Genomic DNA, 144,179 nt, shown 5'->3' on the forward strand with positions numbered 1-144,179 from the left:
ACATTCTCATGGGCTGTTTTCCCTGCTCTGGGTACCCCCAGGTTCCCCCATGAGCTCCTCTTCAGCCCACAGTCTCAGCCACTAACATGGGGAACCAGTCCTTCCCTCGAGCCCTCTTCATTCTGGACTGTAATTTTCTGGTCCATTTTCTGGCTCTCCTACTGGCTGTAAGCTCCGGGCAGGCTGCATCTATGTTTGTTTGTTTGTTTGTTTGTCATATTCTCAGCATCCAGCCCACAAGGCCTGAGACCCTTACTCCTAAGAGGTACTTAATGAACACATTTGCCTTCCATGGATCAGGGCTATCCTCGGAGGTGAGGTCAGACTCCTTGCCCCTCCCGCCCCTGCCGAGCTTGAAAGGCCCCCAATGTGGAAGCCATTAGTGCACCCTCCCCCTGCCCTTAACTGAATTTGCTCGGAAGAGGCAGGAGCTTTTGGAAGCACCTGAATCCGATTATAGAGCTTGGAACCAAAGCCAGGCATAATCGGGCCGCCTCACCCATCCCCACCCTCCTTTTTAGCCAGATGACCAGCATCCTGCCCCCTCAGGCACCCTGCCTGCATGTTCTGGCGGTGACAGCAGTGCCACCACTGAATGGGCAGCTGTGGTCACATTTAGAGAGGGTGAGGCAGAGATACCCACTTCAACTCTGACATTCAGTCCGTCTCTTGTGACTCGGGTTGCCACTTGCCCCTAGGGCTGCAGGATGCAAGCAGGGCTAACCGTTTCATTAGATATCTGTGACATGGAAAAGGTCAGACAAGTGGGCTGGGCTGCTGAGTCACCGGGCTTGAGTGTCCATCCCTGAGACTCTGCCATCGTAGCCTGCCCATCTCAAGGGGCACTCGGTCACTCTCTGAAGCCAGTGCGATGCCTGGAATGGAGTCAGGGCAGGGTATGCAGGGGAAGATGCCCCTTGTCTGTCTCTATAAAGGGAGATGATATAACATGGTTGAGAGGAGAGCAAGCTTGGAGCAGATGCCCCTGGGTTGAAATGCCATCTCTGCAGCACTAGCTGGTACCCGAAGCAAGTTGCTTAACGTCTTCCTCCGACTCTCAGATCTTCATTTATATGGGCCCCAAAATATTTCCTAACACATAGGGCTGCTGGGAGAATAAGTGAAGTAAAGGATGAAAGGAACTTAGCAGAGAGCTTGGCGAACGGGCACCTGTCCGCAAATGGTAAGCACTATTACTTGGACACGCCGATCTCTCCGTGGATACTTGATCCCTGGGGAACACGATGTCTCCCCACAGTCAGCGGGCTCTGGCCTCCGCCGCCCCACATCCACAGTACATATCTGGGGCTTGGGGCATTTCAGTTACAATGAGGGCGAGCCAGGGAGAAATGAAAAGGAAGTAAAAGGCTAGGGGCATTTTTAGAATTTTACTATCTCAAACGGACAAATCCCTTCCTGATGGTTGTGTTGGTCCCAGTGGAAACCAGATGCATAGGTAGACATAGGGCCACACAGGCAGCCCAGCAAGCAGGGTCTTACCACGTCAGGCTTTTTGTCCTGGGCAGCTGGAGAATGCTGAGTTTGTTAACCGAGACCTCTGAAACACGCACCCTTTTACCATTCACCAAATTCACACCAAGGCTGTGGCCTTTGGCTCAAGATCCTCTTCCCCCTTCATCTAATACTTCTACTCCTCCAAACAGAGGGAAAACATCAAAGCACTCTTTGGACAACACGGAGAAGACCAAATTTGCTCAGCGGCATTTGGCAAGCTGTTTAACCTTCCTTATAACCTAGCTATCTTTAGCCTCCTTGATGCTATTTTCAAATGTCAAACGAGCAAATATTGCTTCCAGAATGGTTCTGATCTGGGATGTGACAGGATGCGTGGGGGTGGGGAGATGAGCAGGAGGTAGGGATAGTAAAGGAGCCTTCTGGTCGTGGGTGAGATCATACACCAGCTTTACAACTGCCCAAATTCTCTCCCTTCTACTGGCTCTGACACCTCCTCCAGGAAGCTGACCTGTTTAAGGGCAGTGGGGCATTCAGTACCACCGGGGCCTCATGTAGAGGGACATCTGCTTATCTGACTCTGGAGCCAGACCTGGACATCACATTAGCCAAAAGAGCAAACTGAATCTTGTGTACCCAGCCCAGTCTAAAAATATTCATTCGTTCATTCATTCTGCAGGTATTTACTGAGCAGCAACTATGGGCCAGACATGGTAATAGGCACTGGGGACACACGAGCTTGCTGAGGTTGATGCCCATTGGAATTGTCTGGGGAGTTAATGAAATGAAGCTCTGGAGCCCCACCCCCAAGAGTCAGTGCAGCAGGTTTGAGGCAGATCTGGAGCCTGAATTTTGAACCAGCACACAGGCATTCTGCTACAGGTGGTCCAGGGTATGAGAACCCCTAGGCTAGCTTGTAGCAACATCTGTTTCCTGAGTACCTCCCTGGTACTGAACAGGAGGAGCATAGAAATCCATGTTACAACCCCCAGGCCTTGAAGAACTCACCATTCATGTTCACAGCCTCCAGAAAGAGACAGACAAAGCTGCCATTTCAGGGTGCTAAGTGCTCTGAAAGCAGAGGTACAAAGTGGGTTAGGCCCCACAGAGACGGTAACCAGCCCTCAGAGAGCTGAGGAGGCTCTATAAAGGAGAATATTTGAGCTGAGCCTTTTTTTTTTTTTTTAGCCATACCTGCAGCATGCAGAAGTTCTGGGGCCAGGGATGGAACCCGAGCCACACCATTGACATGCTGGATCCTTAACCTACTGAGATGCTGGGGAACTCCTGAGCTGGGTCTTGAAGTATAAGAAGAGTTTTTCAGATAGAGGAAGTGTGAATATTAATTATACTTTCCCAAGATGGACTCCCCAGCATATATCTCCCATCCCACATGCTCATCTTTTTTTTTTTTTTTTTTTTTTTTGCCACCCTGCAGCATATGGAGTTCCCTGGCCAGGGATCAGATGCTAGCCACAGTTGTGATCCATGCCATAGCTGTAGCAGTGCTGGGTACCTAACTCACTGGGATGGGCTAGGGATCGGACTTGCGTCCCAGCACTCCAGAGATGCTGCTGATCCCATTGGGCCATGGCGAGAACTCCAATGTGCTCTTCTCACGAAGGCACTGGAACACCTCATGCAGAGAAGTAGGGTGGGGGTCTCTGTTCCTGGCTCTCGAATCTCAGTGGTGGCCTGTGACTGCTCCCACCTGGGGAGTGTGGGGAAGTGATGTGACTTCTGAGGCCAGGTCACCAAAATGTGAAACACCTCTTCCTTGGTTCTTCCTCTCTCGGGACACATGCCTCAGGAGACCTGAGCTGACTTTTAAGATGTCTGGCTCCCCTGAAGCTACCGTGCACTAGATACCATGTGGAAAAGCCACTCACAGTGGAGGGAGCTGCTCAAGGATGATTCCAGCCCCCCAGCCTCTGATTCCCCAGATGAGTAAAGCAGAGATGAGCTGTTCCCCCTCAACAAGCCTAAATTGCAGATTTAGGGGCCAAATAAATGCTTCTGTGGTTTTAAACCATTATGTATGGGAGGTGCTTTGTTAGGCAGCATTAGATACTTGAAACAGGCTCTGAGGGTTTCAGGGAGAGGATACGGCAGCAGGTACAAAGGTTTCGAGGGGTGAGAGTCTCTAAACTGTTTTTGAAACTTGGAGAGATTCAGTACCTTCATGTTGAATTTAGAGGTCTGGATTCACCACAGACCAACACGTGCAATGAAGCCACCTATGTGTTTGCCCAAGTGGTGAGGTCTAAACTCTTTCCCCAGGCCACGTGATCCACAAATTTGGTGACCACCCCCCCCCCGCCCCCCGCCGAATGGGCACAACATAGTTTTAACTGTCTCGTCTTTGTTGTGATGTCATTTTAAGGATGTCAGTGGTACCTTCTCATTTCCTCAGAAAAGATTCCTTGGATATTAAAACTCAAATGATTCAGGTGCCATTTAATCTAACTGCCTTTCAGACATTCCTATGCCATGTGCATTGCAGGCCATCAGCAAATGCTGATTATCTGAATGTGAATTGAGTGAGAAATAATATCAGAACCAAGGCCTGCGTCCCTGGCTCATGAGATCCCACAATCTCAGGCATGGTTGGGATCGTCACAGGTCACCCTCCCAATAAGCCTGTCAATAGCAAGGACTCAGAAACACCTGCCTGTTAGGAAGTTCTTTCTCTAACGGGGTCCAAACCTTCTTCCGGGTGAGGCTGATAATCAGTAGGGAAATCTCACATCTCCCGTATGATACAGCTAGACATGGACCCAGGGCTGAACTAAGCCTGATGCCTTTCCACTGCCACCATCTAGGAGGCTCACGAACAAACCAGGAGCCCATGACGGCTGCACCTTTATTTCCTCCACCTGAAATGTCCTGCTCATCCTCTGTTTGTCTGAATGCTTCTCTTCTTTGGTCCCTACTCTAGCCCTAACTCCCCAGGAAGTGTCTCCCTGTCCACACAGCTGGCAGGGTCTGCAATTACTCTCACTTACCTGTGGGTCTTCCCATCCTGACTGCTTACCTGCAGATGTTATTTGCTTAGCCAGTTCTCCCAATTATGCAGAATACTTAATAATTTTAATAACAATAATAATGATAAATGACTAAATGTCCTTTAAAAAGATTGACCTCTTTTTTTGTCTGTTGGACAGATAATATAAAACTGATTATTAATATATTCCTTAGAAAAAATGTATTTAGTACATTTCTTGCTAAATTTTGTTTTGAGGGGTAGTCTACAAATGAGTCCCTATGTAATAGGTTTTTGTCAGAATTTATAATATCTTAAGCTTGTTCTTCAATTTGTTTGGATGTCCCTTCCTACACATAAAACCAGAAGCCCATAGGTTATTGAACATATGAAACATGACTGGATTTTTAAAATCTTCCTCCTTGATTTTACTGTTCTTGCTTTCTGGTAAAAATTGAGAGGACTTGCAATTATAGAAGACTTTACCCTAACATAGTTGGTATTCCATTAAAAACAAACTTGTGATATTCCTATAACAATATGGGTTGTAAATTTCCTCGTTCTTTTTTCTTTTTTGAGTGGTATTATTTAATAAAATCAAACAAGAAAGTGGCAAAAATCAGGCACATGAGCCTTTTGGTATTAACACAACAGCAGATGTCCTGACTCTTCCAAATGTTATTGAAACAGCTCCCTTTTTATTTATTTAAAAATTTTTAAATATAGATATAATCGACATATACTGTTGTATTGGTTTTAGATGTACAACATAATCATTAAATATATGTATATATCACATTAGTTTTCCTTCAGTGAATCTGTCAATGATTCAATCCATCTGTCATCTACTATGTCTATATATCTCAATCATCTGTCTCTCCTACTAGTTGAACTCTAACACAATCACATTTCTGAAGACCTCTATCCCCTTAATCTTCCTTCTCCAGCTTCTCCAGTTTTTCTTAGTTCCACCCACGTTCCTTACACAGCATAGCTTTGAGTCTCTTCACCATACCAGCCTCCTTCAAAACACTCTGCATTTCTGTGCCTTCTTACAATCTATCTTTTCAGCAAGTATTTCTAATGGTCCTGCTGCATACCAGGGAGCACCTGGGGCCACAGGAAGGAAAAAGACTCACCAGCGCCTGGGTTCGTGGAGCTTGTACCTCTAATTCTAAGGCTGCATTGCCAGGTGGATGTAGACCAGTCCTTCAAATGCTGGAGGAGGAAAGATGTTTAGCTGTTTGACTATCAGAACCACAAGCCCTCAGCAACCACCACTCCATGCTGAGAAGCAAGCTTGCTCTAAGTATTCAATGAACATCATTTGGTGACAAGGCTGGACAATTATCCCGTTAACTGCCAGACACTTGAAAATGAGTCATTCCGTATAATCTTCACAGTGATCCTAAGAGGCAGACATGGCTCAGGAGATTACACAGCTGTACGTGCAGAGCCAAGTATTATTCACAAATGTGTGAGACCCCACGACCTTTTGTGACTGAGCATCAACACATGGCCTTTTCCTCTATGAGGCTCCTAGCGAAAGAGTCAGTTGTCTGACCATGTGGAGCCAAGTTCTTTTCCAAGTGCTCTTGACCCCGTAGCTCTAATTTTACCACAACCTTGTGTGCTCAGCCCAGCAAGTACAGGAAGAGACCTTTGCGCTCTTCAAAGGCTCAACAAGGCAAATGCTTGAATAAATCGTAAGTTACACTGAGAACACTCCTTTCTGCAGTCTGGGTCTTGGTTACATGATGGAACATGAAACTCGGACTGCTGTTCTCTGCCATGGCTGTGGCACTTTCAGAAGAGCAGTGGCATAGAGGAAGGGAACCAGCCATTGTGGGCACCTACATGAGCCAGTCTGTGCTAACAACAGCAGCAACCACAGTAATTAATAAATATCAACCGTACACTTAGTGTACACCAGGCGTTATTCTAAACTCTTTACATGTATTTACTTATTGAATCTTCTCAACAACTCCATGAGTTGGATACAATTATTATCCCCATTTTATATTTAAGGAAACTGAGATAGGTTTAGTAACTTCCTTATGTGATATAGTTAAGTGACCAAGTTTGGATTTGGACCCAAGCAGTCCGGTTCCAGTCCTGTCCTGTGCTCTAATCAAAGGCATGGTGGGCTCTCAAATACTTAATCTCATTTAATCCTAATTGTCCTATATGTCAAGGGATATCTCAGCTGTGCCAATCCTCCTACAGCAAAAACTTTATTCCAGTAACTCATCAGTCTCTTCCCCTACTCAGTACGCTTCTGGGAGGGCAGGGACCCTATCTAATTTACTTTTGGGTGTCCACTCCTAGCACAGTGTCTGAAGGACATAGTAGGCTGTCAGTAAACATTAAAGGACACACACATTTTACAAATGAGGCAACCAAAATAAACCATCCAAGATCAAACTGGTAATGAGCGATAGAACTAAAATTGAAATTCAGGTTTCCATGGTCTTAAATTCCAAACTTTTTCTCTATAACATATTTTTCTCTGCAGATACCCAGGTTCCAGAACAGTATCTGTCTGTCACATAGTAGGGACTCAGTAAAATGTGCTATTAAATAGATGAAATGACCTATCCTCCAACTTTCCCAGCTCTGTGCTCCATCCCTTTATTTTAGGGCTCTGTCTTTTCCACGATGCCAACAATGTAGTGAAGACATATTCTCCATGCTCACCTGTCTGTCCCAGCCTGTAATCTCTAACTAGCTGCCCTGTGGCAGCCCATCACACTTAAATCATGCCTTACACATCCTTTATCCCTTTGGGAAATGCCTACTTTTTGAGCTTTGAGTATCTTCAAAGCAACGTGGCTCACTTACATAATATGATTTCTTTTTATTTTTTTTTCCACTATGAACTTCTCAATTTTTTCTTATAATCCATGTGCTTATAGATGAGGCGCATTTGCCTATTAAGGCATCATGGAGAGAATTTCTTGAATTTTTAAGAGGGAAGGCTTGTATTAAGGGAAGTATGGCAGTTTCCTGAATTAAGTGGCCATTTCAGACCCAAAGGTTACTACTGCAGAATCTCAAGCAAATGATAAAATCATGCTGGAAAACTTAAAATTCTTGGAGGTTAGAGGTAATTTGAATTAATCAAATGGGAACTAACCCAGTGAGGCAATGATTTCTAATGACATGAGCTATAAACCCGGGATGTAGGTTGTTCATTCATCCGTTCCTTCATCCAGGGAGAAATCTTCCAGACAGCTGGATAGCATATTCACTGACCCAGCAGTAAGAAGGATATTTTGTATGGAAAAAAGATAAAGATGTTCCATATAAATGGATGAGTTCAAAGGATGAAAGACAAGAAGTTAAGCTTGCCAGTGAAGCAGGGCCAACTCCTAAAGGATCTTATAAACCTCGCTCTGAAGTTTGTCCGTAAGTGGTATTGAAGAGATATAAGCAAGGGACTGCTTACGCTAATTCATCGATTTGTTTTGAAAATACTTTGAACCTTTTGAAAATACTCCTTGTGTTTCCATGATCCTGAGGCAGCAAGGCAGGGCTAGGACTTAATTTCATTTCCAACCCACAGTATGACTTGGACAAATTACCTCCTTTTTGTGATCCTTAGTTTCCTCATCCATAAAAAAGTGAAAGAAAAGCAAGGGGACCGGCAAGCTGAGCCTGCCCAAACAGTTCCTTTGCTGAACCGTTCCCAGAGGGTCAGTCAGCCTTCAGTAGGTGTGATTAATAAATTACATAAGATAAATAGAGTGCCTTGAAAGATTTTATGTTCCTCATTTAAATTTTACCTGTCTTTACATCCTGCCGGGAAACCCGTCATTCAACCCTTAGCAATAAAACAGACCCACATGAATAAAGGAAAAATAAATCAGAAGCTGTATGCTTTTAAACTCACTAAATGACAGCCCAGCATGCATGCTACCTCCCTCCAAATTAATCACTGGGTTAAATGCGAGACACACACCCCAGATCAATAGCTGGTAAGATCTGCTGCCTGTGCTTCAGGAAAATTCCACTTCCTTTCCGATGTTGTCACTTGAAATGTCGGGAAGTTTCCACTCATCACCCACCCCTTGAAAAGGCCACCATCGCCATACCTCACATTTCCTGGCTGCCTTTCTTCTAATGAATCAAGGCATCTTGCAGAGGGGGCCCACCCGTTGTCATAGACATTCGGAGCCCAAAGGAGGGCCTGTGTGCTGAGGGGGGAGGTGTGGCGGTGCCTGCTGTAGATGAGAAAACCAAAGTGAAAAGAAGGCCAATGTCTTGTTCAAAAGTCTCAATGAGACAAGACTCATACACTCCTTTGGATGTCAACATAGATAGCATAGGGGGAGGAACATGGGTTTAGGAGTTTGAGAAACGTAGATTTAAATCTTGCCCTCAATACCACTCTGTGCTTCACCTTTCTTATCTATAAAATAGAAGAAGTAAAAATTCTTATGTAACTATCTGTGTTAACCTTGAGCAAGTTATGTAACCTCTCTTTATCTGAATGTCTTCCTTTGTAAATGAGGTCATAAAGGTCATTGTCACTGCTCGGCACATGATCATAATGGGATATTTCCATCTCTAGATCGAGGTTATCTTTATTTTCTCTACTCTTCAAGACCTCACCCTCCCACCACCTTGTCCAGTAGCCTCCAGATTAGGTTAGGTCCCTTTGTTGTGCTATTGCAATATTGATAGTGATTTGAAAAAATCAGTGATAATAACACTGAAAAGCACCATTTATTGCTCACTCACTACATAACAGGTTCTAAGTCCTTTATTTGAATTAACTCCTTTAGTCCTCATAACTGTGAAACGAGTAAAGCTATGTTCTGCATTTTACAGAGACGCTGAGGCACACAGAGTTCACATGACCTGTCATCAGCGGGAAGCAGGAGAGCTGACCTGTCTCTCGGAGTTCTTGGGTTTCTCTTTCTTGATTTAACCCCATGACTATGACAGTCCCCTTTACCTGGTTTTCATCTCCACTGGACTTTAGGCTCCCCTGAAACAAGAACTGAATGTTATTTTTGTATTCCCAAAGTCTAGCGCAGAGTAGGTACTCCTTGAATTTGAAATGAATGCAATTGACTCATCATGCAAAGGCAATAAACGATGAGTATTCAATACCAAGGGCTCTGAATTGAGAAGGTGACTTCCCAGGTCACAATGCTACAGAGCTAGACATCATCTCACACGGAAGGGACTCAGCCAGACTGGAACAAAAGTAAAGACAAGAGCGGTGCAGATGAGTCAACAGGGGAAAAAAAAAAAAAAAAACACACACACACACACAAAAAAAAAACCACACACATATGACCCTCCCCTTCCCCAACATTAAAACACTTCCCTTAGCCACACAAGTGAAAGACCCTCAACAGATGCTCAATGAGGGTGGTTTGGAAGTTGCCCTCGGAACCTCAGCGAATGGTGTGCATGGTTGATAAACACAGTGATGCCAAATAAACTCCAAAGGGGAAAACTTTTTGGAATTCTAATTCCAGAGTGTTGGCTCAGTCATTCTTAACAACTTCTTGCCTCACTGTCATATAGTCTTGAGTGGAAAAATTAATGGGACATTGTTAGAAATGGATCTCAGCAATGAGTAGAACCCACTGCAATCAAGATTCTGATGCTAAGAGTCATGGCACAAAAGAAGAAAAATAACCTGTAAACATATAGAAAGATGCTCAATGGCACTAATCATCAAAGAAATTCAAACCAGGAGTTCTCATCGTGGCGCAGTGGTTAACGAATCTGACTAGGAACCATGAGGTTGCAGGTTCGATCCCTGCCCTTGCTCAGTGGGTTAACGATCTAGCGTTGCCGTGAGCTGTGGTGTAGGTTGCAGACGCGGCTCGGATCCTGCGTTGCTGTGTCTCTGGCGTAGGCCAGTGGCTACAGCTCTGATTCGACCCCTAGCCTGGGAACCTCCATATGCCACGGGAGCGGCCCAAAGAAATAGCAAAAAAAAAGACCAAAAAAAAAAAAAAAAGAAAAGAAATTCAAACCACGTAATGAGATTTTTTTTTTCAAATTTTGGAAAAGTTTAAAGGATCAAAAACATCCAGGGCCCATGAAACTCTGAGGAAATGAATATGATCCTGTCCATTTAGTGGGAGTATACATTTGGGATCTTGACCAAAATTCCAATTCCAAGATTCTACCACACAGATATACCAGTGGATGTGCTCACAAATATATTCTCAAGCATATTCATTCTAGCACCTTTTGTAACAGTAAAAAAACTGGAAGCTTCCAAAGTAGAGAAGTGGTTTTAAAAATCATAGTATATTCATATAATGGAATGGAAAGATGTATTAAAATGGAAAGACAAACAGATTCTGGCAACTGAAAAGTGAACCCTGAGAGTTCCCTTCATGGCTCAGTGGTTAACGAATCCCACTAGGGTCCATGAGGATGAGGGTTTGATCCCTGGCCTCGATTGGTGGGTTGGGGATCCGGCATTGCCCTAAGCTGTGGCGTAGGTTGCAGATGCAGCTTGGATCCTGCTTTGCTATGGCTGTGGCATAGGCCAGCAGCTGCAGCTGTGATTTGACCTCTAGCCTGGGAACTTTCACATGCCGGAGGTGCAACCCTAAAAAGCAAAAAACAAAACAAAACAAGACAAGACAAAAAAAACTTGTCTCTTCAGAAACCCCCTAGCAGGCTAGCTATGTTTCTTTGTTCTGATTGGTCCATGCTGGTGCTGCACTAGGTACATAACTAAGGGATTATAAGAGGTATCATTGGGAAAGGAAGGAGCACATGGGACCTTTACCCCATTTATATTTGTGCTGGCCTGCCTTCCTCCCTCCCTCCCTTCCTTCCTTCAGTATAATGATTTTTTTTTGGAGGGGGGGGGGTATCAATATTACCTTTTTATTGTTGTTAGTTTCCAGTGTCCAGTAAAAGCAAAGCCGGACTTGTAATGCAGTTTCGTTCACTCTGGTAAACCATGTGTTACACTTGAAAAAAGTATGGACACATTCCCATGCTAATACAGAGGAGAGTGTAAAACAAAATAAACACTTTCCTGGAGGCACAGGGGAAGATGGACAAAAGAGGAGGCTCTGGGGCTCAGCATAGGCCTTGCCTGGAAAGGAGGTGCTCTCCAGAGGAAAGCAATGAAGGCAGACCGTTCCACGTAGAGGTGTGTAAACACCCAGGTCTAGAGCATGAAACAGGGTGGCCTGTGGTGGGTCTGTGGCTGGGATGACTCCCTCGGTGCTCAGATGGTTTATTCCAGCCTGAAACAGGGCACCTGAAAAAGCACAATCTGAAGAGGGGCCTGAGTTTAGCTCGAGTTGGGGAGCAATCACAGGGGAAGAAGGCGAGAGAGATGGATGGATGGTTTGCATGTTGGTTTTATCTGACCCGCTGTGGAATGTGGCTCATAACTCATCTGCGTAGACAGCTACTGGAATGGGCAGAGGAAACCCAGCCAGTGGAAATTCCTGGGAAACTGTGATGGGGCCCAAATAGGAAATGCCAGACAAGAGATTTTACTGGTGCCAAGCTTGAATACCAGTGTTGGAGCTATGCATTTCAAAGAACCAGTCCTGTCTGCCTCAGAAGAGAGACTGCAGCAGATGTATGTGGATAGCAATCAGGGTCCCCTAGATACTATCCTTTTCGACCCTTTTGGAGTCACCATCTAACTCGATGCTTCAAGAACCTTTGATTCAGGGATGGTTATCCTCATAGACGGTAGAATGGAGGCTAAGGGAAGTTTAATGACTTGCTCTAGGTCACACGGTGAAGGGAGACAGGATGATATCATTTAAAATCTTTTTGGAATGATACAGCCTCGTTTTAAAACCTTTGTTCCATGAAGTGGTGATTCCATCATTACTTGCATGACTTTGGCTAATTTATTTTCCTCTCCGAGTCCATTTTCTTATATGTAGAATGCGGACGACTTTATCTTATAGAACTATTGGAAAAATGGAATGAGATTGTTTATGTTGCCCATTTGCTACCTGTGGCATCCTTCCTTAGTGACTTAAAATTAATTTGGTCTGGAGGAGACAAAAAATATATACCCTGTTAAAACATTCTGTTTTCCAGCCTCCCTTGCACTTGGGGGTGGCCATGTGACATAAGCAGCCTAATCTCTGGGAAGTGAAATATAAGCAGGAATCTCTGGGAAGTGTACTTGGTTATGAGTAAGAAAGTTAAGCCTTCTGGGCAAAAGCCTTTCTTCTCCCCTTCTTCCTTCTTGCAATGGAAGTGCATTCTAAGGAATGGGGGGGGAGGGAATGGAGATTCTGCAGCCACCTTGGAGAGACGGAAGAGCTTACATCTCTAATGATGTTGTGGGGATGCTTTTCCTGGACTTCTCTTTGCTTAAGACAAATAGACTCTGGTTAGCTTAACCTTTCTTGGAAAAGTAGGAAGAATTTTAACTCCTGTGCCTTACTCATAAAACAGCATTAACCTGCCCACCCACCCCTTCCCCACCACTACAAGGTGTGTCTCTAGTCTCTGCCCTTGCTCACCTCCAAAGCTGGGCATGTAACATTCTCCACTTGGACCCATCTCAGCTCAGATGAGATAACATATATAAAATCCCTAGCACAATACCTGGCACACAAACATAAAACGAGTGGGATTTAGGTGCCTCAGGTCAGAAGGTTTCAAAGTGGCCTCAGCAAATCAGAATCTTACTTTAACAAACAAGTGTGGGTGTAACTTTATAGGGTCTCATGACCTACAAGAAAAAAACAAAACTCAAACAGCTATAGCATGGCACTCAAGGTCCTAACTCCTTCCCCCAGCTCTGGGCAACTCTGAGTCCCTAGAGAATGTCTTTTTCCCCTGCTTCCATCTCACATAGAGTTTTCATCCCCTCTGCTTAGCGCTCATCTGATTGTAGCCATTGTGTTTGCCTTTCCCTCTGAAGATTAGGATTGCATCTCATTTATCTTTAATTTTTTGGTGAACCTGCAGAGAGCTGTGCTCAGTAAATTATGAATGAACAAATGAGTTTCCAGTCAGTACCTAGGAGTCTGTTCACATGGAGGTTATAGTTTTTCCCTGAACATGGATGGCATTTTCACGCCCCAGTAGTTTTCACGTGCTATTCCTTTTGCTTAGAATTAATTCTCTTCCTCCCTTTTATGCCTATAAGACTCCTTCTCACCCACATACACTAACCCCTAATGTCACCTCTTCCAGTTTTCTCAGTTGCTTTCTCTGCTCTCTCTTAATGCACCTGATACTTAATTCTACTATGGTAGATAACTCGCTATTTATTATTATGTTCATTTGTCTACATGATTCTCTTCACTGCCAGTCTGTGATTTCTTAAAAACACTTAGTCTTTTTTTTTTCTTCTGTCAATTGTATGCAACATAGGTCCTGACTTATAGTAGATATTGAGAATTTTGGTAAATTTATACAAAATTTTGGCTTTGAGTTGTTGTCCATCTTTGCCCCTGTAATGAGCTCCTAACAACAGGTATTGAGAAGGTAAATGGAAGGAAATGAATCTTTGTTTTGTATCCCCTGGGGACCAGGCATAATTATTGTCCATGTTGCTAGTATTTAAATTATCTGTATAAATTGAGGTAATGGTCCCTTCGTCACAGTCAAGGAGTTAGGACCTTGAGTGTCATGCCATAGCTGCTTGAGGTTTTTTTTTCCTTGTATGTCATGGGACCCCCTAAAGTTAAACCATACTTGTTTGTTTATGACTGACACACAATGCATCAGTGGTTCTAAGAATTGTGGGGGACCCCAGTGAACCTGTCTGTATTATGACCCTCCCCATCCCTCCCCCGATAATGACACAAGTCAGATTCTAACAGAAATAGGAAATTTGGCATAAATTGCTGAAGAGACTGGGAGTTGCTGGAGCTGAGTCACATTTGTGGCAGTCCTCCAGGGTGAAAGGCCACAAAGAATTTTGAGATACCAGAACTGCCTTGGGTTCTCCTATCTTGGTAGTTCAGCATTTCCTTTGATTCTCTGAGATACCCCCAACATCCTTCCAATAATTTTCCCCTTTTCTTAAGCTAGACAAAGTACAATTCAGAAGCTTATAAGTTAAAAAAAAAAATCATAACCAATACAGTCCAGATCCCAAAAGAATGTCCTGTTTGGTTTCTGAACTGGTTAAGGTTTGCATCAGTTTTCAGACAGAATACCCCAATATATGATTACAAGTTGATTTGTCTCTCAAAGGAATGTAGGCAACCAGAACTAATTGTCTGATCCTCCGGAATCCAGGCTCCCTCTATCATACTATTCTGCCAATCTCAGGATGTAACTTCTGGCTCGTGGACCAAGATGGCTGCTCAAACTCCAGTCATCATGTCATCAACCCAACCTATCAAAGAAGGAAGACATGTCCCTCCTTTTAAAGATGTGCCCCAAAGTTGAACACACTATGTCTGCTTCTATTCCACTGGCCCAAATGTAGTTACGTAGTTGTCATGTGCCAGCTGTCTTCCAGTTGCTCCTGTAGACTCACTGCCTGCTCCTCTTCATCTTTCTTTACCGTGGGAAGCTGGACCGTGCAGACCTCATCAGTGGGAAATGGTAACCTGTGCCTTCTGTGGTTCTAGCTTGGACAATAGGGACTCTAGCAGGAAATCAAAAAAAAAAAAAAAAAAAGTGAAATCAGGTATTTATTTCTGTGGATCCCTCCCTTCAAGGTTGCATTGGGCTGGCTCTGTCCCTCAACTGAGAGTTACTGATTCTTGATGAATGATTGATTTTACCTGCCTCTCTTTTTTTCAGTTCTGGTAACTGTTCCCTCTCTTCATCTCATTAGGCCCTGAGGGAAGTAACAGCCTAGCTACTCTGAGCACTGGATTATTGCACTATACTTAAAGTTCTTCCACATCCAATTCTTAGTAAATTGCCCCTTTGTAAATAAACCCTCGTTGGCTTATTCCATTTTGAGTGTGTCATCTGTTTTCTGTTGGAACTTTGATACACCTACCTAACTACATTCAGGTGCTCACCTAATAATAGAAGGTTCTATTACCAAAAAAGGAGAGGAGAACCCAGATCATGGAACAGCTAGCAGTCTTTGCCATGATCCCATCAGTCTTTCTTGATCAGTCCTTCGTCTCACTTTTTGTAGGTTGAACCTCTGTCCTTCAGTCTTGATACCTACAATGCAGGGAAATCATCATCTTTCTTACCCAATAAAAGGTTATAAGAATTTACAGAGATACCTCTATATATGGGAGAGTTATAATTATTAATAAGGTATACTTACCCAAGGAGCATAGTAAAATCAACACATATTTAGTGAATGTATGAATGAAAGGATAAAGCTATGTTTTTAATTTTTTCAAGTGGAAAATTGGCATGTTGTACCACCTGAAGCCTAACTCTCTTCTAGTGCTGATCTCCAAGTATTATTCTGTCAGGTCTGTGTCATGATTTTCCATGAGTCATAGATAGAATATGGAAGAACTCTTGAGCTGAAGACATAAGGTTTGGAGCAGATCGAGGAATGATACAAACCCAAATGGTACTCAACCTGGTAATTCAGGCAGAACCAGAAGAGTAGTCAGGAGTATCGGCTTATACAGATTCTGACTGTTAGAAAGGCAAGAGATGGGAGGCAGCTTAGCAGACAGGAAATAATCTCAAACACCCAGAGGAAGTACACAGGCCAGGGCAACTAGAAGGGTGGACTCCCACACATGGCAAAACAATAGTTAATCTGGACAGAAACAAAAAATCTGCCGTCCCTTAATAGAATACTTGAGTCATCCTATCACACCCCAGGTGCTGTCTATGATTCCTTCCTTGCTTCCTTACTCCAACCAGTCTTCAGGCTCAGTTGATTATACCTTCTAAGTTCCTCCCATTCCTGTCTTTATCCTGGCTCTCATTTCCAATAACAACTCAAGCCCAAATCTTCTTTTGCCTGAATTAATACTACATCTTCCTGATGGGTCATTATTTCCCCCATATGGGCCAGTTTTCTAAACTGCAGCCCATGATATTCTTCTAAAACACAAATCAGATCATGTTATTCACCTGGATGAACTATTCAGTAGTTCCTCAGTTTTCCTAGAATAGAATTAAAATGTTCAATAAGACCTTATATTACGCAGCTCCTACATCTCTTTTTAGCCTCATCTCAACCCACTCCTCCTCGTCCTACCTGACACTTCAGCCACTCTGAAAGACTTGTAGTTCCCTGAAGAAACTGAATAGGCTTTTGCATGTGTGTGCTTTACCTCCAGCTCCTCCCACTTCTTTTAGCTGATGCATTCTTACTCATCCATCAGGACTCCACTCATAAGCCACTATCTCCTTTAGTCCATCTTGCCACCCCCACCCTCACTCAGTTTGGAATAGGTATCCCTCCTTTGTGTTTTCATAACCCCTGGGTTTATCTCTACTGTATTACGTATCGTGATGTATTGTTATTTCCATGATACTTGTCTATTTCTCCCTGTTCTATGAGTTTTTAAAGAACAAAGATTAAATCTCATTCATCATGGTCTCCTTGGTGCCTAGCACAAACAATGACAAAGATGGTGCTCAAAACATGCTTGTAGAGGAAATGAATGAGGGGACAAGGCCAGTTCCGTGTGGAGTGGGATTCAGTGGGATTACCCTTTCCCAGTCTTTGACACCATACTTCCTTTAATGCAGACTAGGATGGCTTTGACATTTTAGACATCACTCTTTGTATATGTTGTTTCGTTTGGCTATTGTAATATGAATATCCCTGCTCCCAGTCTTGAGTTTTCCTCTTTTCTCTACTGTACAAAGTGTGATAGCTGAGCTTCCATTTCAGGCCATGATGGAGTGACAGGATCCAGACATATTTTCCCATCATAAACAATAAAAAAACTGGAAAAAAATTATGAAACAACTGTTTTAAGACATTGAACAACAGACAATATAGTACTGTGAGTCCCAGGAAAAGGGAAAAGGGGAAATTAGTGAGGTAAGCCCTTGACCTTCTGCCTAGAATCACTTTCTGGATCTCATTGCAGAGAAGGGAATCCTAAGCAGAGCACAGGAGATCTGGGAGGCTGAGGTAGCTCAAAATTGTGGAGCAGAGTTTCAAAGAAAATAGAGAAATATAGAAAAAAGATACTTTAGAGTATTTGCTGAGTATTAATTCATGTATGCCTAGGGCACAGAACCATGAGACCAGGCAATAGATGGCTGCAGAGCTGAGTAATTCACAGAGCTCACGGAATTGGGAGACTCCAACCACTAATAGTAGAAAATCCATAGATCACCAGGGACTTTCAGTGGAGACCAGAGAGGTGCCATGCATTAGTAGGGGGTTAACTGTCTCTAAAGTAAAGGCTTCTCTAGACTTGCCTTTAAAAGTCTTAAAAAGAAGTCTAGAAGGGATCAAGCCAATCAGCCGTTAACTTTCCCTGCTACAACAAAGCTCAACACTCTTTAAAGGATAACCACAAAATCCAGAAATTCAACATAAAACCCAATACTCAGTATCTACTAAAAAATAACTAGAAATGCCAAGAAGTAAGCAAATGTGATCTGTAATCAGAAAAAAAAATCAATTTAAACAGACTCAGAAATGATAGAATTGCAGAGAAGGATTTGAAGCAGCTACTAAATTATATGGATTTTTTTCAAAAGTAAACATGAATATAGTGAGGAGAGAGATGAAAGATTAATAAAAATATGAAATGAACTTCTAGAGATTAAAAATATATGTTGATGAAAACTTCTCTGGAAAGATTAGGGGTATATTATATATTGCATAAGAAAATATTAGTAAACCTGAAGACGTGGTAATAGAATCTATCCAAATGAATCACATAAAAGAAAATAACTGAAAAAAATAACTAACAGTGTCTTAGTGACATTTGAGATAATTTTGAAGTGGTCTAACCTAGAATTACAGAAGGAGAGTCTAAGGCAAGGCAAAGCAGAAAAATATATGAAAACATAAGAGGTAAAAAATCCCAAATTTGATGAAAAATATAAGCTCAATGAACCTCAATTGAGATAACAAAGATAATCCAGGGCACATTATAACCAAAATTTTGAATACAAGTGGTAATGAGAAAATCTTAAATGTAACCCAAGGGGGGGGGGGGGAATAAGACCCATTATTTATAGAGGAACAAAGATTAAAGAAAATGAGTATAGGCTTCTAATCTGAAACTATCTAAGAAGACAATTGTTAAAGTGCTGAATAAATGAAGGAAAAAAACCAGTATTGACTTAAAATTTTATAGCCAATGAAAACAGTCTTCAAAAATGAAGACATAAAGACTTCCACACAAGTACCATTTCTTGCCAGAAGTCCTGAACTATAAGAAATATTGAAGGCTGGCCTTTAGACATAAGGAAAATTTCAACAGATAAGATAACTTGGATGTAGAAAAGAAATGAAGAATGCAAACTATGGTAAATGTTGGAATAAATATGAAATACTTTTTATTTCTTAATTTTTTTTTGGTCTTTTGTCTTTTTTAGGGCCACACTCACAGCATATGGAGGTTCCCACGCTATGGGTCTAATTGGAGCTATAAGCTGACAGGCTATGTCAGAACCACAGCAATGCCAGATCTGAGCCACATCTGCGTCCTACAGCACAGCTCACAGCAATGCCAGATCCTTAACTCACTGAACGAGGCCAGGGATTGAACTCACAACCTCATGGTTCCTAGTCGGATTCGTATCCTCTGTGCCACGACGGGAACTCCTATTTCTTAATTTCTTTAAAGTAATTTGATTCTTAAAAGTAAGATTATAGTAATATATTTGGGGGCTATGATATATGTAGAGGTAAAATATAGAACAAAGAACAGGAGGGGAAAATGAAAGTATATTATATTACAGTTTTTCTGTGTGAAATAAATTATATTACATGTAATATAAATTATACTACATGTAATATAAATTTAATGTGTGAAGTAAATATTATGAAATATATTACAGTTTTTATATAATATTATTTAAAGGTAAGATTTTGATAAGTTACAGAAACAGTAAGCTATACAGCAGGGATGGCAATTTTTTTTTTTGTAAAGGGTCAGAGAGTAAATAGTTTAGGCTTGTGGGTGAGATGGTCACTGTCACAACTACTCAACTCTGCCTTTATAGCCTGAAAATCATTAGCTAGATAGCTGTAGACAATACACAAATGATTAAATGAGACCGTGTTTCAATCAAACTTTTATTTATAAAAGTACATGGTGGGTCAGATTTGACGACAGGCTGTAGTTTGCAAATCCCTGCCTGCAGAAACAACTGAAAATAAACTAAAATAGTATTCTTATATGCTGGTAATGGAGAGAAAGTAGAATACTCAATCTAAAGGAAATCAAAGACAAAGAATGACCAAAGGACAGAGGGGACAAATAGAAAACAAATAGCAAGATGGCAGATTGAAGTACAATAATATTGCAATTACATTAAATGTAAATAGTGGAAACACAAATTGAAAGGCAGATATTAACTAGATTGAAAAACGCAAGCCTCAACAATATACTGTTAGAGACCTCTTTACCTATAAAGGCAAAGAGTAAAAAGGCAGAAAAACATGCTGTGAAAACCCCAATCTTAAGAAATCTAGACTGGACATAATGATATCAGACAAAGTAGATTTCAACAAAAAGGATATGACCAGGGATAAAATGGGATGTTTCATAAGGACAGAAGGGTCCGTTCATCAAAAAGACATGATAACTCCAACCCTAGCTCTCCAAAATACATGAAGCAAAACCTGAGAGAACATAAAGGGGAATGTTCTCCCCCCACCCCTTCCCCCCTTCCTCCCTCCCCCTCCCTCCTCTTTCCCTCCCCCTCCCCCTTTCCCTCTTTTCCTCTGTCCACTCTCTTCTCCCTCTACAGATCTGTCTATATTTGTCACATATAAAGAAATATAGTGGATTCAACAAAGGTATCAACATTGATATTTATGGAACGTTCCACCCAACAACATCAGAATGTACTTGCTTTTCAAGTGCAATACCTACCATATACAAGGAAATAAATACCAATACCAGTAAATTTAAAACTATTAAGATCAGGTGGAGTAAACCCTTTGACCACAATTAAAAATACTTTGGAAATAATATTTCCAGACGTATATGTGGAAAATTCTCAATTGTTTGGAAATTAAACAAAACAGTTCTCTACAACCCATTGGTCAGAAAATAAATCATAAAATATGTTAGAAAATATATTGTACTGAACGGAAATGACAACATGTTCCAAAGTTTGTGAAATGCAGTTAAGGCAGTGATCAGGGAGAAATTTATGGTTTTATGTGCTTATATTAGAAAATTAGAAATGTCCAAAGTCAGTGACCCTCCCTTAAGAAGCTAGAAAAAGAAAACTGCTTCCAACCTAAATATGTAGAAGCAAAGAAATAATAAAAATAAAAGCCAAAAGCAATGGCAGAAAACAGAATAATCATCTTAGAGAAATCAATGACTTTAAAAACTTTAAAAAATATATAAACAAATGGATAAATCTCTAGTAGACTCATCAAAAAGGAGATGAAGAAGGCATAAATGATCAATAGCAGGAATAAATGGAGGGCATCATTACAAATCCTACAGAAATTTAAAGAACAATAAAGCAGTAGTATAAGCAATCTTATAACAAAATTAAAAAAAAACCTGTATTGCCTGAAATCAACTATAGAACTTGAAATTATTAAAACTTTTCCATATATTAAAAATAAAGACTTCCAAGGTAAATTATATCAAACATTTAAGGGGGAAATAATACCAGTCCTACCTAAATTGTTTCAGAAAAGATTGGAGGAGGAACTACTTGACAACTCACTTTATAAGGCTAGACTTATCTTGCTGTCAAAACCAAAGACTTTATAAAAAAAAAAAAAACCCATACAAACTAATATCCTTCATGATATCAGTGTAAAAGACCTTTTAAAAATATCAAATAAAATGCAGAAATATATTTTAAAAGGGTAATATGCCATATCCAAGTGGGATTTATTCCAGGAGGACAGAGTTGGTTTAACATTTAAGAATTGTTTAATATGATTGAACATATAACAGAAAAAAAAGAGAAACAGTTACTGGATGCAGAAAACATATTTGAAAAAATTTATATTCATTTATTATTTTTAAAAAAGAGAGAAAATACCTCTGAACCTAAGACTAGAAGGAAACTTCCTCCACCACCTGATAAAGAGCATTTTTGAAAATCTTACAGCTAATGTACATGAAGGTGAAACACCGAATGCTTTCATCCTAAGATCAGAAACAAGACCATCAACTTATTAACTTAAATGAGAACACCAAAAAATTACAGAAAATAGATCTTAGATCTAAATGTAAAAGCTAAAACTACAAATTTCCAGAAGAAAACATTGAGCAAAATTTTGCAACCTTTATGGTAACAAATATTTCTGTATTAGGATGCAAACAGTATAAAAACAATTAGATAAATCAGACTTAATGAAAAATTAAAACTGCTATTCCAAAGACAACATCGAAAGAATAATAAGGTATCCCACAGCCTGGGAAAAATAGCTGTCATAGATAATTCTAACAAAGGACAAGTATTAGTGTATACAAAGAACGCTTAAAACATAGGACAAAAAAATATGTTTTAAGTGAGCAAAGAACTAGATCAGATACTTTCCAAAAGAAGATATAGGAGTGGTCAGTAAGATTGAGAATATACTCAACATTATTAGTCATTAGGGAAATGTCAGTTAAAACCACAGTGAGACACCAGGACACAGTATTAGACTGGCAGTATCAAGGATGTGGATTAACTAACAATTAAGTGTGTTGCTGGTGGTAAGAAAACCAGTACAACCACTCTGAGAAAAAGGCTTTTTCTTATAAAGTTAAACATATACCTGTATAACTACCCTATACCATAGCAATTCCACTTCAAGTTATTTACATAAGAGAAATGAAAACATGTGTTCACACCAAGATTGTACGCAAATGTTCATAACAGCTTTGTTGATGCTTTTCCCAAACTGGAAAGAACCCAAATCACCGCCAACAGATGAAAGGATAAACACATTTTGGTATATCCATACAATGAGACACTACCCATCAAATCAAGCCAACAACCAAGCAGTCTACTGAAATATGCAACCACATGGAGGAAGCTAAAATACCATTCTGTACAAAAGTGTGTATCCTGTGTAATTCCATTCATACGAGACTCTAAACAGACAAACCTAATTTACAGTGACAGAAAGTTGTTTGACCTTTACTTACCCTCCGTGGTATGTGTAGGTTGCTTGGTAGGATGGGCAGAAGGAAACTTTTTAGGGAGTTCCCGCCATGGCGCAGCGGTTAAAGAACCCAACTAGTATCCACAAGGATGTGAGTTTGACCCCTGGCCTCACTCAGTGGGTTAAGGATCCAGCATTGCTGTGAGCTGTGGTGTAGGGCACAGATGTGGCTCGATCCCGCATTGCTGTTGCTGTGGCTATGGTGGAGGCCGGCAACTGTAGCTCTGATTCCACCCCTAGTCAGGAAACTTTTTAGGTCATGGTGGTGGAGATCTTGACTGTGGAGGTGATTATGTGGGTGTATACATTTGTCAAAGCTGATTAAACTGTACAACAGGCGTCTTTTATTGTATGTTAATGACATTCCACAAACCCAGGCTTCAAGCAGTCTGCTCAAAGGTTCCGAAGTCAGGGTCCCTTAGGTGTCTGAAGATTGCCCTGTGAACCCCTTCTTCTTTGTTCTGTGAATTTCTCCTCCACCTCAGTTCTCACCCACTGCTCACTCTCACATCCCTGCCCCCTCAGAACGGTTTCCATTCTCTAGCGTGTTTCACAGGAAAACCCCAGCATCCTCCTCCTCTCCTCATCCCCCAGGACACTGCCAATCCAGAAGGGTTCTGTCAGAGCCTTTTACTAAAGGTTTGGTGATGAAGTAGGGAAGGCACATCACAAGAGAGGAGACAGATAAAGCTAAATGTCGGCAGCATGTCGGTGGCATTCGTCCTCCACCCCCTGGAGGCAGAGACTCAGCGCATCCCCACTCTTGGCTGCAGCCAGCTTTTGTGGGGCCTGCCATGTTCCTTTCTCCCCCAAGTTCAAGTACTAAGCCTCTGACAAGGCCTGACAATGAGAAAATCCCCAAGTCCTCCTAGGTTATAAAATTTTAAAAACATAAATCTCCTCTCCCATCAAGATGAGTCCTGCCACCTACCTTTGCAGAGCCTAATAAACCAATTAATGTAATTTCTTGAGCAAAAGAGGATTTATTTCCTAAAATGAAGTTTTTCTAAATTTGCTCTGCCACCTACCTTTGCAGAGCCTAATAAACCAATGAATATAATTTCTCAAGCAAAAGAGGATTTATTTCCTAAAATGAAGTTTTTCTAAATTTGTGTTTTTCACCTGGATGATGATTAAAAATGCAGATAAACTGTGTCCACACCGATGCAACAAGTAAGAATTTCTTGGCCCAGAACGTGGGCATCTGCACTTTTTAAGTAGCACATCACCTCACCAAACACCCCGCCTTGATTTTTTTAGGCAGTTTAAAACAAAAAAATTCTCCTTGTTTTGTGATTAATAAATCCTCTCAATGTGTCTCCAATAAATGTGCTTTCCACCAAGGGTCTCTCACCCTTGATTTCAGTAGTTAATACTTGAATTGTACATATAAGACTGTTTCTCTCCCATTTTCCATCTTTATTTTTTTTTTCATCTTTCGTCTTTTTAGGGCTGCACCCACGGCATATGGAAGTTCCCAGGCTAGGGGTCGAATTGGAGCTGAAGCCGCTGGCCTAGCCACAGCCACAGCAACATGGCTGGCATCCAAGCCGCCTCTGTGACGTACACCACAGCTCACGGCAACGCTGGATCCCTAACCTACTGAGCGAGGCCAGGGATGGAACCTGTGTCCTCATGAATGTTAGATTTGTTTCCGCTGAGCCACAGCAGGAACTCTCCATCTTCCATCTTCATAGCCCACCTTTGGATCAACAGCAGAATAATATTATAGTGGAGGTGGAGGAACCACAAAAATGCTGTTGTGTCATGGGCCTCCCTCTGGGTTTCCAGATTGTGTTTTACTTTGGAGGCCTGGGAAATGTCTTAAAACCCCATAATATGAAGTCTGCCTATAGCTCCTTAAAGCACAAAGTTACTCCAAACAAACATCACTGCTCTTAACCACACAGTATTGTGGGCTGTCCATGCCAGCAGGAAGTTTCTGAAAACATGAATTACCCTCTAGGATCTTTAGATCAGTGAGATCTAATTGAAGTTGTTAGACAAAGTTCTGGAAAAGCTGTCTCGGCGTGTGCTTCCTGGAGAGCCAAGATGTGCTTTGGGGGAAACCTTGACATAACAAATGACAGAACTTTCCCCAAGGTTCCCAGATGTTCTCTAGCAGTCGTAGAAGTCTGCCAAGAACTAAATTTCATTGAGGGGGGATGCTCTTATCGGCAAGCAGTGATCAAGAATCCACACCAAGCATGTGGCTTGCTGTGAATCAAGTTTTCACAGCTCTACATTTGCCATTCCAGTAACTGATTACAGCACGATGCTCTTCGCTGCCCCCAGATCCTGCTGAGCTGCTTTGATCGCTTAGGGGCTGTGAACGCAGAGACTGAGGCATAGAGGAATTAAACTCCATCTTTCACAAGGCTTTCAGGGGCACGTTTTTTCTCTTCTCATGCAAAGGATGGTTTTCTCCTGGTTCAGAGACCACTGTACTTTGTAAACTTCCTTCTCATCTTTTAAGTGTAAATACTATGTTTGTACTTTCCTACTGCAACCGTTGAGTCTCAGTGAATATTGTTGAGGTGTTAGATTTCGCTAACCAAGAGGATGTTACCCTCAGAAATCCTGTGGATAATTAACAGCAGCTACCATTTATTTTGTGCTTCTAGGTTAATGTCATCTTATGTGTTCATGATGGGCTTCCATCCTCAACAGAATTCCATGGAAAAGGGTCTGTGGTCACCCTCATTCTGCAGAAGAGGATAATGAGGCAAAGTTGTCAATGCAGAGTGAGGGCTGGGAGGTCCAACTTCAAAGTGCTCATGCCTGAATACAATGTTATACGTATTCGGCAAAGATTGGCTGAGTGTCTGCTATGTGCCAGGCACTGTGATAGATGCCGAGGATATAGCATGAACAAGGAGATGTGATCCCTACCCCTATGGGGCTGACATAGTATTTCACTTCTATTATGGAAACTTTTTTTCCCCCTTTTTTACAACTGCACCTGCAGCATGTAGAAGTTCCCAGGACAGGGGTCAAATCAGAGCTGCAGCTGCAGGCCTATGCCACAACACTGGATCTGAGCCATATCTGAAACCTTGTGGCATCAGCTCGTGGCAAAATGCTGGATCCTTAACCTGCTGAGGGAGGCCAAGGATCAAACCTGCATCCTCAGGGACACTATGTTGGGTTCTTAACCCACTGAGCCACAGTGAAACGCCGTGTCATGGATACTTGTTGATAATTTACCTAACCAATCTCTGTGGTGGACTGTTTCTATTTTCTCTGATTTAACGCCCTTTGAAAAATCACGCTGTGAGGGACAGCACTCTGATTCATCTATTTTCCAAGCCTTTTGCTTATTCCATGAGGAGAGCTTCTCAGAGTGGGAATTGGACAGTTAAAGGTATAAATGTTCATTCAAGTTGTTAACACATATTGCCATTTTACCCTCAGAAAAAGTATAATGATTTACACTCCCATCAGCTTCAGCAGTTTCTGAGAATGTCCATTTTACCACACCCTTGCCTGCACTGAGTATTCTTTCTCTCTCTTTCTAATCCTATCTGTCTGATAAACATCACCTTCCTAGCTCTGGAACAACAAACTCTACTGACTTAATTTTATTTAGAGAAAAAGAGATGTCCCTGACTCAGAGTAGCTGAAGAAGGATAACTGGCTTTAAAAACACCTCCCATATCCTCATAATCAAATAGAAGAGTCCAGCACGTCCTTCCTGGTGCGTGTGGATATATGATTATTTAGCTCTCAGTTATTTCAGAGAAGCGCACGAAGTGCTTACTGGTCACTCTGTGGGGCAGCTCATCTGCATGTCCACACCTTGTAACTAGAGAGCCTGGGAGCAGTTGGCTTCTCTGCGAGCACCTTGCTCAGCCCAGACGGAATTGGAAACTCTACTGGAGTGACATTTGATCTGGCCCTTTTCAGAGCCTTCCTTGTGCTACCTCTTTTAATTAGATGTAGTTTCTCCCTTTTGGGGATTTCCAGAGCACATTCTGTCCCCTTGTGATGACACTAAACACATCCAGTCCTGGGCAGTGTGTCCTTTCCTTAGCTCTCTGACCAGAGTAATAGGGTCAAACCTGTCGTATAGATCTGCTAAAAAAACACATACAGGAGTTCCCGTCGTGGCGCAGTGGTTAACGAATCCGACTAGGAACCATGAGGTTGCGGGTTTGGTCCCTTCCCTTGCTCAGTGGGTTAACGATCCGGCGTTGCCGTGAGCTGTGGTGTAGGTTGCAGACGCGGCTCGGATCCCGTGTTGCTGTGGCTCTGGCTTAGGCCAGGGGCTATAGCTCCGATTCGACCCCTAGCCTGGGAACCTCCATATGCCGCGGGAGCGGCCCAAGAAATAGCAAAAAAGAAAAAAAAAACAAAAAACACATGCAGTGCTCTTAGCCTGGCACCTGGTGCAGAAACACCTTCAACACGTACTTGTGGAGTGAAAGAATGAATAGTCAACACACTGTAAATCTTGGATCTGTTAACTGCTGACAAGTGTTTGTAATATTAATTGGAAGGATTTGTGAAAAGGCCAGGACCGGTGGCTCTTTCTCCAGAGATTGCAATTCAGAAGGTTTAGGGCGGAGGCCCAGGAATCAAGGTAACTCTGGGTCAGGTGGTCTGGAAACTACACCTAACTCAGAATTTTGGTTACTTGTGAGTTGCACCGTGGCCAGGACAATATGACCTCCATCTCTACATGACCCTGCATCTGTCCATCCCAGTCCTGGACGGGCAGTAAGTGCTCAAGGGCAGGGAACCTGCATTTTGACCTCGTTGTGTGGAAGAGGTATTGTTTCCAGACTTACTAATATGAGGCAAACAAAGAACTGATGCTTCTAAACTGTGTGAAGACAACAGCATGGATGTGTCTCGCAACCATAACGATGAACAAAACAATCCAGTCTCAGTGTGAAGGCTAAAAACTGGCATAACTGTCACCCATGGCGAAGGAAGTCAGTCAGTGAGCAGGAATGGGAGGAGGGATTCTGGGGTGCTGTAGTGTTCCATTTCTTGATCTGGGTGACATTTACACAAATGTCTTTAATCATGAAAATTCAATTATATCATTATATGTTAGTTTTTTAAAAAAAATGTTGTAGAGCCTTGTCTCTCCCCAGTCACGATCTCAAAACTGTAGCCACTGTTGTCCTGTAGCAGAATTTGCCCAAGGCTGATGTTCTTTGACGCCCCCTCAACAGGGCCATGTTCTGAGCACTACGATGTGCCACTGTCTGGGTGAATCCCCATGATTATTCTAATATAATCCCCCCTCCCTGAGGGGGGAAACTGAGGCTTGGAGAGTTAGTTCCTTGTCTGAAGTCACATAGCAAGTAAGTGAGGAGGCACGAACAATTGCAAGACCTGGGACCCTTCCAACCAGCTCAGCACTGGGATGGGGGAAAGGAGCTGGGAAGCTCCTCTCAGCCTGCTGGGACAGGTGAGGCATGGAACCCGTTGTCAGTGTTGGCCTGTGTGTGTTGCCAGCAGATTCCTGATTATAGGTAATTGCATAAAACAGAGGAGATTTTTCCCTTGTAAGTAGATATTATAAATATAGGATATTAAATAACCCTGACTTCATCCCCAGCCAATCAGCCCCCTCCAGTTTGCATGCTGCGTATGTACAGCATGACTCAAAGGGCCCTCAGGCAGTGGGTGGGTTAAAAATCAATCAAACAATAATAATTTTCATAAGTGAGAACTCCTTGGCTTCCCTGTTGGCAGTTTGGTTATTCATGAGTCATGAATTTCCTTTTAAGGATAAGATTTACCATAGAGCATGGCTAGTTATAGGGAATACGTAACATCCACTATCTGATGAGGAACGTGTTATTAAAACATTACCTAATGATAGATTTACCTGATAAAAAATACTGAGGATTAAACAAAAAGATTGGGAAGGGACTAGGGAGGGAGTGCATGGAATGGAAAAGTGAATAGGAATCAACCATGATATGAAGGTTAATAAAAAAAAAAAAAAAAGGTGTGTGTGTGTGTGTCTGGAGGTGAGTGTTGAAATATTCCCTACTGTAATAATTAAGAGAGAGACAGAGAGGAGAAAGAGAGAGTGAAAATGAACATTGGAAAAGGTTAATATGTTATTGTGTTGTTAGAATATGCAGGCACTGGGCTCGTTATCTTCCATGCATCCTCACTTTTTTCTCATGAAACTCCTGGGGCTCACTCACTATCATCCCCATTTCTCAGATTCCAGCCAGCATTGCAACATGCTAAAAGCACAGACCCTGGAGAGTGTCTGAGTTTGCATCTCAGCTTCCCATTTAATAGCTGTGAAACCTTCATTATTTGCCTCAGTCTTCTCATCTGTGGAATGAAGGTCATGGTAATTCTGCCCACCTTCTAAGGGTTGTTTAGAACACTGAAGTAATTAATAAATAAAGCACTTGTAAACTCAATAAATTCAGCTGCTCTTTCAAGCTCAAGAATTAGAGGTCAGAAATTAAATCATTTTTTTCATGTGCTTTTTGGCCATCTGTACATCTTCCTTGGGAAAATGTCTATTCAGGTCTTTTGCCCATTTTTCAATTGGGTTGTTGACTTTTTTGCTGTTGAGTTGTATAAGTTGCTTGTATATTCTAGAGATTAAGACCTTGTCAGTTGCATCATTTGAAAAAATGCTCAACATCACTGATTATTAGAGAAATGCACATCAAAACCACCACGAGATACCACCTCACACCAGTCAGAATGGCCACCATTAGTAAGTCCACAAATAGCAAATGCTGGAGGGAACCCTCCTGCACTTTTGGTGGGAATGTAAGCTGGTACAGCCACTATGGAGAGTAGTATGGAGGTACCTTAGAAAACTGTACGTAGAACTACCATATGATCCAGCAATCTCACTCTTGGGCATATATCTGGACAAAACTTTCCTTAAAAAAGACACATGCACCCGCATGTTCATTGCAGCACTATTCACAATAGCCAAGACATGGAAACAACCCAAATGTCCATCAACAGATGATTGGATTCGGAAGAGGTGGTATATATACACAATGGAATGCTACACAGCCATAAAAAAGAATGACATAATGCCATTTGCAGCAACATGGATGGAACTAGAGACTCTCATCCTGAGTGAAGTAAGTCAGAAAGAGAAAGACAAATACCATATGATATCACTTGTATCTGGATTCTAATATACAGCACAAAGGAACCTTTCCACAGAAAGAAAAATCATGGACTTGGAGAATAGACTTGTGGTTGCCAAGGGGGAGGGGGAGGGAGTGGGGTGGTTGGGGAGCTTGGGGTTAACAGATGCAAACTATTACCTTTGGAATGGATTAGCATTGAGATCCTGCTGTGTAGCACTGGGAACTGTGTCTAGTCACTTATGATGGAACATGATAATGTGAGAAAATAGAATGTGTGCATGTATGTGTAACTGGGTCACCATTCTGTACAGTAGAAAAAAAATTGTATTGGGGAAATCATTAAAAAAATAAAATTTAATTTAAAAAAAAGAAATTAAATTCCTTGCCCAAGGTCAAAGAATGACAAAGTGTCAGGGCTGGGATTTGAACACCGATCTGTCTTGAGCCCCCATGTGCTCTCAACCCACCCTTCTTTGGCAGATGGGAGCAGTAATGGCACTAAAGAGACATGCCAGAGTGTGTTTTCCTAAGACACAGGATGCCAACACCCACCATTTGAATCAAACAACCCCAGATTTATGGACCATTTTATAAACATAGAGTACTATCTAGAAGCAACCCCAGAGGTCATCTCATCCAAAGACTTCAAAATCCCAACTCGGGGACCCTTTCATTTTCTAGAAATGTGTTTTGTTCATCCTTCATAGTGTTGATTGGTGCAGCGGTATGACAATTTTTGAATGACTTGCCAAAATGAAAAATTGCAGTACTTTGTAAGAAAACTAAGATTTATATCTTCTCTAGAAACGCTGGAGGATCTGGACCCATATCCGACTATGTAATGGTCAGTTGTACTCCACTGCCTATATCGCTCTATGAGTGTATTCTCAACACTCCCTACTGTCTTTTGCATCTGATCAACTTCACTCATTTTTATCCCCGTGACAGCCCATCAGATGCAGGACACCAGGACCCAAGCCCTCTGAACTTCCTTTCCTCAGATGAACTCAGTGAGAGTGGTATCTTTGTCCACCCTTCAGGCTGGCTCCCTCTTCTGAAACCTTGCATTTATTCAGTTCCCTCTCAAACAATGGGTCTCTGAGAGAAGCAAATTCCCTGAGAGGTCTGGCCAGCACTCAGTACTGGGGGACATTTGACTCAAGACATCCCTTGAGGTATTCTGAGCACTCCCATCAGAGGTCCCACTGTTGCACCAGCCTCACCAGATCAAGGAGGACTTCCATGCTGCTCTCCTTTGCTTCCTGGCAACCAGGAAGCCTGGTCTGTCCCGGGATACTTGTCTGCCCCAGGGTCCAAACTGGGCACTTGAGAAACCTTTTGCCTAAGGTTACCTGGTTCTCTAGCCATGAGGTCATGTTGTCTCTCTGGTGCTAGAAGTATCAGGGTTTGCTCTTGACCACACAGTCAAGCCTGTCTCGAGCAGATGTTGCCAGATCACAGCAACACTCAACTTGTCCACTGAGTTCCAAAGGGAAGGTGACACTAACCTTGTTTTCAACACCAGTTTATCTCATTAAATCTTCATAACTACTCTGTGAGGCAGGTGTTAGGATCCCCATTTTACAGAGAGGGAAACAGAGGCAGAGCAAGCTTACTATCTTGGCCAATGACATATCTAATTCCAAAGCTCTATGCTCTGTCTAGCAAGTATAATGGAATAAGGAGCATAATGAACGCTCTGTGAGACAGGAGGAGACTCAGAAAAGGGGCGATGACTGAGAGGATCAGGGGGGCTCCATAGAGGAGTAAAGTGGAACAGAGCCTTGAAAATGGAGGGTCTTTATGGGACAAGGAAGAGCATAGACGGAGGCCACAGGAATACAAAGTCTCAGAGGTGGAAAATCTTGGGATATGACATTTAATCCACCTGGCTTGGAACATCTTTGCAGCAATTAAAAGTGAGGAAAGGTTAGATTATGGGGGTACCTTGACTGTCACGCAGGGGGGTTGGACCAAGAAGCACTGGGGAATCCTGGACAGAGTTTAATAGTGACTAGTCTTAATCCTGCACCCCAGAGACATATTCCTTCCCTCCTTTCCTTCTTCTGCCTCTTCCTCCCTCTGTTGTTGAGTTCTCTTACCATAGACGGGCTTTAGGGTGAGGGTTGAGGGAGGTAGCCTGAGATAGGAGAAAATCCCTAGGCTTTAGTGATTGATCACCCCTGGAGCAAACAGATTTGAGAATTATTCATGGAGAGGAGGGCCTTTGGCCTGAGACAGGAAAGACAGATGAGGTGTCAGCACTCAAGAGATGTGGGTAAAGGGCATCCCAACCCCAGGTGGAGAAGCCAGTGTAAACAAAGACGGGGCAGGAATTTAGCAGGGACATTTGGGGAAGAGGGACTAATTTACTCTTCCTAAAACGGAAATGTGAGTGGGAGGGAGGTGTGAAGGGGATATAAGGCAGGGATGGTTTGGGCAAGTGTCAAGCTAAGGAGCTCTTATCTAGTCTGAGGCACAGAGGGAGGCCAGGAAGGACTGGGAAGAAGGGAGTGATGCTGATGTCCTCGATAACAGTCTGCAGGATGGATGGAGGAGAGGCAAGGAGAGACCAGAGACAGATACCAAATAGAAAATTGGCCCAGCATTTCATCTGAGATGTGATGGGTGTATGAACTAGGATGGCGGCCCTGGGAACGTTGAGTTCTTTCTAGCTTGAGGATCAGGAATAGTGTCTCCTGGTCATAAACAGGACACATTCTTGTCATAATCATCATTGTCATTTTTGTTGTTGTTGCCCTCTTCCTCCCCTCCCCTCCCCTCCCCCCCTTCCCCTCTCCTCCTCCTCACCTCTTCCTCTTCCCCCCTCCTCCTTCTTCCTCCTATTCTCTTTGTCTTCCTCTTTCCTCCTTTTCTATGATTATTTACATCTTAATAATCCTACCAGACTTGCTTTCACAATCATTTTTTCATGTGGTTGTTTTTGGATTTTGACCTTTTTCAACTCTGTGAGAATTAGAATTGGATTCTGCCAGGAGTTAGAGAAACCCCCACATGGTAAAGCTTCTTTCTCTCTCTGGTCATGGTCACGTGGGCAGCACAGGGCTCGGGTAGCCACTCCCTGGTAAGCCGCTGTCTTACTGCTCTGCCATCCTCATGGCTTCCACCTCGTGATGCAGGGGGGTTGCGCAGGCTTGAATCATTAGATCCATTTGTCAGGCCAGAGAGTGGCACAAGAGGACACTTCCTGGAATTTGCCCACTCCAGTTCTATTTACTTCTTTTTTTTTCATATTTTTATTTTTATTTTATTTTTTTCTGCTTTTAAAGGCCGCACCCATGCCATATGGAGGTTCTCAGGCTAGGGGTCGAATCGGAACTGTAGATGCAGGCTTATGCCACAGCCACAGCAATGTGGGATCCGAGCCACATCTGAGACCTACACCACAGCTCACAGCAACGCCAGATCCTTAACCCACTAAGGCCAGGGATCGAACCTGCATCCTCATGGATGCTATCAGATTCGTTAACCACTGAGCCAGGGCAGGAAGTCCTAAATTTTTTAAATTATAGTTGATTTACAATGTTCTGTTAATTTCTGCTATACAGCAAAGTGACCCAGTTTCATATATATATTCTTTTTCTCATATTATCTTCTATCATGTTCCATCACAAATGATTGGATCTAGTTCCCCAGGCTATACAGTAGGACCCCATTGCTTATCCACTACAAATGCAATAGTTTGCATCTACTAGCCCCAAATTCCTGATCTATCCAACTCCCACCCCCTCCCCCTTGGCAGTTCTGTTTACTTCCGATTAACTAGGCCTTGGCCACACTGCCAGATTTAGAGCTGGAGATACTGGGCAATGAAGGTTTTATTCTGGGTCACCATTTGCTGGAGTTGAGACCTATTCATGTGGCCAGGAGAGAGCTGCTCCCTGAGGGCCCATTCTGAGGCCCATGCAGAGAAAATCCATTGTGTCTCCTGTAACACTGGGCCCCAGCAAACGTGTCCTCACCACTGACTGAGTGGGTCTGTGCTGGATAATGGGGGGAGCAGGTAGTACTGAGCATGGTATCTGCCCTGCAGAGCCTGGCATTTTCACACACTGTGGGATCTCTGAGCTGGGAGGCATCTCAGGAGTGGCCTTCTCCAGTCTTCTCTTCTCCTCCATCCTAGATGCATCATCTTCAAGTCCTGCTTACTCCCCTCCAGACTGGTGGCTCCATCTGAGGCCCCTGACTCCACAAAGCACAGTGCTCCCTTCTTACACTGAATAATATTTGCCTCCCACTAACTTTGACCCAACAGCTCCAACTTGGTTAGGGAGCAGGTCTTCCTTATTCCTCATGCTACAGAAGAGTCCATTTGCTATGTGAAGACACTTTCATGGCTGTTTGTCCATCTGTTTGTCCTCCGCTTTCCCACCCATTTTCCTCTTTTCTAGAGCACATGCACCGTGTGGTGAAGCTGACACGCTTGGGTGTCTCCAGACCTGGCTCTGACACTCCCACGGAATAGCTGTATGACCTGGAGCAACTGATTCACACTTTCTGAGCCTTCCTTTCTCCATTGTAAAATGAGGCTGATGTTTCCCACCTCACGAGGTTATTGGGAGGCTTAAGCGAGCTAATGAATGCAAAGTGCGGGGCCTGACACCAAATATAGCAGTTATTATCATTGCTAACATCTTTATGATTAAAAGAATAAAACATCTCTGGCTTTCTTCCTTCTTAGGTAAATTGTGCTGAGATATTAGGTAATAAAGTGAGAGAAACTTTTAGCCCTTTACCACTTTGGGAGGAATTAGCATAAAAATACCACTACAGTTGTGACCAGGAGCCACAATATTTGCCCCCGTGACCAGTTTCTCTGGGTTGCTCTTACTGTCCATAGAAAACTGCTTCCTGCAATTGCTAGTTGGCTGTCTCCATTTGCCCACTGCCTCCTGGGACGCTCCATCTGTTGCGATGGGCTTTGTTGTTGTTGTTAGCAGAAGCAGATTGAACCCAAATACACAAACATATTGGAGGCCACAAAGATCGTGTCTAAGTTGTGAGGGAAAAGGAGAGGTGGGAAAGCCTGGTGTCTAATTCCCACCTTAGGCCAACTGGCTGGGCGTCCGGGGATAAGTCACAGTGCCTCTCTGGACCTCTGGTTTTTGAGACCCTGTTCAGCATCCTGTGATGGGAGGAAGGAGGTGCCTTGCCCTGAATTCCCCTGGAATCCCTTTCTCCCCACCTAGGGCTGGTGCAGGTGGAAGCAGCATCTGGGTAGAGGCTGGGTGATGCCCAGGCAGCCCTGTGTGGTCTGTGAGCCAAGCAGAGCCCGCCTGCTCCCAGGGTGTGATTGTTCTTGTGATTTGGCAACACTCGGCAAACGTGTCCCATCAAGACTGAGCTAAAAATAGGTCCTGTGCCATGGGGCCCAGGAAAATCAGCAGCCTGGCACATACGGGATTGGCCAACTAGGCAGCAGTAAACAGCCACCACCATCCCAGGGATCCAGGGACCAAAGAGAAGAGATCTGGTTCATTTTTCCACTTGTATCCTCTTTCCCCACCCTCCTCCTGCACCCTACCCACCTTAGAACCACTGCCTTCCTCTGCCTTTCCTCTGTCCACATCTCCCCTGCTTCTGGGTAAACTGACATTTGCAGAGGGGCTGAAGGTGGGTGTGATATACTGGAAAGAGCTGATGTGTAGACATCAGTGGACTTGGGTTCAAAATCCTGACTTTGCTGTCTTCTGGCTGTTGAACCCCGAGTGACCCCTTGGAGTCTCAGTTGCTTCTGTAATAGAGTGGTGCTCAGTATACCTATTTCTAGGAATTGTTATGAATCCTGAAAGCAGCAAGTGGCTAGAGCAGCGGTTCAAGAAATGTATCATGCATCTGAATCACCTGGGTTGGTGGAGAGCTTGTTAAGAATGAGATAGCTGGGCCCCGGCTCCCGGTTTTCTGATTCGGTGGGTCTAGTTAGGCCTGCATTCCTGCAAGTTACCAGGTGATCCTTACACTGCTCTTCCAGGGATCACCACCAGGTCAGGAGTTAAGTATATGAGGTCCTCAGACAGACCACGATGGGTTTGCCTTCTGGCCCTGCCACCTCCAGGAGAGAGGGACTTTGGGCCATTCCTAAATCTTATCTGAAAAGTGGGGGTGATAATCATTCTGACTTTATAGTGTTGATGTAAGGAATTAAGGGAGTTAATGCATATAAAGCACTTAAAACAGAGTCTGGAGAACAGCAAGCATGGAGTAAACACTAGCTTTTATTAGTGTCACGGAGTCTACACAGAATAGGAGTTCAATACGCATTCTCTGCGCCACCCCTTTCCTCCCTTCCTCCCTCCTTCCCCCCTTCCCCTCTCCCCTCCCTCCCTTCCTCCCTCTCCCTCTGTTCACCCTTCTCCCCCTCCCTCCCTCCCCCTCCCCCCTCTTTCTTCCTCCCTCCCCCCAACCCTGCGGTCTTTGTTGGCTGCACTCAATATCTCAGTTTCTACACTGCCCCTCCCAGGATGGATTTGTTCTGGGCACCACCTCTTCGGGTAGAAGGGCAAGCTTACGCTGGGAGGATTTGGGGCACAGATTGAATATCAAAACTAGAAATCACCCAAGAACCTGAAGCCCCCGGACTGGAGTGGGATTACCCAAGGGGGTGCAGTCCAGAGGGGTAGAAGGAAACAGAGACCCAGGTTTCCTGACTTTCCAGCCAGGACACAGTCCAGGACATCCTGACATGTCCCCAGAGGCAGCGCCAGCCACCCCCACGTGTGCTTGGGGAACACCCAGCTCCCCACCTCCGACTTCTGCACCGATGCTGGGCATTTGGGTTGTTTCTCTTTTGACTGTGTGTGATTGAAGATGACATGGCTATAAACATCTAACATCTGAGTATAAATGACTGTTTTCTTTTGGATTTTTTTCTCCCTTGGGTTAATGTCCTCAGAGTGGAATTCCTGGGTCCAAAATCATAGCCAGTGTTGTAGCTAGAAGAAAACTAGTCTTTGCAACGCTTCCAGGGGAAGAAACGTTTTATTTCCCAGAAACCATTAGATGGCTTAGGATGCTGGAGTGTGAAGCAAGTTAGGGAGCTGGAAGGAGAGCCCAGGGCTGAATCTTCGAGTCAGCAGAGGGAGGTGGCTCTGGCTGAGAGCAAGGAGTTCGGCACTGGGAGTGTGATGGCTGGCAACCACTGGCAGCTTCTCTGAGAAATGGTGTTTAGACTTGTGCTTCACAAACATTAATGGGCATTAGCATTCTTGCAGGGTCTTGTTAATATGCAGAATCTGATTCAGTAGGCCTGGGGTGGGGCCCAAGAGTCTGCATTTCTAATAAGCATCAGGTGATGCTAATTTGGCTGATCCATGGAGCATGCTTTGAGCAGCCAAAGTTCAGGTTACCCTGCCTTTACTCATGCTATTCCCCTGTCTAACCCACCATTCCCACTATTTTCCAGACATAGCTCGAGACTTACTCCGGACTGGCCTCACCAGCCTGGATTAGTTACCTTGTACCTACATTTGTCACAGCCCTGATCAGGCTGTACTAAACTGTCCATCCCCTACTCTTCCTGGGCATGGACTAGTCTGATTCATCACTATTCCCAGCACCTAGGAGAATACCTATCATGATATTAGACTAATTATTGTTACTAGGTAAGCGAATGGGTAAATGTATGAATGACTGGATGGGTGCTACATTAATAACTGACTGTGAGGGGAGTGGAGTAGGAAGTAATGAGTTAGGAAAAGCATGGTGAACAATTAGATTTGGCCTGAAGATCATTCCTGTCGATGTGGAGACTTCTGAACCTTATGCACTTACTGAAATCTCACAGTCAGTGGTCTTTTTCTGAGTTTTGTTTTTGTTTTTATTTTTTTGTTTTTGTTTGTTTGTTTGTTTGCTTTTTAGGGCCACACTTGCAGCATATGGAAATTCACAGGCGAGTTGTTCAGGGGTCGAATAGGAGCTGCAGCTGCTGGCCTGTGACACGGCCACAGCAATGTGGGATCCGAGCTACGGCTGTGCCTGCACCACAGCTCATGGCAATGCTGGATCCTTAACCCCCTGAGCAAGGGCAGGGATCAAACCTGCATCCTGATGGAGACTAGTCAGGCTCGTTACTGCTGAACTGCAATGGGAACTCCCCTCCTCTGATCCTTGCCAGCTTTTTCTACACCCTCAACAGTGCTGACCCTGAACCAAGAATGAACTCAGATAAATGAATAAGATCCAGGAAGCTTAGAGGTCCCTCACAGGGTGGCTCTAATAAATACCAGAAAACAAAAAGCAGGTGTTGGCAATCTTTCTCCTGCCCAAAGAGTTATTTATACAAGTTTCCAAAGCAATCCCCTTCATCGCTTTTACATGCCTATTACACGGTTCTCCGCAGGGAAAGATCTGGAGTTGGTTAGCTCAGTGGATTTGACAGTGAGTTCTTCAAAGCCAAGGGCAATGGGAGCATTCCCCCTCCTCTGTTCCATGGCTGCAGGCTGACTGCCCAGTCCTGGCCAGTGGGAGCCATGATCCTGTTAGTCCCAGTGATTAGAGAAGAGCATGGGTGAGTGCAAATCCATCCTTCATACCCACGATGGAAAGAGGTGCCATGAAGAATGAACTTGAACTTTGACTTCGGACAACCCTAGGAAGGAAACATGGATACCTCACTCGCCAAGTGTATAAATTTTTAAAAATTTTTAAATTTTGAAATAATTTCAAATTACAGAGAAATGGCAAGAATAATACAGGGAACTCTGCTCAGATTCACCAATTTTTACCATTTTTGCCACATTGCCTATCTTGTTCTCTATCTTAATTTTTTGTGTTAGTCCCTCCGATTGAAGAGGACAGACATTCATCAACAACAAAGTTTGCATTCAGGAGTTCCTGTCGTGGCCCGGCAGAAACGAATCTGACTAGCATCCATGAGGGCGTAAGTTCGGTCCTGACCTCTCTCAGTGGGTTAAGGATGTGGCACTGCTGTGAGCAGTGGTATAAGTCACAGATGCAGTTTAGATCTGGCGTAGGCCAGTGGCTACGGCTGCGATTCGACCCCTAACATGGGAACCTCCATATGCTGCAGTAGCAGCCCTAAAAAGACAAACACAAAACAACAAAATTACACTCAGAAACCAACAAAAATGATCTGAAACAAAAAACTAAGATGAAAAGTTGTTCAAAAGTCTCAAAACTAAATAAATGTAAAAGAAATGAGTAAGCTTTATTTTTTATTTCTTTTAGAAATTTTGAGGAGCAAGATGTGTTTTATTTATTTAATTTTCTTTTTAGGGCCACACCCACAGCATATGGAAGTTCCCAGGTTAGGGGTTGAATGGGAGCTATAGCTGCCGGCCTACACCACAGTCGCAGAAATCCCAGATCTGAGCTTCTATGACCTATACCACAGCTCACAGCAACACTGGATCCTTAACCCACTGAGTGAAGCCAGGGATCAAACTGGAGTCCTCATGAGTACTAGTCAGGTTCTTAACCCACTGAGCCACAATGGGAACTCCCATAATATAAATAAACTTTAAAATGCCACAGCTTGTAGGTTTTTTAGCATTTATGCTTCTAAAATTATTACAGCTTAAAACTGTACTATGATTTTGCAGACACTCTGTAATATCGTATAATAATATAAATTTATTTTTGGAGCCACTCGAGAGTAGATTGCATATATCATCATGCTGCATACATCACACCTTTTAGGACTTTAGTGTATACGACCTAAGAATGAGGATGTTTTCTTTTTGTTGTTGTTGTTGTGCTTTGCTTTATTGCATTTAGCAGATATTACATTTTTACAGATTGGTTTGTGGCAATCTTGCACTGCCAGGGTTCGTGTTTTTTAACAATAAAGTATTTTTTTTTCTTTTTGGGGCCACACCTGTGGCATATGGAAGTTCCCAGGCTGGGAGTCGAATCAGAGCTGCAGCTGCTGGCCTATGCCACAGCCACAGCAATGCCAGATCCAAGCCACATCTGTGGCCTACACTGCAGCTTATTGCAACACCAGATCCTTAACCCACTAAGCAAGGCCAGGGATCAAACCTGCAGAGGATATTTTCTTAATATAACCTCAGTGCAGTTGCAGGAACTTTAACATTAATAGAATAATTTAGATACAGTCTATGATCCAGTTTTTTTTTTCAATTAGACCAATAATGTCTTTTATAGAAGGTGTTTTTGTTTTTTTTTTTTTTCGCTCCAGTAACTGGAGTAATTCCTGGTATGTTTATTTCTATTTGTATTCAGCTTTACATTTTCCTTGTTGATTTAATTTTATTTTTTGAATATTTAAAACGTGAACATGCTTCCAAAGTCAAAGCTCTCCTAAAAAGTAGACTCAGGGATGTTCTTTCTCACGGTCCTTTCAATCTCCCTCCCTCAAGCCCTGGTAGGTAACCACCTTGACTGCTGCCTGCTTTATCATTCCCGTATTTCTTTTTGCAAAAGTCAGCAGAAAGATACGTTTATGTTTCCTTACTTCTGATTCTCTCTCACACAAAGTGTATGCTTTTGCACCATATGTACCCTTTCACACTTTGCTTTGTTCTCCTGGAGGTCACCCCATATTCATTCCCAGAGATATACCTCGCTCTTTTTCACACGTGCATATTTGTGATAGATTATCAAACACAAATTACTTGCTGCTCCTCTCAGCAAAAGGTGGAGTCTGTTTCCTCTGCCCTTGAATTTGGGATGGCCTTGTAAGTTGCTCTGAGCAATAACAGGGGGCAGAAATGCTGCGCATCTATTTTTGTGTTTTCAGGTGTGTTTTATAGTTTTCCTCATCTAGTTTCTGAACATTTCTTGTCAAAAACTATGTTGTTTTTAAGAAGTTACTTCATCCTTCCACATCTTGGATTTCTCAACCATAAAAAAGAGGATTATTAGAGCTTTCTTGAAGAGTTATTGTGAAAAGTAAATTGAAAATAATTGCTGTGTAAATCTGAGTTTTCTAACTCCTTCCCTTGAAGCTCCTGCTTGCTCTTGAGGAGAGGGGGGAGGGGAATAATTTATCACACATGTCTGTCTAGCAAGGACATTGTCTAGGTCGGTCAATAAGTCAATCAATATTGCGTGTACCAGGGGCTTCAATAGTTGCTGGGGAAATAACCATAAGAAAAATCAAACATGATTCCTACTCTCAAAGACATTCTGGTTAATGAACATTTACCATTAATCCTATGAGATTTTATAATGCAAACCCAATTAGCAAGTGTGACCTTGCTATCCAAGAGATTCTAAAATTGCATCACATAGGGAAGTAGAGGTTTTGTGCTCTTCGAATCCAGATTCCAGTTTGAGTCATCATGCAAGCAGATATTGCCTAAAACAAGAGAGAATCGGAGCTGGAAGGAACACGTGGAGGAGGGAGCTGAGGGACAGAGGGTCATGATGAGACCAGGATCACACAATTAATGAGTGACTGAGCTGGGACTGGAGACTTGGTATCCAGGCTCCCAGGCTGGGGTATTTTCCAACACACACCCACTGCCATTCTATTTTCCATCTGCATCTCTTGTCACCACCACGTACGTATCAGGGTTTCAGCTGTCTGCACTGTTGTCCAGGGAACATTGGCCAGGAATGAACAGCACGTTTCTAAGTTTCTAAGAAAGACCTGCTATCACTAGAGGCATTATGTCATGAGGCGTCAACTCACTCCACAAAGAAGGCGATTTAACAAATCTACATTGATATAGAGTTAGAAAGTGGATCGAATAAGATAAAAACAGAATTACTTTAGTATAGCACCATTTAGCATCAGACGCAATAATTTACTGTCTGTGTGACATTGACCAGGTTGTTCAAGCTTCCTGAGTTCTGCTTTTTCTCCCCTTTAAAACAAGCATGTACTTTGTGGGGTCTGTGGAAGAGACCAATTCTACTTTGGGTTTTCTCCTTCCTCTGTTGTAACAGAGCTTTCTGTTCTTAGCCGGGCAAACAGCTGTCTGGACCCAAGACCATAGTTGCTCTCTTTTCATTGTAGCAAGGCACAGCCATGTGAGTAAATGGTGCCTAGTAGAATACCAGGAAAAATGGTATGTCCGAATTCCAGAAAATATCCTAAAGGGAAGAAGCATGGCTTTCTTCTACTTTGTTTCCTTTGGTTGAAATATAGAGTGAAAACTTAAGCTAGGGGAGCTATGGGGGACCAAGAGGTAACCTTGGGAATGATGGCCACACCCAATGAAGCAAAGGATAGAAGGAGTCTGGGCCAGTATGAGACCCAACCATTCCTGAATAGCTTATGATGTGTTGACCTAAGATTTCTTTCTATTGTTTTTAAGCCACTGCTATTTGGGGGCCTAGGATATCTCAGGTAGCGATGGGAAGAAGCCCCATCCAGAGTAACTCCTTGGAGTTCCCGTTGTGGTTCAGTGGAAACGAATCTGACTAGGAACCATGAGGTTGCAGGTTTGATCCCTGGCCTTTCTCAGTAGGTTAGGGATCCGGCATTGCCGTGAGCTATGGTGTAGGTCGCAGACGCAGCTTGGATCCTGTGTTGCTGTGGCTCTGGCATAGGCCGGCGGCTGCAGCTCTGATTAGACCCCTACCCTGGGAACCTCCATATGTCGAGGGAGCGGCCCTAGAACAGTAACTCTTTGCCATAATGAATAGTTTCTGTTTTTGCCTGCCTGGCTTCCAATTCTCCCACTTTTAAAGATTGCATCTCAAGCTTTCTTTGAGGGATGACCCCTCCCCCAGCCTTAGTGGAATTGTGAATTAAGTTGCATCATCTTCCCCTAAGCTAAACCAGTTGGCCTTGGAATTTGAATGGAATTTGAATCTTGGTCAGTGTAACCCAAGCACCAAGAGTGCCAAGAGTGGACACATCCTGAAAGTGGGTGGTGAGGAAGGTTCTTTTGCACTAAAGAACATCAATTAAGAAATGTAGCAGGAAAGTTCAGCATAGAAAATCACCATTTTTTCAACCACCATAATACTGGATTCAAACAAGAATCATCACTGAATATTAAAACCATTAGGTGAAAAAAATGGGAAAAAGGATAGTCACAGCCTCAAACCACCAGTCTATAAGCTACTTATCAACTACAAAGCTGTCTTCACAGTGGAGAAATTGGGTGGGCACCACTTGGCCACATGATCAAAGAGGGTGTCACCAATGATGGGACATCCTGTGGCCCCTGATGTGAGACCCTGAGAAGGGCTCAACCTCATCTGTATGGTACTCATGACAAAACTGATCAAACTGGATCTAGTTAAGAAGAAATAATCTGATAAATCCAAACTGAGGGACATTCTGCACAGCAACTAGCCAGGACTCTTCCGATTTTTCGCTAGCATGAAAGTCTTAAAAAAACAACCAAAAATAAATTAAAACCTGGGGACTCATTCTAGATAAAAAGAGAGTCTAACAAGACCTGATGGTTAAAATGTGTGATCTTTGATTGGATCCTGGACGTGACTGTATATTATATTATATGTATTATGACTGTATATTGTATCATAAAAGTGGGCTGAGTGAAAATTGTGGTTATATAGGAGAATATTCCCACTTTCTTGTTCTTAGGAGATCCACGTCGAAATATTTGGGGACAAACTATCATGATGTCTCCAACTAATATTCAAATGGTTCAACAACAAAAAAATTAAAATGGATAAATACATAGCAAGAGACAGAGAGGGAGGTGGGGAGGGAGGGAGAGGAAGAGAGAAAGTAAATATTGCCCAATGTGGACACTTGGTGGGGCTGCTAGAAGGGCATATGCTCATTGTATTATTCTTGTAACATTTCTGTAAATTTCAAATTTTCCAAAAAGATGGGGGAAAAGCGTCTCTTCCTTTTTCTACCCTTAGAGTGAAATATACAAATCTTCAAAGCAATGCTTCCTCCTGTCACAGGCCCTGGGGCCTTTATGCCAAAGAATCCCATAGGCCAGGGGAGTGACACTGTGGTTGTTAGCACAGAACCACAGAGGCTTTCCACTGTGAGGACACTCAAGGTTGCATCTATGAAGTGGGGTCAGTCTGTGTGACAGTGGCCCTCAGGATGCTCCCAAGGTGGGCAGACCATTAGAGGTGAGGTGGTGAGTGAGTGAGGAAATTGGGACCCCATTTCACCAGTGATAAGGCCCTGCCTGTTTCTGCAATCTTTTTTTTTCCTTAATTGAAATACAGTTGACTGACAAGGTTGTGTTACTTTTTGGTGTACAGCAAAGTGATTTGGTTTTACATATATATATACACACACACACATTCTTTTTCAGATTCTTTTCCATTATAGGTTATTACAAGATATGGAATATGCAGTAGGACCTTGTTGTTTGTTTTATGTACAGTAGTGTGTATCTGTTAATCCCAGGCTCCTAATTTATCCCTCTCCCCCTTTCCTTTTTGTAAAAAAAGTATGCTTTCTAGGTCTGCAAGTCTGTTTCTGTTTTATTAATAAGTGCATTTGTATCATTTTTTAGATTCCACATATAAATAATATCATATGATATCTGACCTCTGTCTGGTTTACTCTGCTTAGTCTGATCTCTAATTCCATCCATGTTGCTGCAAATGGCATTATTTTTAAAATTTTTTTATTTTTTTATTTAAAAATATAATTTTTCATTTTTATATTTTAAATTATTTCTTTCTTTATTATTTTTGTTTGAATCTCTGCAATCGTATTTCCTGTGTCCCCCAGCCCCGCCACACCCCGACTCTAAGCCCCATAGATCTTCCTTCTCTGCACACAGGCCACATTTGTTGCTGCCTCAGGACTTTTGTGCGTGTTGGTCTCAGGGTCTGGGATGCTTTCCCTCCTGATTCTTGCATGGCTGCCTCTCTCAGTTGAAAAGCCACCCGCTCCCCAAGACCTTTCCTGACCCAAATCTAATGCTTCCCTGGACGCCCAGCCCACTCCCCACCCCACTGCACACCTAGGCCTCCTTCACAATCTCCCTCACTGTCTGGACTCCCCTGCTCAGCATCTGTCCCTGCATTAGGATGTACACTCCACAAGAGCCAGGCTTGTCTACTGCTTTGCCTCTGTGTGCCAGCAGGTAGCTGGCCTGGCCCTCTCCTGGGCACTCAGGACACAGAGGGTGAGCTCCGTAGGACCTCCATTTGGGCAGGTGGTCAGGAATGTGATGGGGCTCTGACCTGTGGGAGGTGAGAGCAGGCATTTGGGCTGGAGGCTGGTGAGTGGTTTGCATTCATCCAGGGATGAGTGATTCTCATCAAGGTGGGGCTTCTGTTCTTACCCTGTGTCGAATAATAAAGCTACAACGAGCCATCTCATTGAAAGTTCTCTTCCTCTTTTGGGAATCTTGTGCTGAAGCAGTGTTCTACAGGATCACAAAGTGGCCCTCCAACACCCAGCCCAAGGGACCCAAGGTCCCTTTCAAGGCCTTGTCTCACTTGATTTCCCTGTGACACCTGCAGGATTGCCAGTTCCCTTTTCTCACAACTCTGTCTCCTCTGGATTTCTATGACATTCTTCTGATTCTTCAATACTTGCCAAGTTCTTAATAAGTGCAGGTTGTTTCTTCTTGCACCTTACTTGCATCTTCTCAACCTCTTATCCTCACATCATCATCAACCTATGAGCTGGTTGCTGTTGTTGTCTGCCCGTGAATTTCACTGAAGAGGAAACAGAAGCTCGAAGGTTCAAGTTGGCCAAGCTCAAAGACCTCGTAAGGGGCAGAACCTAGACTCCAAACCACACTTGGTACGATGCCCAAGACCATGGCTTTAGCTGGACTCCTTACCATTTCATCTCTCTACCCCTCACTCTCGGAACCTTCCTTATCAGTCTCCTTGGTGGGCAACACCTCCCAGCTAATCCCTGTAATTATGAAGGGTGTGAATATCTACGCAGCCCCCTGAGTCTCCCCCCTCACATTCAAGTAGGTACTACGACCTCTGCATTCTTGCTTCACCACCCCATCCTGGTCTTCATCATCTCTCCCACAGATTGCCATCTCTGGGTTGGTCTTCCCATATGGACACCTCTGACCAACCCTCCGCACAGCCCCCAGGGCCTAAAACTTAGAGACCATCATTTCACATTCATGCTTAAATCTGGACAGTGGGTTACAATGGGTCGAAGCCCAAGTCCTTACTGTGCATAAAAGGCCCTCTACCCTCGTGCTTGATCCAACTCCTGTCTCACTCAGTTCCCTTACCAGGTTTTCATTCCTGTCCATAAGCATTCCAAACCCTATGTAGCTTTCCACATTCAGAACTTGCTGCTTCACATCTCCAGGCTGCCTGCATGGAGTGGCCTTCTCTCCTCCCCTGGTCTTTCCAGGGGCTATTTCCTTCAACTCTCAGCCCAGTGCCTTCTTCAGCAGTTTTTCCTGCTCTCTGTTCCTGATCCAAAACTTACTTCTTCCATCAGTTTCCCCTGCTGACTGGCCCCAGTACAGACTTTCATTCTGTTACAGCAGCTAAAACCCTTCTCTCTTGATCAGTCTGCCTCCCTCATGATTTTGTGACCTTCTAGACATCAAGAAAGGTGTCAGACTCATTCGAGTGTGGAGAGCAGTGTCTGACATCAGGTTTGTAATTCAATGAATGAATGAGTGAGTGACTGAAAGGTAAAAAAAACTCCAGTTCTAATAATGATAACATCAAAATAATAGCAATGCTATTGATGATGAATATTGAGCAGTTACTCTGTGCCAGACATTGTACTAATTACTTTCACCCAATTTATAAAATCTCTAGAAAAATTGAGGGTACTGTCTCCAAATATAAATCAGTTAGTATTGAGCTAATATCACATGTCTAACCAAGTCTAAGCATTTTACACACACTTGCATATTAAGCCTCACAATAGCCTTATGAAATGTAATAATATTCTTCTTTTCTTTTCTTTTCTTTTTTCTTTTTTTTGGGGCCTCACCTGTGGCATATGGAAGTTCCCAGGCTAGGAATTGAATCAGAGCTGCCAGCTCACACCACAGCCACAGCAATGCCAGATCCGAGCTGTGTCTGCAACCTGCAAGCTCAAGGCAATGTGGGATCCTTAACCCACTGAGCGAGGCCAGGGATTGAACTGTGTCCTCATAGTTATTAGGCAGGTTTATTATCACTGAGCCATGATGGGAACTCCCTTATTTTCTTCTTATAGATGAGGAAACTGAGGCCTCAACACATGAAGTTATTTGCCTCAGGTCACATCTAGTAAAGATGAAGCTGGTGTTCAGTTCCCTAGAGTCAATGGCTAGAGTCCAGACTCCACAACAATATGCCTCCAAATACCGTTGTCAAAATTTACAATAACTGTTAACTGTAGTTAACAGTTTCAAAAGATCAATTCAGTCATTGCAAACAGTTCTCAACTTCAAAACACATTTTATGGGGTGGGGGTAAGAAAGTGCTTCACACGCTTTGCACTCAGCACCTCTAAGTTGCTGTCACGTAACCCCAGCCACCATGACATTTGACATTTTTGGTTGCATCAGTTGGGATAGGTAACATGATAAAACATTTTAGCACGGAGGGCTTCGGAAAAGCCATTTGTTCTGGATTCCTAAATTGTAATCCTCCAGTAAAGCAGCTTGAAATGTAGACTTTCTGGGAAAAAACAATAGACTAAACATTGCATGCTCACATCCATTCCAGGAGACGGGATGTTACAGGAGCTGGACTTGCCAGCTTCTACCTCTGGGCCCTTGGAATATGGTGAAGCAGAATCTGGAAAGTCCACAGTGTATGCATTGATTCAGCATAAATGCTTGAGTCTTCAGCCCCACCCTGAAACTTGTAGTTTCCCAAATCCATAAACTTTGGGAGCCTGAGTCAGAGAGAAAGAGCCAGAGGCTCTAGACATAGTGACAGGAAATCTGGATTCCCTCAATATGGGAATTAAATTCATGCTCTATAACTTAACTATTGGTATAAACCTGAGCAAATTACTTAACCTCGCTGAGCCTCAGCTTTATTATTGGTAATATGGGGATAATAGTTCCCACCTTATAAGTTTATGAGATTAAATGAGAAATGCCTGTAAAGTTCTAGTTACTAATAGTGGATAATATTATTGGACATTTCCTTTGCCAGGCACCACTTTGAGCATTTTTTTTTAACATGTATTAACTTATTTAATCCTTCCGAGAACCCTATGAAGAAGGTACCTGGAGATCAATAGGCTGTTCCTGTGACACCAGAGACCAGGGAGCTGGGGATGAAAGTGGTCAGATGCACTTACTGTTCCACATAGATGCATCTTGGCTGGGGAGATAGACAGTTCGCAGCTTACTTGTGAGACTAGTTGTTAAAATAGCAACAACTGAAATATTTTCCTACTGATTCATAAATTGCTGCTGCCCTGATCCCTTCATTGGTTTCCTCTGCCACCTCAGCCATCCTAAACCACCCCCCAGGACCTCCCTCTCCCATCCTCCCTTGAGTCAGCAACGAAAGAGTTAAGTCATAATACAGAAGGGAGCCTCCAGGACTTTAATCCAGTTCTTTGGCCAACTTAATTTTTTTTTTTTTTTTTTTTTTTTTGGCTTCACCTTTGTCATGTGGAAGTTCCCATGCCAGGGAGTGAATCTGAGCCTCAGCTTCAACCTACACCACAGCTGTGGCAATGCCAGATCCTTAAACCACTGCACTGGGCCAGAGATTGAGCCCATGGGGTCTCAGAGAAAACACCAGGTACTTAACCGGCTGCAGCACAGCAGGAACTCCACTGGCCAATCGATTTTGATTTGTGGGTACCCAGACTGTGTCATCTGTTAACAATTTTGAATATTGTCCCTGCCCCTAGCTTCCTCCTTCCCCTCCCTCGCCAACCCAATTCACCTATGGAAAGTTCTATCTTTGCTAATACGGGTGCTAAATTTGGAAAATGTAGAAAAGACATAAACTGAGTGATCTGTGTAAGAAAGCCTTGAGGAGGAGACCTAGGGAAAAAAACTTTGAGGGCAAAAGTCAGAGAGATACTGTTTTTGTATTTGCTGAGTGTGTGGTTTGGGAGCAATAGTACAATTCAATAAGTCGGTAAGGAAGGAAAGATTCCTTTTTTTTTTTTTTTTTTTTTTTTTGGTCTTTTTAGGGCTGAATCTGCAGCATATGGAGGTTCGAGGCTAGGGGTCAAATCAGAGCTGTAGCTGCTGCCCTACCCCAGAGGCACAGATCCTTAACCCACTGAGCGAGGCCAGAGATGGAACCTGCGTCCTCACTGGTACTAGTCAGATTCCTTTCCACTGAGCCATGACGGGAACTCCAGGAGGAAAGATTTCTTAAGAAGTATTGCTGAGAATTGGTCTTCCTTAAAGTTCCCAAGAGACAAAAGAAGGCTGTGGGAATTGTCCTTGATCACTCCTGGGCTATGCTTACTGATAGACTGGAGACTGGGCCACGGAGAGCCCTGAATTTCTGAAGGTTGCAATGAGATAATCTCTAAGACTCCTTCCAGTGCTAACTATAAACAGAACACCTGAATTGACCCCTCAAAAGTTGTGCAACCTCTATAGGTTGACCCCTCAAAAGTTGTGCAACCTCTATAGGTTCTGTAGTTATGGTGAAAAGCTGTGGGGCCACATAGCACTGAGGTCAGTAGGGGATACACAGTAGATCTTGGATCTACCTATAGTCCACTGTGAGTTCTTAGGAAGACGCTTACCTTTATAGGTCTCGATACTTTTGTTTGCAAAATGGGAAGATAATGTGTATTGTTGCTTTTTTTTTTTTTTTGAAGTTGTTTTTGGTGTTGTTAACGATTTTTTGAGTTCTGACCACGTGCCAGACACTCTGTTTTACATCTCTTCCTTAATTAAATCCTTACAGCAAGTCTGTGAATTATGTATGATCATTTCCTTTTCACAGAGTAGACCCAGAAAACAGGAGAACCTTGCTCAGGGACTCCCAGCCAAACAGTGGCAGAACTGGGATTCGGGCATTCTCACTTGCCCCAAATCCAGTGCTTTTTCCTTTAGAACATAGGGCTCTCCAGCCTGCCTGCAGAACCCAGAATGGAAATCATAAATAAGCTTTTATATGGGAGAATGTTTCGAAAAATATAAAATGCCCTAGAAAGATCAGGGGTTTAAAACATAATCATTGACTACTCATCTTCAAAAACATTCATTGGTTCTTTATGTCATTTCATCAGAATTGCCCTTCCACATTTGGGTGGATGCTGTGTTAAACCACCCAGATCCCCTTTGGCTGAAGAACTGGTCATTAAAGACTCCAGCTGCTGGGAGTGCCATGGGCAGACAGACAGCCCTCACAGATGCTTCAGCTGTGGAAAACCACTGCCCCCCAGCCGCCCGCAAAGGTCACAGCCCTTCCTGGGGCTGCCCAATCCAGTGACGGCTTGATTCAGGGGTGCTGAGACTTGGTCATCCCGACCTAACTTTCGGCATCTGTGGAGTGCCTTCTCACTTGGCTAGTCCCACTTTTGCCCTTGCCCTCTTCCACAGGTGTTGAACCCAAGGCACTCCCTAAAAACATCCTGTGTCTCTGCCCAACCTCTTAGCACTTCTGGAATCCCTGTGCCTCCAACCTCTCATGTACCAATTCATTGGAAAGAGTTAGAAAAGAGCCAGGTGAGGGGAGAGAGAATCCTTTCATCTAGGGGGCCGGGCGTCATCCCAGAACGTTTCCAGTGATGAAATGTCTGCTCTGTGTGCCCAGACGCAGGATTGGCGCATTCAGAGTGCAAGGCTCCCAAGCCCCCCTCCAGGGGATTCTGGTGCCCACGGAGGTTTGGGAAGCACTGATGCAGACAGCAGTTTCAGGCAGACAGAAGGCACTTATAAGCATGCCAAACAGAGGCCCAGGGATGGGAAGTGATTTGGCAGTAGTCAGGGTAGCAGGGGGGGTGAGAAGCCGCCAAGACTCTCTCCGTTTCAGGGTCCCAGCCCAGGACTCTGCCTGCACTTCCTGAGGCTGGGCCAGGAATCTGCCTGGGCACTGGGGAACCACATACCTCACGCGTGCATCTAATGATTGCTCAGGAAGTGGAGGCTTTGGGGCTGACAAACGCTGCACCGGAAAGGGGAGGGGAGAGCCAACAGGAGGGGGTCAGCCCAGCCAGCTCCCTCCAAGCATTGTCCTTTCCTTCCTCCCACCGGATGCCAGGAGCCCTACAGAAAAGGGATTCATTTGTCTTCATTCCCAGCACAATAACTTGCCACTGGCCTTTCTTGTGGGCCCTTGCTCAGAGCAACAGGATACAGTTGCTGCCAGGAGAGAAGGAAGGAAGGAGGCTGGGAGGAGAGGGAGGTGACAGGAGCTCAGCATCCCCAGGCCCCCAACCTGGACCCCGGACCCTGAAAAGGCCCAGCCCTGTGAGGCCTGGGGTGCAGCCTGGGAGCATCTGGGTCCAGCGGGGCCTGGGAGGAGAAACGCTTTCCAGTCACAGGGCAGTCCTTAATCAGATGTAGGCTGAGGGACCGTTAAAAGCTGAGCTCTCCTTTCTGGGTGGCCTTTGTCCAACTTTTATCTTAATCTAGTCTTCTTTGCAAGTTTATCATAGAAAAAGAAATAGGAAGCTCATCAAGACGGGTCTTCTTTCTTTTTTCCTTTGGTGTTAAAGAAGAATGCATGCTTTGGAGCTTTTTCTTAAGCCCTTTTTATAGTTGAGATTTTTCTGGCGTCACCCCAGACCTATAGCATCAGAAACTCTGGGGGCGGGGGGGAAGGGGCGTAGCAGGAGCTTAGCCATGGCAGAGATGTAGGGTAGTATGGATTGAAGAATTGGAATCAATACTGCAATCTACTGTCCTAGGGATTATCAAAACAATGAACTCAATAAATGTTTAACAAATATTTATTGAACTCTAAGTGTATGCCAAACACTGCCAGGGGTAGTACATAGCTAACCCAGCAGGTTACAGTTCAGTAGGTGGCTCAGACAGGTCATAGACAACCAGGAGGGTTCGAATGACTAGTCCAGCCAGTCAGCTGGCTGGGAGTCTGATGGACCCTGGTGAAGAGACCCCCTCACCCCCACCAGGGACGTGGGAAAGATGAACGTTGGAAAATGGAGTGTAGGGTCACCATCCCTCCAGGGGGACAGTTGCTGAAGAAAGTTGCCCTCTTCTTAGAATAACATTCTAGTCTTGCTGCTAAGACTCTTCGGAGGTGCAAACAAAAAGTCATCACAGTCATTTAAAACATGGGCCCTTCATGTGAACTCCACTTCCTGTCAAGGAAATCACATACTTCGTTTCTTTAAAACTTAATTTATTTGGATTTCAGCACAGACCCAATTTAGTGATTAGACATGTTTTTCTCTCTCTCACTCCCTCAGTCTCCCCCTCCTTCTCTCCCTTTCTCTCTCTGGCTCCCTCCCTCCCCCTCTCTATCCCCCCCTCTTCCTCTCTCTCTCTCCTCCTCTCTCTCCCCCACCTTCTCTCCCCCCGTCTCTCTCCCTTCTTCTCTCTCTCTCTTTCTCATCCTCCCCCATCTTCTCTGTGTTTCCAATCCATACAGAGATAAGATGGTGAAGAGGGCATGAAGAAATTTCTGTGCTAGGTAAAAAGAAGTAGTGGGTCCTAGCCTTGCATGGAACTCCTGGCCTGGCTGGAGCTCATAGGCGAAAGTGGCCAACTGGGATGAAGACTAAATGGATCGACCTGAGTCCAGATGCCATTGTCTCTCTACCCTTCAGAGTGGCCTTTGGAGGAGACCTCCCAGAGATGTGAGAGAAAAAGGAGACGTGAGAAGGAGGGAGAGAGGGAAGGAGGAAGCCACGTGAAGTGTGTGCTCAGTCAAGCGCTTGACACACGTGATTTCTCTTCCACCATCTCCATCACCAAGAATTACACCCTCATTTTCCCCAGGGTGGAGGGTGAAACTGGAAGCTCAGAAGGATGAACAGAGGGTGGCGGTTTGCATGAGGTCACATTGATGGTAAGGAGCAGAGGTGAGATCCTTCCCAAACTGGCCTCATTCCGAAGTACACGTTCTTTGTGTCCCCATCCTTTCCTGGTTGATTTTGTAGCATTTGATGAAACTGATGTGTGATTGGCCCTCAAAGCTCCAGTGGTAGAGGTGTCCTCTTTCAAGTCCACAAGGGAACTCTCTCTTCCTCAGAGTTTTCATAATTTCTTAACAACTGGTAATGTCTCTTCCTCTCCATAGGTATCTTGTAAGTGTTTCTTGGCAGTGGAAGGAAGGGAGGAAGTTTTGCTTTTTAAGAGAGACAGGGTTTTGCTACCTAGTGGGGTCTCTAAACCAGAAGCGTTGGCATCACTTGGAAGCCAGTTAGAAACACAGCATCGCTGGCCACGGTCCTCCACAACACGGGAGTTAATGTTTACTTTAGTCCTGGCACCCAGGGTGCCATCCTTACATGGTACTTCCTTTCTGTTCCCATCGTCCCTTCGCTTTAAAAACAAGAAATGATTTCATCTTCAAGAGTGAACCCACTATCGAATCTGTTCTCTTAGAGAAAGAAAATGTCTCTGAAACACTAATCATATTTGTTTGATCTGTGCTATACAGTAGCCACTTGCCATAAGTGGCTGTTACATTAATATTCAATAAAATTCACTTTCTCAGTCACACTAGCCACACAGGGCTAGGCAACGCCATATTGGGCAGCACAGATACTGAACATTTTTAGCATCATGGAGGTTTCCATTAGACAGCACTGCTTAGAAGCTTCCTATTTCTCTTGGGCTTTTGCTAAGCCACAGCCCAGCTGCTTGCCACAGCCCAGAGCTCAATAAATGCTACTTGACTTAAATTCTGCAGCTTCACTCATTGGAGGAAAGAAATGGCATGAAAATATTAAGATCTATTTTCCATTTCCTGCTCTGTCTACTAAAGAGCTGTGTGACCTTGGGTAAGTCATGACCCCTCTCCCAGAGTTTCCTCATCCACATATTTAGAGAGGAAGAGGTATTGAGTCCTCATCCTAGTCTGGAAGCTTTTGCACCTCTTACCTCTTTGGCCAACCTGACAGCTGTAGGAGATGACCAGCTCATCCTGGTTTGACTGGGACTGTCCAAGTTTTAAAACTGAAAGCCTCATATCACAAGAACCCCCTCATTCTCAGGCAAACCAAGACCTCCCAGTTATAAAATTCTAAAACCCCCATGCAAGCCTGAGGGTGGGATGCCAGGAACCATCAAACTGCTGCAGACAGCAGAGGAGTGTGGTTAAGAGCTGAGCTCTGGAATCAGACAAACCTGGGTTTCCATACTGATGCTACCACTTGATTTCTTTGTGAACCTGGGCAAATGACTTAACTTCTCTGAGACTCAGTTTCTCCATCTGCAAAATGAGACCACTGATAATAGTTCTGTGTGTTCTTCTGAGAATTAACTTAGCAAAGCTTGGCACCACGGCAAACACTCAGAGCAATGTTAGCCATGAATAATTCAGCAGACTGGGAAAAGGGGGTGGGTCTTTAGGGAGACTGTGACCCTGACATTCATGGGTAGCCCAAAGCAGCAGCTAAAAGAAAGAAGACTTGCTTATGAGCTGTTAAGCTCCTCTTTATCCATACTCCCACAGCTCTTGCCCCAGACTCATCTCCAATAAATAACAGTTCACCCTGGTTAAAGAGAGCACATTTCAACTCCCCGTGCCCTGCTGGGATAAAGCGACTCTGATGGAGCAAGTTTATTGAAACACAAACTAATCATTCCTATTGCCAAAGTAGGCTTTTGGCAGAGCCCTATGAAAAAGGAAAGAGAGGGTGAAAAAAAAAATTGTTCTGAATTGCTGAGACAGCACTGTATTTAGACAATTAAATTTGGAAAAGCAGGACAGTTCCTGTAACTACCTCCCACACCGCCTCCTCCCAGAACAAAAGGTTTTGTTGAAAGTATTCATATGGATATTAATACCGACACTTTAATGAGCCCCTCAGTAAACTCATCAGCAGTAATTACACCCAGCCACAGTACCCAGTGCCACTGGTGGGAAGGTACAAAATTGCACCTCCAAAAATTAGTCACTTGTAAGTTAATCCCCCAGTCACATCAAGCAGCCTACACTTGATGGCTGATTCACAAAGATTCCTTGACACCTCTGTAGTTAAAGGGGCCAGATCACCATGGGAAGTCTACAGAAAGGGAAAAGTTCACATTTACAAAAGGCCTACATGTCAAAGAAATGAGTTTTGAGGAAACCAGGGACATAGCTTTATTCTGGGACATGACAGCAGCCATACTAGTACTGCCAAGCACTGGCCGTGTGTGAGTCCTTGCCATGCACCAGGCCAGGTGCAGGACACTGCCTCTAATCCTCACCGAGATCCTGGAGGCAGGGAGGTTTCTACGATGCCCATTTTACAGATGAGGAAACTGGGGCTCGGAGGATGTGAAGGGCTTGGTCCAAAGTCTCAGGGCTGGAGGTTTGAACTCAGTCTCTAGGTGAGATTTGAGCTTCACCTACGAAATAAGAAGAAAAGGTTGTGCTTTTCCGTCTCACTTCCTGGAGGTGTTTTAGAGGATGGATTTTGCCTTGGGTTTGGCCTTGACCCTCAGTATGTAAATCTGTAGGGGAAAGACTCTGCCCTCCTAGCCCTTTCCACTCACTCTCTAAATTTTCACTTCTTGGGCTCAGAGTCCACAGGGAAGACCAAGGCTCAGAACTTTCATCATTGCTCTGGCTGTCATATATCTTTGTCCAGTTTTTCCCCTTTCCTTTCTCCTATTTGGTCATTTACAGAAATAGCATGGTCTGAGAGAGATCAGGAATGAAAGAGAGTGAGTGAGTCAGAGTAAGAATGAAAGAGAGGATGAAAAGGGGCAAGTGAGAGTGAGGGAAGAGGACTAAGAGGAGTGAATGGAAAGAGAGTCAGAGACAGAGAGAGACAGAGAAAAGAGAGAAAGAGAATGAAAGGAAAAGAGAAACTGGAAAAAAGAGTACACTTTGAAGCCACCCATATTTGGTTGGAAGCATTGCTTTTACTGACAGAACAACTTTGAGTAAATCTCTGACTCAGTTTCCTCATCTGCAAAATGAGGGCGATACCCTCATAGGGTTATTGTGAGGATCAAATAAAATATTGTCTATAATTTCCTGCCACTCAACAGGCACTCAGTAAACCTGTCTACTTGCATCCTTCCTTCTTTCCTTCCTTCCTCATTGCTCATCAGCCACCACCAAAACCCTGGGCACAGTCCAAGACATCTCTGCAAATGTTATCAGTTCAGTCCTTGAAACATCTCATGAATCACGTGGTATCATATCTCTTTTTATGAAGAGGCCTAGAGAGGGGGGACATTGTTAAGCTAGGATCACCCAGCAAGTGACTGTCCCATCCAGATGTCCAATGCAGATCTGTCTTCACTACTCAGGAAAGAAATAATAGGGGGGGGGGAATGCATCTGAATTGATGGGCTCTTAGAGTCTCCTTCTTTAGCTGCTCCACTGGAGGGCTGTTGAGAAAATTATCCAAATCATGTTAATGAGCAATTGAGCTCTGGCACTGGCATTTCTCTGAGGGAAGATCATGAACAAAAGCTCTGGTCGGGGTGGCAGCCACAAGCTGTGATCATTACCTCAGATGATACCACCCAGGGGCTCATAGCTCAAATAATTAACTCAGTGGCCTCCTCTCAGGGGTGAAGTGGGGCTAATACGACTGAACCACCTCGCTTGTGGGAAAACCATTCTGTGCTCAGTGATGAAGTGCTTTCAAGACCATCTGTTGTCATTGCAGAATCTGAGCGGTGAGTACCAGTCAGGCCCAGGGAGAACTTCACGTGTGCTTGAAGGAGCCATCAGAGCCTTGATGTTGGTTCAACAGAGATGGGTCCGAATCCAGGATCCATCACTCATGAGCTTGGGGTGTTGGGCGTAGCACTCAATCCGAGTCTTGGTTCCTTCTCTAGAAAATGGACGGAACAGAATTTACATCCCAACTGAGGTGCTGGGTGAATATAAAAGGAAGTTCTTGACGAAGGGCCTAGCACACAGTAGCTCCTTGGCAACTTGAGCTTCCTCCCCCTAGATTTGTTTTCTTTGGGGAAGGGCAAGAGGAAGGAAAGAGAAATACATTCCCCACAGACAGAGAAATTCATCAGAGAAAATCCCCTTTGGGAAAATGACAGTTTCCCAAAGACTTGTGGATTTGAGTAGGCAAATCACTCTTACTGATTTATTGATGATATGGATTTAGATGGTTTCATCCAGTTCTTCCTCCCTCCCTCTGCCCCATTACTACAGACACCTATTTCTTTTTTTCCCCTTCCTCACCCCTTGTCCCTCTTTATTGAGCACTGACTAAATTTAGCATTGAGCACGGTGCTAAACACCTTCCTGAATTATTTCATTTCACAACAATAAGTGAGTTATCTCATTTCACCTCTACAACCTGGTGAAATATGTATAACTGTTATCTCTATGATACAATGAGGAAACCAAAGCACAGAAAAGAAAAAAAAAAAAGTAAAGACACAGGTCTATTTGATTCCGACATACTTTCAGCAAAATTGGGATCAAGACCTTTCTTAGACCATTCTGCAAGCATCCAGCTGACCAGGCTAGGCAGGTGGCCAGTTCAGGAGTTCAGTCAGTCCCTCCTGGACTCTGACGTCTCATCTTTAAGAAATCACTGGCTACCTTTCCCAAAGCATCAGTGGGGTTGCCTGACCAGTGAGACCATACTAAACTTGCCAAGTCTGAGGAATAGCCCCTCTCCCCTCACCTAGGCTGCCTCTGCTCCCTCACTTTGCCATTGACCCATGGCCACAGCACTGCCTGGCACACAATGAGTACAACTTGGGCCATCACCACAGCCTCCTCCTTGGATCTGGGCCAGGCTCCTTAGCATGGCAGTCGAGGCTCTTTGTAAACTCAGCTATTCTCAGACTTCAGTGCTCTCCATGAGTCTGCCTATGTAGTGCCCTCTGCCTAAAAGGTTCTCCCCAGCCTTCTCCACCTGGAATCCCACTCTTTCTTCAACATCAAATGCCATTTCAGCAGAGCCTTCTCTAAGACACTACAACTCATCTCCTCCCTGTCTAAAATTAAACCCTCTCTCCTGGATCCTCCCAATTACTTCTGGAACATAGGGAAGAGGTTGGTCCTCGTGCTTACTTGTTGCATTGTCTTTCTTCTTTCCATGAGACTGTGAAGTCCTGGAGATCATGAGGAAGTTGGCTTAATTAACACCTAACACCGTGCCCAGCCACTAGTACTTTCATCATTCCAGGTTTGGATTAAATGTCACATCATCTCTTGGAGAGGCTGTCTCCAGTCTTTCCACCTTAATGAGATTTTTCTCCCATACCTCGCACTTTGCATCATAGTACCCAGGAGGTCTTTAGCTTTCAGAGATACCCCAAGCTTAGGGTCTGACTCTCTTGTCAGTCACTGGAATTTAGATCCTCTCTTAGTAATTTGTTAGCTAAGGGACCTTGGGCAAACTGTCTCATATCTTCAAATTTCTGTTATCTCATCTGTAAAATGAGGCTAATGATGGGACCTTGTAGGAGAGTCTCCCAGATTAAATACTATTTGTAATGTGCTTAGCACAATGCCTGCTACCAAGAATGCATTCGAGGTGGCTACGTGTTTGGATTTTCATATGTTACTCCCTTTAGAATGTCTCCATTGCACAGGAAGAACTGTGCTTTTGCCTTTTTCACTGTTAATTTTTCAAGGCTTGGCAGATTCTGACACAGAGCAGTCAATCAGTATTAGTGGGCTGCCCAATGAATGAGGAGAGAGGCGGGGCACCCTGGAGTCTCCTGTGCAGCCTGGAAGCCTCTGTTGCTGAGGGGCAGTAGCTAAGCCCCAGGATTCAGGTCAGCCTGCCCCATCTCAACCCTTGGTCTGCCTCTCATTGGCTTTGCAACCCATGGCCAGTTGTTAATCTATGTCTTAGATTCCATATCTGTACCCGTGGATAATAATAACTGCCTCTTAGGGTTGCTGTAAAAATAATATATTAAAATAGTTCTGTATCACTAGTGTACAATAATATTAATGTAATGGCTTGGGGATATGACTGTTATGCATTTATTGTTAATGACTATTACACCACATTTGATAAATAATTGTTTTATATCACACGGTGCAGTAATTCTCTCACCTTCTCTTTTTCCACTTAACTAATATTATAAGGTCCTTGAGAATAGGTGTCTGCTTCATCCTTGTGTATCCTATACCTAGCTTTGGTGATAGATACCAGTTAATTTATCTTTTTTTTTTCCTTTGGCTGCACCTGAGACTTATGGAAGTTCCCAGGCTAGAGGCTGAACCCATGTCACAGCAGTCACCAGATGCGTAGCAGTGATAATGCCAGGTCCTCAACCCACTGAGCCACCAGGGAACTCCTATCTTTAATACATTATGTTTTTCAATTTATAACCCTCTCAACGATCTTCAAGGTGGACATTGCTATCCTCTATTTCAAGACACACAACTCTGAAGCACAAGGAGATTAAGTGCACTGCCAAGATCACAACATCCCTTTAGTGGCCTGGCCAACTTTCTGAGCTCTGACAGGCCACCATGAGGCTGCTGGAAGCTCTTTCTCTCTTCAATCACAGGAATGGGAGAGGGGTCCTAAGTTGGCAGTGCCATTTGCACATTCAGCCACCACTTCCTGCTGGAGGAATTCTAGGGGCTCCACAGCCTGGATCCCCATCTCACCCAGGAGGTGATCCAGGAAGTAAATCAAGATCCATCTGCTCATCCCCACCCTACCACATCAGCCCTGAGTCCCAACCCAAAGCCAAGTAGCTCTGGGCTCCAACAGGCAGCTACTTCTCCCTCATCTGCCATCAGGTAGACCCATCTCCCACATGCTGGAGTCAAGTTGATTAAAACATTTTACCTTCTCGGAGTTCCCATTGTAGCTCAGTGGTAACAAACGCAACTAGTATCCATGAAAATTCGGGTTTGATCCCTGGCCCTGCTCAATGGGTTAAGGATCCGGTGTTGCCGTGAACTGCAGCATAGGTTGCAGATATGGCTCAGATCCCTCATTGCTGTGGCTGTGGTGTAAGCTGGCAGCTGCAGCTCCAATTCGACCCCTAGCCTGGGAACTTCCATGTGCCATGGTGCGGCCCAAAAAAGACAAAAAGCAAGCAAACAAAAACAAACAAAAAACCACTTCTTCTCTGTGGGTCTGGTTCTCTTTGTATTCTAGACCTGCCTTCATAAATACTCATCCCTGAGTTTACTCTCCCCTGTGTCCTCATAACCAGAGAGGGGTTGAGTTCAAGTCTACCACTGCCTATTAAATAATCACAAGTCCCATTTGTAGGGTGCTTCATCATTTAAAAATAACCATCCCATTCATTTTCATTCCTGTGCCAGGAACTGGGTGCTGGGGCTGTGGGTGGTGAGTAAGACATGCCCTACTCTCAAAACACACAGAACCTCTAGGGGAAAACAGAAGTATGCAATTACCTTAATACTATAGCAATACTACAGCAATACCAAAGCAACACTACTGCTGCTCGCCAGCTACCATTTATTGTTAAGCTTACTGCATACCAGCCGCTGTACCAAACTCATTTAAGCTTCACCATACCCTGGGAGATGAGGGTTGTCAGATGTAACTATGAACATTACCAGAGCTGAAAAAAAATCAAAGCTGAGTTTATTGCTTGCCAGGCAGGGGAAAGCCTTGTCCTTAAGAAACAAGTTTAGCTGGTCTCCCACAGCAGAAATTGAAAGGGCTGTGTGCCAAGGGCAAAATGATGTGAGTTCATCACGCAAGGCAAGACTCTGAGTTCAAGTCTCTGGTCGCCTCATGAGCTGGATCATTGGTTTATATACTCTTATTCCTGTGGTGCAAGTCACACATCTGGGGCACTGTTATCCAGAGGTCTGAGACAGATAGCATTAAATCCCTGAGGGTACGGAATCACACAGCAGGTAAATTTATATGTGTCTACCCTAGATTTTCAGGTTGGTTTCCTGTCTCCCTTTCACAGAATGGAGACAGGCTCAGACAGTGAATCAGCTTTGCAAGGTTTTAAAATTAGTAGAAGAGCACAGAGACTTTTTTAGAACAGTGAAAAGACTCTATATGATATTATAATGTTGAATAGGTTATTCTACATTTGATCAAACCTACAGCACGTATGTATAAGACCAAAAGTGGACCTAAAATAAACAATGGACTTTGGGGAATTTAAAAAATATTAGTAGAAGAAATAACATTCAACCTCTAGTATCTAATCCCAAATACATTCACTCATTCATTCAAGATAAAAATAAAAGTATGTACTGTAGAAGCACAGAGAAAGAATTGACTCCAGTCGAGGAGAGGAGGTTTCATAAAGGTGGCAGCACTGGAGCTGAGCCTGGGGGTACCAGGAGAATTTCCCCAAGAGGGGAAACAGTGAGTGACATTCCATGCAGGGGACAGGCAGCCAGGCCTGAACACAGAATGCTTGCAGTGTGTTAGAAAGATTGGTGTGGTCATTTGTCATGGGGACTGGTGAGGTCCTGGCCATTCTCTACTGAGAAATGGAAAGGCTGGACCCAATCATAATAATCATAGTTAGTAAGGGTATAGCCCTTTGGAGTTGAGAGTGTGTTTCCACTTTCATGGTGACATTACATCTCATAGCAACATTGTTATTGTCCTCATTTTGCAGAGGAGGAAACTGAGACTCAGCCAGCTGAAGAAATTTGCCTATTATTACCCAGGTAGAAACTGGCAGATGGAAAATTGGTTTCTGAATTCCAAGACTCATCCTCTCCTTCCTATCAAACTGTCTAAATAATCACTGTTGAGTACCTGTAGCCAGCCAGACTCTGGTGCTAGAATTCTGGGCTACATCTGGTACATAAAGTCAGGTTGCTCACCTTCAGGTCAAGAAGCCATCTCTTGTCTCAAGAAGACAATGTGTGTCTGCCCAACACGGATGAATTCCAGGGTCTCGCTGGAGGATGGTGGCTGGCCTGGAAGTAGAAAGGAATGGGCCGGGGGCTGACATGGTCTCACCCACTTGGCCTTATAGGAAAGGAATTGAAAAGTTCCTTTTCTTCCTCTCTGCAGGACACAATATACAGGATTATCTCCCCACCTGAGAGAAGCTTCCATGGATTCCTGTAAGGCGGAGAGGTAGGGCCCACTTGGGACCAGGCACTTGCTTTGGGAGCGTGAGAAGATTCTGTGTGGCTCATGTATGTATAGTCTTGCTCCGTGATCATTGGAAAGTCACTTGACTTCTCTGAACCCCAATTTCCTTATCTCTAAAACCAGCAGCAGGAGAGGTGGAATAATGTCTACAGAGAAGCAATACAGCTAGAGGTGAGAAGCTGGGCTGTGAGGCCTGACTGCCAGGGCCTGAATCTCACTCTACTAGCTCTGAACCTGGGCTAACTTGCTTAACCTCGTTGCGCCTCAGTTTCCTTTAGTGTAAAAGCGGGAGAAAAATGACACTACCTACCTCTCAGGGCCATTGTAAGGATTAAATAATAGGTGTAGGATTCCCTTCATGGCTCCGCAGAAACGAATCTGATTAGCACCCATGAGGTTCAATCCCTGGCCTCGCTCAGTGGGTTACGGATCTGGTGTTATCATGAGCTGTGGTGTAGGTCACAGACACAGCTCAGATCCCACGTTGCTGTGACTATGGTGTAGGCTGGCAGCTACACCTCTGATTCAACCCCTATCCTGGGAACCTCCATATGCCTCGGGTGTGGCCCTAAAAAGACACACACACACACACAAAAAAAAAAGGTGTAAAGAACTTCAAAAAAAACTTTTAAAGAGCTGTTTCCAGGAGTTAGTAAAATAACTAGCATCTTACCATGTTACAAAGCATAAGACCTTTTCACCTTGGCCTCTCATGGCCTCTGGGAGGTAGCGGTTATCACCCTTCCTTCTGATGGTTGAGATGACTGAGATGTAGAGAGGCCAAATGACTTTCCCCAAGAGGGTACAGCCTGTGAAACACCACAGTGGGATGTAGGCCAGGATTTCTCCCTCCTGCAGAGGCGGCAGAGCACAGAATGGTAGACCCAGACTTCTATCCTGGTGAGTCGCTCTTTCTTCCCCCTTTCCTCTCTCTCTCCATCTCCCCCTCTGTCCCCCCAGCCCTGAGAGTGTCCACTTCATCTAAGGCTTTATCCTTCGCCTGTGTAATTGGGATGCCTCAACCTCCACCCAGGATTATTTACTTTCCTTCTTCCCATGCCATCAAATCCTAGGAAGATGGGGTCTAAACCCTTTTTACGCAAAGTGTGGTCCACAGACCAGCTTTACTTGGAGTCTTTTGGAAGTGCAGAATCTCAGACTTGTTGAATCAGAACCTGCATTTTAGCAAGATCTTGGGTGATCTGTGTGTGCCTTACAGTTTGAGAAACATTGAGCTAATGGATGGGTTTGGTAAAATGTAAGGTCAGGCGCAGTGTGTTAGCAGTGACTTGGTAGAGATGATGCAAGCACACACTCAGTATTTCTGTTCACACAGTCATTGCTGCTCACTTGCTCACGGGGAAGGAGAGACAAGAAAGTGATGGCAGAGAAACATTTCTCTGTAAGTTGTTTCTTGAGGAAATACTTACACAGGGCAGACTTGTACTAAAAGTTATTTGTTGCTTACCCAAGATTCCATTTTTAACTGAGAGCCTGGTATTTTATCTGACACTTCTATTCTTAAATTGGACCTCGTCGTTATTTAAGTGCTAAGTCCCTGAAGTTTGGGGTATCATTTAGCTAATGGGGGACCAGTTGTTGGGTCCTCTCCAGGCCTAAAGTGTGGCCGGGAAGAACCATATTAACATTTGTCCCACTTTATTGAGCACCTTTGTTGAGCTCTTTCCCAGTTTCTTTACTGAGGCAGTGATTATCAGTCTGGAGCCTGGAACTCCAAGTGAGGTCACGGAGCAGCAGCCTCACGTGTTAAAAATGCATATTCTCAGGCCCTCCCCTGGCCAGACAGTGTCACCTACAGATGATTCACATGTACATTTTTAAAGTTCAAGCACAACTGGATTAGGCAACTTTGAATAAAGAATAATCCGTCAAAAACGCTTTTAAAAAAATGAATAGACTTTATCTTCTAGAGCAGTTTTAGGTTTACAGAAAAAACTAAGTTCCCAAATACCTCTTCCCCCGCCTACAGAGTTTCCCCTATTATTAATGTTCAGTTAATTAGACAAAGAGGTCCTTAGATGGAGGTGGTTCTAAGGCTGTGGCAGCCTACTTAAGCAAAGCCAAACCTAACCTATAAATGAAGGCTAAGAACTTGAAACCAGAAGACAACCAATCACAACTGGCCAGCTGGGCTCCCCCAAATAAGGCAATCACTAAAGCCATAGCGAGTCAAATAATTCCCTTGCTTTGCTTCTGTGCCTTCTCTGTGAAAGTCCCGCCCGCTTCCATCCCCCAGCTCCTGTTGCTGGAGCCTTTCTGACCATTTCCAATTTGGCACCACACTGTTAGAAGAGGTGTTTCTCTCCAATAAACTTAAGATTTGTAACGTGATGTAGTTTGTCTTTTAACATTAACATCTTGCATTAATATGGTACTCTCGTTACAACTGATGAACCAATATTACATTATTCCTTACTCAAGCCCATAGTTTATATCAGGGTTCACTCAGGTTGCACATACTATGTCTTTTGACAAATGCATAATATCATTGCAATACCTTACAGAAGAGTTTCACTGCCCTAAAAATCCCCTATGCTCCACCCATTCATCTCTCTCTCCTTTCCTCTGGACCTGGGCAAACACTGATCTTTTTATCATCAAATATCCTTTTGATTTGCCAGAAAATTAATACAAATTCTTCTATTAATACAAATTCTTCCATCAAGACAAGAGTGTTTTTCAATAATGAAACTGATACAGAGGTTAAATGACTTGTTCCAGGTCACCGAACTAGTAAGGGCAGGAGCTGGGTTTTCAACCCAGGTCTAACTCCAAATCTCTCTTCTCTTCACTAGGCCAATATGGCCAGGCCCTTTCTTAGAAGAGAAGACATTTGAATGTCTGTACTGTAGGAGAGATCCAGAGGTTTGGGGAATAGTGTTGCATGTAGTGGGGTAGGAGGTGGGCAAGTGGGGATATAGGAACTATCTGGCCTAAGGAGGTTCCCAAGAATTCCTAGCAGGTACTGTAGTGTGAGCTGTGGCTGAATTTGCAGACTGGATCTCCCCATACCAGCTGCTTCTGCATCTCACTCAAGCCAATTATGATTTACAAATGGGAGTGTAGAAATGCTAATAACCCTAACTGGGCTCCCTAATTACCGCTTAATCAACTGCTAATGGGTGTTAGCTGCCAGCCAGGGTAGCTGATAGGGCTGATAGGGCTCCAGCTGGCCAAGGTTAAAGGGAAGCTCTTGTTAGTGTCACTGGCCTTGAAAATAGAAGGAAGCCATGGGGTGGGTGGAAAGTGTCTTCTTTTTCCTTTCTTCTGCATTTTTGTCTGGATATTTTGTCGCAGTCATGAGGCACTGGGCAGCAAAGGTCTTCAGAGGAGGTAAAGAACCAGAAAAGGCCAAGAGTGAGAAATTAGCGAGCAGAGGAGGCTGGACAGTCGACAGGTGATTATTGAATGCAGACAAGTGTGAGGTATTGTGCTGAGTGCTGTCATCTTAATGTTGTGACAGTCAAGGGTTTTGAGGGAGCAAAAGGGGGCGAGGAAAAGTGAATGTGTAGGGAAGTGACCCTGAGGAACACGAATGGGAGAAGTCATGAATCAGAGGCATCTGAGGTTTGGCAAGAAAAAAAGAGAAAGAACACTAACTTTTATAGAGCGTGTCTAAAAATATTTGTTAAATGAATGATATCAAATTAAACAGTCTCTACATAAGACATTTTAACCTATGACATGCCCAACATATGGCATCTCCCACAATGACCATCTTCAGTAGAGGTTTACCATCCCTATTTCACAGATACAGAAGTTAGGATTCACAGGGGTGAAGGGTCATACTCATGGTCACGTTGATAACACGTAGCTCTGCTCTTTTCCTGATTGCAAGGCTTAGCATTTTTAAACAGCTTTATTGAGATATTATTGTCATATGGAGTGTATATATTTAAGATGTGCAACTTGATATTTTGATATATTTATAATGTTGTGGGGGTGATCACCATAAAACAGTTCATTTTATCATTTCTACATAGTTACCATGTGTGTGTGTTAAAAGCATTTAAGATTTATCCTCTGAGCAAAATGTGAGTCTACTGTAGAGTACAACAGTGCTGTCATTACCCCACGCACATTAGATCTCCAGAACTTACTCATCTTAGATAACTGAAACTCTGTGCCCTTTGACCAACATCACCCTGTTTCCTCCTCCCCCCGCAACTCCTGGCAACCACTGACCTACTCTCTGTTTTTATGAGTATGACAATTTTTTTATTCTACATTTAAGATTATGTAGTGTGGAGTTTCCATTGTGGCCCCGTGGTAACGAAACCAACTAATAACCATAAGGATGTGGTTTCGATCCCTGGCCTTGCTCAGTGGGTCAAGGATCCAGCATTGCCATGAGCTGTGGTGTAGGCTGGTGGCTACGGCTCCGATTCAACTTCTAGCCTGGGAATTTCCATATGTTGTGGCTGCGGCCCTAAAAAGACCAAAAAAAAAAAAAAAATCATGCAGTGTTTCTTTCTTTGTCTTGCTTTTTTCACGTTAGCATAATGTCCTTTAGTTCTTTATCCATGATGTTGAAAATCACAAGGTTTTCTTCTTTCTTTTAAGGCTGAATGATATTCCATTGTGTATTTATATATGTACAGTTGGTTTTCTTTATCCATTCATCTGTTGAAGGACATTTAGATTGATCCCTATCTTGGCTGTCGTAATTACTACTGCAGTGAACGTGGGAGTGCAGTTATCTCTTTGTGGTCCTGATTTTGATTCCTTTGGTGATATATCTAGAAGTGTGATTGCTAGATCGTATGGTAGTTCTATTTTTAATTTTTTGAGAATTCTCCATGTTTTCCTTAATGATTGCACCAATTACCATTCCCATTAAAAGTGCACAAGAGTTCCTATTTCTTCACATCCTTCCCAATGCTTGTTATCTTTTGTCTCTTTTATAGTAGCTATTCTAACAAGTGTGAGGTGATATTCCATTGAGGTTTTCATTTGCATTTCCCTGATGATTAGACATGTTGAGCACCTTTTCATATACCTGTTGGCTGTTTGACCTTCTTCTAAGAAGTATATTTAGTCCTTTGCCCCCTTTCTTTTTTCTTTTCTTTTCCTTTCCTTTTCTTTTTGTTTTTTAGGGCTGTACCCCTGGCATATGAAAGTTCTCAGGCTAGGAGTCAAATCAGAGCTACAGCTGCCAGCTTACGCCATAGCCACAGCAATGTGGGATCTGAGCCTTGGCTTCAACCTACACCACAGCTCATGGCAATGTCAGATCCTTAACCCGCTGAGCCTTCGCCCATTTAAAAATAATTTATTTGTATTTTTGGAACTGAGTTGTAGGAGTTCCTTATATATTTTGGATATTAACTCTTTTTGGATATATGATTTACAAATATTTATTCACATTCTATCAATTACGTTTTCATTTTGTTGACTGTTTACTTTGCTCTTTAGAAGCTTTTTAGTTTGATTTAGTCCCACTCATCTATTTTTGGTTTTCACCTGTGCTTTGGCACCATATTTTAAAAAATGTTGCCAATATCAATGTCAATAAAGCTTTTCGCTACGTTTTCTTCTACGAGTTTTATGGTTTCAAATTTTCTGTTTAAGACTTTAATCAATTTTGAGTTGATTTTTGTGTATGATATAAAATTGGGGTCCAACTTCTTTTCCTTTTGCATGTGACTATCCAGTTTTCCCAAAACCATTTGTTGAAGAGTCTCTTATTTCCCCATTGTATGATTTGGCACCCTTGTTGAAGATCTGTTGCCTGTAATTGCATATGTTTATTTCCAGGTTCTCTATTCTGTTCTACTTTTCTATATGTCTGTTTTTATGCCAGCACCATACTGTTTTGATTACTATAGCTTTGTAATGTAGTTTTAAGTCAGGAAGTGTGATGCATCCAGCTTTATTCTTGCTTGAGATTGCTTTTGCTGTTAAGGGTCTTTTATAGTTCCACATAAATTTTAGGATTTTTTTTTAAAATTCTGTGAAAAATGCCATTGGGTTTTGGTAGAGATTGCATTGAGTCTATAGATTGCTTTGGGTAGTATGGACATTTTAACAGTATTAATTCTTCTAATTCATGGACATGGATGTGCTTCCACTTATTTATATCTTTTAAAATTTCCTTCATTAGTGTTTCGTAATTTTAAGTGCATAAGTCTTTCACCTCTTAGGTTAATCCTTACGTATTTTATTTTATTCTTGTTGTTATTGCTAATGGAAATGGGATTGTTTTCTTAGCTTCCCTTTTGGATAGTTCATTGTAGGTATATAGAAACACCACTGGTTTTGTATTCTGAAACTTTACTGAATTTGTTTATTAGTTTAACATTGTGTGTGTGTGTGTATGTGTGTGTAATTGTTAGAGTTTTCTATGTATGTGTTCATGTCATTTGCAAATAGAGATAAGTTTATTTCTTCCTTTCTGATTGGATGCCTTTTATTTATTTATCCTTTTCTTGCCTGATTGTTCTGGCTAGGACTTCTAGTACTATGTTAAATAGCAAAGGTGAGCATGGGCATCTTTGCCTTATTCCAGATCTTAGGGGAAAGGTTTCAGTTTTCCCCCACTGATTAGGATGTTAGCTGTGAACTTTTCATACACGACCTTTATTGCATCAAGGTAAGAGGTTGGCATTATTAAAACTGAAAAACACATGGGAGAGAGCTTATGAAGCTGAAACTTAGATTCTGAGAAGGGAGTAAGCCTGGCTGGAAATGCTGTTTTTGAGCTTGAAGGAAGGGGGTCCCACTGGCTAGGGACCAGATCTCTGAGGAAGGGGCCTGGTATCACTGAGGGGGCACAATGAGGCTGGTTTTGTGAGTGTTGCTGCAAGATGGATTCAACTGTTGCTCCTGAGAGGGACTGCTGCTACCAGGGTAAAGAACCATCGCTCAGTGACACAGAAGGAACCCTAAGGAGACAGGAAGTGAAGAAGGGAGCAGTGCCTTCTCACCCCTCCAGCTGTGCAGGCTCCCTCTTTCACCCTGTTGGCAGAATTTAATCAGTCACTAGCTAGCCAAGCTGAAATGTGGTTTGCAAACTTCTCGCCCCAGTACCCCAGAGTACACATTGTGAGGTAGCAGAAAGTATCTGAAATTTACCATCCAAAGACCTGGACTACTGCAAAAACTTCTAACTGGTTTCCCTATTTTCACTCTTAGTTCCCTGTAATCCATTCTCACTACAATCAAGGTGATGTCTTAACACATACATCATATCGCTATTTCTCTATTTAAGCCTATAGTATATTCCTATTTCACTTACAACTACTGAAACTCCTTGACTGGTTTCCTTGATTGATTTTGAATCTTGCCACCCTTACCTTATATCATTCTTCCTCTTCCTTACTATATATGTCCTCCAGTGGTCCTCTTGGAGTTTGTGGATCTCACCCTAGGGCCTCTATACTTGCTTCTCCCTTGACATGAAATGTTCTCCCCCAACTCTTAACCTAATGCTTTTCCAACCTTCAGGGCTGAGACTAATCAAACCTTCTTTGTTCTCTGGCATCCTAGTCTCAATGAACACTCACCTGCCATTATTCTTATTGGTCACTTTATATACTTGTATAGAATTTAAAGCACTTCATACAATCTATAATTAGTTATTTAATATCTACCTTACCCATTAGATTTTGAGCTCTGTGAGGGCAGAAATCCTGATAGTGTTGTTGTCTCTTAGAAAATACTGGATCTGGCATATTGTCACCACTCTCTAAATATTTGTTGAAGGAATATACAAGTTTCTCTCTAGCCCCTACATCAATGGCCTCGTATTACTACTCATAATACTACTAGGGCACATTTTCTTGAGGGCTTACATTCCTTACATGGCTTGTGGAACCATTGGAAGGACTGAACAAAGAGAGTTTTGATGGAGCTTTTAGAAATGACCCCAAAGTCCAGGGTAAGGCAGAGATCTTCTGTCTCTTCTTGGACCTTCTATGGGATGGAAGCTTTGGTTCCAAATCTACTCCAGGGCTACTAGGACCAGGAAGAGCCACCTTCTGCTTGCTGCAGTTCTCACCAGCAGAATGAATGCCTGGTGCCTGTCTCTTGACCCCCACAAAACAAGCAACCCAGCACTGGGCCCTCCACTGAGGATGCTTCCAAAACAACAAACTAACAAAAACCTCATGGCTAAGCTTGCCCTAGAAGCAGCCGAAGCAGCAGAAGCTCATCTGCTTTCCAGATGAGCATTTTCACTTCTTTCCAGAGTTCATATTCATGCAAATGATTGGCCAAATCTTAATCACTTCCAGAGCTTGGCTGCAAGGGAGTCTAGGATACATACCTTTTACCTTTCCAGTCTCCACATTATAGGGATGCATACTAGAAGGAGGGTGAGGTGGATTTTGAGCGCTAATCTACACTATCTGGCAAAGTAGATGTATCATATCCTGAGAGTCATTCAACAGATATTTTCTACTGAACATATATTAAGTGCAGTGGTCATAGTTGAGAATGACACAGCCCTTACCCTCAAAGAGTTCTCCTGTACAATTTATAGCAAGTGTGAAGAGATCTATGAGGAAAGTCTAGAGACCTAAGTGGAGGGTAGAACAGGTCTTATATGAATAGGGAAGAAGACGGGGTGCTGCTCTGGTGGGCTTGGGCAGGTGATGCCAGCACCTGGTCCTGAAGGAAATGGTACCACAGCTTTCTGACTGAGAACTGAGACCCTGGGTTGAGACTGTGTTGAATCCCGCTCTGCCACCTTCTCACTAAGTCCTTGAGTAAGTTCACTTGCAAGCCTGAGTATAAGGCAATGTTTGTTTTCTCTCCCCTAACTCCACCACCAAAAAGTGATCTCTGAGAAAAGAGGTAATATCTTAAATTATTTAGGTTTCTATAGCAAAATATCATAGACTAGGTCACTTGTAAACAACAGAAGTTTATTCCCACAGTTCTGGAGGCTGGACATCTGAGATCAGAGTGCAAGTGTAGTCAGATGAAGCCCCTCTTCCAGGTAGCAAACATCTCTTGGTGTGTCCATGTGGTGGATGGGGCTAGGGAACCCTGTGGGGTCTCTTTTACAAGATCACTAATCCCATTCATCAAGGGCCCACCCTCATGACCTAAGCACCCCCCAAAATGACCATGATATTGAGCATTAGGATTTCAACACATGAATTGAGGAGGTGGGGGGAACACATTTAGACCATAGCAGGGAGTGACTTTACATTGAACCCCTCCTAAAAGTCAGTGTGTTATTTTGAAAAAGATATATTAACTTGCAATGATACTACTTAATTTGATGTATGATGCCTCTTAAAGTAGCAGGCACTCACCCAAGATCACACCACTGGAGACCAGTGGAGGCAGAATTGATCCTTTCTCCATTGCTTACCTCTTAGCTACTAACCACATCATCCTTCTTGCCTACTGGCTTCTCCTGGTGCTCGTTGCCTGCACTGGAGCTCGTTTCTGGACAGTACTTCTGACATTTGGGACTTTGCCTTTATTGTGTTTTTGTTTTTTCTCGGTCTGTAGCTTTGACCTCTCAAGGTATCGCCCAAGGTCTCAGGCAAGGACTCCTTGGCTCCAGACATGGGACCCTGGGGAGGCCGTCCTGTGACCCGGCCCCTCTCCTGACTAGAGCTGGACTCAGACTTTTCTTGAGTCAGATGTACCCCAGTCTGAGGATAACTTCACATCCTTAGGAACAGCCAACACTGAAGACCCAGTCTTTCTTCCCCCAGAGGTGCTAACATCCTGGAGTGGTTTCCTCTGTATGAGTGTGTATGAGGAGCTGAATTCACATTCTAAACAACTATGTTGGTTAACACTTGTATAAGCGCTGAATACACAATCACAGGTGATTCCCTTGTAACACAGCAGCCACCCCTTGACTCATTCCATCACCTGCACAAATGGGAACCAAAAACTAAGGGATTCCCGGACATTTCCCCTGCCCCCCAAGTTTCCAGAGATGCCCTGATGTCACTAGCCCTGCTGGTTTTCTTACCCTTACTTGTTCCTAAATCCACCTTGGGCTTTCTTTCAAATACTATTAGAATATGATTTGGGGTCCAGTCAATTGGCTGGTGGACCCAATTCCTAGACTGCAGTGCTTTGTCTTACCAGCAGTATTGAGCTGTGTGGAGAGACTTGATATTCACCTTCTACGTTGCCCTGAGACCTAGATGGCATTCACTTAGAAAGTGTAGAAAAATAAGCTGAGTGTGTAGAAAGACCACCAGCTGGAGAGAAAACCTGGAGGCATGAAAAGAGTACCAGTCTGGGAGTCTCAAGGTATGAGGGGAAGCCCTAGTTCTGGTGCCCAGGAGTTGTGTGACCTTTTGACAAATAATTCCTCCTACTCCTCCTGTTGCCACACTGGTCAAAATCCCAAAGGTTGGCTGCACTAGATCAGGGCTGTTCAAATGTTAATGTGTGAATCACCTGGGGATCTGTTAAAATGCAGATTTTGATTCAGCAGCCCCAGGTTGCATTTCTTACAAGTTCTCATGAAGCTGATGCTGCTGGACCAGAAAATAGTTGGAGTAGGGATCTGTATCAAAGTTCCCCTAGCTCCTGCATTCTGCACGAATCACTCTTTTTCTAGTGACAGGAATAAGGCTTCTGAGGGGTTTAAGCATATTTTTTCTACACACATTTGTTAAATTACATACAAAATACAGATGTTAAAAAAAATTAAACAATACAGAAATATAAAAAACATAGGATGTGGAAGTGCACCGGTAATCAAAGGACGTGCTCAAGAGAAGACCATTATAGATGGTGTAAAGTAATTAAGAATGTGAGCAGCTCCCAAAGGTAAGCTCAGCTGTCCTGCTCACCGACAGGGCCTTTTTTGGGGATGGGGGGTGGTGGGGGGGAAGATATGAAGTCTCTTCTTCAGTCAAAGTCACTGCAACATCTCAGTGTGGTAGGTGACAAGGTTTTGGCTTTTTTGTGGAGGAGTGGATTTCTTTGTGTTGTATTCTCAGATGGGGATTTAGAGTTTAGGGTGATTTCAGAAAGGGATATTTGCAGAGCTAAGGGAGGAGGAATGAAAACACAGAGTATTAGAGTTTGGTCCCCTGGGGCTTTCCAAATAGGGGCTTTCTCCTCTTTAATGTCTCAGTGGGGGCATTGCCTAGATATTGGGAGGAAAGTTTGGCATATATTTTCCCTGAAAAATGCCCTGTGACATCAAAGAGTGATCTAATGGCACCAAGAAAGATGAAAATTCCTTCAGCAATGGATTTAGGACCAGGGGCCCTGCTTACCTAGAGCAGAATCCTTTTAGTCCAAGGGACCCAGAAGCGGGGAAGGTTTTTCCTTCTGGCACCTGGAGCAAGCAGATGAGAGGGCCAGAGGCAACCTCTGGCTGTGCTGCTGTTTTAAGAGCCGACTTCTGAGACAGGATCCCCTGATTGCCCTCAGGACTGCATTCAGTGCCTCTCTCCTTCTCCATTTCCTTCCTCTCCACTCATTCTCCGGAGATTCTTGATGCCCTTACAAAAGCAGCTTCCTTAAATGAACCCTGCTCTTTTTAGCCTCTGGACTTCTTCTAGGTCCTCTTCTCTGCACATACCTCCGGGCCTGTCACCCCTTCCCCACAACCTTCACTGACTCCCCTTCCCAACCTTCCCTTCCCCAAGTGGAGCAGGATGGCTCTTCTCTCAGCTGGCATCTTATGGCACCCCTAGAATAACACTTCTTACACACCGGAATGTAGTAGACTGGAGATCCTCGAGGACAGATAGCCTATTTTATTGAACATTTTATCTCCTTCTATAGCACAGAATATACTCATCAAATATTTGTGTGGAATGAATAGAAGAAATTTTAACTCACTCAAGGAGAATTAAAATGATAATGATTAAGTATGCTTAGCCAAATTTTCAGTTAATCGAGGATTTGTTAATAAAGATAGGGTCATGAATGCTTTACTTTGTGGGCAGAGTTTGAGAAGACAGACCTTGAATGTGAGATGAAAGAGATATATATCAAGTCTATTATTGATATATTGTACGTCATTAGGCAGGTGCTCAGCTTTTCTGGACACCATTATCTTCAACAGGGAAAGAATGATTCCTGCCATTCTCAAGAGATTAAATGAGATAATAGTCCTGAACAAAAATTGTAGTGACGGAGTTCCCGTCGTGGCTCAGTGGTTAACAAATCCTACTAGGAACCATGAGGTTGTAGGTTCGATCCTTGGTCTCGCTCAGTGGGTTAAGGATCCGGTGTTGCCGTGAGCTGTGGTGTAGGTTGCAGACGCGACTCGGATCCCATGTTGCTGTAGCTGTGGTGTAGGCCCGTGGCTACAGCTCTGATTAGACCCCTAGCCTGGGAACCTCCATGTAACGTGTGTGCGGCCCTAAAAGGACAAAAGACAAAAAAAACAATTGTAGTGAGATATGCAAATGTCAGCACTTATTATAATGGAGCATTCAAGGAAATGAAAGAGTAAAGATACCAAGTAACTGTCACCAGTGTTGAGGATGCTCTGTTGTCTCCCAGTTATAACCTCCCACAATCTGTTTCAGGACACTGGGCTGGGACTCTCCAAACCAAATGCCTCCTTTGCAGGTGAAAGACTTATATGTTGAGAACTATAAAACATTCATCAAGGAAATTAAAGAGAATGCAAAGAAATGGAAAGATATTCCATGCTCCTGGGTTGAAAAATTAATATTGATTGTAAAAATGGCCATACTACCCAAAGCAATCTACACATTCAATGCAATCCCTATCAACTTACCCATGACATTTTTCACAGAACTAGAACAAACAATCAAAACATTTATATGGAACTTGGAACTATGTCTGGTCACTTATGATGGAGCATGATAATGTGAGAAAAAAGAATGTATACATGTATGTGTGACTGGGTCACCTTGCTGTGCAGCAGGAAATTGACAGAACAGTGTAAATCAGGTATAATGGAAAAAATAAAAATCATTACAAATGCCTCCTTTGCCATCAGCTCCCTTTTAGGCTGTGCCAATAGGGGGTGCTAGAGAGAGACTGTAGGCCCAGCAGAGGAAGAAGAAACTTGTGCTTCTTCCGGTTTGCTTCCTGTTTTTGTCAGGATCACCCCAGCCTTGCCTCTTCAAGGCAGCAGCCATTCCTTCCAGTTGAATTCAAGTGGGGGGTTTCTGATTCTCAGAGAACCAGCTTTGCTGCATCATCGCAAGGACATCTCCTCTAGTTACTGGCACACCCAGGTCTGGGTTGCAGTCCCACAGAGCTCCTCCTCCAAGTGCAGAGACTTCTGCCCTAGTGGAGCAACACCTGCTGTGTTTAAATCCTCCAGACCCTGCATTCAAATTTCTACATTTATTTTTCATTTTTTAAAATTTTATTGAAGTATAATTGATTTGCAATGTTGTGATAATTTCTGCTGTACAACAAAATGATTCAGTTGTACATGGATTCACATCCATTCTTTTTCAGAGTCTTTTCCCATATAGATTATTAGAGAATATTGCGTAGAGTTCCCTGTACTATATAGCAGATCCCTGTTAACTTCAGCCTCTTCTTTCGGTTCCCTCAGTGCTGGAGATGGCAGCAGCTTCCTGCGGTTGTTACCTTCTGCTACTCTTTTTGCTGTTTTAGTTCTTTGACTCCTGGTTAACAATCTTTATATTAAATTCTCTCTGTTAAGATAGCTGGTGTGCTTTCTGTCTCCCAACTGTACTTGAACCAATATTAGGCTGACATATTAAGCTAGCTTTGGAGAAGGAATAGGAGGAGAACATGGGTAGAAAAGAGATTAGGAACTCTGGTCGTCCTTTATAAAATCTCCTTGAAACATTCTAGAATGTTCCTGTGGTAAGCAGCGTCTAAGCCAGCATCCACTGATCCCTGCATCCTGACATGCTGACAGCCCTCATTGGAAATTCACTGTTTTCCCAAAAGGTGGCCCAAGTGTGGCACCAGATAGGCTTCCTTGGGTTCTTGAGGCAACACATTCCACATGAAGGAATCCTGCTTGGGCTCATATACGGGGTGACACAGAAAGATGTTGGTTTTAAATGGGGCCCAAAGCAGGACAGCTTCTCTGGAGATCTGGGCTGTGATGCAGTCAGCATGGCCCCTTGGTCCATGTGTCCTGTCAGATGATGTTGTGTAACAGGGTAGGAAAAATGTCACTGTGAATCTTACAGCATTTTGCAATGGGAGATTCACAGGGAGGCTCCTGCCATTCTGAAGGAAGGCACACATGTGCAGAGAGAATTATACAAAGAGATCATTAGTCTAACTTTGGTATTTTTAAAAAAGGGAGTGGGGAGCCACAAAGTGAAATTAGCAGAAGTGACAAAAACAAGAAACATCATGCCCACAATAGTTCAAATTATTCAGGAGATAGTTTAACCATTCCAGTACACATATTAATCAGAGGGACCTTGTTTATTTAGAGAGGCCAAATATTGAGCACATGGTAGGTGTTTAAAAAATAAATGCTATTGGGAGAGGATTCTCAGGGCTACCTGAGTTGCTGTCTCCCAGGCTTAAGTCATAATTTCACCCCAAATAAAACTAAACTCTCAACTTTCAAAAAAAATGCTATTGAATTAATAACTGTCTTAGTGGAGTGGGCATTATTTGGCTGCCAAATGTCAGAAAATTCTTTTCATATTGGAATAGGAGCATGGCTTTCTCTCCAAAAAGAAAGCTTTTTCCTTTTTCCATCCCAGGAAACTAGCACGGTTTCCCAGCATCTTTCCCACACCATGGTGCATGCATGTCAGCATTCTGGGTTGAAAAGGTTGAAGGTCAGGGCCCAGATGATCTGCTTAAGACCAAAGACCCCAGGTCCTATTCCAGCTTCCCCAAAGGAGATATCTTCCTGGTGGGGAAGTTCTGCACTAGACCATGAGCAATTCACCTGTGTGGAACTGATTAGATGTGTTAGCCCTCGACTTCAGGTCTTGAGGGAAGAATGCCTAGATACAGGGACAGTTGGGTATCTTTGCCATTCCTGAGTAGTAGGAATAGATACAAAATGCAGCAGTTTGTCTTTTACTTTGGAGGGATTATCCCAAGCGTGCTCCAGAGCAGGACTACCTGATGTCTAAAAACTTCACTGAATTGACAGGTCCCTGAATCTTTGTAGGGTTGCTGTCGTACCTTCTGGAGCACGTGTATCTTACCAAAGACTCCAGCACACTAGCCACTGCTTGTTTATTTTATCTAAGCAACATGATAGGATTGATGTAATGGACCAGTGCTCTGCCTCCCAAGTTCTATTAGAACAGAGGTCAGGAGAATTAACATAGTCCTTAGAAAATGAATATTATTATCTGTCTCATGTGAGTGCAGATTATTTCTGATTCTCTTTTTTTTAATGATTTTTATTTTTTCCATTATAACTGGTTTACAGTGTTCTGTCAATTTTCTACTGTATATCAAGGTGAACCAGTCATGCATATATGTATACATTCTTTTTCTCACATTATCATGCTCCATTATAAGTGACTAGATATTATTAATAGCATTGAGAACTATGTCTAGATACTCATGTCGCAACAGAAGAAAGGGTGGGGGAAAAAACTGTAACTGCAATGTATACATCTAAGGATGACCTGACCCCCTTGCTGTACAGTGGGAAAATAAAAAAAAAAAAAATAAGTGACTAGATAGAGTTCCCAGTGCTATATAGCAGGATCCCATTGCTTATCCATTCCAAAGGCAATAGTTTTGCATCTATTAACCCCAGATTCCCAGTCCATCCCACTCCTTCCCTCTCCCTGTTGGCAACCACAAGTCTGTTCTCCAAGTCCATGAGTTTCTTTCCTGTGGAAATGTTCATTTGTGCTGTGTATTAGATTCCAGATATAAGTGATAGCATATTGTCTGTCTCTTTCTGACTTACTTCACTTATTTTGAGAGTCTCTAGTTCCATCCATGTTGCTGCAAATGGAATTATTTTGTTCTTTTAATGGCTGAGTAGTATTCCATTGTGTATATATACCACATCTTCTTAATCCATTCATCTGTCGATAGACATTTTAGGTTGTTTCCACATCTTGGCTATTGTGAATAATGGTTCAGTGAAAATGCGGGTGCATATGTCATTTTCAAGGGAAGTTTTGTCTGGATATATGCCCAAGGGTGGGATTTCTGGGTCGCATAGTAGTTCAATATTTAGTTTTCTGAGGTACCTCCACACTGTTTTCCACAGTAGTTAAACCAACTTACATTGCCACCAACAGTGCAGGAAGGTTCCCTTTACTCCATACCCTCTCCAGCACTTGTTGTTTGTGGACTTATTAATGATGGCCATCCTGACTGGTGTAAGGTGGTACCTCATAGTAGCTTTGATTTACATTTCTCTAATAATCAGAGATGTTGAGCATTTTTTTTCATGTGCTTGTTGGCCATCTGTATATCTTCTTTGGAGAAATGTCTATTTGGGTCTTTTGCCCATTTTTCCATCAGGTAGGTTGTTTTTTTTTGTTTTTTGTTTTTTTTTTGCTGTTGAGTTGTTTGAGTTGTTCATACATTTTAGAGAGTTCAGGATCTGAAAGTTGGCTCAGGTATGGAACTGAACAAGGATCATAGTTTGTTATTAAGGTGATAGCCCTCTACCCCCTGCCCCTCCAGTTTTGTTTTTCTTAATGAAAATGCTAAGTATCATCCTTGTTGGCTGTCCATCTATTTTGTCCCTAGGGACATCATGTGCTACTAACCATCTCTTCAGCATCCTATGGGTCAGACTTCCTTGGTTACCTCTCTGACCTTACTGGTCATTGCAGTAATTGTGGTCTCCCGGTTTCTGGTGGTTAAGCAACCACCACCTGATCCCCATTACTTGGGGGGGATGAGTGGGTGGGTGGGGCATCAACCCCCAGGGCTATTAAAGAGCCCATCTCTGTGATGACCTCTCTTACCATCATCTCTGGCCTGCAGCAGAGGCCACCCTGAACTTAGTGAAGCCATGCTCCTCTCACCAGTGCACTCCTGATGGCCTTACAGAACACTGTGTCTTCAGGTAGAGCTTGTGGCCTTATACATTATGGTAATTCCAGCATGCCTCACCTTTCAGCCTCGCTACTTCTTCCTCCACCATTTGCCAGGATGCCACAGACAGCTCCACTTCTCTGAGAGCTGAGCATTATTTTTCCAGGCTTCTAACAACAATTCTTATGGTAAATTTGCCCCATCCTGGGGTCCTTCCTGGAATGTTAAATCCCATATCCCCAAGATGTTTTCCCAAGTCAGTGAATTCTTGCTTATCCAGTCTTGATTTCTGGCTTCCTTCCTTGATCAAATATCCTGAAAATCTAATCCCAGGGGTAGTCCCTTGGCTCCTGTTGGTATATAAGGGCTAATTTTTGCAACCCTTAAGTATGTGGTCTCTTTCCTCTCTTACTAAACCCAACACACCTCCAGCTGGGTCATTCAGGAATTTAACTCCAGATATTGGCTTGGAATCCAGCAGAGTCCACAGGCACCCATCCAGATGTCCCTGTCCCATATTTCAGCATCCTAGGTTTTCACACCAGAATTCTGTCCTTCATGTACCAGGATTTCCTTGACTAAGCATTCAAACATCCCTGGAGCTCTACCATTCTCACGGTTAAGGCTTGGGCCAAACCCTTCAGTTAGGTTTGCTGTTAAGTCACAGGTGATGGGGGCCTCTGTGTGAGCTGTCAGAGGCTTGATGACTCTCATACTTGGGCATTAACTGCTTGTTAAATGCCCTCACTCTCTCATTATCTTTCTTTTGGGTGTTAACACAATTTAGGAATAATGAGCCAACTCCCTAGTCTATTAGGCATTGTGTCCCCATATTTTTCAAATGTTTGCATCATTGAACCTGCCACAGCATTTCCCTCAACCAGGACATTTTCCCAGGTCGCCACTAATAGGATCTTTTTGGTGAAGCCACTACCTTATTCCAGGGACCATCTGTGCCTTACTTAGCAATGCCAACTGTGTCCCCTCCCCCTCCCTATAGCGGATGAGCCCAACTCAACTCCCCATTTTATTGCCTATCTGTTCAGAGCACTCTCACTGTCACTTATGCTATTCTGGGTCCCTTGAGAAGCAGACACAAAGTGAATTTCAATGTGTGAGAAATTTATTAAGGAAAGTGCCTTCAACAGAAAATGGGGAGGGAGCTGGGGGATCTGGGAGAGTATTAGACCCTGACGCTGGTCTGACCCTGAAGGAGAGAAAATTAAGGAAGGAAGTTTGGGGGAAATGTCTTAGGACTACAGTGTAGTCCCAAGGGAAGTTTGGTGAAGTGGTTGGGGGTCTTGAGCCAGCGATGCTCATCAGAGGGGTCCCGCATAGTATCCTGGCAACTGGCCTATCGTATTATTCCTGGTGTGCTCAGTCATGGACTGGGGGCAGCTGCTGGGAGCAGGGCTCAAGGGTTAATGCGATGGTGGCTTTCCGAGCCCAGCGTTGCTGGCTGTTAGGCTTCATGCAGTCAGTGATCTAAGAAACCCATTTTTATGGCTCCTATAGCAGCAGACAAATCAGAATGCCCTAGATCAGTAGCTGAACTCAAAGTCTTTTAGAATCAAGCCTCAGCCACATTTCCAAAGAGTAAAGAGTAAAAAGCCCTCTAGATTCATGTACTATTCATTCAAAATTGACCATTATCTTCATAATATTTTTAAATCATCAGTTTTATCAATAAAAACCTATTTTTAACATCTGTTATGCTTAACAAAACTTTTGGTGTTAAATACAGTGAACTATAACTTAAATGTTGTCTCTGAAGTGTGATCTCTTGATTACACACCCTTGACTGAATGCCAGCTAAATACACCTGGAGTGTGTTTTCCTGCTTAGGGCCACAAGACTTCCCAGGGTATGGAATAAAATAAACTAACAACAGACAAGGCTGCATCTCAGGAATATTGTACTAATTCACATATAACCCACCATGAATGGTAGACATTATTATTATCATTATTATTATATCTCACCATATTACAATTCAATAGAGTGTTATTTATAGTATTAGGGAAAGAAGCCTTTGATGCTGTAGAACAACTAGGATTTCCTCATTTCTTTCTGCCAGCATGCGAACAAAGGCAAGCAGAGAATGATGATGATAGTTTCTATGTTAGGAAAAGAGGGCTGAAATCTTTTCATGTGCTTAACTTATCCAGGATGTGTGTGGACAGGTGGCTGCATTAGGTGAGGGCGGGTAGGGAAGGCTACACCCCCAACTGAGTCTGTGCATAGGTGTGTCACAGGTGGAGATTTTGGGAAACACCGATTTCAGGTGGAACCTCTGATTGATCAGCACCTGTGCGTCAGCATAGCAGTGAATATTTACACAGGGCTTTACAGTTTATTAAGCTTTCCCCCTACAATGCATTGTCTCATTTAATCGTCATAACCCTGTAAGTAGTTATGTCCCCATTTCCCAGATGCAGCAACAGGGACCAGTAGTATTTTTGTCCCCAGTTCCCAGATGAGGAAATATGACTCAGATTAAGTGAGCTTCCTAAGGTGCAGAGAGTGATTCATTGTGAAACCTGAGTTGGCACCCCATGCTCCGGTCTCCCAAAGCCATGTTCATCTCTTCGGTGCCAGCCACCACTAGTTAATGCTGAGGCTACAGATGTGAATAGGACCCACTCTGTGCTACTAAAGAGTTTTTCTCTACAAGAATTCCTTGAGAATGTTTGACACTGCTAGGAACTCTGAGAAGAGAAAGAAAAAGTGTACCTTTCCCCTGGAAAAGTTTCCACTTAAGCATTTCTGTTTTTACTTTTTGTTTGGGGACAATTTGAGTTTTCCAGAAAAGTTGCAAAGATGGTACAGATTCCCCCATACTTTTTACCCAGCTTCCCCTGATGTTAACATCTTACATAACCATGTACATTTGTTAGCCCTAAAAAAATGAACACGGGTACTTTCCCGTGAGCTAGACTGCAGATGTGATTCAGATTTCTCCAATTTTCCCGCCTATGTCTTTTTTGTTGTTGTTGTTCCAGGATCCAATCTATTACCCAGCCTCCTTAGTCTCCTCCAACCTGGGACGGTTTCTGTCTTCTGTCATCTTTCATAACCTTGAGCTTCATACTGATTAAGATATTTTGCAGAATGTTTTTCTATTTGTGTTTGTCTGAGGTTTCTCTCAAGCTTTGACTGAAGTTATGGATTTGAGGGAAGAATAAGCATAAATGATTTGCCATCTCCTCACATCCTGTCAGCGGGTGCACCGTATCCACATGACTAACCTTGAGCACTTAGAGAAAGTGGTATCTGCCCGGTTTCTCTACTGCAAAGCTGGTCTCCCCCCCCCCACCCCATGCTAGTCACTAGAAGTGAGTGAGTCACTAAGTCTAACCCAAACTCAGGGGCAGGGAATTAAGTTCCACTTCTAGAAAGAGGAGGATCAAGGAATTCCAGATATATGTTAAAACTGCTACGTAATTGATATATTTAGGGGGAAATAGTCTGAAGCTCTGCAAAGTATTTTGCTTCTCCCTAAGGTTTCGTCCATTAATTTTAGCCTCCATCAATGGGTCTTGCCTGAGGTACTTATGACTGTGCTGTTCTCATTATGATTTTCTGTTTCCCTCGTTTCTTTTATACTTATTATTAGAAATGATCTGTAAAGCAGAATGACCTTCTCTACCCCACTTATTTATTTAATCAATCATTTATCTATATCCATATAGACTCTTGGGTATTTACTTTATTCTTTGGGTTCGATACAATACAGTCTATTCTTTGGTTACCGTTTAAAACAGTTTTGATTGGTTTTGTTCCTCAAATTATTCCAGCTTTGGCCACTGGGAGCTATTTTGGGGTTGGTTCCTGTGTCCTTTTGACATTGTCCCACCTTTTTTGGCTTGGTTATGAACACTTTTTTTTTTCCCCCAGTATATGATACTCCAGGCTCATCTTGTGTTTTTCCAAAGAATCCTGATCTCTTTTATTAGAGAATGGTACTTAGAAGCCCAGCCCTGGGCACTGAAACTGTGCTTGTTGCTCTTGGAGCATCATTGCTTCTAGGCCCTCTCAGTGGACAGAGCTGGGAAAAGCATGTATTTCTACGAACCTAGTGTGCACACATCTCCACCCCTGTGTACATTCATGAAACTAAATGAGGGTTTATGCTGATGTCTCTGAGTCCAAACCAGTACCACAGGGTTCATTCTAGCACTCCCCTTGTGCTTATTTGTTATTTCTTTCTCCAATACTGATAAAGCTCACAGGAGTTTTGCAAGCTTCAAAAAGAGTCTACGAGCCTGTAGATGATGAACTACCTCTGAGTAAAAAAACTAGGAAATGGAACAGGAGACCAGACAACCCATCTGTGGGGCTAGAAGCAACCTCCACTGTGTAGGGAATATTTGCCCAATTTGCAGACTCTTTGGGGCTGTTAAAGAGTGTTATGGGGGAAAAAAATCCACATTAAATGAAGATTACCTTCTGTCTCTTGCTCCTCCATTCCCTCATCAACAGAGCAGCCCCAAGTAAAGCACAGGGTTTTCTTTCTATGCCCTTGGTTATAATCCCATCTGTACAAACTCTTTATTTCATAGATGAGTGTGCATAAAGCTCAGAGAGGGAAGAATCTTACCCAAAGTCACACAGCAAGTCAGAAGCAGAGCCAGAAGATCTCAGGTCTCCAAACTCCCAGACTAGTGCTCTTCCAAACAGCAAAACCTGCCAGGAGTGGGAGACGTCCACTATGGAAGTGGAGTCTAGACCTCCTTGCTTCATACTGACAAGGGTCTTCAGCTGCCATGACAAAAATGGACACGCTATTGAGTGCTGCTTCTGTGGTAGACATTAAGTTACGCATCAATATTTCCTTAAACATGGTAACCCCATGGCGCAGGTATTACTATATCCATCTTGAAGATTAGCAAACTGAAAATGGAGAAGTCCATAAACTAACCCAAGATCATAGGTAGAGCTGGGGTCCAAGGCTGGACCATGCAGTAACCACTGCCTGGTGTCTCCAGGTTACTGACTCTCAGACCAGCTTGTTGCTGACTGTGGAAGCTGCCTCAGCCCTCCCCCGTGCAAGGGGAGTGTGTCTCCATTATTGCTGGGGATAAGCAAGCCCTGGCCTTGGAAGGGCTAATTATGACAGTAGCCAGAGATGCCTTACAAAGCTGCCAGACAGCAGCAGGCGAAGCACTGGGAAGCTGTGCAAGCAGGTCTGCCTGCTGCCCTCTCCTCCTCCTCCTCTTCTCTCCCAAACCCACCACACACAGTGCCCTCCCTTGCTGTTGTGACTCTATCCCTATCACTTTCCTAGAGCTAGCCATCTTCAGCACTGCATCCTTGGCAGATCATTAGAGAACACCAGCCTTGGTGGTGCAGGGTTATAAACAGAGCAAGGGCTGAGGCGTCAGGAAGGTCTGGGTTCTAGTCCTTCATGAATTTATCCTCCAAGGGAGCTGCATGACTTGGGCGAGTTACTCAACCTTTTGTGAATAGGATAATTGTACCTGACTTGTAACATTAGACTCAATAGAAAACATACCTTGAAGGTCTCCCCCATCCCCCACTCAATCCAAGCCATTGTCGTTTTCTCTGGGATTATCCCAGGAGCTTCCTAACCAGCCTTCTCATCCCCTCCCTTGTTCCATTGCAAAATTGCCATGTTGTACCCAGGAGTCATCTTTTTAAAACATGACTCTGATCATTAGAGCTCCTGGCACTCCCCCAATATTAGCAATAAATTAACACCAAAAATTTCTCATTGTTGCTAGGATAAACCCCCATTTCTGTCATGTAAGGGCCTTGGTGATCTGGCCCCTGCCTACTTCTCCACTCACTGACCCCCCTTTCCAAACTCTTCTGCAACCCCAAACTCCCTTCTGTCATTGCCTCCCAAGCAGAGGCTCTTTCCTGCCTCAGGGACCTCTCAACTGCTGTTCCAGCCCCCTGGGACTCCCTTTTCCCTCTCTTCACCCGCTAACACCTCTTTATCCTTTAAGTCTCAACTTGCCTTCCTAAGAGAGGCCTTCCCTGAATGCTCTGTTTACATCCAGCCCCTTTCACAGTGTCATGCTGTTCTTCCACAAGGAAGATTATGTGATTCCTTGTTCAACGTCTGTCTCCTCCCATAGGCGGAGAGCAAAGAGTGTGTCTCTGTGTTCCTTTCTACCTATCCCCGGGGTGCCTGGGACAAAGCTGGTACTCAAGAAACACCTGGTGTCTGAAGGGATGAATGTTATGTGTAAATTAGCACAGGTATCGCACACATGGCACACCTTTAACAGATCTTTGTAGCCACACACACCCCCCTCCTCCCCATCCTGGTGGACCCACCAGAGCACAGCGCTCAGCAGTGGGCACAGTCTCTCCCTCATCCCAACTCCCCTACCCTGTGGGGCTGGCTGGGTGCAAAGCCCCCAAGGCCAACGGCAGGCCCTGCCACCACAGAGAGCAGGGGCTGTCTGTCAAGAATGGGGCCGGCCGCTGGGGAGCAAGCCCCTTGGGTCCTCATCAGCCAACCCTCCCTAACCTTTCTTCCCCACTGCAGAGAGCAGTCCCGCCGCAGCCAATGCACGTTGAACTGGGGCTTGTTTTGTTGTATGTGCTGCTAGGCAACTGGCCTGTTTTTGCTTATTTACCTCCCTTGGGCCATTTCACAACACTCTGTAATAGGCCCTCCTCTCTCGGGCACACATCTGGTTTGGGTTTAGCCTGTCAGAGCCCCCTCTGCACAGAGCTAGTACTTTCCCTGAGTCACTGAGAGGGACCCCATGCTCTGGCTGCCCAGCCTTGGTACTGGTGGACCAGCCAGACCCTGCCCTTCACTCATCCAGCCTTGAGTCCCTCTCCCCTGGAACCTCCTCCTCCTTGTTTTCAGCAGTGTACACATTTCAGTCTGAAGGTGGAGGGAGAACCTGTGAGAAGGAAAAGAATGAGGGGGCTTCAAGGTCTGTTAGAGCAGGAAGTTTTTTATTTTGTGTGTGTGTGTGTGTGTGTGTGTGTGTGTGTGTTTAGGACCGCACTCAGGGCATATGGAGGGTCCCAGGCTAGGGGTTGAATCAGAGCTGTAGCCGCCTTCCTATGTCACAGCCACAGCAACGCGGGATCCAAGCTGGGTCTGCGACCTTTACCACAGCTCAGGGCAACACCAGATTCTTAACCCACTGAATGAGGCCAGGGATTGAATCTGTGTCCTCATGGATACTTATCAGATTCATATCCACTGAGCCAGGATGGGAACTCCTAGAGCAGGAATTTTAGAGACAGTGAAGTCTGAGCTGCCTCCAGCCACTCCTCTCCCCTCCCCCACCCATCGACTTACCCCAGGGGTCACAGCCAGACAGGGGCAGGCCCAGGACCAGGTTCTGGGGCATCTCCTCCCTTACCCTGAAGCCCTCCCACAAAGATCACCTTGGAGGGAGAGAATGGGTTAAATTGGGTGTTATTAGGTATGAAAGAAACAGAAGGTTTACCCCCTCTCTCTCCATCATGCCCCATTTATGGAGGGGTTTCTCCAAAGGACCAAGAGTATTGGAGCTTTAGTAGATGTCACTTTAGAAAGTTCCCAATTTCTTTACCTACCTGCAGAGGACGTATTAGGGAGGGGACAGGGACAGGTCAATCAAGAAGGGTTGGGAGCAAACACAGGGCACCCTCTTCTGTGCCTTCCCTCCTAGTGTTCTGGCAAACACATCACCCCCAGAGCAAAACCCCAGGTTCTGACATGGCTTACAAGATTCTACAAGACCTGGCCTTGCTATCTCTCTGACCTCATCCTCCCCTCCCCTGCCCTTGTACATTCAGCCACAGTGATTGGTGCCAAGAAAGAGCTAGAAGGCTTCCTTGGTGTGGAAACAGCCAGCCGCTGGGCAGAGCTGACTGAGCACAGCAAGAACTGGGTTTCTCACCCACTTTCTCTCTAAGCCAGGTCCCACTGGGCAGAGAACCAAATGCTCAGAGTTGCTCAAACACGCAAACTGTTTCATTTTTCTCTGCAGCACTTACCTGCTTCTGACATAGGGTTACATTTTTTATTTGCTATCAGTCTTTGTCGGCTAGAATGTAAGCTCCTTGCGGGCAGGGTCTTTGTTCTGTTCATGGTTGCGTCTTTGTACCTAGAACAGTTATATATGAAGACTAGCCTCAATGAGGATTTGTTTGAATGAATGAATGAGTCGATGTTTCCTCCTAACTTGTTCACGTGGCGATATTTCTTTACACCTCCTTCTCACCTGCAAGATGAAATGCTGTCTGAAGGCCCTGCTCTCTATCCCAGCTCACTGGGACATTGCCCATCTCAGAACTTTTGGAGCACGTGCTGTCCCTCTGCCAGGAATGCCCCTCCTGGTCCAGCTCTGCATCTCCTGGCGGGGTGTGACCTAATAGCTTGCAGTGCTGGGATGAACTTCTTGGCAGTATCTGGCTACCTGTCTGCAGTTGGCCATCATGAGGACAATTACTTGCTGGGCTGCTCCATGTTAATCAGTGAGGAATAAGGGGACCAAGTGACCAGCCGAGCAGCAACTGAGCAGCAGTCCCTGGTCTCTGTCCGCTAAGGTTTTCTCTGATTCTTTTTCAGGTTGACTTTGTCTGTTGTTGACCTTATAGAGGGCTCTCTTGTGGCACAAGGGTACAGAGTGAGATGTAAAATAGAACTCCTGATTTGTCTTTCTCCTCAGTCCTTCACCTTCCCCATTGACCCCCAGTGAATGGCAACACCATCTATTCCATTTCTGCTGGCAAAAACTCAGGACTTTGCTGTTGTTACAGGTTAGGTCCACTATTCCCCAGACACAAGCCACTGTCAATTCCTATCCATGCTACCTGCCGACACATCTGAAATCTACCCTCCTCTACCTGCATGACTCCACCCTCCTCCAGACCCCCAGCATTCTTTCCTGCCCTCTTGGCTCTTTATTTCCATTCTCCATGGTCCAGCACAGGATTAAAATCAGGTTTTAAAACAGAAATCAAATCATGGTGCTTCTTTGTTAAAACTGCCCAAATGGCTTCCTTACACTTAGGATAAGAACCCAATTCTTTTCCTTGGCCCAAAGACCACCATCTAGCCCCTGCTGACCTCTCCAGCTTCAGTTCACATTAATCCCTAATTCCCTACTTTTTCTCACTGTGATTCAGCCACACTATCCCTTTTCAAATAAGTAAAATCACTCCAGTTTTAGGACTTTTGCACCACTTGTCACCTTTCCTTGGAATATCCTTCCCTCAAGCTTTACATAGCCGATTCCCCCAGCCATTCAGATCCTTATTTAAATAGCATATCTTCAGAGAGGGCTTCCTGGACCATTCAATTTAGAGTAACATGACTCCTCCCCCATACCCACATACTCTCTCATATCATCTTGTTTTAGGTTCTCCTTACATGTACCACCAGATTTTCTGTTTATTTTTTTTACTCCATCTCCCCCCAATTATAATGAAACTTTATAAGGGCGGAAAATACTGTGATCCCAGCACATAGAACAGAGCCTGACACATAATAGACACTCAGAATATTTCTAGAGTGAGTGAATGAATGATCCCATGGTAGCCTCAACATGGACTGAGTGCCAAGAGCCTTGTGTTCAGCTCTAACCTGGTTGCTCTCAAACTACGTGACTTTGAACATGTCACGTATCTGCTCTGGGCCTCCATCTTCACATCTGTAAAATGAGGTCTGACTTCATAATTCTCAAAGTTCTTTCCAGCCTCCAGATACTTGATCCTATCAATCTTTTCATATTGTTGAACATAAAAATCTGTCAACGATGGTGATGACAGCAATGACCCAACTAAAGCTGATGAATTATTTCTTTAATCTCATGCAACATCCAAGATTACATTTGGTTATTTATGATTTGTACTTAAACTACACATCCAAAAAGGATTTGTGTGGCTTAGGTTTCGGACTCACTTTCCCAAACGTGCCCTTACTTGTTTCATTTATACAGGGAGAAGAATAAATGTTCCCATCAAGATTGCTATATCACAGTGGGTCTGTCTGACTGCAAAGGATAGAAAACTAATTCAGTTCAACTATAACATGAAATACAGGGAAAGCTGAGTAACTAAGGTGCAGGCAGGACAGCGAAAGAGCAGGGCCTCAGGTGCTGCTGGAACCAGAGACTCAAATCCTACTACTGCTCCTTCCAGCTTTTTCTCTGCATCCATCAGTGTGTTGGCTACATCCTCCTTTCTCAGTGTAGCCTAGCTCTTTCCACATAGTCCCAGCAAAGCATTGACCACACTTTGCCATAACTGATTTGTTTTATTACTTAATTTCAGCCTCTTCAAGTACAATAAAGTTCATTGAGGGAAAGGCTCTTCTTCACTTGTTAATCCCTTGCTCCAACACAGTGCCTGGAGCCTAGAAGGTGCTCAATAAATGCTAATAGATAAATGGATGGTGTAGAAAACTTAGCCATCACCTGCTCCAGAGTTTAATACCCAACAGCTTCAATTATTGGAGAAAGGCTAGCAAAACCCTCTGGGACTCTCCTCAGAAAAGAAAAAAAATAAATCTCAGGAGAAGTGACTGTGTGGTCCAACTTTGGCAAGCAGCAGCCACCATTGAACATGATGACATCTCAGCATCTGTGTGAATTGGGGGAGGAGATGCTTTTGGAAAAGGATCATGGAATCAGATTCCGCAGGTGCCAACACACTCGAAAAACTGTTGTGGAGGCCAAATGAGACCTTGCAGAAGGGACTTTGAAAAGCTATTATGAAGGTGCCATTTTTATAGGTCAAAATTAGTCCAACAGTGGCAATTGTGTATGTTTCAACTTAACTACAAAAGTGTTAAAAGTATTACATGGATGTAAGATGCAATTAATGAGATTACATGCCGGCACAATAAGAAGGGATATTGTGTTTTTAAGATGAAAGGTTAAATTAATTCCTTTTTGAAATGATGGTAGCTAAAAGATTTACTGCTGCTAGCTTTAAAAGGAACAGTGCTAAGTGCATTATGAGGATTATCTTGTTATTTCTTCCAGCACCTCCATGAGGTGGATACTGTAATTGTCCCCATTCTCCAGACAAGGAAATTGAGATTTGATGAGATTAAGTTATATGCTCCAGATGACACAGCTCAAAAAGTGGCAGAACCAGGATTGGAATATAGGTTTCTGGAATCCAATGTTATTACACTACATTAAGGAAGGGGTTGGAGGTCCAGCTCCTCCATGAAAGCTAATCCATTGCTACGAGGAGGAATGACGCTTTCTGTTACGTGTGAATCCACAGACTTGGGTCATCTGCATTGTATTATAACTAGTAGTGAGTGTATGTGCCACCCAAGACCAGACTCATCTTGAGGGCCCATCTTATTCATCTTACCACTCAAAATAAGCCTTATGTTCTACCTACCATGTGAAAGACACTCTCCAAAGGTTTATTGAAGTGAATGGGGTCGACAGACAAATGGTAATTTGATATCTCCAACAGGTATAGCCCGTGCATGGTTGTGGTGGTGAAGGGGATGGAACAATAATAGCAACATAGCAATTATAAAAACAGGTCTATGTGTTGAGAGCCTATTATGTTTCAGAAGGTTATGTCCATTATCTCTAGCTTTCATATTACCTTGCAAGGTAAGTGGTGGTCGTTATCTTCAGGTCTTACCTCTTGAGAGCTGCAGAATATATTATTTCCAAAGTCTGTAAACATCTGTGATATGAAAGCTGGGCCGTGACAATGTGTTTGCTCCAACTAGGGTCACACAGAGCTTTTAACCTAAACTATCTGCAGCCAGAATTTCACAAAATCTTATGCTGGGCATGCCCCCAATTTCTCCTAGATGCAAACTCCACCCACACTCCAGAGCCCTACAACTCTGTCCAGCAAATGTTTGATTTGATTTTGTACAGGAACTTGCTTCTGAGCCATGGAATTTCAGAGCTGTGCCTGTGAGTCTGGAATTTCAATATTAGCCTTTCTGACCTGGATAGCTTTGATCTCCCAAGTTTACACTCACAAGTATCGATAACATGGCTCATATCCCAGACAAGAGCACCAGGTCTGCAGCCCATGGCAGCCAAGTGTGTGCATGTGTACACAGATCTCTGCTGCGATCAAAATGAATTTAGATTACACAGGGCTTATCTGATGGTGGGGGAAGCCCCGCATATGCAGCAAAGAGACACAGCTCACTTTCGTGCAGTCAATCCTGCTAGCTTCATCCTACAGGACAGAAATCACAAGTGAACTACAGCTGAACTCTGGCAAGACCAGGCGCTTGCAATATGGCCCGATCCTCCTTCATTTCTTAGTTTGCTTTCTTCTTGAGAAAGGCTGCTATAGTTAGCCACCCTTGGCCAAGCATCTATCTTATATCAGGCACCTTACATATTTATATGATTGTAATAGTAATATGTTAACTTATTATACATGCTAGTCACTTCCTTGCTTAAATGCCTTCTGTGGTTTCTCAGTGTCTGCAGAATAGAGTCGCCTGCCTTACCTGCCCATAACCCAGTCCTTGCCTCTCTCTCTAATCTCATTGCCTGCCTCTCCATCTCTCATCCCAGTGTCTTTGATATACCAAAGCACTCCAAGCCTTCCAGACAGTGGGACTACTGCACATCCTCTCCCTCGATGGTATGTGCTTTCCAGCTCTACTTTCCAGTAAATACCTGCACCTTCTCCCTAAGATGTGCAGAGTATCTTTTATTTTCCCTTTTAGATCTATACTCCAGCTTTCTCCATTTGCTCTGTGCCCAGGAGGTTGGCCCGTGGAGATGGCATTAGTGGATTCTTCACCAATCAGGAGCTTCAGAAGGAGAGAGGGAATGAGTTCCTCGTTGTAAGTCCACTGGACCTGGCCATGACCCTTGCTGCTCCTCTTAAGGTGGTTGGCTCTGCAGGACTCTCACTCCCCTTGTGGCAAATGTTTGGCAACTACTAAGCTCCTGTTTCTCCCTTGTGATTCTTCCACATCTGTAGCTTTGCAGATAAGCCCTCCTCTGAATACACTAAGTGGATGGGCCATTGAGACCCTGACTGGTACACACTGACCCAGCGCAAACTCCAGGGAGCCCTTTGCAGGCACCTACCTGTTACATCACAGTGCTGTCTGTCTGCTTCCTTCTCTGCCCCACCAGATTGCTTCTTTTCACTTTGTTTTAAGTTGCCCACCCACATTTAGTGATCAGCCACTGCACCCTGGGCTGTGGTCTAGAATTTGCAGATTCTGGTTAATAGATGATCATTCCCGACCTTGAAGATGCCCTCTCTCTAGTGCCGGAGATAAGGCCTGGGCCCTGTTTGTAGCTCTGCACCCAGGACAAGTTCAGAGTCTGCTCATGTTCAAATCCCAGCTCTAGCACTGACGAGCAGTGTGATCTAAACAAGTTCACCTCTCAGAGCCGCAGTTTCCTCATCCATAAATGGAAATAACAGCAGCTACCTCAGAGAGTGCTTGTAAGGAATAACGAAGCACTCCCTAAGTGTCCTTATTATTATTACAGCAGGTGCTTAGTTAGTACACATTAAATGATGACTGAATTCATTATCTCATTTGAGCTCTACAGCAAACCTTCTTCCATCCTTCCCTGCTATATGAATTCCAAAGAGACAGCAAGGGAATTCTTTTTCCTATTTCACAGAAGAAGGAATTGGGAGTGAGTGAATGAAGGAAGGAATAGCTAATCCACTCTGGGAGGAAGGATTCCCCACTTCCTCTCAGAGGCTATAGCTCGGCTGTTTGTCTGAAGAGCCTGGAGCCCTGGGCCCGGGAGAAGTGATCCTGGCTTTCTCTCCAGCTTTCCAGCTCCAGGGGACGGTGCCAAGGGCTCACCTCGGTTCAGTTTCTGTCTAACCCAGTCTGGGTGCAGGTACTTCTGGACTTTGTAAACACTGGGCCTCTGGGCTCTGCCCCAGAAGCCCCCAGCTTCCCAGAACTGGTGGCCCCAGTTCCTGTTCAGCTGCTGCTTTTTCTGTAAGGCCCCTGCAAGCCTCACTGCCCCTTCTGGTAAGTGCAGGAGCCAGGAGGGAGGTTCCACTTTCACATTCGCTACCACACCCACAGGAGGGAGATTTCTCAGTGTGGAGGGGAAATTTCCTTTCTCTTTAGGCCTAACCTCAAGCTCGTCATTTTTTTCTGGACGTGCTTAATTTTCTACTGAGGCTCAGGGCTCTCCCCCCTGCCCACAGCCTCCCTAGATCACAACTTGACTCTGCTGCAGAGATAAGAGAGAACTGTCACCCTGCTGAGCCCCTGCCACAGGCCTGTCCTGGGCTCCAGCGTGCTTTCCATGCCTCCTGATGTGCGCCTTCCCTTGCCCCTATTTTACAGACGTGGGGACTGAGGCTCAGGGCGATGGAATGGCTAGTGTTGGAATGTTCATGTGGGACAACCTTCCCCTTAGAACTTTAGAAGCAGTTGGATGTGGCCACAGAAAGGGAGTCCCCAAATGGAATTAATCTTGGCTGCTCTATCATGTGCTCAGCACTGTTACTTTGCTTCCTGTAATCTGCATGTTTATTTGTGTCCATATTTGTCTCTCCTACTTGACCGTCCCTCCTGAAGGGCAGAGAAGGTGACTCACTCGTGTTGTCCCTGGCCCTGGTGGACACCCTAAGGCAGGAAGGATTTGCTGGTCTCAGATGTGAAAGCAAAGCCAGTGTGTCTGGTGATGGAGAGTTAGTGGAGGGGAAATACAGGGCAAGGCTGGAGAAAAAAGCAAGACCAGATCACAGAGGACCCTGTAGGCCATGGTGAGGGATCTGCGTTTAATTTTAAGGGCAAAAGGAAGCCACTTAAGGCTTTTGAACAGGGTCCTTACATGTTACAACCAAGTAATCTGGCTGTGGTGTGGAGAACAGATTGGAAAGTAACCGTTGAAGCTCAGTGAGGAGCTGTCCCAGGAGATCAGGCAAGAGATGGGGGGGGGGGGGGTCTCTCCAGGTCAGGGCTTCTCAGACTGGAAGACCCGTTAAAAGTACAGTTTGCTGGCCTCACCCTAGAGTTTCAGATTCAGTAGATCTGGTTGGGGGTGAGGTGATGCTGAGAATTTGTATTTCTACCAAGGTCCCTCGTGATGTAGATAGTACTTGTCCCTGAGGACAGCTGGGGCTTTGGAAAGAGGAGAAAAAGGATGAGTTAAGACACAGTCTTGGAGTTCCCGTCATGGCGCAGGGAAAATGAATCCGACTAGGAACCATGAGGTTGTGGGTTCAATCCCTGGCTTCACTCAGTGGATTAAGCACCTGGCATTGCCGTGAGCTGTGGTGTAGGTCGCAGGCATAGCTCGGATCCTGCGTTGCTGGGCTGTGGTGTAGGCTGGCAGCTGTAGCTCCAATTGGACCCCTTGTCTGGGAACCTCCATATGCTACGGGTGCGGCCCTAAAAAGCCAAAAAAAAAAAAAAGACAGTCTTATGCTCGAAGAGCTTTTATCTCATGGAAGCACAATGTGAACAATGCAGTTCTTGAGAAGTGAATGCATCTCTGTCCTGACAGCCCAGGGAGGGACCTCGACTTCAGGTTGGGATGGAGGAAGGGGTTAGGGGAAGCTTTCTGGAAGAGGGAACTCTTGAATTGAATTATAATTGAGTTACACAGGAGTCCACCAGGTGAGGGGGTTCATCAGGAATGATAGGAAGAAGGAGACACTTAAGGGAGAGGTCACGGCTTCAACAAAGGCACTGAGGTGAGAAGGAGTAAAGTGTGTTTGAGCAGTTGGACCAAGAGACTCCAAAATGAAGGCAGTGTGTCATGAAAGGCTTTTCATACCCTACAAATTAGGGAGTTTGGACTTTATTCTGTGGAGCGGAGGTTTGTGAACTAGTTGAGGGGGGTGTTGGGGGTTGTCACAGACCCTCCGAGAATCTGATCAAAGTCAGTGTACACACAAACAGAACTAGAGTGTTCATTTCAAGGTGTCCACCAATTCACCGAAGTCTATCTATGAACTTCAAAACAAATAAACAAAAAGCAAATAAAACAAATAAACAACAAAACGAAACAAACAAAAAAAACAGATCCCCGCAGAGATGGTGGGTGTTAAGCAGGCAGGTGTCCTGAGTAGATTTTAATTTAGAAGGTTCTCTCTGTGGCCATGTAAAGGGTGGATTTGAGCAAAGGTAACTGGGTGAGAGATCATAAATGGCAGGGGGGGCGGGGACCAGTGTAACACCCAAACACAAGTGTTAGGATGGTCAGTATCAAGATCAGGCTTGATTTTTAGCAGTCACTCCGCTCGATTCAAGAAGCATTGCTTGGGAGCTGAGCTCAGAGGCTGTCTTTGCATGGCTTACATCTAGGCTGATGGGTAATGTAAACCTTCTAGAAGGAGCAATCTCCACCCTTACCCCACCCACTGGAATCTGCTGGTCATCAGTCAGTTGAGGCCCAGATAGCCCAGGGTTTTGAGGGCCAGATGCCAAGGATGTGAAGAAAGGCAGCACACTGATGAGCTGGAGAGAGGCCATAGGGACAAAGTGGGGTATTGAGTTTTGGGGAAGCAGCTGGAGTGTCATTCCTTCCAAAGGTTTTGCAATAGCCCTAAGAAGCAGACAGAGCTCAGATGATTATCTCTGTTGGACAGATGGGACACTGAAGGCCAGAGAAGGTGACAACTTGCCAAAAGACATGCAGCAAGCACCAGGGCAAAACTGGGAAGAGAACTCATTAACACTGGACTTTTAGGTCAGTATCTTGCCTTAGGCTGACCCTGGTGCGAATTTTGCCATGTCTGTGCCTGGTGGCTCTACGATCCTGTAATTCTGTGATTCTAGCAAAAAGCTCTCTGCTACTAGCTCAGTTCCTTTGGTTTCTTTTGACCTCTCTCTCTCTGCCTTTTTCACCCAGGAACTTACCCTCAACCACCTGTGAAGTGGGCCAGCCATCGTCACCTTCTCTGGACTAGAGTGGTTCTACAAAGGCTTCTGTCATCCAAAATTCTGCCCCAGCTTTGATGTGACAATAGGATTCTCACCCGCCCAACTCTTTCTATGTATAGTTACTGAGGAATAGGAAGAAGAAGAATGATTAATATTTATTTCTTCCCATGGGCCAAACACTGATATAATACTTTTAAGTGTCAAGACAGTGTGTTAAGGTGACTGCTCTTACTGTTTACATTTCATAAATGAGAACGCTGGAAACACACAGAGAGGTTACATTATTTAATATAAGGTCACAAAGCTAACAATTTGTGGGACCAGGGTTCAAACCCAAGCATTTGGCTCAGGGTCCATGCTCCTTGTCCCCAGAAGCTAAATAGTGAGGGGTTAAGGGTTCAGGGAAGGTATGGGGACTACCACGTGACCCCGTCAGAGGTGGGAGGCCCACTACACCTTGGTGGCATATTTTATCATTCTCCCCATATCCATAGAAAGTCATGATTTGTCACAAATTCCTCACACCATCTGCAAGGCAACACACCTGTAAGAAGTTATATAGTGACTTGTGGAAGGAGTTGCTGGATTAAGCAAATAAAAATATAGGACACCTGGTTAAATTCAAGTTTCAGAAAAAAATTTTTTAAAAAATCTTTAAAGTGTGTTAATCCCAAGCAATATTGGAACATCCTTATACCAGAAAATTTTCATTATTTATCTGAAATTCAAATTTAACTGAGCCTCCTGTATTTTATCTGGCAAACCTACTTCCAGTATAACAAACATAAGGACAAGAGATGGTAATTTCCCTTTAGAAGACTGAGTGGGTATTATTATTGCTTTGCTCAGTGGCTCAGAAAGTTGCCATGATGGGCTTGGCTGAATCATTTTTGTGGGAATAGGGATGACCTCTCCTCCCTCATCTCATCTGGGAAGTCCTCTGGGGCCTCCAAAATCACCCCGGAGGGAACCTGGAACCTGAACTGCAGCAGAACTCCCCAGAATGAGCTGGAACAGGCTTTGTTCACTGGCTGCCTGGGTCCCTGACTGAGTTTCCCATGCTCTGCTCACAACATAGAAGGTGACATAAAGGGTGCCCTCCCCGTCCCTATCCACCTCCCCAGTAGAGCCCCAGGACCTCCTAGGACCTTCGGGTCTTCAAATGCTAATTACCGCTCCTCTCCGAACCTCAGTAATATCTTTTGTGATAATGAGAGGAAAATTAAGAAAATACATGTTAGATTCTCAACAAGGGTAACCCTTTCACTTCCCCTCCTGCCATTTCACAATCGGGAGTCAGAGTGGGTCATTTCTTGAGTTTTCCTCATACCAAATGTTATGGCGTCCTGGGAGAAGAAAACCAAGGCCCAAGGATTTTCTGACCTTAACAACATGATGCGAATTCCCCCAAAACCCCACCCCACCCCCACCCCCCCGCCCAGGAAATTGGTTTTGAAATATAAATATGTGGGGTTACTCCATGTCTGAGACAGCTGCGCTGAAGCTTGCTTTCTCATGGTTGGCATCCCAGACCGATCCCCTACCCCGCCCTCCCAGCCTGACCCCATTCTTCCCTCTCTCCCTCACCGCATCCCACCCATGCCCCGTGCGGAGTGGCTTCTATCACAAAGCATGTTTCAGCTCATGGGGAGACTGGCCTCTCACATGCTTTCAATCTGCTCTGTCTTCCCTGATTACCAAGATGTCCCAGACCAAATCGCCTTGAGATGAAATGCATTTGGGTGGGTGGACCCTGCCTGCCTCAGCAGAAATATCAGAGCAGCCGCCTAGAGCATAGCTGAGACTTAACACAAAGTGCTGATCCGCATCCCAAAAGCAAAGGAAATGTTAAGAAGTGTTTTGTATTAACCTTCCTGAATATATAAACTTACAGGCATTCTGATTAGACCACAGGCCGAAAGCCATAGTATTTCTTTCAAAGAAGTCATTTAAAAAGGATTTAGAACTGATCAAAAACAAACGCTCCTCGGATTTTATAGCTCTGTGGGCTGGATAGCAATTTACCTTCCTCCTTGACCTTCCTAAGGTACAGCACTTCTCTCTGTGGGGCTGTGAAGGATGGGGTCTCAGCTTTTTTTTTTTCTGTGCAGTCTCTTAATGGAAGCCTCTAAGCTGACTTTATTAGCCAGAGGTGTCCTTGCCTTTGTTAGCTGGAGCCAGAAGGGCCTCATCCTTGTTACCTTGTTATCCCATGGCTGAGAGTCATCGATCATCTATTCTGTGCCAGGAATTTTGCTAAATGTTCTACATGAGTTACATCACTTAATTTCCTAATGATCTCCTCTGAGAGGTACCATTGTTTAAAATCAAGATTTTGTTTTCTTGGAGCAGTTTAAGGTTCACGGCGAATTGAGGGAAGGTACAGAGATGTCTTGTGTCTCCCATGTCCCCACACATGCCTATCTTTCTCCACTGTGAACATCCTCCCCAGAGGAGTAGGTTTGTTTTAATTGATGAACCTACATTGACACATGGCAATTACCCCAAATCCCTAGTTTACCCTGGTGTTCTGCGTACCATGGGTTTGTACCTATGTATAATGACATACAGCCACCATTATAACATTATGTATGTCTTTAGAATCCCCTGTGCTCTACCTATTCATCCTCCCAACTTCTGGCAATCAGTGATCTTTTTACTGTCTCCATAGTTTTGCTTTTTTCAGATGTCATATCATTGGTATCACACAGTATTTAGCCTTTTCAGATTGACTTCTCTCACTTAAGTAATATGCATTTAGATTTCCTCCATATCTTTTCATGGCTTGATAGCTCTTTTCTTTTTAACACTGAATAATAGTTCATTGTCCAGATGTACCACAGTTTATTCAGTCACCTACCGAAGGGCATCTGGGTTGCTTCCAAGTTTTGGCAGTTGCGAATAAAGCTACTATAAGCATCCATGTGCAGTTTTCTATTTGGACATAAGTTTTCGACTCCTTTGGGTAAATACCAAGGAGTGTTATTGCTAGATCATAGGGTAAAATTGTGTTTAGTTTTGTAAGAAACTGACAAACTGTCTTCCAAAGTGGCTGTACTATTTTACATTTTTACCAGCAATGAATCGGGGTTCCTGTTGCTTCATATCTCACGAGCATTCGGTGTTGTCATTGTTCTGGATTTTGGCCATTCTAATAGGTATGTAGTGGTATATCATTATTACTTTAATTTGCATTTCCTTCTTGACATGTCATGTGGAGCATCTTTTCACCTGCTTATTTGCCATCTGTATATCTTCCTTGATGAGATGTCTGTTAAGATCTCAGCTAATTTTTTAATCAGGTTGTTTGTTTTCCTATTGAATTTTAAGAGTTCTTTGCATATTTTAGATAACAGTCCTTTATGAGGTGTGTCTTCTACAGATATTTTCCCCAGTGAGGGCCTGTCTTCTACTTCTCTTGATGTTGTCTTTCATAGAGCAAAAGTTTTTACCTTTAATGAAGTCCAGCTTATCAGTTATTTCTTTCATAGACCCTATCCTTAGTGTTCTGTCTGAAAAGCCATCATCACAGCCACATCTAGGTTTTTACCTGTTATCTTTTAGGGGTTTTATGCTTTTAAGTTTTAGTTTTCTGTCTGTGATCCAGTTTTTTTGTGAAGAATGTAAGATCTGTGTCTAGCTTCAATTTTTTGCATCTATATGTCCAGTTATTCCAGCAGCATTTATGTAAAAGAATAAATTTTTCCATTGTATGCCTTTGTTCTTTTGTCAAAGATCAGTTGACTCTGTTTATGTGGGCCTATTTCTGGGCTCTCTATTCTGTTCTGTTGATCTATGTATCTATTCTTTTTCCAGTACCTCACTGTCTTGATTACTGTAGCTTTATAATAAGCCTTGAAGTTGGGTAGTTTTAGTCTTCCAGCTTTGTTCCCCTTCAATATTGTGTTGACTATTTGGGGCCTTTTGCCTCTTCACATAAACTTCAGAATTAGTTTGACAATATCCACAAAATAACTTGCTCAGATTTTGATTAGGATTACATTGAAATTCTATGGATCAAGTTGTAAAGAACTGACATTTTGGTATTATTGAATCTTCCTACCCATGAACGTGAACTATATCTCCATATATTTAGTTTTTCTCTAATATCTTTTATCAGAGATTTGTAGTTTTAATCACATAAACTTTGTAGATATTTGTTAGAGTTACACCTAAATATTTAATTTTTGGGGGTGCTAATGTAAATGGTATTGTTTTGGAGTTCCCGTTGTGGCTCAGTGGTTAATGAACCCGACTAGCACCTATGAGGATGTGGGTTCGATCCCTGGCCTTGCTCAGTGGATTTAGGATCCGGCATTGCCCTGAGCTGTGCTGTAGGTCACAGACATGCTCTGATCCAGCATTGCCGTGGCTGTGGCGTAGGCTGGCAGCTGCAGCTCCAATTCAGCCTCTAGCCTGGGAACTTCCATATGCTTCAAGTGCAGCCTTAAAAAGACCAAAAAAATATATATATTGGTTTTTTTTTTTACTTTCAAATTCCATTTGCTTTGTGTTGGTATATGGGGATGTAACTGACTTTTGTATATTGACCTGTATTCTTCAACCTTGTAATAATCACTTATTAGTTCCAGGAGATTTTTTCCAATTCAGATTTTCTCAGGTGATCATGTCATCTGTAAACAAGCACAATTTTATTTCTGCCTTCCCAGTCTAAATAACTGTTATTTCCTTCTTTGGCTTATTGCATTAGCTGGAACTTCCAGTATGATGTTGAAAAGGAGTGATGATAGAGGACAGTCTGACCCTGTACCCTGTCTTAATAAGGAACTTTTAATTTCTTGTTCTTCTTCTTCTTTTTTTTCTCGTCTTTTGTCTTTTTACGGCAGCACCTGAGGCATATGGAGGTTCCTAGGCTAAGAGTCCAATCAGAGCTGTGGCTGCCAGCCTACACCACCGCAGTGCAGGATCCAAGCCGTGTTTGCTACGTACACCACAGCTCATGGCAACACCAGCTCTTTAACCCACTGATCGAGGCCAGGGATCAAACCCACAACCTCATGGTTACTAGTCGGGTTTGTTAACTACCGAGCCATGACAGTAACTCCAGGAACTTTGAATTTCTTATCACATATAATGTTAGCTGTGGTGTTTTTGTAGGTATTCTTTATCAAGTTGAGGGAATTCTCCTTTATTCCTAGTTTACTCGGAGTTTTTCTCATAAATGGTTCTAGGATTTTGTCATATGCTTTTCTACATTTATTGATATGATCATGTGATCAAGTGATTTTTCTTTTTTAGCTGTTGATGTAATAGATTAGATTGATTTTCTTATTAAAAAAATTCATTGGAGTATAGTTGACTTACAGTGGGGTGTCAGTTTCAGGTGTACAGAAAAGTGAATCAATAATACATACACATGTGTCCATTCCTTTTCAGATTCTTTTCCCAGATGAGTTATTACGGAATATTGAGTCAATTTCCCTGTGTTACAGAGTTGTTTCTTGTTATTTATCTATTTTACGTAGAGTAGTGAGTTTATGTTAATCCCAACCTCCTAATTTATCCCTCCCTCCAGCATTTCCCCTTTGGTAACCATACATCTGATTTCAATCTTTGAGTCTGTTTCTGTTTTTTTTTTTTAAAGTAAGTTCTTTTGTATCATTTTTATTAATTCTGTATTTTAGTGATCTCATATGATATTTGTCTTTCTCTGTCTGAGTGACTTAGTATGATAACGTTTAGGTCCATCTGTTTTGCTGCAAATGGCATTGTTTTATTCCTCTGAATGGCTAAGATTCCACTGTATGTGCACCACATCTTCTTTACCCATTCCTCTATTGATGGACATTTAGGTTGCTTCCATGTCTTGTCTATTGTAAATTGTGCTACAGTGAACATAGGAGTGCATATATTTAGTCCAATCATAATTTTTTCCAGATATATGCCCAGAAGTGGTATTGCTGGATTATATGCTAATTCTGTATTTAGTATGTAACATTCAGCCAGCCTTACTTACCTGAGATAAATTCCACTTGGCTGTGCATAATTCTTTTTAAATGTTGTTGGATTTCATTTGCTAATATTTTGAGGAGTCTTGAATCTATGTTCATGAGAGATATTGGTTTGTAGGGTTTTTTTTCTTATTGTATCTTTTTTTTTTTTCTTATTATATCTTAGGGTAATGCTGGGCTCATAGAATGAGTTAGGAAGTATGCCTCCTGCTTCTATCCTCTGAAAGAGCTTGTGGAGATTTGGTATAATTTCTTTAAAATGTTTTGTAGAATTCACCACTGAACCCATCTAGGCCTGATGGTTTCTGTTTTGGAAAGTTATTAATTATTGATTCAATTTCTTTAATAGTCAGACATAGACATGTTCATATGATTTGTTTCTTTTTGTGTGAGTTTTGGCAAATTGTCTTTCATAAAATCAATTCATTTCATTTAGGTTATCAAATTTGTGGGTATAGAGCTGTTGATCTTACTCCTTTGTTTCTTTGTAATAGCCATAGGGTCTGTAGTGATGTCCCTAGAGGTACTTCTTTTGTTTGTTTGTTCGTTTGTTACTTTTTTAGGGCCACACCTGAGGCATGCGGAAGTTTCCAGACTAGGGGTGGAATTGGAGCTACAGCTGCTGGCCCTTGCCACAGCCACAATAATGTAGGATCTGAGCCATGTCTGTGACCTACACCACAGTTTGCGGCAATGCTGGATCCTTAACTCAATGAGCAAGGCCAGGGATCAAATTTGCATCCTCATGGATACTGGTCAGGTTCCTGTTTGCTGTGCCACAATGGGTACACCTGTGAGAGGTACATTTTTTAACCCCCATTTTAATGATGAGGAAACTGAAAGTTAACAAGATTGCTTGATATGCCCAGGGTCACATAGCTAATCAAAGGCAAATCTGGTGTCCTAACCCCAGACTGTCCAACCCAATGCTGGCACATTCAAACTTGATGACCTTTGCTTCCTAGGGGTTGGTAGCAAGACAGTTCTGGAAACTTCTAGGTATTTGATAACTATTTTGCCAAGGAGATTAAAAGACACTCACTTTTTTTAGGGTTCCCCTCAAAACTCTCCTGGATGTGTATAGTGGACCTATCCCTTCTCTTTGTACTTCCCTGGTCTATGAAGGGATTTAGAAGAGTCTAAAGTCCTTTGAAGTGACAGAAGGACATATGCAAAAAAGAAAAAAACTCAGAGCTGGATTTAAATGATGGCTCAAAATTTAACTAGCTCTGTAGAGAGGGGACAGAAAAATTCTCTAAATTTTAGTTCCTTCACCTAGAAAAAAAGCATATTTTATTTGCTTCCCAGGATTATTATAAGGGTTAACTAGAAAAATTTAGCCTCTATTCAGGCATGTAGTATTTTTTAAGCACCTGTTATGTGCAGAGGCCATTAGCAACTTGATAAATGCCCATTACTGACCTTTAAGGACAGGGATATTATGTTTATTTCATGCTTTTCATCCATGACTCAGTAGCAAGCCTAGGACATAATGTGTGCTCATTATACAGGGAGCATATGATACTTATATAACTTAATAAGCAAATGCAATAAAAGTCAAAATTCCATAGCATGACATACATAACCTACCTAGTTTATCTTTCTGGCTTCATCTCCCACCCCTCCCCTCCAGCTACACATGACTAATTGATATTCAACAAACAAGCCATGTCTCAACATCAACATATTTTTCAAATAATTCTCTGTCTCGAACCCCTTCCACACCCTCTTTGTCCACCTGGCCAGCTACTCAATAGTTCTAGTTTTATCTTATGGAAAATTCAGAATAAATCTGCTTCTGCTCTGCATGTCAACCTTTCAAGTAGTTGAAGTCATACCTCATGACTCCCTTCCTTGTCTTATCCTTTCAGATCAAATTTTCCTTCTCCTTCCCAATAATCCTTGTAGGTGACATTCTCCAAATCCCATAGCATCTTGGGTGCTCCTTACTTTGTCTCTTAGTCATTCTTTCACTGACTATTTATTGCGCACCTACTAGATATGGGAAAAAATAGATTTTGTCACTAAAATAAAATTTTAGGAGGCTAATATTCTGATGAGAGGAGCTGGACAACAAACAAGTAAAAATTTAATATATATTTTGGCTTTAGATATGTCAGGAGGAAAAACAGCAGGTAAGGAGAGGAGAGGGGAGAGAGTGTGAAGATTATGGATAAGGTGGCCAGGGACACAGTCCTATTTCAGCAGGATCATGAAAGGAAATGAGGAGGCAAACCATGTGCTGTCTGGGGGAAGTGTATTCCAGATGGAGGGAAAAACAAGTACAAGGGCCCTTAGGCAAGAGTGTCTTGATGTGTTTGTGGCAGTGCAAGGAGCCCACATAATGGAGCAGAAGGGGTGGGAGAAGGCGCAGTTGGAGATGAGTTCTAAGAGGAACTGGAGGCAGATTATGTAGGTCCTCTAGGACAAGGAAAGAACATTGGAAATTTAACAGGAAGTTGATCTGAATCACATAAAGACTTCTCTCTGGGGACTTTACAAAGTTGGGTTTGAGAGGCACGAGCATGGAGGCAGAGAGACCTGTTTGGAGGCTATTGCAGTAACCACAGCAGGAGATAATGGTGGCTGGAACCAAGGTGCTTATTTTGTAAATGTGTTAGATGCGCTAGAATTCTGGATGTACTTTGAAGGTCGAGCTGACTGCCTTTGTTAAAGGATCAGGCATGGGGTATGAGACACTGGGCCTCAATCTCCTTATCTACAAAATAGGGATAATATCTGTACTGTACCATTGTTAAGCTTCACAGTGGATGCTTAAGAATGAGAATTTTCCCTCTCGGCAGCACCATACTCTGATTGGCAGTGATCACAAGACCGTTAATCATCATAGACTGTTCAAGGTCTGGGCGGGGAAGAGCGATGATGAATTTCAAGTACCTGTGGGACCCCCAAAGGGAAAGGCACCACTGGAAAAATGTAGTGCATGATTTAAGATAAAAGCTCCTGATATAGTTCAGGGTAAAGGTTTGGGAGATGTCACCGTGTACATTGCAGCTGAAACAACTATCAAGAATAAAGTCCTTTCCCATTCTCATAGTAATGTGCAATATTCATGGGACAAATACATACCTGAAAGAGGAAATCACAAGGTCATTAAAAGCAGAATGAAAACTAGTATCAAATGAATTGAGGGAATAATTATTCCAGAATATTAGGCTAAGGGAAGCCAAGGACACTGAGCTGACACATTGGTATGAGTTTCTTGGAAATGTAGTATAAAGGGAACAAAGCAGCTCCAAGGTTGTTAGTAATCAAGAAAGGAAGGTGATTTAGGCAACATTGGTATAATTCAGAGGCGTAAGACTTCATCCAGTCCTTCCCCCTACACTACATTACCTTTTTTTTTTTTTTTTTTTTTTTTGTCTTTTTCTAGGGCCGCACCTGTGGCATATGGAGGTTCCCAAGGATGGAACTCGCAACCTCACGGTTCCTAGTCGGATTTGTTAACCACTGAGCCACAATGGGAACTCCACATTTTGTTTTTTTAATTGAAGTACAGTAGATTTACAATGTTGTGTTAGTTTCTGGTATACAACACAGTGATTCAGTTACATACATATACATACTTAATTCTTTTTCAGATTCATTTACATTGTAATTAAGATATTGAATATAGTTCCCTGTGCTACACAGTTGCTCATCTATTCTATATATAGTAGCATGTATCTGTTAATGCCAAGCTTCTAATTTTTCCCTCCTTCCCTTTACCCTTTGTAAACCTTAAGTTTGTTGTCTAAGTCTGTGAGTCTGTTTCTGTTTTGTAAAGAAATTTATTTGTATCATTTTCTAGATTCCACATATAAGCGATAGCCTATGTCTTTCTCTGACTTACTCCACTTAGTATGATCATCTCTAGGTCCATCCATGTTGCTGCAAATGATACATCTAGTTGCTCCGTCTGGATTCTGCATCTGTGAGTGTGCTGGCTTTGTACAAATGCAAGGTCCATGGGAGCCCAGAGGGGTAGTACATACATGGTAAATTCCATGCATAAAATTTTTGTGGTGCAAAGGGTACTCCTCTCTCTTGCTGGTTTATTGGCATTTCTCCATCTGCCCCAGGTACCTGGGAATCCGCAGAACTACACTCTTTCCTGGCTCCGTCATTGCCCAATGGCATCTCTTTGTTGAGATGATGGATCTGCTCTGCACACTTGTACAACCATGTGTGCTTCTGGCTCTGCACTGTGCGAAGGTCACCAGTATACTGTGATTCCAGAGGAGGTGGGCAGGATGAGCCAGAGGGGACAGGGTGCCTAGAAAATGTTATACAAGAATTGGCTGAAAGGACTAGGGATTTTTCTTTATTTTTTGCATGCAAAATAAGAAATTCAAGGAGAATGTGTCTTCATGTGCTTTAAGAGTAACTACTTAGATAAAAAAATGACTTTATCTTCCATACTGATGAATATATGGATATGTCAAAGAAGTAAGCTTTGGCTCATCACTATGAAAGATATTTCTAATAATCTTGGCTGCCCAACAGTGCAATGCACAGGCTTTGGAGGAGGATGACTGATGGAACCCTCTTAGCTTGGGTTCAAGCACTGGCTCTGAGATTGGACTCGATGAATAACACCCTCTCCCTCCTCTCCCCTCCTCCTCATTCTCTCCCCTTCCTATCTCTGTTGGTCCTCTCGCTTAGCCTCAGAAGAACAAAGCTACCTGGACTTATACCAAGTGGGAATCAAACCTTAGGCCCCTTTGTCTGCAAGATGCAAACTGTCAATTTAACCCAAGATGTTCATAACTTTTTTGAGTGATTAATAGGAAGGGAAAATAGCTTTCATTCCTCAGGGCTACCAATGGCCATGTGGTAAATGACCACATCGGCACCAAATGGCACCCTACCCTCTGAAGGCTACTTCTCCCTGGTATAGCCCTAGGTCAAGGTGGATTGCTTTTGCTTTGAGAGCAGGAATGTGAGGCACGTCCTCCATGAAAGCCCTTGACAGATGTTATGTTTTCTTTCATGACTGCTTTTGTTAAGTGGCTTATGAGCAGGGTCCTTGGAAGTCAAGCCAGGCTTGGTCAGGGCAGCTAATCAAGAGATGCTGAGGCTTCTAGGATGAAGGGGGGGGGGAGTCCAGAGGGTAAGATGGAGGGAGTGAGCTATCCCAGAAGCTGGGGCAGTATAAAGGAGCTTCAAGACCAAAAAGAACCTCATGTGCCAAATAGTTTGACTCCTTGATGTTACAGATGAGGAAACTGAAGGTCAGACAGACAGGACTTCCTGGAAGTCCTGCAGCAAATCAGCCCCCGCCCCCATCAGCACTAGGATTAGGGTGGGGTGAGGTGAGTGAGGCACCTACATGACTGTGCATGATCCCTTCTGAAATTTTGCATCCTAGGTACCTCATCCTAGTCTCAGCCTGGAACTCTCTACCATCCAGGTAGAGAACTCCCTGCCACACTCAGAGTCTCTTCAGAGAGCTTCTATGCTGGAAAGGTGCCATCTTTTGTTGCATATGATCCTGCCCCAATTGGATCAAAGAAGAACCCCTGCCCATAGTGGCCAACATCCTGGCATCTTGAGCTAGTCTGGTGTGAGCAGCTATCCCATAAGCCCTAAAATGATTTAACTGGACAATCAGATTCTCTTTTGGGAATTTGAAAGGGCAATAAGAGGAGACAGTTTTTAGTGGCTGAGAGATAAAGGGCATTCTTGCTCTTCAGTTCTATTACTTTTATTGTTCTCTATCCATTCTTGTGATATTCATGCCTGGGAAGGGAGAGAGGGTTAACCAGGTCTATGCGTCTTCCAATTTCTGCCTGTTACTAATGTGTTCCTCCCTTGTGCCACTGTTCAGACTCCTCACCGCCGTGGGGGCCATTTACCTCCTCATCATCCATTTAACAATAACTGAACAGCTCCTTTTCTTTTCATTGGGCACAAAGGCAATTAACACTTGATCCCTAATCTTAGGTGTTTGCACCTTAGCAGGAGAGGAAGATGCAAAAGAGATGCTTATGGTAACACTTGATGAGTATAATGATGCAGAAAAGCCACATATTGCTGGGGCACCAGGGAAAGGTGCATAACTCATTTGGCAGAAACAGGAGTGAGTGCAAAGAAGACTTCCTGGAGGAGGTATTGCCCGAACTGAGTTCTAAAGCAATAAGCATGATTTTGCTTTAAGCTGTGAAGAGTAGAGAAAGAGCATTCTAGGCTTGATAAGGTAGGAGCTAAGGACCCTCATGGTAGGTGTGGAGCAACTGTGAGCAGTTATACAGTTGTATGAATTTCAAGTCAGGTAGGGCAGAGCAAGGAGGAGATGAATCCTCGGAAGCCAAGCTGAAGACCTTGGACTTCATAGTCCAGGTGAGCTCTCACTCGCTGGTAATCCAAAGCTGTGCTCAGTGCCAGGACAAACTTTACTTGGCCCATGGAAGATTGGGCAGAATTCTGAGTTTCAATGCCTTTAGACAGCTATGCTCTGGTCCACCATAATCCCCACTGCTCCCCATTGCCTACACAGAGTCCTGGGACTCATTCCTGTTTCCTCCTGCCTTCTGTGGGCTCCAAGGACATGATCCCTGCTCTGGATGGTAGAGTCTCTGAGGAGTGTGGGTGGAGCACGCATGGTCTTTACACAGATTTCCTTGGTAAGGAGGCAGGAAATGGATTTGAGGGGTGCTCTAGTGGCAGAGGAAGTCCTTTGGAGGCCATTGCAATAATCCAGGCAGAAGATGTCAGGGACCTGGAAATATGCCACAGAGGAGAGAACAGCAAACATGAAGCAGTGGCCTTTCCATCCACTCTTGTGTGTTTTGGAGGCTTGGGGAAATGTGGGAGAGGGTGATAGGCCTGGAACCAGCAGTTTGGTGTCCGGCACCAGACAGAAGGCTGCAAAAGTCCCTACCCTGCTGAGCATCTTCTATGCTTACCACGCATCAGCTCTTGCCAAGATCCCAATGCTCCTGTGGAGCTACTGCTTGTCCCACTCCCACCACTCCATGAAGGCTGACAAAGGTTAGGCAGCTCCCCTGAAGGATCCTTGCTAAGTGGTTGGTCTGGAATCCAGACTCAGTGTTACATGGGTGCCAAGCTGGGACTCACTCCTCTCTAGTTCACCTCCCACGCTGCCTGGTGGGTTCATCTGGACATCATTCAGAGCCCAGAGGCTGCAACAGCAGTGTGTTTGCAAGTTGCTGAGCAGAGAATTAATATGGACTTCAGGAGCCATGTGACTGTGAAAAAAAGAACTGAGGATAAACTACCCAAAAGAACAAGCTGAAATGTGTGTTCAGAGTATGTGTATTTGGCTTGGCAAAGCCCTGCTACCTTTTTCTCAGAAAAATAAGAAAAACACTAAGTGTATTTACATGTTAGAACACAAATGCCAAAGCAAGGTGGTGGTGTTCTTTGGGATCCACTGGCTGCAAGAACTCAGGAGGGGAAATGGCTGGAGAGGATCCTTCTGCAAGGCCTCCAGATACCCTGGCATGGGAGCTGCTGTCTCCATTTCTGTTCCTTCTTTTGCCCTCACCAGCTTTGAAGAACTCTTAGAAAATATCCCCCTGGCCCTAAAAGTCCTACTCAGAGACTCAAGCACCCCTTCTAAGTCAGTTCTTCTGGAAGTATGGTTCTCAGACCAGCAGCAGCTCCATCACCTGGGAACTTGCTAGAAATACAAATTCTCAGACCCCATGCAAGCATCTTGAATCAGAAACCAGGAGCCAAGGACAGGACCCAGCACACTGTGTTTTACCAAGTCCTTTAGGGGATTCTGATGGGAGCCCACGTTTGAGAATTCCTGAAATAAGTCCTCACATGACAGCATGGATGTTTTATTGATGCCTTCATGAATCTCATGTATTTTTCCTGCAATATCCTGGCTTCCTCCAAATGAATAAAGACTCCCTGTGACATCACTTGGGGTCCAGCAGAATCCCAGTGTGGCCAAAGATTGAGCATGGGTGGGTAGACTGATGGTAGGTTCACATCCCAGTCCCATGCTGGCTTGTTTCATGTTTATGTTGCTGGACCTGTTCTCAGCTTCAATGGCACCTCCTCCTTACCAGGCTAGATTAGAGGCTCCTGTCACATTTTCCTGAAAGTACTCCAAGTTCCCTCTCCTCCTTCCAGTGCCCATTCATCCGTCTATCACAATCACCTGTTTAACCTTCTTCCAATTCACCTCCAGCCCAGTGAGGGCAGAGCCTGGGCATCTCCTGTGCATCCCTACATCCCTGTGATGGAGCAGACAGACACACAGTAAGGATGTGTTTAGTTAGTGGAACACCAAGTTCACCTTTGCTAGTAAGCCTTTTTATAGTGCTTCCCTCAGCCTGGACTGTTTCTTCTCAGCTCCACCTGTGACTTTTTCTATCTGCTCATTCCAACCTTAGCCACCAGGTCACCATCTCCTGACCACCCAACTCATCCCAACCCAACGCAATCAACCCAATCTCTACTATCCCACTACTTTATCTTCAACAAAGTACTTATCACTCTTTGACAGTCTAGTTGATAACTGTATTTCTGACCCCCTATTCCCAACCCCTCTAAGCATATAAGTTCCAAAGTCAGGGGCTAGTTTATCTCACTCAACTGTGTACCCTCAGGACATTGGAGCCCCTCAGGACATGACTTTCAAATGACACGTGACTCTTTACCGACTCATTTACTCAGACATTCACACATCTTCCACGTATGATCATTTTATTTATTTATTTATTTATTTTTGTCTTTTTGCCATTTCTAGGACCACACACATGGCATATGGAGGTTCCCAGACTAGGGGTCTAATCGGAGCTGTAGCTGCTGGCCCATGCCAGAGCCACAGCAAGTGGGATCTACACCACATCTACGACCTACACCACAGCTCACAGCAACACCGGATCCTTAACCCACTGAGTGATGCCAGGGATCGAACCTGCAACCTCATGGTTCCTAGTCAGAGTCATTAACCACTGAGCCATGACAGGAACTCCCATATGATCATTTTAGTGATGGAGAAAACTAAACCCATGAAGAGAGCCATTTGCCCACATCATACAACAAGTGGGGAGCAGAACAACAACCAGAATCTGTGGCTTCTGGCTTTCAAGCCAGTCCGCTTTCTATTACATCACTTACCTCTTTGGTCAACTAAAAAGTTTGGTATTTTTCCTCTAAGTAGTGGGGAGCCATTGGATACTTGAATTTCAAGGAAGTAGCAGAAAGGGTTCTGTTTTAGTGTCTAAGGTAAGTCTCTCTTCTCCTCTTGCCTTGCTGACTAGTCTTATTTCAAAGGTATCTGCTTTTCCATCTGTGGGTCACGAAGTCATTGCCACACGCCACAAATCTATCATCAACATTTTCTCACAGCTGCGTTAGCTGACAGCTCTGAATCACCGGCACCGTGAAGATGCCAGGAGGGCTGGTGCTGTCAAAGCATGTCAGTGAAAGACGGCCTGGGATTGCTTTCTGACGGCTGCACTAATGTACCTGTGCTGTGGCAGCCCCCTACCCCCATCCCGCCTTGCTGCTGCAGGAGGAGTCTAGGGGAGATGAAGGGCTGTCACTCCAAGGGGCAGCTGATTTATGTCAGAGGATTAAACATGACCCTGTATCAAATACATGCTTTGCTCCATCAACCCGAAACCACATCAGCATTAGAGAAAGCCTGTCTGCTATAACTTTGGACCAAAAAAAAAAAAAAAAAGAATACTAATGTTCATCAAAGTATCTTTGAGTGGCAAAAGACAAAAGAAATTGAAGAATCATAATACTAACTCTGGTACTTTCACAGGAATGTTATACATCTATTAGAACCTGAGATAAAAATAGGTAGACATCGCTGCATTCTTATAGTAAATTGGTTAGAAAATTAGGTTACAAAATGTCAAGTACCAAATGAGCCTAGTTTTGTTTTAGTAAAGTCTAGATGGATTCATGGATGAATAAATAGAAGGGTCATAGATCGATATGTAAGAAAGTAGGTATATAGCTAAATGGACAGACAGATGGATAAGATAGACATAAAAGAAAAACTGGAGAGGCCTATACCAATATGGTAATAGTGATTGTATCGAGATGGAAGGATTAAGAATACTTTTTTAAGTTGCCAACCTTTAGTTCCTGATTATTTAAGAATAAACTTAGTTTGCTCTTGTTAACACGTAGTTATCAATATCAACAATTCTAGCATTTGAGGTCAAGAGTTCTCCTGCGGCTCATAGTTTCTCTTTATTCTTTTTGAGTGGATGTTCATATCATCCATCCATCTGCCAAGGAGGCAGGATCTATTTGGACTTCAGGACGGCATTTAAATAATGCCCCGCATTATTTTTATATCCATTTCATGTCTTTTCATGACTCTGGGTGGTTTTCGTTTTTCAGTTTTTCATTCCTTCTGTAGACCTGGAGCTCCTGCCTACGCTCCACCCTGCCCACCCCCCCCACCCCCCCACCCGCCACCATGTTCTCCTGGTTACTTCCTACTCATGCTCCAAGACCGTCTTCATTCTCAACACCACCCCTTTCCTTTGTTGGTGCTTCCATCCCTCCGTCTGTCTCCTGCACTTGGTATCTTACTCTATTTGGAACTTTCCAATCTGTATGGTTATTATCGATGTTGCTACCAGACTGTGTGCTCACTGATGCTCCATCTCACCTTCACCTCTGCCTTAGGCCCTTGCTGCCTAATAAAAGCTCCTCTGCTTCTCCTGCAAGTCTGTTCCCATCAGCCTCAAAGGAAGCATGGCTAGCAGCCTTGATGCCATTCACTTAATCAACAGGAATTTGCTGTGCATCTACTATATGTCAAGTACAGAGATTAACCAGCTACTGTCTCTCCCTCCAGAGGTTCACAGCCAGGTGGGGGAGGCAGACCTAAGCACATACCAGTGAACCAAAAGCTTCTGCCAGAGGATATCAATGTCCTGTTACAGACTAGCCAGTGAGTCGTCCTAGAGTTCAGGAGACTGATGCTGACTTCCTGGGGAGTTAGGGCTAGAGTAGGGACCAAAGAAGAGAAGGATTCAGACAAACAGAGAGGATGGGGAGGGCATTTCAGGTGGAGGAGATAAATGTGCAGAGGTCATGGTCCCCTCGTTTGTTCATGGGTCTCCCAGATGGTGGGAGCAGGAAGGCACCAGGCTGAGTTCAACCCTGGGCCCACGTCTAGCTGGTAACACACAGAAACTGTGTGGTTTCCCCGAGCCTCCGTTTCCTCCCCTGTGACCTGGATGTTATATCACCTGCTTTCTCGGCATCACAGGGAAGTTGGGAGAATCACATGAAACCACTGCATGGTATGAGGAAGCCCTTTGTAAATTGTAAAGCAATACACTACACTTGTGGAATTCAAAGAATAATCAAAGTTAACAATATCGCTGGGGAAAGGGAGTCAGAAGGAAGGGAAATGCTGAAGTATGTTGGACACGTTCAGGGTAGGGTTCGGGGAAGGCGTACAAGGTTCTGCGTTGTTTTTCCAATCAGATGTCATCATCGCCAGTGGCACTTCTGCGAGCCTTCCTCACTGATCTGATCCCCCAGCCCTGGTCTAGTTTAGGTGTCTACCCCTGGGTTTCAAATCCCACTTGTTGGTAAAAAACAGCCTTTAATTTCTGTTAATGTATCTGTCTCCCCAACAGGTCAGGAGTTCACTGATAGCAAATACCATTCCCTACTCATTTTATATCCTCAGTGCCTGGCACAGAGGGGGCAGCCAGTAGGTGTGTGTTAGTGACAACTCTCCTATGGCTACACTTCACAAAGCTCTTATCAGGTGGCATTCATTTTGCTAAGCACGTGTCAAGAATTTGCTCATACCCACAGCAACCCTGTGAAGCAGGTCTTATTCCCATTTTACAGATAGAAAAAGTGAGTCTTGGGAAGCTAAAAAACTTAGCTCCATTGGCCCACTCCATCAGCCTGAGTGAGAGTCAGCATTGAAGCTGGGGCGGTTAAGCTTCAGAGCGCTAGACCTTTCTTGCGAATTCACTCACTCATTGATTCCACCAATTGGGATCATGTGTCTACCATGTGCCAGGAAACAGTCTAGGCTGAAGGAATATGTCTGGAAGAAGTGGTAAACAGGATCTCAGATAATCCCATGCTAGGTGAAAAATATGAAACAGATGCGGGACCAAAGTACAGAGCATCCCAGAGGCTTGGACAATTTGGCTGTGGGTGAGGATGGAGGAGGCTTCCCTAGAGGAGAAAGGGAGGCAAGGGTATACCATCAAGTGCAAGGACAGGTCAAGTGCAAGGACATGAAGGTGGGAAGCAGCAGGTCCAGTCTGAATGTTATAGTGAGTCTTCCTGACTAGATAGTGTGCTTCTTGGGGGTAGAAACCATGTCTTAAACACCTCCATTTTCAAAACCATGCACCGTGCCTGGAACTCGGCACCCCAAGCCAGTTGAGGTTTGGTGAATGAATGATACTGATTTCTACATTTTTTTTTTTTTAAATTTTGGGAGGACACTGGAAGACTGAATGGGAGGATGCCTCCAACTTGCAAGGGGCAGCCAAGAATGACCAGAGGAAGAGAATTTGTATGTTTACCAAGAACCTCTTTGCTTGGCTCAAAACATCCCAGGCTCCCACCTCAAACCTCCTCTCTTGTTAACAAAAAAATGAAAACAAGCCCTTGTCTAGGGTACTGTGGCTTTCGCAAGTTGCTAGGATATCAATATATTTACCCACAACTGCAGACGTTTGGCTCAAGAATAGCCCACTCAGTCCTCACATGAGGCGAGATCATGAGGATTCAATCTACATGAGGTCCTCAGGGGGCTTTGAAATCAGCCAGGGAGTCGATAATTGTTTGGAGATACGGCAGCTGAAGTTTTTCTCCAGGTTTTGCTGTAATAAGCTTTTTCTTGTTGTTGAGTTGCTCTGGCTTCCTTGGGGGTTTCAAATTCAGTGGTGATTTGCACCTGCTTTTTTTTGAACCTTACAAAACTTATGAGAGGGAAAAGGGAGTCCTATTTTTCTACTCCTCAGACTCTGGGCATCCCACTTGGGGCTGCTCTTGGTTTAGATGCTCTTGGGGGAAACAGGACATTTGGGTTTGGGGCCTTTTAGGTGCACATGTAGGAAGTGTGTCCTAGAGCCGTTTGAAATCCTGGTCTGAGTGCCAAATCCTAGAAGATGACTAACTCTGCAGTGATTTCAGGGCGAGGGTGGGAATGACAGACTCTGTCAAATCGCAGGGCACGGGGCTAACTCAAGACCTATACCAGGGCCAAGCGCTTAGCTTTCACCTGCCTCAAAGGCAAACCAATTTGATCGCAGCAAGGGAAAGCAAAATGGACTCACTCTCTAATTTTAACAACTCTTCCAAATTAATACATTCTGTAAACAAACAAACAAAAACACCAAGATTCTGCCATCTTAATTCTGGCTTTTTCTAAAACAGCTGCAACCTTTTGGCATCACCATCACCCAGTATTTTTTGAGGTCCTTTTCATGGAGACCTCTGGGCTACAAAGACCAGCAATGGATCCTACTTATCATAGTTGGATGCTAATCCACAAACGTGCCCCATGCCACATTCCCATAGAGACTGGGGGAAAAGAGTCTTCTCTTTGGCTGAAGTTATTCCTTCAACCAGCAAGTCATCTAGTTATTGGCAGCAAGGGCAGCTTAATATCAACACTTCTAAAATTCTATTTTGAGCTGATGACTACAGAGATGTAATTGTCTCACAGACCATAAGCCTTAGATTGGCTCAATTTTTATGGTAATTTTAGTGACATAATTTGCAACTACTTCAACCTAAAAATTTCATTGACAAGTTATGTTGCTCAAAACTGCGTGTTCCAGAGTCTATTATTAAAATCTTTTCTGCAGTTCTAGTAGACAACTGGCAACCCCTGCTTTAAACAGTGTTCAAGTTTAAATCCTTCTGGCCATGTTCAATAGCATGTTTTAGCTTTTCCCAGAGCGTCCTTTGCCAAACACAGTTCCACAAGAAGATCATTTGTGTGGGAGTTCTCAAGTTTACTTCTGTGATTGGTTCTGACCATGGAGCTGCACAGAATCAAATGGCTACTTCACTGATAGAAATCATGAGGGTCCCGGAGTTCTCTTGTGGTGCAGTGGGTTAAAGATCCAGCGCTGTCACTGTAGCAGCTTGGGTCACTGCTGTGGCAGGGGTTTGATCCCTGGCCTGGGAACCTCCACTTGCCACAGGTTAGGCAAGAGAAAGAAAGAAAGGGAGAGAGAGTGAAAGGAAGGAAGAAAGAAAGAGAGAAAGAAAGAAAGAAATTATGAGGGTCCTCACAGTCTTCAGATTTATGTTCCTGGGACACCCCAATTTTGACATTTATAATAACTTTATTTTTTGAACCTTCCTTATTTTTGTTTTATATTTGGATTTTAACATTAAAAATATTTATCATAAGGAAGCAAATTTATGACACTCTTAACATCACCACGGGCTCCTCTATCCTCTTTCCACTATCAAAGCCTGAATGAGCCTTTTTATGTTTCACTGATGGTTGAATTTAAGACATAATAACTGACCTCAAAACGGTCACAGAGAAAGGGCAAGTAGAAGACATTTCCTGTGCTTCTGCTTTCCCATGAGGAAATTGGGGAAATAAAATATGCTCACAGAAACTCAGGTCCAGTGTAAACATGCTTTGTCCATTCACATGCTATAGAAATGTCTATTGATTGTACAAATATAAATAACATGACAGGTCCACAGGGCAAATCCCACATTCTACACAATTGGTCCTCTGCCTACTTTCCTGCTATCACTTCCCTATAGGAACCCTCTCTTCCAGCCCAGCTGGTGTCTTCTGTTGGTAAACGTATATTCTCTATCACAACCTCTGTCCGCCTCTGCCTTTTGTAGGAAGATTTCCCCTCAGCCATCGACCTCAGGATTCTCTGCCTCCTTTATATTTATTCACTCATTTAGTCACTTATTCTATTATACATATAATATACAAATCCACACCCATATCCAGCATCCAACATTCACAACCACATCCAATTAGCTACATCCACATTCATTATCCACATTCACATCCAATACCTAGTCCACATCCAACATCCACAGCCACATGCAACATCTATACCTGTATCTACATCCAATATCAACATCCATATCCAACCTCCACATCCACACCCAACATCTATACTCACATCCAACCTTTATATTGACATCTGTATCTATATCTATTCTATCATCTTTACATCATTGCCCAAATACTATCACTTGTTTTTAGGTCTTATCATTTGCCTGGTTTTGACTTGGTTTATTTTTATTTAAAAAATTTTTGTGTTTATTTTTAAAGTGGATGTCTTTCCTCCTCTATTAGACCATGAGCTCCCTAGAGCTAGCAATATGATTTACTGATTTTTGCATCTTATACTGACACGCAATAGGTCCTCGAGGTATAGATGAGGTTTGGGGAAAAAAAACAGCACCCATCAAGCACACCTCCTGCGTCGTCGTTCTGGGCAGTTCAATCACACCACCTCATTTAATCCTCGTGACCTTCTGACCTTGTCTCCTCCGCTGTGCTCCAGCCACACTGCTCTATTTTTAATGGCTTCAGGATACAGGTTTGTTCCATCTCTGAATTTTGCTCTGGCTGTTCATCTGCCTGGAACATTTTCCCCCCAGATCTGTCCATGATGTGCTCTTTCTTTCCATTCTTATTTAAGCTCAAAAGTCACCTACTCTGAGAGTCTCACCCTGACCATCTTAGTCAGGGAAGCCAGCCCAATCCAGCCATAACAGGGTAATTCTATATTCCAGCATCCTCTTTCATCCTACCCACAGCACTTATCAACAACTGAAATTAGCTTATTGGTTTGTTTATTTATTTACTTGTTTACTAATTATCTCTTCCTGCACCTTCCCCAACTAAAATATAAGTTCCATGTGGGCCAGGGTGAGCCTGTCTTGTTTATGGCTATATTTACAGCTTAGAATAATGTCAGACACATAGTGAGTACTCAATTATCATCCAATGAGAAAATAACCTTGAGTGGATACCAATTTTGGAGATGTGGAAACAGAGGCTTATGGATGTGTTGTGACATGCCTCCGCTTGGCAACCTGGAGTCGGCCAATCTGAGACCCGCAGCCCTCCTCAAAACCCAGGTCTCTCATGTTAACAGGAAACTGCTGCTCCACGGGCAAAGGTGGATATACTAATGCAAATGTGATGCTGCTTCTAGTTCGATCAGATCATCTGATATTTCTTGTGTTCTTGTCTATTTTGATATCACAGATAAGCAGGCATGTGGGTCTCTAATTTCATAAAGTGTTATCCACCATGTAACATAACAAGGATGGTTTCTTGTTTGCTAATATGCTGAGGTCTTTGTATATGCTAATCTCACTTAATTCCCATAACAACCCTAGGAGAAGGGTAAATTTCCATTTTACATATGAGGAAAGTACAGCTCGGGAAGATGAAATATCTTACCTAAAGTCAGTAGTATCAAGACTCGCATTGGAAGATGCTAATAGAGTAACTTGAGAAGTGATGGATAAAAACTGATTCATCTCTCTGCCGCCAGAGCCTGTGTTGGTAACCCCCATGCTAGACGCAGGACTCTCTATAAGGCAGACTCTGAGTTGGGCGCCAAGAATAGAAAGACTCACTCCCTGACCAAAATGAGCTCTCAGTCTGACAAAAAAGAGACGTGGTTTGAATAAGAAAGAAAACAATGTTTGGGATGTGGGTGAGGAGCAGAAGGAGGAAGGCTGGGGTTGGGTCCTACACACTGTCACTCCGGGGCTACAGCAGGAGAAGGCCACTTGGAAGTCCCATTTCAGTGATGTGGCCAGCAGCAGAGTCCACTTAAGTATGGGGCTGGAGAAGCATATAGATGAAGGGACCACATAACTCTCTATGGACGCGGCTCAGGACAAGAGGGTGACTACAGTGGTCTCTAGATCTACTGACTTACTTCCCCTTATGGGCTCATGCCAGTCACTCTGACTCATGGCCCCTTGGCCTCTGGAAACTCACAGCAACCCAGTTTTCTGCCTGGGCCACTTGGTTTGGGGTATGGTCATCATACATACTAAGATTACCAATCATGTTGACACTTTCAAAGCTTCCTGGGGAATGAAAAAGCAGTGGTCTTGTGACAACGTGGTCACCTCAGTGAAGGTTCCACAGTTGACCAGAGGGACAAGGGCTTCCTCATTTCACGGGATGAGGTCTTATTGTCCTGTTAAGCCAGGAGACCCCATACCTAAAAGAACGTTGTCTTGGTCAGCATTCCTACAAGAACAGAGACCATGCTCCAACAGGGTCATTTGGTTAAGAAGGAAACCTTGGGACTTGCACGGGTGGAAAAGCCATTATCATCACAGGTTCTTAAGAGGGAAAGAAGAGGGGGAATTTCCTGGAACCAAAAGGGTAGGTGTAGGGAGAGGACCTCCTGAGAAGAGGCCACATTTGATAAAGGAAAGCTCCGGAAACCCAGAGAGAACCAAATATCCCAATTTCACTCTCCGGGCCTTCTGCTGATGCCTCCCATAGGCTGGAATCAACTGGAAGCTAGAGAGCAAGGGCGCTCATTGACGCGGTCCATGTATATCAGTTTCTCCGGATGCAGAATGGTGAGATTGACCTCAAGGCTTATGGACACTTATTGGCATGGCTGGTTATGGCTGGCTGAGAATAGCTATGCAAAGAGTGATGATTTCAGCAGATACCTGCCACTTGGTATATACCTCGTGCTTTGAAAGCTTTTTCAGGGACTTCCTCATTTGATCCTCACAGTAGGCCCATGAGGTGAGTACTCCCCTGGCCCCATTTACAGACTGGGAAACGAGAGAATACAGAGATACTAAACGGTAAACAGAGGAGTGTGGACTTGTAAGCCCAGAAGGTGTGATTACCTGACCAGTGCCTTCATCTACGGGACCATCCCATCTTATCCAAAATGAAAATTTATGAGTTAGGTCGTAAAGCATTGCTAGATTGGAGGGAGTGACTGCAACAGAGACCACAAGACAAGGATGAAATATTTCTGTAAGCTCTCTTTGACTTAACTGAGGTGGCATATACACACTCCATGTAAGAGATATTAAAGTGTAAACCAAGAGAAAAGGGAGAGAGAAACGCAAAAGCAGAGGAGAAAGAGAGAGAGAGAGCACCAGCTGCATACAGGATACAGGCCAAGAGTCTAATTATAGCTGATAAGGCCCCTTATGATCTGTAACGTGCCCCTACTCATCTTTCCCCATTCCCTGTGGGGCACTGTGTCCCAGCCAAACTAAACTTTATTTAGTTCTTTAAACAGCCCTCAGGTCACTGCCCATGTTGTCCCTTCGGCCTGAAACACTTTCCCTTGCTTTCTATTCACCCATCGTAAGCCCTACTTAATCCATCAGGCCTTAGTTTTGTCTCTTCTTAAATTTTTCTTTCCTCTCTCCCTCCCTCTGTCCTCCCTCCAACACACATTTTTTGGACACAGTACGTTCAGGCACAGTGGTGGGTGTTGCTGACATTGGTCCATATTGGTCCCTCCCTTATGGAGTTTCTATGAGAAAACGTTCCCTTCATGCCCAAGTCTGGGTTGAGGGGCTCTCCTGGGTGTTTTCTCAGCAACCTGAACTAATCCTATTATAGCCTCTTTACTCTGCATTCTAGCACCCTGGGTCTATCTCCTTTCCCAGACCCTAGGCTCCAAGGTTGAGGGTATTAGTTTCCTATTGTTGCTGTAACAAATTACTGCAAACTCAGTGGCTTAAAGCAACCCAAATTAATGATCCTAAGGGTTCTAGAGTTGAAAGTCCAACACAGCCCTCACTATATTAAAATCAAGTTTTGTGGAGCCTATGTTCCTTCCCAGAAGCTCTGGAAAGAGCAGAATATGTTTTGTTTGTTTGTTTCTTTATTTGCCTTTTCCAACTAGAGGCTGCCTGCATTTCTTGGCTGATGGCCCTTTCCTCCTTCTTCAAAGCCATCAATGGCTGGCGGAATCTTTCCACATTGTATCACTCTGACAGTGACTCTTTTTCCTCCTCTTCTGTCTTTTAAGGACCTTTGTGATTATATTGGATACATATCCAGCCCACCTGGATAGTCCAGGCTAATATTCCTGTCTTAAAGTCAGCTGATTAGCCATCCTAAATCCATCTGCAACCTCAATTTCCTTTGCCAAGTAAGATAAGATACTCACAGATTCTAACTTAGGTCATGGACATCTTTGGGAAACCATTATTCCGCCAAGCATACTATATATCCCCAAATGCTAGTCCAAGGGAAAAAATAGAATATCTCAGTATGCAAGTGGTTTCTATGTGTATGGAATATATAGATCTCTATGTGTCTACAGCATGTGTCTCTGTGACAGTCATCTGTGTCCTGGATGTTCACTTGGGTGGATGTGTTTGTGTGTGGGTCAGGAAGCATACATTGCCTGACCTCGTTAGTTGTGGTCATATGTATTTATGTATGTGTTGGAAGGTAGGAATTATAATTCCCAAAGGGGGAATTATAAAGATAAACCAGGCAATGAGTAATATTTTCCTGACAATTCAACTGTAAAATAGTTTACCCTCCATGTGGATACTTTGCTTTCAAGACCTGGATTTCTATGCTCTCAATTGACATGTGCTGGTTACCACATTCATAGAAAGGGTGGCATCCTGCTTGAGCCAGGAAGCCCTTCTAGAAGATCCTATATTAGCCATCATACAGCTAAGAGGCACATTCAGTGCTGCCAGCAGTTAACAGATCAGTCAAATTATTATTTCTCATCTTTGCTGCAGAAGTAACAGTTTCTGATATAGAACCTTGTTTGAATCTCCAGGCCAGCCTTTACTGTGAATCCAGGCACATCGGAGCCTGAGCCCTTAGGGATCATCTGGCCCCTACCCTTCACTTCGGAGATGGGACAAGGCCAATAAGTGGGCAGTTTGTGCAGGTGTATCCAGCCATCCTGAGACTGAAAGAGAATGGCGACCACTACAGTAGTTAACATCTTTCTGAAGTGACTGTCAGCTCCTAGAGGGCAAAAACTCTGCTTTAAGTGCTCCTGGATTATTAGGCTTCCTTAGATCTTTCTGCTCCCCAGGTCTTTATGTTCTAAGAGATAAAACCCAGAGAAGGTACTTGTAGACACAGCCTCTTTATTCCTGAGAGATGGTTATACTCAGAACTTGTCATATTTCTCACATAGGAATCTGGGCTGGACAATCCAGAAATCTCAAAGGATGGTTTTCTCCTTTTTCCCCTGAAGCATAGAATGAAACAAGACCCAAGCTGTAGATTCCCTGCTTAGGGTTTCCAGGTCCTGTCCTGACCCCGCTCAGACTTCCCAAGCAAATATGCCTTCTTCATGTGTTCAATCAACAATGTGTAGGTGTCCCAAGTTGAGTCCCTATGGTAGATGTCAGGTACATTGCAGTGAACAAACAGGTGTAGATTCCTGACCTCAAGGGTTTGTGATCAAAGAACTTCTAGATTAAATGGAATCTCAGTCAGTCCCAAAAAGTAGTTTCATTTTGAATAAAGAGAGAAGAAGAAGCAGAAGAAGGAGAGGAGGAGGAAGAAGTAGAAAGAGAGAGAGGGAGAGAAAGAGAAACACCTCCAATTAGAGTGGGTGTAGGCAGGAAGAAAAGACATCATGAGAGCAAAAGAAAAAAAGAAAAGAGAGACAGTCAGATGCACACCAGAGGGAAGGAGATGTGGTAAAAGATCTAAAAACACAGGTAAAGACAGGGCCAAAGGGTTTCCCTGCCATAAAGACCTCCTCTCCATCTGCAGAAAATCCTAAGAAAGGGTCTTGCCTTCAGGATGTGCTTCTCCCTGCTGTGCTCAGGAAGAAAGAGGCTGAGATGCAAGGATAGCCTCCTTGGAAGTTCCACTGTCCTCCAAGGAGCCTGGAGGGAAGTTCATGGGTATACGATCCAACCTTACCCATGGGCCACTCTGAGCTCCCCTCCTCCACAGGCACCCTTCTCCCCTCCTCCCAGCATCCCTGAACAGAAACTGCTGTCCCTCCAGTTGAGAGCGAATGGAAATCATGTGCTCCACATGGAGCCTCAGCTCACACTGCCTGGTCCTGGTAGCTGTGGTTACATGTGCCATGTTGTGACATAGGTAAAGTACAACAGGCACTCTATAGATGAATAGCCTTTCCCTCTAGGGCTGAGAACTGAAACCATTAATTTATGAGCATTTGTTTAACTAATATTCCTTTCTTTTGGGGTGGGGGGCACACCTCTGGCATATGGAAGTTTCCAGGCTAGGGGTAGAGTCAGAGCTGTAGCTGCAGGCCTATACCACAGCCACAACAACACTGGGTCCAAGTTGTGTCTGTCACCTACATCACAGCTCACAGCAACGTTGGATCCTTAACCCACTGAGCAAGGCCAGGGGTTAAACCTGCATTCCCTTGGGTACTAGTCAAGCTCGTTACCACTGAGCCACAACGGGAGCTCCCTGATTGCCATTATTAGAGAGATTCTTCAGTCTTCAAACTGGATATGCAAACATTAAGATTAGATTCATACCATAGACACAATGGGATACTACTCAGCCCTAAAAAAGCACAAAATAGTGCCGTTTTCAGCAACATGGATGGAACCAGACATTCTCATACTAAGTGAAGTTAAGTCAGAAAGAGACAAATTCCATATGATATCATTTATATGTGGAATCTAAAATATGGCACAAATGAACCTTTCTACAGAACAGGAACAAACTCATGAACATAGAGAACAGACTTGTTGCCAAGGGGGAAGGGGAGGGAGCAGGATGGACTGAGCGTTTGAGGTTAATATATGCCAACTATTGCATTTGGAGTTGATAAGCAATGAAGTCCTGCTGTGTAGCACAGGGAACTATATCCAATCACTTGTGATGAAACATGATGAAGGATAATATGAGAAAAAGAATGTGTATATATATATATATAAAACTGGGTCACTTTGCTGTAGAGCAGAAATTGACAGAGTACCGTAAATCAACTATAATAAATTTTTAAATTAAAAAAAGATTAGGAGTTCCCGTCATGGCTCAGCCGTAACAAACCCAAGTAGTATCCATGAGGACACGGGTTCAATCCCTGGCCTCACTCAGTGGGTTAGGGATCTATCTGGCATTGCCACGAGCTGCAGTGTAGCTCATCGGCAAGGCTCGGATCCCATGTTGCTGTGGCTGAGGCCAGCAGCTACAGTTCCAATTTGACCCCTAGCCTGAGAACCTCCATATGCTGTGGTGGCAGCCCTAAAAAAAAAAAAGATTACATTCACATCTTTTGGTGAGAACTTCCTGTCCCATAATCCAAGCTTTTGCTAGGATATCTTGCCTTTGATTTCCTAAATCCTTACATCATTAAAATGCACCAACTTTCCATCTGTGTTTGGAGGCAGAAAGATCTCAACCTAAAATGAAAACCCAACCTTCTAGGCAGCTTTTTTCTCAGCTGAGTCTTACACACACCAAGATGTCAAAGGCTCCTTGGACAAGATGAGCACACGTCCCGCATTTTACCAATGTACGTATTTTCCCTCCAGCCGTCCAGAGGAGCAGGTCAAGACTTTCAGATTTCCCTCTGGCACAATAAGAAAGGGCAGCATGGCCCCCAGTCACTGAGGCTCCCATGTGCCTAGGAGAAAATGTTGACTGTACCATTTTGCCTGAAGCAAATCTTCCATCAGCATTTCTATAAACCTCAGAGAAAGAAGAAGAAACAAAAACTGTTGAAATGTGAAAATAATTAGAGAAGAGACTTTCCCAGGGAACAAACATGGCCCACACTGTACAGAGGAAAGAACAAACAAACTTCGGGGAGGTTATGGAGCTGTAAAATTCTTGTTTACTTCTGAAGAAAGAAATAAATTTGGAGGAGAGCCACCGGGTCTGCACAATCATAAATGAAGTTCCAGGGGGTGAGGAGGGAGGGGCTGGACTCTCCATCCCGAGTCCAAAACAAAGCCACATTCCAGCGGTCCCTGGTGGCGTGTGAACCTGTAACGTTTGATTTCTGGAGCGATCTGGCTTCTGCCCAGTGCTCCATGGAGAGAGAGGTCCCCGCTACCACCCGCCAGAAGAGCATTTGGTTTGGGTTAAAGTTTCTGAAATCAAGTCGTGAGTTTGTTCGGCTTTCAAACAGAAAGGGGAAAAAAAAAAAATCAAAAGAGCCCAGTTCCCTCTTCTTCTCAAGCTGAACTTTCCGCGGCAGTTTCAGGGGTGACAGAAGCCACAAGGAGCCCAGTCAGGCGCAGCCAGGGTAGACCCAGGAAGCCAGGAGGAAACTCCCCCAGCCCTGGGCTTGGGAAGGGGAGCGCCCAGGCCTCTCCCCTCTGGGCTGGGGGTGAATTTGCCTATTAAAGGTCACAAGGGAACAGCCTCCCAGCTCAGGGATTTTTCTCCAGGCTAATACCTCAGGTTTCTGGAAAAGAGGGCTCCTGTTTGCTGTGAAGCCAACAAATAACTACCTTTTTACGTGACACGAACACCAGGCCCTAAGCTGCAGTTTGTACCTTTGGTTAATAGCCCGATAACTGTTGCCTCAGACTGTCAGACTCCCCCCCCCCCCCATTTTTATTTATTTATTTGTTTTTCATTCAGCCAACAACTATTTATTGAGACAAACATGTAACAGATATTAGAAGTATTCCTTGTATTTTTTTTTTTTTTTTTTTTTTTGGCTGTGCCCACAACACATAGACGTTCCCAGGCCAAGGATCAAACCTGAACCACAGCAGTGACCAGAGCCACAACGGTGACAACCCCAGATCCTTAACCCACTGAGCCACCAAGGAACTCCAGTCCCCTCCATTTTTCATAGGAAATTAGAGCCAGGGAATTTACTTTGCTGAATATTAACTAAGTGCCTACGACATGCCAGCAGGGCTAAGCCCTTTAGATGAATCATCTTGTATAATCCTCAACACGAGAGAAACACAAAGGTCAGCCATATTACAGATGAGAAAACAGAGGCTTGGAATGTTCCCATGACTGCCGGGTACCACACAGCCAGTGAAGAGGGTGCTAAGTTAGGTTAATCTTTAACCTCATTTCTCTTAATCACTAAGTGTTCTAGTAATGCAAGTTCTTGTGAGAACTGTAGTTACCTGGTTAAAGAATACAGGGGATCAACTTTTACTGCAGTTAATTCTCTTCCTTAAGAGCTGGGCAACAATAATAACAAATAACAATGTTGCTAAGAAGCTGCCCATTTTTTGAGCCTACTTTCTATACCTACTTTACATGTATTATTTCAACCACCCCAAAAAGTACCCTTTGAGGAAGGGGGCATCCCCATTTAACAGATGAGGTAACTGAGTCAGAGAGAAGGTGAGGAGCTTCCCTAAGGTCACCTAACCAGGAAGTGGCAGAATGGCCTCTAGGTGGGTCAGCACGTTCTAGCAGGGGTTCAAAGACTGGTTCTGATGTAGAGCTTCAGGGTCTTTGTGGTCTGCAGAATATCACCTATAGGCAGAATATATTGTTTTACTTTTTAAACTTAAATTGACCAAAATTACAATGTTGCACTAAGTCAATGCCATCCTAACTGATTTCTGCCTTGGGCAAGGCCAAAGGCCTAAAGGAAAGCATAAGAACAAAATATAACATTAATGAAACTGTCCCTTTTGACTCCTTTCCCCCCCTGTGAAATGAGTACAAGGCGCTCCAATTCAACCTTGTGAAGGCCTTGCATCAGCCTGGCTCTTGTGTTCCAGGGAAGCAGGGCTAGAACACGCCTCTGCCACGTGGCCGTGATATTTTGTCATTCTTTAATATTAGGATAATAGCCGCTGGCCTTTATGAGCCTCTCCACATGACAGGTAGCTTATTATCCTATCTTCCAGGTGAGGAAATCCTGGCTCAAAGAGGTTGAATGGTTGGACCAAGCTGAAGTAGCCAGATGATGAAATAACCAGGACAAGCACCCCGTCTCTGCTATTTTCTGTAGGGCTGTTTCAAGCACCTCACACCCATCCTTCTTTCATCGCTGCTACTTCTTTCCCTCGCTTTCTCTATTCATCTCCTACAGCTGCCGGAAGAAATGACTACAAACTGGGAGGCTTAAAACAACACACATCACTTCCAGTTCTGGAGGTCAGAAATTAGAAATCAGTATCGATGGGCTGAAATCAAGGTGCTGGCAGGTCCACACACCCTCTTGAGGCCCTAGGAGAGAATCCACGTCCCTGCCTTTTCAGGCATCTACAGCTGCCTTCCTTGCATTCCTTGGCAGGTGGTCTCTTCCTCCATCTTCACAGCCAGCATCGCAGCATATTCTCTCTGGTTCTGCTTGGCTCTTCTTCCAACAGACATCCTCTCTCCATCTCAGTTAGGCTTCCTTCTCTGTTTCCACTCACACATGGCCTTCTTCCTCTTCTTTTCTGTCTCTACCCAATCTCCCTCTGATTGCACCAAGGGCCCATCTGGGCCAAGATAATCTTTCAGCGCAAGATCCTTAACTTAATTACATCTTTTTCCATGTAAGGCCGTCTTCACAGCTTCCAGGGATAGGACCTGATATCTTTAGGGGACATTGTTTGGCCCGCCATGCTGGCTTTGCCCCTGAAAATCGCCCCTCACGTTATTTCTCCAGGAGAGGAAGTAGGGTTGAATTTGATCATCCGCACTCTCCTGCCCCGTCTCCTTGGTGACCATGAACACTCAGCATTACCTGGTTCTTTCCAGTTATCCAGCTTCATGTGCCGGTTGCCCCATTGAGGTATCCAGTCCATGGTGCTGCCTCCTGTATGCGGTTGTTGTGAGAAAGCTTAACACAAGGCAGTGCCTGGTGGAAAGTAAAATGCAAGGAATCAAGCTCATGAAAAGGAGAAAAGAAGCACTTTGGGGGAACGGATGACCTCACTGGGGCCAAGCATCTTCTACATGTAAAATTTACCTGGGAATGCCAAGGATAGTTCTCTAAGTGCCAATCATAAAGGGCAACTGGGATTTGGAAGAGAAAGGCATCCTGTGGTCAAATGAGGTCATGAAAGCCTCTCTAGAAGGGCTGAAGCCTGCGTTGTGCTTTGCGCACTAGCTAACATTCATAGAAAGAGAAGGGAGCTGCTGTATTTGAGCATCTTCTGTGGGCTAAGCCTTCCACACCTACCATCACATTTGCTTTTTCCCACAACCTGGACGGGAAGGTATTATATGTTTACCTTTGAGGAAACTGAGACTTGATCAGAGTGATTATGTCCCTTGCTCAGCTGGTAGATGGCAGAGTTGAGACCTAACCTTGGGCTACTTGCCTGGAGCCGATGCTGTTTCCACGCCCTGACACCCTTGGCCTGCAACCCTGGCCACAAGGGGAAGTAATAGTAACTTGGCCATGGTATCTGGTGGATCTAAGGAAGTAGATGCCCATATTGTGCTCAGCAGAGGAACAGAAACCACAAAACGTTAGCACCTGGACGAGCAGAGGATGTTCACCGGTGGCCCACAGCCTGCATCAGGCTTGCAGGTGTGTTTTTGAAAGGGTTCGACCAAGGTTTAAAGAAAATCTGGAGTCCTTCCCTGCAGCTAAATATAAAAACCAGCCATCAGCATGGTGAAGGGGGCAGATTTTTGTTCATGTCGGGCAAAAGTCAGCTGGTATTCGAGAAGACAAGGGCTCACCCCCCTGGGACAGGCATTCGTCTCCAGTCTGGCACATGCTTGTGAGTTTGAGAGTCTCGGTGAAATAGTGTCTCTCAACAGTCAGGTACCCATCCTGAGAAATAAAATCAGATATCCTCTACCTGCAATTTTAATTACAAATTTCTAAGTCAATATACTGATTGAAAACAAATAGAAGCACAATTGTGTTTTCAAGCAAGACCTCCCCAGGGGCCCATCCTACACTGCTTCCTCAGCATCACTGTGCAACTCCGAGAAGAATGATAACTCTTGCTAGAGGCATGGTACTTTCCTGTACAAAACATTTGCAGGTTCCTTAAATCTTACTATCTTCAGAAAAATGATAGGCGTTAACAGTTGCTCTTCCCATATGCAGGTGTGGGGATTCTTTAAAAAGGCGCTCTGTTGGAAAGAGCGCTGGTGTTGCCACTCCAGCCCCTGTGAGTTCTCAGTAGGGGCTTTCCTTTCCTGGACCTTAATGTTTATACCGGGAGGGGCTTGTCAGACAAGATGGCTTATATGGACCTATCTACTCCGAAATTCTGTGAGGAAAGAGAAGTTCACAACTCCAGACATTATTCTTTGTAATGGCTTAAAACGGGTCACATTTAAAATAATCTCTTTTTTAAAAATCAAAGGGTAGTTGATTTACAATGTTTCTTCAATTTCTGCTATACAGCAAAGCGACTCAATCACACACAGTGCTGTACAGTAGGCCCATCCATTCCAAAATATGCAGTTTGCATCCACCCACCCCAAACTCCCCATCCCTCCCACTCTCTCTCCCCTCCCTCCTGGCAACCACAAGTCTGCTCTCCATGTATCTGATCTGTTTCTGTTTTGTAGATAGGATCATCTGTACCAAAGTTTAGATTCCACATAAGTGACATCATACGGTGTCTTTTGCTTTCTGTCTTCACTTAGTATGAGAATCTCCCCTTGCATCCATGTTGCTGCAGATGGCATTATTTTGTCCTTCTTAATGGTTGAGTAGTATTCCATTGTGTATATGTACCACATCTTGATGGGAAGGTTTGGAGTTTTAGCAACCACATCGCTTTTCAACACCAGTCCTGTGTCTCTTTAAGACCCAGAGGGCCCAGCTGGGTCCCCTTTAGCCAGTCAGTATTTTTTTTTTATTATTACTCAAATGAATTTGTCACATCTGTAGTTGTATAATGATCATAACAATCTGATTTCACAGGATTTCCATCCCACAGCCCAAGCACATCCCCCCCACCCCCCAAACTGTCTCCTCTGGAGACCATAAGTTTTTCAATGTCTGTGAGTCAGCATCTGTTCTGCAAAGAAGTTCCGTCTGTCCTTTTTTCAGATTCCACATGTCAGTGAAAGCATTTGATGTTGGTGTCTCATTGTATGGCTGACTTCACTTAGCATGATAGTTTCTAGGTCCATCCATGTTGCTAAAAATGCTGGTATTTCATTCTTTTTGATGGCTGAGTAATATTCCATTGTGTATATGTACCACATCTTCTGGATTCACTCCTCTGTCGATGGACATTTAGGTTGTTTCCATGTCTTGGCTATTGTAAATAGTGCTGCAATGAATATTGAAGTACATGTGTCTTTGTGAGTCATGGTTTTCTCTGGATAGATGCCCAGGAGTGGGATTGCTGAATCAAATGGAAGTTCTATGTTTAGTTTTCTGAGGAGTCTCCATACTGCTTTCCACAGTGGTTGCACCAATTGACAATCCCACCAACAGTGTACTAGGGTTCCTTTTTCTCCACACCCTCCCCAGCACTTATTGTTTGTAGACTTTTTGATGATGGCCATTCTGGTTGGTGTAAGGTGGTACCTCATCGTGGTTTTGATTTGCATTTCTCTAATAATGAGTGATGCTGAACATCTTTTCATGTGTTTCTCGGCCATCTGTATGTCTTCTTTGGAGAATTGTCTGTTTAGATCTTCTGCCCATTTTTGGATGGGGTTGTTTGTTTTTTTGGTATGGAGCTGCAGAAGGTGTTTATAAATTTTGGAGAAGCCAGTCCGTATTATAGAAGAAATAAACTGACTGTGAAAACCTAAATCAGTCTTCTGAGGGAAATGAGCCTCAGAGAGGTTCTGTTATTTGCCTGAGGATGCATAGCTAGTGAGTGATGGTGAATGAGAACCAATGACACAGGGCAGTAAGAAGAGTCCATGGAGAGGTATTCCAGGCAAGAGCATTTTCTCCAGCTCTGATTCCTCTTGGGACTGAATGCAAGGTGAATTCAGATCAGTCCTTGAAGTTGGGCTTTTTTTTAATGTCAGATTCAGACACCACCCACTTCTTGGCTTTTTCATGGGGAGTCTAAGGGTTCTTCCTTGAAAATATGCTAAGAACTAATTATATCACCAGGCAAAGCTGTGGACATATTAGAGCTGAAGTGGGCTCCTGTTTGGGTCTGAAACAAAAGCTCTGTGATTGGCTCATGTGTCCTGGCAAGTTGTCTGTCCACCCAATCAGCTGGTACCACTTGTGAGATGCAGGCAAATGGCCTGTAGAACCCTGTTGGGGGATGGAGGCGCATCCTGAGTTCTGCATTCCGTCTGAGTTCATCCTCAACTTACCCAGCAGTTTGGAGCATTTACCTCACCTCTCTCTGCCTTCCTCATCTGGAAAATGTGAGCACAATATTAATCCCTAGGAGGATCCTGATGCATAAGACACCAGCTTTTCCATGAGCCTGGGTTTAACTCCCAGCCTCTCCCCCTACTGCCCATATGACTTGGAACATGGTGTGGAATCCTCTGAGCCTCAGTTTCTACCTTCATCAAATGAGGATTGTGTCTCCAACATGAAATAAAATCATGAGGATAAAAAGCCAAGTATTTAGGATAAAGGCAGCCGTTTTTGTTACAATATGAAAGAGTTTGAGAAATAGAGAGCTACTAAAATCCAAGGTGGAGGCGTTATCATAGCTGCATTATTACCATTAACCTTCACAGATGGGCCTGGATGAGGGGCAGGAGGCAGGCGAAGGTCGGAGAAGGCATTGAGTCATGCAAGGGCATCTTCAGGCCAAGGGACACTTCATTTCTGACCAGTAGTAGAATCCATCCCACTGCCTACACCAGCCCTAAAGACAAAAAGATACATATTAAAATAAAAAGCAAAAAGCAAACCACAGTGCCTTAAAACCTCCTGTTGGTTTCGCCTTTCCTTCCCCCACGTATTGTTTTTGGGAAGGGCCGTTTCAGCCACAGCACTGCCAAGAAAACAGGGTGGTTTCCCTTGACCACTGGCCGTGAATATGTGCCTTTTCCTAAGCTTTGTGCAGGAACCCACAATGATTTTAAAAAATAATAAAATTCTTCTCTATAAATAAACCCTTATGCTTTCTGCTGTGGGTCTTGGAGGGATGAGTTTGGTTTTCTTTTTGAACTCAGTAAGGGCTCCACCCCCCGCGTGCGGCCAGAGATATTCTGGGCAGTCCTCACTGTGTTTGCCATCAACGCAGGAACAGCAACACTCAGAAACTTATACTGAAAGATCCACCTCACTTCCAGAGACACACATCCCTCCACGAAATACCCAATCCCACTTCCCCTAGAAATTTTATGATTACAGCCCTTGCTGATTTTCCAGAGTCCGTCAAATTAAGCATTTACAGGGATTTATTGACTCAGTGACATGGAGCAGGGGAAAGATGATGAGTTTGGAGTCCATAGACTCGGGACTGAATTCTGACTTTGTTCCTGACTGGCTGTGTGATTCTGAACCAGATGCTTACACAGTCCTGGGACCGAACACCTGTGCCTGCTTCAGTGCATGCATCTTGAAAATGGACATCAGTGGTCTATAAGTCATGGGCTGTGGTGAGAATTAAATGGGAAAAAAAAATGCATATAAAGTCCCAAGCACACAGAAGGTATTTAATTAATTTATTTATTTATTTATTTATTTTCCTTTTTAGGGCCTACCTGTGGCATATGGAAGTTCCCAGGCTAGGGGTCAAATCAGAGCTGCAGCTGCTGGCCTACGCCACAACCACAGCGATGCCAGATCCAAGCCACTTTGCAATCTATACCACAGCTTGTGCAACACCAGATCCTTAACCCACTGAGTGAGGCCAGGGGTAGAACCCGCCTCCTCACAGATACTAGTTGGGTTTGCAACCTGCTGAGCCACAACCGGAACTCCCTGGTATTCTTTTTATTCTTTATTTAAAGTTCTTGGCAGCAAGAAGAAGGCTCATTCTTGCTAGGATTCTGAAGAGGATTTAATAAGGGGTAATTTATAGGGAGGGAGCAGGGCTAAGAGAACTGATAAGCATGTTGAGGCACCCAGGGACATGCACCAATAGGAGCTATCATCACCCCTATACTTAAAGGGACAAGAGGAGGTCTGGAGCCCAGTCAGAGGTGGAGCCATGGAGGGACCACTGACAGAAGCTGCAGTTTTAGAGGAAGGCAGCCACTGTAGCCACCATAGCCACCGACAGGCAGAGGCTCATAAGCAGGGATGGAGCTGAGGGGACATGTCCCAGCTTTTCCTGTCCCCACCCTTTCATCTCTTGCCCATGCCTGTTGCTGGCCAAGCTCAACTGAAGACAGGCAAGGGATCCCCAAGTATGATCCTTGGGGTCAGCACCCCCAGGGCACAGTACCAACCAGAGGATATATCTCGGTGGGAAGCAGGTGCAAATGGTGGATCAGTTCAGAGAGAGGAATTCCTTGTGACTTATGTGCCGGCTCGTCTTAGTCAACCCAGACCATGAACAAAACTGCAAAAATCTGAAAGTGATCATTGTAATCACATCACTTTAGACCTAAAGAGCCTGCAGTGGTTTCCCAGTACCCAAAGACATGAGCCCCCCACCCCCACCCCTGGGATCCTGTCCCAGACCTCTCTTTCAGCTCATCTCCTCCCTCTCCTCTCCTGGAACGTTCTGCAGTGCTCATGTCCTGACATGCTCCTCGACTTTGCACTTGAAACTTTTTTGTTTTTGTTGTTTTTTAGGGCTGCACCCGAGGTATATGGAAGTTCCCAGGCCAGGGGTCGAATCAGAGCTGCCAGCCATCCCCACAGCCACAGCAATACCAGAACCTTAACCCACTGAGTGAGGCCAGGGCTCCAATCAAACCCGCATCCTCATGGATACGAGTTGGGTTCGTAACTCGCTGAGCATGAGGGGAACTGTGCACTTGAAACTTTTGTCGAGTGAAAATTTGATGAGCGAGAGTCCTCACCAATCCTCTGCCTCTCTCTTCTCTGCTTGGCCTACTTCTTGTCTTCTTCAGACAAGCAGGTATCCTCTAGGGGATACACCTTACCTGTACTTTCCTAAGTTCTCACACAGAGGCAGCAGAGCATGGTAAGGCACTGGAGCTGGACTGCCTAGCTTGCTGTTCCTGGACACAGCATGCCTTAGCTGTGCTGTGTTCTTTCCTCTTAACCTCTCTGTCCCTCTGTGTCAGCATCTGACAATGAGGTGATGCTAGTATCTGCTTCATAGGGTTTTCCTAAGGATTGAATGAATCAGTGCATGCAAATCACTGAGAATAGTGCCTGGCATAGAGTAAACACTATAAATATTAGCTACTTTATTTTTATTTCTTTATTACCAGTATAGTATGGCCCTTAACTCACCTAGCACAATTCCAGGTTTATTTGTCTGATGGCCACATTGATTCTTTGAGCAACTCGCAAGGTCTAGAAGAGTGCCTGGCACATAGTAGGTGCTCAAAAAATAATCAAGGAAAGAATGAATAAATGAGGGAATACAGGAATGACATAGGACTCAAAGTGAGCTTGGGGAATCTGGTCTGGGCTTCCAGGCGAAGCCCTGCATAGGGTTTTCTCAGGGATGTGAGGAACTAAAGACCTCAGTGCCAGAAACTCAAGCCCCTCCAGGGTAAAACTGGGCCACCCACAGGGCAGCTCCCATGTAGGCCTAGTGTGGGTGGGTCCCTGCCCTGAGCAGCCAGGCTTTCTAATCTAATTTTGTGATGAAAGCAATCGCTCCCCCACCCTTCACACTTCCTCCTCCCACGTTAGAAACCAAGAGCAGTGATGCGCATCCAGCGGTCTCTGGGGAAGACACATACTTCCTCTGTCCAGCCAGACTCACCCTCAGGACATTCAAGGGTGGCAGGGTCTGATCAGATGGTGCCATGAGTCCCCGGGGAACCCATCCCCCAGATGGTCAGGTCACTCGGTCCGAGGGGCAGGTGTGTGCTTACGAGGAGGGACACGGGAGCTCTGCCACGGGCCATGGCAGCCCCACCACTCTTCCCGGCTGCCAGGATGCCCTCCTTCCTTCCATCTGCTCCTATATGTCCCCTCCCATCACTTGCCATCATTTTCAGTTAAAATAAAGTGCAAGGGCCTGCAAAGCTCCCCCGATCTGCCTCCTGGCTGCCCCTCAGTCCTCAATTCCCAACCCCCACTCCACCTCCTCCTCACTCACCCCAGCACAAGGGAGCAGGGCTGGTTCTCCAGGCAAGGAGCAGGCTTGCTATTTTCTTGCTTAGAAGGCTCCTGCTACAGGCATCCTTGTGGCTCTGTACTTCTCCTTATCCACTTATCAGTTCCTTCATTTAACAGACAATTTTTAAACTTTAAAAATGTTTACTTTGCATTATGGTGGGGGAAAAAAAGAATGCAAAATGTACATTCCTAACCACTCTGAAATGTATGATGCGGTGGCATTAAGTATATTTACATTGCTGTGTGGCTCTCACCGCTATCCATCCCCCAAACTCCTTCCATCTTGCAAAACTGAAACTCTATACCCATTAAACACGAACTCCCCAGTCCCACTTCCCCACCCTGTGGAACTGCCACTCTGCTTTCTTCCTCTATATATACGGCTACTCCAGGTACCTCATATAAATGGACTCATACAAGACTTGTCCTTTGTGACTGGCTTGGCATAATGTCCTCGAGGTTCATCCATGTTGTAGCATGTGTCAGATTTCTTTGCTGTCTCGGGCTAAATAAATAATATGCCATGTTATGTATTTTCACCACATTTTGGTTAGGCATCCATCTGTTAATGGAAACCTGTGTTTTCTCTACATTTGGAGTGTTGTGAATAATAGGGGTACATGTATCTGTTCAAGTCCCTGCTTTCATTTCTTTGGGGTATAAACCCAGAAGTGGAATTGCAGAATCCTATGATAATTGTATGTTTAATTTTTTGAAGAACCACCATACTGTTTTCCATAGCAGCTGCACCATTTTACATTCCCACCAGCAATGCACAAAGGTTCCAGTTTCTCCACATCCTCCTCTTCTTCATCATCATGTGATATTTTCTCTTTGGGATTTTTTTTTTTTTAATGGTACCATCCTAATGGGCATGAAGTGGTATCTCATTGTGGTTTTAACAATTTTTGAGCACCTACATGAGCCAGGTCGTAACTAGATAGTGTCAGGAGATACAAATAAAATACAGCCCCTGCCCTCCAGGAACAGAGAGGACAACAAAATAAACCTGGATTGAAACATATGAGGCTAGGTGCTAGGCCTATGATATTATCTCATTTAATCCTCACAATGTCCCCAAAGTGAGTATAATTATCCTATTTTAGTGAAGAGACCAAGATTCACCAAAGTTATGGTGACATGCCTCCCACCAATAGATACATGTGACAGAACTGCAAACACATGTTTTGAGGCTCAAAAGCCTACGCTCTTTCTGACAGTTGATCTCAGATATTTTTTTAATTTAACTGAGCAGAAAAACATAAAAATAACTTTGAGGCACCAACAGAGTATTGCCAACTTTTTGTTTGGCAAAACAAGAACATTGGAAAGCAATTAATGCACCATCTAATGTCACTGTTCTTCCATAGGAAGAAATTTAACCACATAACCTTCGGGAAAAAACATACATGATAAAGTTTATTCAACTGAATAAACTCAGCTTTATGAAAACCTTATTGCATTGCTGGTGCTTTTCTCATTTCCCTGCGCCAGAAGTGAGGGGTGTGTCTCAAACTGTGACCAGTCCTTGGTTTCTAGAAGTCAAGTGCTCCAGCCTTGCAGACCCTCAGCTAGGTGCTGTGGGAGTTAGATGCCAAGCCCAGTGTGAGTCTGTCTTGGAGGAGTTTAGACATAAACAGACAGAGAGAATTGATACAATTTTTTTTTTTTTTTTTTTTTTTAGAGCCGCAAGTGTGGCATATGGAAGTTCCCAGGCTAGAGGTTGAATCAGAGCTGTAGCTGTTGGCCTACACCGCAGCCATAGCCACAGCAACACAGGATCCAAGCCATGTCTGTGACCTACACCACAGCTCACAGCAACACTGGATCCTTGACCCACTGAGCGAGGTCAGGGACCAAATCTGTGTCCTCATGGATACTAGTTGGGTTCATAACCTGCTGAGTCACAATGGGAACTCCTCCAATTTTTTTTTTTTTCCCCCAATAGCCTCTATTTACTTGCTTGAAATTCCTGTCTTTCCATTTGTTTCAATATTGTTTATTCATGCTTCATGAGCATGATATAATAACTGCTTTTAAGGCTTTGTTTTAGTGGTCCAGTACCTGGCTAAGCTTGGTGTTCATGTCTATTGATTGTCTTTTCCTTTGAGGATTACTGAGTTTTCCTATTTTTTTTTGTTTGTTTTTCTTTGTATGTTGATTTTTCTTTAATTTTTTTATTACATTTTCTTTTTTTTTCCCCACTGTACAGCATGGGGACCCAGTTACACATACATGTATACATAATCTTTTTTGGTTTTTATTTATTTTTCATTGAAGTATAGTTGATTTACAGTGTTGTACCACTTTCTGCTGTACAGCATAGTGACCCAGTCAAACATATATATATATATACATTCCCTTTCTTATATTATCCTCCCTCATGGTCTATCTCAATAGACTGAATATAGTTCCCTGTGCTTTATATAGTAGGACCTCATTGCTTGTGTACATTGATTAATTCTGAATTGTATCTTGGACATTTTGAGTATTATGAGACTCTGGATCCTGTTAAGTGGGTTGGAAGAAAGCTGATTTTTTTTTTAATTAGAATGTAGTTGATTTAATGTGTTGTGTCAATTTCCGATGTGTAGCATAGTGACCAGTCATACATATATATACATTCCTTTTCTCATAGATCTTCCATCCTGTTCTACTTCAAGAGATTGGACGTAGTTCCCTGTGCTGTAGAGTAGGACTCCATTGCTTATCCATTCTGAATGTAAGTGATTTTTTTTTTAAAGGAGCAATGACCATAGCTAGGTTTAGACCACAATCCCAGCCTACCTTCTTTGGGCTGTCGTTGTAATGCCAGTTTAGTTTTCAAGGCCTTGGCAATGCTATTAGGGTCAGCCCTTTATGTGAACTACCTGGGGCCCAGTCTGGAACTTGAAAAGGGATTTAAACCATAGTTAAGTCAGTGGCTTTTGTTAGGCTGCTTTGAGTCAGTTCCTTATGCATGCAGCCTAGGAGTGAACCCAGAATTTCATCCACAAATTTAAGGAACTCCTTTTTTGAGCTCCTTCTTCACTAATATTCCCCACTCTCCCAGACCCAGAGTCCCATTTTCCTGATTTGCTGGATAGAAAGCCAGGATTTTTTAGCTTCCTCATGCAATTATACATTTTTCACAATTGAGTCACCCTTGAGAGAAAAAAAGGGGGGAAAAATATTTCCCTCCCCCAAAATAGTCTTTAGATGACAGAGATCCCTTTGCCCTGTTTCTTCTGGTCAGAGGAAGACTTTTTTTGAGTTTTAGGTGCCTAATAAGCCACCACTGTCACTGCAGGAATATAGCTCTTGACTAGGACTTGCCTTGGGGCCAAGCCAAGAGTGTACAAGCAGTAAAATAAAATGAGATTTTTGCCCCCCTCTGCAGCACAAACACTTTTTGTCTTGCAGGGTCCACTCTTCATAGTCCTCTAGGCAGAAGAAGACAGTTCGCCTTGGAGTTTTTTACTGTCTATGCATAGTGTACAGTTCCAGGATTTAGGCTGCCCTAGGATCTAAGCTAGAAGATACAGGAGGGAAAAAAATGCTCATGAAACTTAATGCCTATGATGGTTAATTTTATGTGTCAATTTGACTGGGCCAGGGGGTGCCCGGGCATTTGGTCAAATATTATCCTTGGTATCTGTGAGGGTGTTTTTGAATGGGGTTAACATTTGAAAATGGTAGACAGAATAAAGCAGACTGCCCTCCTAATGTAGGTGGGCCTCGTCCAATCAGTTGAAGGTCTGGAAATAACAAAACAGATGACCTCCCATGAGTAAAAGGGAATTCTTCCTGCATGACTGCCTTTGAGCTGGAATAACAATTTCTGTTTGTTTGTTTGTTTCCTACCTTTGGACTCAAACACTGACTCTTTTTGTGTCTTGATCCTGACAACCTTTGGACTGAAATGATGCCATCCGCTCTCCTGATTCTCCAGCATGCAGACCATAGGTCTCAGGCCTTGTCAGCCTCCATAACTGCACGAGCTGATTCCTAATAATAAATATCTTTATTTATTTAGACACATTTTATTGGTTCTGTTTTTCTGGAGAATCTGAAAAGTTGTTCTTTGAGTTTTGATTTCCTTCCCCAACCCACCAACCCACCTATGATGGCTTCTTTCTCAGAGATCTCAGTGGTTGCTTTATGTATTCTATCCAGAGTTTTTAGTGATAATTAGTGATATAAACAGGCTGAAGTATGCTCATTCCATCTTAGCTGAAGCTAGAAATGCCTAGTGCATTTATTTTTATACTATTTGTATAATATGCCATTGGATGAATATTCTACCATTTCTTTATATTTTCTCTATTAATAGGCATTAGGTTTCTTTCTTCATATTCTCTGTAAATGTGTGCATAGCTCCTCCAGAATATATACCTAGATATCAAATCATTAAGACGCAAGGTTTATCCATTCCCCCAAATTTACTAGATAGGGCCACAATGCATGCCTAAGTGGTGGTAACAATTAGACTTACACTAGCACTAGGTGAGTCCTCTCACTCTTTCATTGACTTATCAACTTTTGGTGTTATCAGATATTTAATTTCTTGCCAACCTGATATGTATGAAATGGTTCCTCAGTGTTTTAATTTATTTCTGATTACTAGTGAGATTGAGCTTCTTTTCAAATCTTTATGGCCCATTCATATTTCCTCTGCTGGGATTTATTTCTTCATATTGGTTCTCTGTTTTTCTTATTGATATTCTTGTTTAATTTGAATTTATTGCTTGTTGTCTTCCGTGGCCAGTGCTCCCCCCCCAGCCATCTCTTACCGTCTTCATGTTGTTGATGGTGACTGTTGATAGATAGATGTTTTTATATTTTAATGTCAGAAGAGGGAATCACTGTGGATGCTCCTTCTCCCATAACCCGCCCCCCCCCCATATTGAATTCGTTTCCAAGCCCTGTTGATTTTTCTCTCCTATCTCTGCCATCTACCCTGTGTAAGCCATCTCTGTCTGGCTCAGGTCCTCCATTCCTAACCTGGAAAATTGCACTAGTTTCCTGGGTTTCCTCACGTCTACTCTCACCAGACATGCAATCCCTGCAGGGCACTTTAAAGAACACAAGTCGGACCTGCCATTTTCTGCAGTTAAAAACCTTTAGCAGTTTCCCTTCACCTGGAAGATTAAGTGTAAGCTACTTGCATGACAAATAAGCACACCACAAGAAAATACCCCCAAGCCCTGGCCACTGCTGGCTCTTTACCCTCATGCGTTTTTCTGCTACATCTACACTCCAGGCACCGCGCACTGTTCCTTTCTCCCCAAGCACCCCGCGCATCTTCCCCACCTGACTTCCTGGCACCTTTATGTTTAACATCAAGGTGACAACACTCTCTCCCCTGCCTCCATGTTTATGAACAAGCCTTGGAGGTGAAGTGGGAGGCTCTGGCCTGGAAGTGAGCTGCTGTGTGCCAGACACTTCCACCTGTTAGAGAGACATTTCACTTTCACAACAACACTCAGTATAGATCAGTGACCTCATTTTATAGAGGAGGAGGTTGATGTTCAAAGACGCAAAGTGACTTGCTAAAGACATGCAACTATGCTTTATTTTTTTTAATTTTAAAAAAGTAATTATTTATTATTTTCTATGGCCAACATCTGTGGCATTTGGAAATTCTTGGGCCAGGGATTGAATCCAAGCCACAGCTGCAGTGATGCTGGATCCTTGAGCCCAATGTGCTGGGCTGGGAATAGAACTTGCGTTGCTGTATAGATCTGAGCCACTGAGGTTGGATTCTTAACCCGCTGCTCCACAGCAGGAACTCCTGCAGCTATGCTTTCTATAGCAGGAAGGGGCAGAATCAGAGGCTGAACCAAATGTCTGATGCTCTAATTATTGACCCAGAGTCCTTCCTGGTTCATAGGGACTAGACTGAAACCTGGATCTGTTATTCACTTACTTTACAACCTTGGGCAAGTCACTTCCCTTCTCTGAGCCTCAGTTTCCTTATTTGCAAAATAAAAAGACTGTACTCTATCTTGTAAGCTCCCTTCCCTCCTGGAGACATATTCTCAGCAGCGTCCACACAGTCCTATACATTCCTTTGGGTCCAGGGCTTCCCACTGGGAACAGTCAACCCTCTGGTAATGATCCCGAGTCAGCATAAACCTGACAGTCCTCTCCCACACTCTCTCAAGTTTTCACACCAGCCTCTGAACCATCCCAGAAACTCCTGCCATGGGTCTGCATGTCTAGGCTCATGCCTGGCTGGCTGTCCCTCTTCCTGAAGCCAAAAATCCATTAGGAGAAGAGAGATGGTGAATCCGAGCACAACATTCTCATGAAATTACCTGAAATTCTGCTCAATCCCTGAGTGACCATGTGTAGCCCACTTCCCCCCTCGGAGCCTTGGTGACCTCACCTGTGAAACAACAGAGGCGTTTCCAGGAGATTGAGGTCACTGTAGCTCTAACCTTTTATGATGCTGGGCCATTACAAACCACCTGTGGCCAGACTTACTAATAGAAGAATGAACCATCAAACAAAGGCCCACTCTCCTTGGGAGAACCTGACCTCAGCCAATTCAGGAGTCTCTTTTGGAATAATTGGCTATGATTGCAACTTCAAGGTCATTCTGAATGGAAAGTTCCCCAAAGAGGAGGGATTTAAAACTGAGGAGAGAAAGGGAGGAAGGGAGTCAAAATTCTGTCCAACCAAGTCAAGACATTTAAGATGGCAGTAGAGGAGTTTATATGAACTCCAGAGTTGAATAGGCTTGGATTCAACCCCTCATTCCATCACTAATTGTATAGATGCAGGCATGCTACTGGACCTATTTCTTCATCTGTTAAAAAAAAAATAGGCTCATTATTTTTACTCACAACTACTTGTGAGGCTTAAAGGAGACAGTGCGTGAAAGAGGCTGCTTGGTACAGTAAAGGTGTTCCAAGTTGCCCATTTTTTCATTCTTGTGTTTTCTATTTAAAGAGAATCAGGGAATGCTAAGAAAACACAAAGAAACTCACAGCCAAATGTTTTCAGGCAAACACACCTATGAAAAACATGCTCCAGGAGCATCCTAAGTCACAGCATCCTAAGGCTGGAAGTGACTCTAGCAGTGATCAATTACAGAAAATTATACCAGGTCTCATATTCTCCCATCCCCTATTGCTTGAATGCTGGCACGTGATGGAGAGTTTACTGCTTTCCAGAATGGCTTATTCTTAGCAAGAGGTGAGTTGAAGCGAATCACTGAAACTTTGAATGTGAGATCCAATGGCCCTAACAATAATGAGGACCCTTTGTCTCCCTTTACAACTCAACTGTCACCAAACTATATTATTATTCCACGGAGCCTTTGTTTTTGCTCTTCTCTTTCCTGGGGGACCCTCCCCGTTCTTTGCCCTCGTCTTCATTTAAGGAGACTCTTATACATCCCTTAAGATGCAGCTCAAACATCACCACCTCCAAGAAGTCCACCATGAACTCCCTCCCCAAGTTAGGCTAGGTGTTCCTCTGTACCCCCAGCTCCTTTTACTGAGCATTCAACTAACGGAAGTGAAAGCATCTATTTACATATCAGTCTCCCTACCAAACTGTGGTTCATCAAAAGCAGGGACCTTACCTTACACATATCTATATACCAGCTCCTCTGACAGAGCCTGACTCAATCTACAGAAGCTGTTTGAGGAGTTGAGCCGCCCAAAGGGGCACAGGGGCCTGTGTAGGGCAGGCATTGACTGTGTCACATGGGGAAGAGCTGCCCACAGGGAATGTGTGGCAATAATTAGAGCCTGGATCTGGCTTCCCGAGTGAGAGGATATTGTTGTGGGTTTATGTCTGTCTGTCACCAGCTGAACTCACAGAGAAGCCTATTGAAAGCATCATGTCAGACTTTTTTTTTTCCTTTTTTTTTTTTCTTTTCCTTTATTTATTTTTAGGGCTGCACCTACGGCATATGGAAGCTCCCAGGCTAGGGGTCAGATTGGAGCTGTAGCTTCCTGCCTACACCACAGCCACAGCAACACGGGATCTGAGCCGTGGCATCGACCTACACCACAGCTCACAGCAACACCAGATCCTTAACCCACTGAGTGAGGCCAGGGATCCAACCCAAATCCTCATGGATACTAGTCAGGTTCCTAACCTGCTGAGCCACAAAGGGAACTCCCTGGACTTTTCTTTTCTTCTCCATAATCTATCCCCAACAAGTTGGTGGAATGCTGGACACATGTCTCAACAAAGCTGTGCTCCAAAGAGCAAGATGGGAACCAGATTTTTTTTTTTTTTTTTTTTTGGCTGGGTTGGGGGGCAGTTAAACAGAGCAACGGAGTGTAATGCCATTACGCTGTAATCAGGTAATTTAGTACTTGGGTGATGGAGAGGTAGATATTCTGCCAGTTCATGAAGTTGACATTGTGCTAGGTGCTTTCCACATGGTAGTTCACAATATATCTGTGAGTTTAGGGATAATTGTCTGTTTTACATATGGAGAAACAAAAAGTCTAGAGGTTAAATAATTTTAAAATAGTCCTGCATCTAAGAGGGGACCAATCCAGGTGTAATCCCTAAATGGGTGCTTTTTAACAGTCCTATTGCCAATGAGGTAAAGCTTGTAACTTACCTACCAAACATCCATTTCCTCCTTCTCACTTAGATGTAGACCTTCCACTCTCTGCTGGGAAAATTGTCATCTAGAATAAAGACAACATTCGCCAGCCTCCATTATAGTTGGAGAGGCTCTGGGACCAAGTTCTAGCCAAGGATGTATAGTCAGAAGGGGCTTCGGAGAAGCCTGCTGAAAATGGATAGAGAAGCTGCCCTATTGCTTCCCCAGATTTCTCCTGCTTCAAGCCTAGAATCAGATGTGATAGATGGAACTCTGGAGCCATGTCAGACCTTGACCGTGGGGATAGAAGCCATGTGCCAGAATTGGGGGGGCAGAGTCCGAGGTAACTGGAGCCTGAAACCAACGCTGGGCTTTCAGACTTCTTGTATTTGTCAAAGGAAATCCTTATGTATTTAGACCTCTGTTTCTGAAGCTGAAACAGCCCTTGTGATGTCTTGGCTCAATCACAAATTCACGGTCAGACTTCAAGCAAGTTATTTACACATTTTGGACCTTAGTTTTCTCATCTGGGGAATAAGTAGATTGAATTAGAAGGGCATTTCAGAAGGTTCTTTCTAAATGAAGGTACCAAATGTAGAGCATAATTCTGGGCAACAAGCATTGCTGGGTATGAAAAGATCACAGACTAGAGAAGCCCTTTTTTTTTTTTTCAAGGTAGTTAGAAAGAGAAGCAGGATATTGATTCATTCATTCAATCATTCATTCAGTGTAGTGGGTGTTGTGGTGTACTGCCCAGGCCCATTTCTCCATGTGCCAGGAGTATAGACCACTGACAGTTCATGGCTGACTTCCTCTCCAAAATGACCACCAGGTGTGAAGGCTGCTATCTCAAGCAAAGCCGTTCCTGTTTTCTAGGGGCAACACATGTCCATCAATGGATTAATGTGGAAGGTACGCAAGTGTAGCTCCCTTGGCTTTGTTCATGACAGCCTAGACGGGCCATCCCAGCTCCAGAGTCCCTGGTAACTGCATCCAGCTCAACTGCTCCCTCCACCCAATCCTGCTTTTTGCTTACCCCCTCCAAGGTGGTGTTCCCAAAAGTGCCTACTGATAAACTTTCTGCAAACTGATATCCACTTGGGAGTCCGTTTCCCGGGATACCTAATCTAAGGCTGTTGGAAGCAGGATCAGTTCTATCTAGGATTTTGGGTCACCTGTCAGTGAGCTGGCAATCAGAAAGCCATCATTGGGGCAGGGGCAGTACTGATG

At 43.8% G+C, this 144,179-nt stretch overlaps 1 long non-coding RNA gene across 3 annotated transcripts; it reads right to left on the minus strand.

Moving 5' to 3' along the window:
- Positions 1-13,377: 13,377 nt before the first annotated feature.
- On the minus strand, positions 13,378-84,640 carry LOC146402933 (uncharacterized). 3 transcript variants are annotated; one of them, XR_014808147.1, is made up of 4 exons: positions 61,436-61,531; positions 54,907-55,047; positions 15,418-15,568; positions 13,378-15,032 (listed from the first exon to the last, which is right to left on the minus strand). It is a non-coding gene; the product is annotated as an uncharacterized LOC146402933 (long non-coding RNA). The 3 variants fall into 3 exon arrangements; XR_014808148.1 differs by lacking the exons at positions 13,378-15,032; positions 15,418-15,568 and adding exons at positions 62,386-62,564; positions 83,227-83,387 and having other exon boundaries at positions 51,455-55,047; XR_014808146.1 differs by lacking the exons at positions 13,378-15,032; positions 15,418-15,568; positions 61,436-61,531 and adding exons at positions 83,227-83,387; positions 84,142-84,640 and having other exon boundaries at positions 51,455-56,492.
- Between the last annotated feature and the right edge of the window lie 59,539 nt (positions 84,641-144,179).

The sequence above is a fragment of the Sus scrofa genome, chromosome 6, assembly GCF_054392235.1.
Source record: "Sus scrofa isolate SSC_HxYL_T2T_F1_AM1 chromosome 6, Sscrofa_HxYL_maternal_Yorkshire_Landrace_v2.0, whole genome shotgun sequence".
Taxonomy (NCBI): Eukaryota; Metazoa; Chordata; class Mammalia; order Artiodactyla; family Suidae; genus Sus; species Sus scrofa.